Genomic DNA, 142554 nt, shown 5'->3' with positions numbered 1-142554 from the left:
CCTGATCTCCTTCTATGACAAAGTGACGCACTGGGTGGATGAGGGAAAGGCTGTGGATGTGGTCTACCTTGACTTCAGCAAGGCTTTTGACACCGTCTCCCACAGCATTCTCCTCAAGAAACTGGCTGCTCTTGGCTTGGACTGGCGCACGCTTCGTTGGGTTAGAAACTGGCTGGATAGCCGGGCCCAAAGAGTCGTGGTGAATGGAGCCAAGTCCAGTTGGAGGCCAGTCACTAGTGGCGTCCCCCAGGGCTCGGTGCTGGGGCCGGTCCTCTTTAATATCTTCATCGATGATCTGGACGAGGGCAATGAGTGCACCCTCAGTAAGTTTGCAGATGACACCAAGTTAGGTGCATGTGTCGATCTGCTTGAGGGTAGGAAAGCTCTGCAGGAGGATCTGGATAGGCTGGACCGATGGGCTGAGGTCAACTGCATGAAGTTCAACAAGGCCAAGTGCCGGGTCCTGCACCTGGGGCGCAATAACCCCAAGCAGAGCTACAGGCTGGGAGAGGAATGGTTGGAGAGCTGCCAGGCAGAGAAGGACCTGGGAGTGATGGTGGATAGTCGGCTGAATATGAGCCAGCAGTGTGCTCAGGTGGCCAAGAAGGCCAACGGCATCCTGGCTTGTATCAGAAACAGTGTGACCAGCAGGGCTAGGGAGGTGATCGTCCCCCTGTACTCAGCTCTGGTGAGGCCGCACTTCGAGTACTGTGTTCAGTTTTGGGCCCCTCGCTACAAGAAGGACATCGAGGTGCTTGAGCGAGTCCAAAGAAGGGCGACGAAGCTGGTGAGGGGCCTGGAGAACAAGTCCTACGAGGAGCGGCTGAGGGGGCTGGGCTTGTTCAGCCTAAAGAAGAGGAGGCTCAGGGGCGACCTTATCGCTCTCTATAGGTACCTCAAGGGAGGCTGTAGCGAGGTGGGGGTTGGTCTGTTCTCCCACGTGCCTGGTGACAGGACGAGGGGGAATGGGCTAAAGTTGAGCCAGGGGAGTTTTAGGTTAGATGTTAGGAAGAACTTCTTTACCGAAAGGGTTGTGAGGCATTGGAACAGGCTGCCCAGGGAAGTGGTGGAGTCACCATCCCTGGAAGTCTTCAAAAGACGTTTAGATGTAGAGCTTAGGGATATGGTTTAGTGGGGACTGCTAGGGTTAGGTCAAAGGTTGGACTCGATGATCTTGAGGTCTCTTCCAACCTAGAAATTCTGTGATTCTGTGATTCTGTGATATCCTGGTTTGGAGAGAAGCAAGGGCTATGGAAGGCTGAAAGTCTGAACAGAACCAAAGTCTTTGTGTACATGGCTATGGCTGTTGCCTCTGTCACTGAGGCCTATGAGGAGACGGCTTATTGCTAAAGCACCAGGGCCTCATTGTCTCCTTGTCCCCACCCATGAACCTGGAAGGGGTCGTACCATTCTCCTGCACTTGACAATGCACATCCCCATCTCCTACTGCCCCAGGAAGAGCCCTGAGCAGTGTGTGAAGGGAAGAGATCTCCCTTCACAGAGGCTGGAGGTCAAGGCCTGGCCCTGGTGCTTGGTGAAATGCATCCACTTTGTGAACACCTCAGTGTCACCTTCACATTGCCTTTGTCTCCTTGTCCTCACTGCCTCCAGTGTTCTGCTCTAACAAGCTCCAAGAGAGGCTGTGTCAGTGCTGGCCCTCAGGGGGACACTGCAGGAAACTTGCCTCTGACTTGGACTTCTGGAGAGATGTCTTCAATTGTCTCTGAGTGCCTGAGGTTTGTGGGCTCATCACCAAAGCTACCAGAGGGGTGATTCCAATGCCTTGGGCTGGGCCTGTGCTGCTGAGCTGGGCCGGGCTCCTGGGACAGAGAGAGCTCGTGGCAAGAGGGCCCTGGTGCAGAGACAGCTGTGCCCAGGAGCAGCTCCTCTGCACAGTGCAGCAGGGCTGGGGGCTCTGACCACAGGCACCCAGGCAGAAGGGGATTCCAGGCAGCCTGGAGGGAGAGCTCAGTGCAGGAGAAACCTTCACAGCTCTGCCCACAGTAAGTATCTGGCTGCAGGACAGTGCAGGGGAGGTTCCTGGAAAAGGCTTCTGGATGCGGGATGTCTATGCCTGGCCAGGAGCTGCCAGGATGTCTCATGTGGCTTGTGCGGTGTGGAGGAGAAGGTGCTTCAGGGCAGCTGCAGGGGTTCCCAGGGCTGTGGTGCAGAGCAGGGTCCCTGCTGTGCCCCAGGGGCTGTGTGCCGGGGCATGGCCTCTGCTGCCTGCCAGACACAGCATTCAGCCTGCCTGACGAGCTGCCCAGGGACTTGAGCAGAGGAAGGGCAGGGCAGGTGCTGCCTGCAAAGAGAAGGCTCTTTCTGCACTCTCTGCCTGCGCTTTCATAGTCTGATTGTGGGGTAGGCTCTGTGTTAAGAGAATGGTTGGGTTTGCACAGGTAATGGAGCTTCCTATTGCATTGGAATGAGACATAAACAGGTTAGTGACAAACCTGAGAGTGTCCCTTCCCTTCTCTCTCCTTACAGACTGCTCCAGGGCTTTTCAGAACCGTTCTTTAGGACCTACTGAGAGGGGGATGTCCCCAGAGCTGTCCCCATCCCCGGGAGGTGTCTGCAGGACAGAGCTGGGCACGCAGAGGATGGGATGGGGTCTGTGAGCATGGACAGGAGGAGACATGGGGACAGACAAAGAGATGTTGACAGGACAGCTGCAGGCAGCAGGGACATTGGCAGGCAGTGAGAGGGAGCTGCTCCCTCCCTGCCATTCCCTGCAGTGCAGGCACCTTCCTTGCAGCAGCCCCTGGTCTCATCTCTTCCCCAGAAACTCCTTCACAGTTTCTGTCATGGCATATATAACCTATGGGCTGAAAATATGGGGTGTCTGAACCCTAAATCTCTGTGTAAGTAGACACATTTGCTGCAGGCCCCTTCCACCTTCCTCCATGGAAGAAGGCACAGAATCACAGAATCATAGAATATCCCGAGTTGGAAGGGACCCACAAGGATCATCGAGTCTAGCTCCTGGCTCCCCAGAGGTCCTACCCCCAAATTCCTACCATATGACAAGGAGCATATTCCAAATGCTTCTTCCACGCCAGAGCTCTTGTCCCTCTCCTGGCTGTGCCAGCCAGATGGCACAGGTCTGTGAGGACAGGCTCTACTTTACCAACACCGCAGCTTCTGCACTGGGTTGGGTCTGCCCTACCTGCCCATGCCTGCTGCTCCCCCTTCCCCAGCATGGCAGCTGGTGGTGTCTGATTCTGACAAGGAGTGCTGTGAACGGCGGGTGAAACAGGAGGAGATGCTCCCTGCCAGACATGCACGATCCACCTGCTGATTTTGTCTCCTGGGTATTGAACAGGGAAGACACACACAGAGTCACACAGCCAAACGCCCCTCACTCAACAGAGGGAGCCACTTCCCAGGAACCTTCCTTCTTGGAACCTCGAATGCAGCAGAGCAGGCTCACTGGGAGCTGATGGGGAGAGGAGGCTGCAGTGTACAGGACACTCAGGAAGCACACAGCAGGGCTCCAGATAGGGAGAGACACAAAGGTCCTCTTGGAAACAGGAAATGTAAGGTTTTAACTGGGAATTAACTGAATTTTTCTCACAGACTTTACTCCTAACACTCCTTATTTATTTATTTATTTATTTATTTATTTATTTATTTATTTATTTATTTATTTATTTATTTTTCTCATTTGGCAGTGTTCATGTCCAGAACCAGCAAATGTCCAACATCAGCTCTGTGAGTGAGTTCCTCCTGCTGGCATTCGCAGACACGCGGGAGTTGGAGCTCCTGCACTTCGCGCTCTTCCTGGGCATTTACCTGGCTGCCCTCCTGGGCAACGGACTCATCCTAACCGCCATAGCCTGTGACCACCGCCTGCACACCCCCATGTACTTCTTCCTCCTCAACCTCGCCCTCCTTGACCTGGGCTGCATCTCCACCACTCTGCCCAAAGCCATGGCCAATTCTCTCTGGGACACCAGGGCCATCTCCTATCAAGGGTGTGCTGCCCAGGTCTTTCTATTAGTCTTCCTGATTACAGCGGAATTTTATGTTCTCACCGCCATGGCCTATGACCACTATGTTGCCATCAGCAAGCCCCTGCACTATGGGAGCCTCTTGGGCAGCAGAGCTTGTGCCCAGATGGCAGCAGCTGTCTGGGGCAGTGGCTTTCTCCATGGTGTCCTGCACACAGCCAGTACATTTTCCCTGCCCCTCTGCCACGGCAATGCTGTGGACCAGTTCTTCTGTGAAGTCCCCCAGATCCTCAAGCTCTCCTGCTCAGATGCCTACCTCAGGGAAGTTGGGTTTATTGCATTTAGCTTTTGTTTAGGTGCTGGCTGTTTTGTTTTCATTGTGTTATCCTATGCGCAGATCTTCAGGGCTGTGCTTAGGATCCCTGCTGAGCAGAGCCTGCACAAAGCCTTTTCCACATGCCTCCCTCACCTTGTGGTAGTCTCCCTGTTTGTCAGCACTATTGTGTTTGCCGGTGTGAAGCCCCCTGCCACCTCCTCCCTATACCTGGACTTTGTGGTGGCAGTTCTGTACTCAGTGGTACCTCCAGCAGTGAACCCCCTCATCTACAGCATGAGGAACCAGGAGCTCAAACATGCACTGAAGAAGCTGTTTCAGTTTTCTTCCAGGAGCAATTAGCTGCTGCTCTGCTGCTGCAATGGGAAAAACTCACCAAAAAAAACACGGTGGGAGACACAGCCTTTCAGTGCCATGTTCCAGGTCCACCAATGCAGCCCCCAAACTGTGAGAAACAAAGTAAAAATGTTATGTACAGAAGGAGAGCAGATGGATCTCAGGATACAGGACTGCAGGCACCTGTGGGCAGTATGGACACTGACCTGCGGTCTCAAGCCTCCCTGAGTGGCAATAGAAGAAAGAGACCAGTGCCTGTCCTGTGCCACCTCCCTGCCAGCCCTGCCCTTCCACAGGTGGAGTATTTTTCTCTTACTTGGGCACCAGCAGAGCTTTGCCTCCTTGTCCTCCACAGGGAGATGAGCCACAGGCCTGGCTGTGTGCGAGGAGGCAGCAGACCTGAGCAGAAAAAAAGACAGTTTCTTGTCACTCCAGCATCTGAAGCGTCCAGCCCCTGTGGTTGATTCTGTTCTCTGCAGCAAAGGGATGTCACCAAGCCCCAGGTCCGTGGTTGCTCTTGCAGCTCTGAGGACCTCTCCAAGGGCATCACAGTATCAACGGTCAGGACCTAGGAGGGTCAGCTCGCCCATGGATCACAGCAGTAGGTTGGTAGGATTCCATAGTACACAAGGACACGGACACCTCGTTGCTCTGTTTTCATGAATGTCTGTATTACAAATTGCTACAAACCCTTGTGGTGGTTTTACCGTGCTGGGCTGCTAAACACCACAACCACTCTCTCACTCTCCCTCTTTAGATGAGGAGGGGGAGAAGTAAAGCAAAGAACAACTCATGGGTTGAGATAAGGATAATTTAATTAAAGGGAAATAATAATTAAAGAAAGATTATTATGAACTAAACAATTTAACTAAAGGGAAATAAAAAGGGAAAGGAAAAGGGAGGAAGACAAACAAATAAAACAGATGAAGTCTATGTGGAAGTGCAGAGGAAAGAAATTACTCTCTACTTCCCACAAATGAGCGGTGCTTGACCACGTCCTTGAAGCAGGGCCACAACGCATGTAGCTGGTGTTCAGGAGGAGGACTGACATTTTCACAATGAGAGCCCACCCCTCCCCTCTTCTTCCTGTTTCCACCTTTTATTGCTGAGTGTGACATCACATGGTATGGAATATCCCTTTGGTTGGTTGAGGTCGGCTGCCCTAGTGATGTTTCTCTTCTCACTTTTTGCCCATCCCCTAGGAGGGTTAGAGAGAGGCCTGATGCTGTGCCACTGCTGCTCAGCAGTAGACACAACACTGGTGTGATAACACTGCTGTTCCAGCTACAAGTGCAGAGCACAGCACTGTATGGGCTGCTGCAGGGAAAGTTAACATTCCAGCCAGACCCAGTACAACCCTTCCCTGTAAAGCAACTACATATTGCAAGAAACTACTAAGTTACCACTAGGAAAGCAAATATGGGTTTGTGATGCTTTCCCTAAATCTGCACCAATAAATATTATTTGAGGTGTTACTGGTATGATGCTCATGAATCCACTTGGTGGAGGGAAGAAGGCATGGCACCTTCCCCTTCTTTCTTTCGGGCTGGTCATGATAGCTCTTGAGTGATGTGAACATCATTGGGTAACCCTAATGATATGCCTCCAGACTGCGTTTCTGGCTTTTTCCAAGGGCAAACAACTAAACAAAAGAGTACCATAGTTCTGTTGGCATAACTGCCATGAATATAGAGAACATCAAATAGTTGTCTACCTTGTCTGGTCTCACACGGGACCCTTCTGTTGTGGGGTTGCTGAGAGCTGAAGAGCAGGTGCTGATGGCTGCCACAATGGTGCACCGGCAGTGATAGCGCACTGACCCCCAAGTCCTCCAAGCTCAAAAACTATGTATTCCTGTGAGCAAAATGTCAAAGAGGGCAGGAGACCTGCTTGAATGATCAAGGAGATCCTGGAGTGACATAAATGGAAGAAGGATGTATATATAATGTGGAAAAAAGGGACAAGCCACTTGGGAAGAATATAGGGCCATTGTCTGAGAAAAGGTCTTTTTCAAATATATCAATAGCAGCAGGAAGAGGAAGGAAAATGTGGGCCAACTGCTTAACGAGGTGGGTGACCTAGTGACAAAGGATACAGAGAAGGCAGAATTACTGAATGCCTTCTTTACTTCAGTCTTCACTGCTAAGAGCAGCCCTCCAGAATCTCTGACCTTCAGGACAAGGGAGGAAATCTGGAGAAACGAGGACTTTCCCTTGGTTGAAGAGGATCAGGTCAGAGATCTCTTAGGCAAACCTGACAGCCACAGATCCATGGACCCCGATGGGATACATCCATGAGTTCTGAGGGAGCTGGCAGATGTTACTGCTGGCCAAGCATTTTTGAAAGGTCATGGAAAACAGGAGAGCTGCCTGAAGACTGGAAGAAAGCTCATGTCATACCGCTCTTCAACAAGGGCAAGAAGGAGGACCCAGGCAACTACAGGCTGGTCAGCCTCACCTCCATCCCTGGAAAGGCAATGGAACAGCTCATCCTGGAGGTCATCTCCAGCATGTGGAAGAGAAGAAGGTGATCAGGAGTAGTCAGCATAGGTTCACCAAGGGAAACCATGCTTCACCAACTTGACAGGCTTCTATGATGGAATGACTAGCTGAGTGGGTGAGGGGAGAGCAGCAGATGTTGTCTACTTTGACTTCAGCAAGGCTTTCAGCACTGTCTCCCATAACATCCTCATAGGCTAGCTCAGGAAGTGTGAGATGGAGGAGTGGTCGGTGAGGTGGGATGTGAGCTGGCTGGCTGGCAGAGTTCAGAGGGTCGTGCTTAGTGGAACAGAGTCTAGTTGAAGGCCTGTAGCCAGCAGTGTCTCCCAGGGACCTACACTGAGTCCAGTCCTGTTCAAGTTATTTGTCAGTGGCCTGGATGATGGAATAGAGTGCACCCTTGTCCTGGTTTCAGTTAGGACAGAGTTCATTTTCCTCCTAGTAGGTGGAATCACAGAATCACAGAATTTCTAGGTTGGAAGAGACCTCAAGATCATCGAGTCCAACCTCTGACCTAACCCTAGCAGTCCCCACTAAACCATATCCCTAAACTCTACATCTAAACGTCTTTTGAAGACTTCCAGGGATGGTGACTCCACCACTTCCCTGGGCAGCCTGTTCCAATGCCTCACAACCCTTTCGGTAAAGAAGTTCTTCCTAACATCTAACCTAAAACTCCCCTGGCTCAACTTTAGCCCATTCCCCCTCGTCCTGTCACCAGGCACGTGGGAGAACAGACCAACTCCCACCTCGCTACAGCCTCCCTTGAGGTACCTATAGAGAGCGATAAGGTCGCCCCTGAGCCTCCTCTTCTTTAGGCTGAACAAGCCCAGCCCCCTCAGCCGCTCCTCGTAGGACTTGTTCTCCAGGCCCCTCACCAGCTTCGTCGCCCTTCTTTGGACTCGCTCAAGCACCTCGATGTCCTTCTTGTAGCGAGGGGCCCAAAACTGAACACAGTACTCGAGGTGCGGCCTCACCAGAGCTGAGTACAGGGGGACGATCACCTCCCTAGCCCTGCTGGTCACACTGTTCCTGATACAAGCCAGGATGCCGTTGGCCTTCTTGGCCACCTGAGCACACCTCTGGCTCATATTCAGCCGACTATCCACCATCACTCCCAGGTCCTTCTCTGCCTGGCAGCTCTCCAACCATTCCTCTCCCAGCCTGTAGCTCTGCTTGGGGTTATTGCGCCCCAGGTGCTGGAAGGGTGCTATGTTTTGGATTAGGATGAGAAGAGTGCTGAGAAGAGTGCTCAGCAAGTGTAAAGATGTGCTGTTTCATGTCAAAGTGCTCTGATTTGAGTCAAAGCTCTCCTCAGGCTCTCCTCAAAGCTCAACTCAAGCCCTCCAGCTCAGATCCCTACCTCAGGGAAGTTGGGGTACTTGCGTTCAGTGTCTTTTTAGCATTTGGATGTTTTGTTTTCATTGTGCTCTGTCCTATGTGCAGGTTCTCAGGGCTGTGCTGAGGATGCCCTCTGAGCAGGGCCAGCACAAAGCCTTTTCCACATGCCTCCCTCACCTGGCCGTGGTCTCCCTGCATAGCATCACTGCCACGGTTGCCTACCTGAAGCCTCCCTCCACCACCTCCCTATCCCTGGGCCTGGCGGTTTCACTTCTATACTCGGTGTTGCCTCCAGCAGCGAAACCCTCACCTACAGCACGAGGAACAAGTTGCTAAAGGAGGCACTGAGGATGTTATTCTAATCTACAGTATTTCCCCATCAATGAGGTGCGTGCACATCTTCCTCACATAAACCTGGACAAGGCAGAAACACCTTTGTTCATGTATTTCAAAATTGCTTTTCATTCTTTGCAATACTAGTCCAATAAAAATATTTTTCTCCATCTCATTTCTTCAACCTTTTGTTGTTGTCGTCTTTCTTGTTTTTTAACCCAAAGACCTCATTTACAGGTGCTGGTAAGCTTTGTAATTAACCAAATAAAATAACCAGCAGGTAGTCATTTTCTGTGAGTCTTGTTTCTCATAATTTCTCTTCAGGTACAGCAGAGGTTGTGGAATGAAGAAACCAGCTGCAATGTGGGGGAAAAGCAGAGATGTGGCTGAGGGACTCGATGTTTTTTTCTGTAGTACTCTGTACCAAAAAGTTCTCCTAGGCTTCTTTATTCAGTAAAAGAGATAAAGCATGAGAAGAGCATGTACCAAAAGGAACACCATGAAAAGCCATGAAGACAAGGGCCATTTTCTGCCCCTGCAGGGGACTAATGCTGGGCAAGGCCCAGCTTGGGAAGCAGCACTGTCGGACGTTCTTGGAGGGCAGTGAGCTGGTCAGGAGGCAGCCATGTGCCCTGGGAGCACAGGAGGGAAGGCTGAGGGGCACCTCACTGCAGCCTGTCAGGAGCTGCAAGGTGCTCATAGAGCGTCCAGGGCCAGGATCTGCCCTATGGCCATGAGCCCTGCCTGCCCTCCTCCTGCCATACTTCGTGCGGTGGCTGCAGCAGAGGGGAACCCCAGCCAGCCCCTGCATGGGGCTCTGCCACCCACCTCGCCCCGGCCCTCTCCAGCGCCCTCCTTGCTGCTCTCTGATGCACGCCAACACCTCCCCGTGTGTGCCAGCCAGCACATCTGCTGCGGGCCAGTGCGGTTGCTGCTGGGGCAGGGAGCTCATCATGGCCCTTGAAGCCCCCTGCCCTGGACCTGCCTCTCCCCTTGGCCTCGGCCCGGCCTTGTCTCTGCTGGCAGGAGCGCTCTTGGCATGCACTTCCTGGCCTCCCCTTGCCTGCGCACAGCTGCTGCCCACTCATGCTGCTGGCACAAACGTGTCCTCACCAGCAGCACCACCCCTTGGGATGCTTCTCCTGGTGTTTTCTGGCACATCACACCCACAAATGTCTCAGGCTCTACTGGACACCGGTGTACAGTGTACCCTAATGCCATCAAGACTTAAAGAGGTAGAACCCACCTATATTTCTGGAGTGACAAGGGGATCCCAGCAGTTAACTGTCTGGAGGCTGAAGGGAGTCTAACTGGGAAGGAATGGCAAAAACACCCCATTGGGACTGGCCTGTGCATTCTCAGCATAGACTGTTTCAGGAGAGGGAACTTCAAAGTTCCAAGAGGGCACTACCGCTGGGGCTTTGGCATACCTGCCTTTGAGATGGAGGATCTTAAACAGTTGTCTACCTTGCTTGGCCTTCCACAGAATCCTTCTGTTGTGGGTTTGCTGAGGGTTGAAGAACAGCAGGTGCCAATGGCTACCATGGTGGCGCACCTGAGGTAGCATCATGCTAACCGGGACTCCCTGATTGCCATCCATGAGCTGGTTCATTGACTGGAGAGCCAAGGTGTAGTTGTAGAACTTGGTAGCGTGGTTTAGTGATGGACTTGTCAGTACTAAGGTAAAGATGCATGACCTGGTTTACACATCCTTGAGCAGTGTAAGGCAAAATGCAATTCTTTTTGCCTTCTGCATCTATAGCACAGGAAGCATGACTTTGCCCTACTCTGTTGACTGGGCAGGTCTTTTCACATTACTCTGTTTATGTTTCTGTGATTGGAAGGGGACAATTTCCCAAAAGAGGCCTAGCTTGTGGGTACAACTACAGCCACTTGAAGAAATATTTTCTTTACTTTTCTTCCAGAGTTTTCCACAGAAGACCCATGAGAGACCATGGATGTCCAGGTGTTTACTAATATTAAAGCTGAATTTCTCAGATTCCAATGGTTATTTCAATTTTATTTCAATTTTATTTTATTTTATTTTATTTTATTTTATTTTATTTTATTTTATTTTATTTTATTTTATTTTATTTTATTTTATTTTATTTTATTTTATTATTTATTTGTTCCCAAAGTACAACTGACTTGTCTTAGAAAGGGTTTCATGTGCTGGGCTGAGCTGCAGTTACAGGGACAAAGACCACTGCTGGCAGTGGAGGTGTAAGACCTCCAGACTCTGTTTTTCCTCCTGATAGAGGTCTCCAAAGAAGTCACCCTGGATGAACAGCAATAGGAGAACAATGCTCAAAACTGAAATGCAGCAAAATTCAGACTTTGACACAAGAAGTTTTTATTAGGTGCTTTTTGAAATCTTCTTCTTTAACTACATCATGCAAGCTCTGCAATTAGCTGAACAAATCCTGAAGTCTTTAAGAAAATTGTGGTAGAGATGTTAGGAGTTTCTCCATTTTAATGAGGTCCATGGTGTATTTTGGTGCTCAGTCTATGAAGCTCATGTACTGAGAGGAGAGTGATGTAACCGCTTGAGCATGTCAAGTCAGGAGGCACAAAAGTTGAAGTGACTTGGTGTATTAATGGGCCCCACTGAGGGCTGTTACTAACGAAGCCTCCCCAGGGCCTTGCTAGGACAGATAATTGGAGTCCATGATTACAGACAGACAAAGCGCTATGCTGAGAAATGTCTTGGCTTCTTTTAGTGAAATAGAAGATTCAAGGCCTGCCACCAGCTGCTGGAGGGGAGATCTTGTACCCCATGTCTAGCTCTGGGCTCTTCCTGGCGATCTGTGGGATGTTCTGGGCAGTGTGATGCCATGAGAAGAACACTGGAATGACACCTTCCAGCCTCTGCAAGGATTGCAAGGAAGGAAGGAGGCCCCACTGCAATGACTACATCTCATCACCTCATAAGCTCTAGACAAGGGGAAAAAAATTCAGGGCTGTTGGGGCTTTCCATTCTTGCCAGCACCCTCTGCCTTCTCCTCTGCAAGCTTTCCAATGCTGTCCCCCACTTTGCCCTATTTTCTTTGTCTGCAGAAACCCATCTCTGTTTACCACCTTGCTCTCATCCCAGCATTTCTTCCTCGTCGAGGCCAGTGCCAACCTTCCATATTGCATTCTGTGGCAGCTTATTCTCTCCTCTTCTTTGCTAATATCAAAGGAAGCTCCATCAGGGTGGAAACCACTCCTGAAGAGGCATCCCAACCCAGCAGGCTCCTTGCGGCCTGGCAGCCAACCAGACACAAGTCACCTCAGCAGCATCTTCCATGCCATGGGCCTACTGCTGGCCTTGCAGCTTCTTGGCTACACACAGCCAAGCCTTGTGCCTCCTGCTGTGCAGTCATGGACTCAAGCAGAAGGGACAGGACAACCCATGTTGGGGCCTTCTTTCTGTCTGGATCCTCTTGGGTTTGTAGGCAGAGGGGATCCCCCAGTCAGCATGCCAACCAGGTGCCTTCTGCTGGCCTACCAGGGCCACTGGCACATGTCCGCACAAAAGTACAGATCCCAGGGAGAAGGCAAGGGTGACCTGTCAGCTTCAGACAGAAGTGACCTCACAGTCCCTTTCCGTGACACGTTCCTGCTGCTGCCCTATCAAGTGCAGAGGCAGAAGTGACCTCACAGTCCCTGCCACAGTCACATTCCTCCTGCTGGGGCAGGAGATCCTGAGGTAGAGCTGACCTCTCTCTAGTCTCCTAGGGACTAGATTTGACCTTTCTGGGTTATAGATTAAGCAAAGTTTTAGATGGAGTGTTTTGTGTTCTGCTTGTGGTGTCAGGTCTCTGGTTAGGGTATGGGCACACATTATGCTTAAGGGTTTTGTTTACATCTGTCAAGAAGTCTAGGATGAAATAGAGCAATTTAATGCTAGTGTTAGGGGCAGTGATTCAGGTGAGCAAGAGAGTAAATGTAAGGGAAAGGGGCTATGGGCTGAGTTTTTCTTCAGGTGATACTTTGATTTCTGCATTACAACAGTGGAGTCCTGTCAGGGTGTTTGTGTAATGTTTAGGTTTAGGGATTATTGTTACTGTTGAAAATAGTTTATAGGCCCTACAAGACTGTTTGAAGTCAGTGTTACAGCAGCCTCAACATTACATGAACCCTCTTACCTCCAAAGGTAAGCTTCTGAGCTCCTCCTCTTTTCTCTTCCCTCCCCCAAATCTCACATCTCTCCTGGCCAGGTTACTCCTGACCTCCCCATATCAGTCATCTAACTGGGATCAGCTTTCTGATGGCTTTCATTATATCAAAGTACCTGTCTCACCTCTGCTGGCTACTCTATTCCGTAGTATTAGACTGCTCTATTCTCTACACACTGTTGGCCATTCTAGTCTGTTACTATGAAAGCCTCGCATGGGAACTGTTACAGCAGATAACTAGAGGCCCTGATTACAGACAGTCAAAGACACTGTGCTGAGAAAAGTCTCGGTTTGTTTTGCCGAAGCAGAAGGCCAAGGCCTGACCCCAGCCACTGGGAGGGGAGATCCTGCACCCCCAGCACCTCCATGTCTCACTCAGGGCTCTTCCTGGAGTCTGTGGGGTAGGGGACGATGCCGATAATATCATGTGAAGGACAGTATTATGACACCATCCAGCGTTTTCACATGGTTGAAAGGAGAATACATTGTCCGAATGCCATGAGTATGTGAAATATGTTCATCTGACTCGTGTCAATATGGAACAATGCTAGGGCTGCATGGTATGATGAATGTGACTTTCTGTCTTACATACCCTTGGATAACCACACGTCTAAGTGAAACAGAGTCTAGAAGTTTGTGTCAATAGAGGGTTTGAAGGGTAAATCGTGAGACTCGGGTCTAGGGGATAAGAGAACAAAGGAGTTTCCAAAAACTGCTGACTTTTCCATGGGACAAGTCTCTGATATCTGGGATAAGAGAACAAAGGGGTTTCAAAATAACTGCTAACTATTGCATGTGGCGCTGCACGGGTCTCTGATATCCAGCTAAGATATGACCAAATAAGAAGAAGGGGGGAAGATGAAGAACAATCGAAGGACAAAGCCTGGAAGGAAGACTATGAGCCTTCAGTACGAGCGACCCCTCAGAGGAACCACTGGAGACCGATACGCATGCGTACATGGGGTGGTTTGGATCCTGGGAAACTAATTATAATAACCCTGCCTTTTCCAAAAAGTGGTGTAGAATATGTATTAGCCTAGGAGCATAAAAACCAGCCACCTGATGTAATAGGTGTGCGTCTTGGTGGATCAGAGACTCCCGGCACACCCAGTGCTGTTTCCTTGCCTCTATTCCTTTAATAAATTGTAAACTTTAATTGCAATCCTATTTGGGACTCAGTCATTTATTGCAAGTATAACATGTCTCCTCATAAGCCATGGCCAAGGGGACAAAGGTGTCAGTGCTGCTACAGCCTTCCATTCTTGTCAAAGCCCTCTGCCTTCTCCTCTGCAGACTTTCCTATGCTGTCCCACACCTCTCTGAAGGCTGCAGACAGGCACTTCTCTTCCCCACCTTGCTCTCACTCCGGTATTGCCATGATTTCCGTGACGCCTCTCCACTCCTGCCAGCTGTTCCTTCAAACACAAGGGTGTGGGCTGATCCAATCTCCCTCTGGGTGACCTCTGGACCCACAGCACCAGTTCCAGTGCCTCACCTCCAAATCAAGAATTTCATCTGACAACCCACTCTAAATCTACCCTCTTTAAGTTTAAAGCCATTCCCCTTGTCCTATCAGTGCACACCCTGAGTAAAAGTCTCTCCCCAGCTTTTCTGTTGACCCACTTTAAGTACTGGATGGATGCTATAAGGTCTCCTCAGAGCCTTCTCCAGGCTGAACAACCCCAACTCCCTCAGCCTGTTTTAATAGGAGAGGTGCTCCAGCCCCTTGATCATCCTTGTAGTCCTTGTCTGGACTCACTCTAATAGCTTCAAGTCATTCTTGTACTGGGAGCCCCAGAGCTGAACGCAGTACTCCAGGTGGTGTCTCATGAGAGCAGGTGGGAGTCTCATGAGATTCCCGCAAGCAACCTCTCAAGCCTGTCCAGTTCCTTACTGCCAAGAAGGAACATGACGACCTATAGCCAGGTCTTCTTCCTGTAAGGGTCCTACTGGGTATGTAGACAGAGGGGATCTCACAGTCGGCATGGCAATCGAGTGTCTGCTTGTACTGGGTCTGACAGGGATGGTGTTAACTTGCCCTGCAGCAGCCCACATAATATTGTGCTCTGTGCAAGGTGAAGTTGCTCAAGGAGTCCTCCTAGCTTGGCATTAGCCACAAATGAGCTGAAAATGTGCTCCGTGTCATCATAAAGGGAGATAACAAAGAGGGTCAATGGTGTTGACCCAAGTGCCCATCACTGAGGGATGCTGCTGGTATCTGGGTGGCAGGAGGACTTTGTACCACTAGTGTCCAGCCACCCTCCCCCTCACATCATCATCCCTTTCTTCAGTCCAAATATCACCAGTCTTGCTAAAGGGAGACTCCAGAAGACCATGGCAAAGGCCTTGATAAAGTCCAGGTTCACCACATTGCCTTCTTTCCCCTTCCCTACTGCTTCAGCAATTTCTTTATTTTTTATGCCACATACCTGCAGATGGCTGTGGCAGGACTTTCCCCATCATGTCAGCAGGAGCAGAGGTGACAGTTGCAATTCTCCTCGCCCTTTTATTTAAATATTTATTTACTGTCATTCCATAAGATGCTTTTGATGCCTGCCTTTTCCAAGTCCCCAGAAATCTCTGAGCCAAACCTCTGACAGAAAGCCCAGTCCAGAAAGTCATGGTAGTGTGACATGGAGGAGAGGAGCATGTGCATTGAATCTGTGCAAGAGGCATGACAGAAATCTCACAGGAACAACAGGGTTTGTTTCTGGAGTCACACAGGGCAGCGTCAGGGCTCTGTGAGGTGCCTATGTCTGAGCTGACCTCCCATGCTCCTCATACACATGGGGCTGTTGGGAGACACAGGTCCCTGCCTTGCACATCCACAGGCAGTGCACTGCAGTGCCTGCAGTGTCCCTTTGGCTCCTGCAGCCACTGCCAGAGGCTGGGAGGCACCTCAGCCCTGCGGTGCCTCACCCTGCTCTGCCCTCCTCCGAGATACCCCAAGGCATGAGGAATGGGCACAGAGACGTTCAAGGAAGCACATCCCAGAGCTGCCTTCAGGTGGCTTCCCAGGGGACGTTACTTGGTTTTGTGACACTATCTGTCCAGCTGGCCTTCATGAGACTTCTAGGAATAGCTGATGGCCTTTGTGCTCCTTCGTGTTCATCTCTCCACACACATATGATGTGCCTGCTGGAACCAGCATTGGGTTTCTCTTTCCATGTCTTCCATGCACATACATCAGGCCCTGCTCTTCTGGGAAATCCTATCCCCCGAAGAGCAAGTGAACAATGAGCAATGGCCTACTCAGTCATTGCTGAACCCCCTGCCCGTACACACCACAGCTCTGAGCTTGTGATGGCACTCTCCAGAGTATGAAAAATGACCAAAAGATAACCTTGTTCCTGCAATGCTTTATGAGTCATATGTAGAAGACAATGGGCTTCTTTTTTTTTTTTTTAAAAAAAAAGATTATCAGGTCTTATCAGGTAATCAGTTTCCTCAAGGCATCCTTGAGTTCCTGGTTCCTCATGCTGTAGATGATGAGGTTCACTGTTGGAGACACCACTGAGTACAGAACTGTCACCACAAGGTCAAGGGATGGGAAAGAGATGGAGGGGGACTTCAAGTGGGCAAACAGGACAGTGCTGACAAAGAGGGAGACCACGGCCAGGTGAGGGAGGCACGTGGAAAAGGCTTTGTGCCTGCCCTGCTCAGAGGGCATCTTCAGCACTGCCCTGAAAATCTGCACATAGGATAACACAATGAAAACAAAAGAACTGAAGAGTAAAGAAAAACTGAAAACAAGTAGCTCAAATTCTCTTATGTAGGCATTTGAGCAGGAAAGCTTGAGGATCTGGGGGATTTCACAGAAGAACTGGTCCACAGCATTGCCGTGGCAGAGGGGCAGGGAAAATATACTGGCTGTGTGCAGGACACCATGGAGAAAGCCACTGCCACTGGCAGCTGCTACCATGGTGGCACAAGCTCTGCTGCCCAGGAGGCTCCTGTAATGCAGGGGCTTGCAGATGGCAACGTAGCGGTCGTAGGCCATGATGGTGAGAATATAAAACTCTGCTGTAATCAAGATGACAAATATAAAGACCTGGGCAGCACACCCTTGATAGGAGATGGTCCTGGTGTCTCAGAGGGAATTGGCCATGGCTTTGGGCAGAGTGGTGGAGATGCAGCCCAGGTCAAGGAGGGCGAGGTTGAGGAGGAAGAAGTACATGGGGGTGTGCAGGCGGTGGTCGCAGGCTACGGTGGTGAGGATGAGTCTGTTGCCCAGGAGGGCAGCCTGGTAGGTGCCCAGGAAGAGCGCAAAGTGCAGGAGCTGCAGCTCCCATGTGTCTGCAAATGCCAGCAGAAGGAACTCACTCACAGAGCTGATGTTGGGCATTGTCTGACATTGAACACAGTTTTCTGTTAAGGAGGAGTATGTAGAGCAAAATTATAAAACCTCTCTGAGGAAAACCTATTTCAAGTCTAAGAGCACCCTCCAGCTCGAGCCTCTCTCTTTGCAGGAAAACCTTTCTGCAGCTCTCTTGCTTGAGCTGTGGCTGGGGCTGACTGAGAGTGGCACTGGGAGCAGGGGCTGCTTTGGGCTGCAGAGGAGTCCTTCCTGCTGTGCAGCAGAAGGAAAGCAGGAACATGGGGGAAACTCAAGTGCAGTCCACTTATCAGATCAGTGAGCTTTGCAGTGTTGTTACAAGCAACTCATCCGAAAACACTGTAGAGCAAGGTGTAACTTCTTTGCTTTATTTTCTAGTAGTTAGCCGTATAATTCTTAGGACGATGATCACACTTCTGTGTTTTCCCAAGATGAAAGTGGAGACAGCTGAGAGCAGAGAAGCCCCAGTCGAAGTGAGGCTGCACAGAATCCTCACCTCAGCTCTGGTATACCTGATCAGAATCTCAGCTCTTCCCTCCTAGCCGGGGGTGCCGAGGCCTCACTCCAGCTGCCCACAGACAGCCATCCAGCAGCACGGAGAGCGCCTTAGCATGGAGGTGTCTTCTCCTTCAGGATCCTGGATAACACAAGTATGCCATGAGAGAGGTAAGACCTGACAGAGAGGAACATGCAGCCCAGGAGAACACCCCACAGACAGAGTTGGATATTCACAAGCTGGGGTGTCCCAGTATCCCACTGCAGTGTCTGGAGGAGGTTTGGCCACCCTGCTTGTGGAAGACCAGGGGCAGCTGGGATATGGCACTCCAAGTGGTTTCTGCCAGACTTCCTCATGTTGCAGTGCAACCCAGCAGCAGTCTCAAAGCCTACTGCATTGCCCACTGCCCTCCCATAAGCAAGACCCAGGAGGAGACCCTTCCAGGACCTGCAGCTGCATGGCCCTGCAGCCAGACACTTACCTTGTCAAGGGCTGTGCACATTTCTCCTGCAGGCAGCTCTCAGCATCCTCCCACTGCCAACTGCCTCCAAGCCCTCTCTCCTTCTCTCCTCTCCTTGTGCCACCTGCGGTCAGAGCTCCCAGCCCTGCTGCACTGTGCAGAGGAGCTGCTCCTGGGCAGAGCTGTCTCTCTACACCAGGGTCCTCTTGCCACGAGCTCTCTGTCCCAGGAGCCCGGCCCAGCTCAGCAGCACAGGCCCAGCCCAAAGCATTGTAATGACTCCTCTGGTAGCTTTGGTGATGAGCCCATAAACCTCAGGCACTGAGAGACAACTGAAGACATCTCTCCAGAAGTCCAAATTAGATGCAAGTTTCCTGGAGTTTCCCCCTGAGGGGAGCACTGACACAGCCTCCCTTGGAGCTCGTTAGAGCAGAATATTGGAGGCAGTGAGGACAAGTAGACAAAGGCAATGTGAAGGTGAAACTGATGTGTAGACAAAGTGGATGTGTTTCACCAAGCACAAGGGTAGGCCTTGATGCCCACCCTCTGGGAAGGGAGATATTTTCCTTTCGTACCTTGCTCAGGGCTCCCCCTGCGGCAGTAGGAGATGGGAATTTCTTTCTCTTCAAGTCCAGTCTCAACATCCTGAAGTCAATTTTGTAGCATTATTTCTTTGTCATGCCATTTTTCCCTACAGAGGAAAGCTAAAACATCTCCAAAAACACCCTTCAGGCAGTCTCAGGCTACTTTTGCTCTACTTGGATGCTCCATGCCACTGGGCCAGAGAAACCCAAGTCTCTCAGACACTCTACACACAGCAGGTGCTTTAGGCCCTGAACCCCACCTTGGCACAACCTCTCTGGGCACAGTCCTGCATCTCTCGTAAATGAGGAGCTACTCACTGGGACAGCCTTGTGCAGGTGGGGTAACACCATATTGGAGCTGAGTCTGATAACTCGTATTTTCTTGATGGACATGCTCCTCATAAGGCAGCTCTGTAGGATGCTGGCCTGGCTCCTGGTGAGCAGGCACCACTGTTCATATGGCATCCCTCATGGTGCTCCCCTCCTCCTCCTGGGCGCTGCTCACTCAGCAGGGTCCCCGTCTGCCCTGATATGTGGGGTTCCTCTTCCTCTTCTGTAGGACTAGGCTCTTCTCCTTGTAAATGTCAAGAGGTTTTTGTATGTAAGATCCTGCAGTTTCTCAAGGTTCCCCTGGACAAATGCCCCACTCTGTGAACTGTTAATGTCTGCAGGGAGATGTCTCATCCTAACTTTGATGTCTCTCACAAGATAAAAGCATCAGCAGCTGCAGAGATTTTGGGCAGTAGAGGAGTAACCAGTTGAATGGAGCTCCAGCACAGTGTCATAGAAGGGTAGAGGATGGAAGGCTGCCAGATTCCACCTTTCTGTTCTTCTCATGTATGCTGTTATTTCTCGGAAGCTGAGTCCTAAATGTCGTTAGGCTGTGCAAAGAAGAAATTTAGAAGGGCCAAAGCCCAACTGGAGCTCAATACATCTATTACTGTTAAAGACAATAAAAATGTTTTTTGTTTGTTTGTTTGTTTTTTAAATATAAATACATAAGGGGAAAAAAAAAAAGATAGAGAGAGAGAGAATTAAGGGGAATCTTCATCCTATATTGGATGTGAGAAAACAGAATAAGAAGAGATGAGGAAAAGACTGAGGTACTTAGTGCAATCTTTACCTCAATATTTAGCAGCAAGACCAGTTGTTCCCCTTGTACTCAACCCCCTGAGCTGGTAGATAAAGATATTGATTAGAATGAAGCCCTCATAATCCACAAGGAAATGGTTAGAGAACTGCTATTCTGCTTCGATGTACTCAAGTCTAGGGGGCTATTTGGGCTCCACACATTGGTACTGAGGGAGCTGGCTGAAGTGCTCACCAAGCCTCTTTCCATCATTTGCCAACAGTCCTAGCTATCAGGGGAGGTCCCAGTTGACTGGTGACTAGCAAATGTGACAGCCATGTAAAAGAAAGGCCAGAAGGAAGATCTCGAGAACTACAGGCCTGTCAGTCTGACCTCTGAGCTGGGGAAGCTCATGGAGCAGATTGTCTTGAGTACCATCACACAACACTTTCAGGACAATCAGGTGATGAAGCCCAGTCAGCATGGGTTTATCAAAGCCAGGTCCTGCTTGACAAATCTGATCTCAATCTATGAGAAGGTGATGCGTGTAGTGGGTTTATGTGTCAAGGTTTTGGTAGCAGGGAGCCATAGGGGTGGTTTCTGTGAGAAGGATCTAGAAGCTGCCCCATGTTTGGGAAGGGCCCCACTGCTGACCAGAGCTGAGCCAATAAGCGATGTTGTTTTGCACCTCTGTGAGAGCATATTTAAGACAGGGAAAAAAACGCTGCACCACACAGCTGCTGGGAGAGGGAGAGGAGTGAGGAATGGCCTTGCAGGTGCCAAGGTCAGTGTAGAGGGAGGGGGAGAGGTGCTCCAGGCGCCGGAGCAGAAGTTCCCTGCGGCCTGTGGTGAGGACCATGGTGAAGCAGGATGTCCCCCTGCAGCCCATGGAGTACCACGGTGGAGCAGGGTTCCATGCTGCAGCCCGTGGAGGAGACCATGGTGGAGTAGGTGGCCCTGCACCGATGGAAACTGCCGCCTGTGGAAGACCCCTGCCAGAGCAGGTCCCAGGCTGGACCTGTATCCTGTGGAGAGGAGACCACACAGGAGCAGGTGACCTGGCAGGAGCTGCTGCCCATGGGGGAGCCAGGTTGGAGCAGTTTTCTCCTGAGGGATGGACCCTGTGGTACAGACCCATATCTGGAACAGTTCTGGAAGAGCTGCTGCCTGTGGGAAGCCCACACCAGATCAGTTCATCAAGGACTGCATCCCGTGGGTGGGACCCCACAGCACAGGGGACGAGAGTGACCGAGAAGGAGTGGCAGAGAAACGCTGTAGACTGACCATAACCCCCATTCCTCCGTTCCCCTGCGCCGCTCGGGGGGAGGAGGTGGAAGAGGGTGGATGGGGGGAGAAGGTGCTTTTGGTTTCTTTCCTTTGTTTCTCACTTCTCTAGCTTGTTAGTAATAAGCAATAAATCTTACTATCTTCTTATGCCAAGTCTGTTTTGCCCATTACAATCAGCACCATCAGCAAGTTTGTAGACAAGACTGTCCTGGTTTCAGTTAGAACAGAGTTAATTTTCTTCCTAGTAGCTGGTGGAATGCTGTGTTTTGGCTTAGGATGAGAAGAGTGCTGATAACACCCCGATGTTTTAATTGTTGCAGAGCAGTGCTTATACCAAGCCAAGGACATCTCAGCCTTTTGCTGTGTCCTGCCAACAGGCAGGCTGGGGGTGCAGTAAGAGCTGGGAAGGGACAGACCCAGGCCAGGTGACCCAAACTAGCCAAAGGGGTATTCCATACCATCTGATGTCATGCTAAACAATATATAGGGGTGGCTAGCCGGGGGGAGGGGGCTGGACTGCTCAGGGTTAGGCTGGGCATCGGTCAGCGGGTGGTGAGCAATTGCATTGTGCATCACTTGTTTGTACGTATTATTAGTAGTAGTACTATTATCATCATTGTATTATTATTATTATTATTATTATTATTATTATTGTTATTGTTATTATTATTATTATTTTCCTGTCTTATTAAACTGTCTTTATCTCAGCTCACGGGCTTCACTTTCCATTTCTCTTCCCCGTCCCAGAGAGGGAGGGGGGAGGGTGAGCGAACGGCTGCGTGGTGTTTAGCTGCCGGCCAGGTTAAACCACGACACTGGGGAAGGGCAGGGCGAGGGGGACCTCCTCTGGCTGTATATCTGAGGGGGTTGTGGAGGATGCGTAGCCAGGATCTTCAGCTGGGTTCAGGGTGGGAGGACAAAAGACAACAGCTGTGAAGGTGAAAGAGGAGAGCTTCAGGCTAAAAAGAAGGCAAAAAGCCTTCCCACCATGAGCTCAGCTAGGCGTCACCCAGAGGCTGTGCAGTCTCCGTCTTTGCTGGTTTTGCAAAATGCAACAGGATCAAGCCCTGAACAGCCTGTTCTGACCATGCTTGTGACAGCTTGGGCTGCAGGCCTCCTGAGGACCCTGCCAACATGCCTTATGGTCCTTTGACCTCAGGCCCAGTTTCTGGTGGTGCCAGAGGAGATGCTGTGGGGCCTGAATCCTCCTGTGCTGTAGGGGACCATCTAAAGCCAGGCAGGTGAACATCTCCTCTTCTCCCTTGGCTGTAACTGTAGCCTGGGAGACACTGCCTCAGCCATCTCTGCGTTACACCTCCAGCTCCTGTCTTCCAGCTGTAAGCACCTGAAAGTCCATTGCCTGGATGTGCTCTGAGGTGTGGGAAGAGATCTAGGCTTTTCTGGGGTGTTAGTTCTCTCCCTCTGCACGCTGCTCCTCTCAGAGACGGTCTCATTTTTCACTTTCTTTCCTACCTGGAGGGAAATGCATACTCTGTCCTGGCCATAAAGCTGAGCATGTTTACTACTTTTGCCACACTTCCACATCTCCTGGATCTGTCACCTGGAAAAGTGAATATTGCGTGCATGTTCGTGGCCCTGCTTTCTTCCATCTGTGCAGCAAGGTCCACATCTCAGTGTTATGTACTTTTTTGCAAAGACTGTGAATGGTCATGGATATGATAAGATTCTTCGGGGGGGGGGGGGGGGGGGGGGGGGTTGGGCACAGGGCTTTATACAAGATGCAGAATGATCTTAATGGTGTTGGCCTAACAATACTAGAAATGCTTTGAAAGTGTCAATAAAAGTAAAAAAGAAAACAAAACTAAACAGAAATAAAGTCAAACTTCTAAAACATTGATAATTTATGGATGCACATTTACAACTTTTACAAACTTTGGTGATGCTGCTTTCCTTTTTTTTCATAGTTAAAAATGGCCAATATTGATGTTTTGACACACTGCCCAGCCTCCACCTGCAGCTCCTGAGGGCCTCTGGTCTCCCACAGCTCCTCTTGACAGCTGCCAGCCTCAGGCAAACACCTCCAGTACAGAGGGGCCCCTGAACCTAGCAAGGTCTGCCTGGAAAGGTGAACAAATTATTCCAACATAGGAAAGAAAATATAAATAAATAAATATATAAATAAAAGAGCATGTGTTCATCACTTCAAACACTCTGCCTAGAACAGTCCTTGTATGGCCATCCCTTGGGGAAGGTGAACCTCATTAGCTGCAGCTTGCACTGGGCACACAGCTGAGGAGAGTGTTTTACTGTTTACTGAACTGCACCACACTTAACTTTGGTTGGTTTTCAATGGGGAGCAATCCTTCTGTGCCTGCGTGCAGGCAGTTCTGTGGAGAGAAGGGCTGGGAGTTGGTGCAAAGGAGCTGTAACATGCAGCTGCAGCCCTGACTGGAGAAGTCTGATGCGAGGAGAAGTGCTGCAAGTCCCAGGTGGCTCCTGAGAGAAATGGTGGGGCTGGGAAGGTGAGGAGCAAGGTTGCCCACGGAGTGCCTGGCCTCAAGGGACTGCCTTTCCAAGCTGACCAGACCTCCTTAGGAGACCCTCTGGATCAATAGCAAAGGGAGAGGGCAGGGAATTGAAATAAATCAATAAAGAATCCAGCTTGAAGGGAAAACTCCCTTATTATCAACTGCTCATTGAAATGTGCCTCATTCACTAGCTTTCTGAAATCTCCCCAATTAGACGTAAAAGCTCTGAAGCCTTGAATGAACTGCTGGGCAGAAAGAGGACACAGGAGGGCTCTCTGCATTGTGCCGAGCCCCAGGGTGTATTTGGCGCTGAGTCCATGCACCTCTGATGCTGAGAGGAGATAGCGCAGGCTGTTCAAGAGGTTAAGGCCAGGAGAAATGCTGAAGGTTCTGGGAGTGTTAATTGGTCCCACTGGGGGCCATTACCACCACAGCTCCCCCATGGACTTGTTAGCAAAGGAAAGGGGAGGCAGTGATGATAGGCAGGCAAAGGCAAAGTAAAGGTGGCCCTGATGGCAAGGAAACCTTGATGTGTTTTATCAAAGCAAGCACCAAGGCCTGACACCCGGCTCTGGTAAGAGAGCTTCTGTCCCTCACACTGCTCTTCAAGGGGCAGTGGGATCTGGGGTGTGTGATGGCAACTAAAGGACAACAGTACAACTCCAGTGCACAGGGCTGCAAGGAGGCCACATGGTTCCAGTGCCAGGAGCACAATGTGTCATCTCACAGGCTCCAGTGGCAGAGACAACAGCCAGAGCCACGGGGACAAAGACTTCTGCTGTGTCAGGGCCTTCCAGCCCTGTCAGTGCCCTTGGACATCTCCCCACAGGTTGTCCTATCCTGTCCCATGCATGAACCATTTTCCCTGCAGCCTGGAGACATCCAACCTGCTTCCCCACCACAGCATCTCCCTACCCATACTAGGGACTCCTTGTGCTCATTGCCTCTGACTTAAAACACAAGCCATGGGCTGAAGCAGACACCCTCTGAGTCACCACAGCACTGCCCTTGGAGTGTCATTTCTTCCTCCTCATCACCACTCTGGATCTCAAAAACAGCCACTTCTTGGTGGATTTCCTTTCTCATGCTCTTTACCCTTACCCAAAATGTGCCATCATCTCTGAAAGCAGATTTCTGTCTGTCAGGAGCTCCTACAAGGGTGCCCTGAGCCTGTGCTTCACCAGGTCTAGGAAGCGCAGGGCTCTCAGCCTCCACACACATGACCCCTAGCCCTGTCTTGGCACACCTCCTCTGAACCCTTTCCTTTCCTCCCTAGTCCTTCAGAAAAGGAGCCTCACACTGGGAAGGCCGCTTCCAGTTATGGCCACACCAGTGTGGAGTCATGGAAGAGGGGAAGTCCCTTGCCTGGGTGGACACACTCTTCCTAGATCATCCCAATGTGGATGTGACCATATCCGTATATAGCACTGCCGGCTCATATGGCATCCCTGGTTGTGCCCAAGCTCTCTCCTCCTGGTTGCTCTTCCTGAAGTCCGGTCTAAGCCTGCTGTGATGTATGGAGCTGTGCTGCCCCTGATGCAGAGCAGAGCATCACAAGATGGGAAAGAGAGGCTCTCTTCTCCTTGGAAAACAGAATGCGATTTATCCACCAAATCCCAGCGTTTCACAAGGTCGTCTGCAAGGAACACTTACTGTCAATGGACAAGTCTCAGGTTAGGAACCATGTAAAGAAACTGGGAACCGTGAGCATGGTGGCCCCAAGACCTGCCTGCCCTCCTCCTGCCACGCTCCATCAGGCAGCTGCAGCAGAGGGGACCCACAGCCAGCCCCTGGCTGGGCTCTGCCACTCGCCTCTCCAGTGCCATCCCTGCTGCCTTGGGGTGCTCTGTGAGGTGCTGGGTGACCTCACAAGGCCTGCTGGCCAGCACATCTCCTGCAGGGCAACCAGCAATGCAGCAGGGACCTCAACACAGCCCTTCCATTCCCCTCTCCTCCCCTCATTCTCGGCCTTGTCTCTGCTGGCAGGAGCAGCCTTGGGAGGGGCTTCCTGGCCTCCCATTGATACTGAGCTGAAAGGAGAAATAGTCTCTTCCTTGACAGAACAATGGCTTCAAATTTGAAAAGCTTCATTAGGAGATAGGTGAAACCTTTACTAGGTTTTGTTAGAAAGAAGGAAGTTCAGAAACATTCACCCCTGATGTTACTTTAGTCACTAATTAGTCAGCTTTATCTATAAGAGCCTACAGACTTGTATCTCAGAATGAGGGCAAGGTGACCCAGGCCTAGAGCATGTGTCAGAAGATTAGGTGAGAAACTAATGCTATGCATATATCCTTGGATGTGTAACCAACTAAGCTTTGTATGCATGCCTGAGATGAAAGAATAAGAGAAGAAAGATTTCGATGACTTGAGCATGGACAAGAACTGGATTCAACCAATGAACATAGTGAGGAAGACTACCGATGACCACCAGAGACCCCTGAGAGACAGTGGAAACAAATGTGCATGTGTCAGCGACACTTACTGATTTTCATGAGTTACAGGAAGTAGTATGATTATGTTTTGGGGAAATGTGATTAACATGTATGTTTTGCTTGTATATAATCCCTATAGCTCAAACAGTTCTGTAAGCACTGGAGTGATCCCCTGTGTGTCCAGGACCTCAATAAAAGAACGCTTGCTTTCTAAAACTCCAAATTTAGTCTTAGAGAGTTACTTTGACTGGCTTTTACAGTATCACCCTCGCCTCCTGCCAGCTGCTGCCCTCTGAGGATCCTACTGCGAAATATGTTCATCTGATTCGTGTCAGTATGGAACAATGCTAGGGCCACATGGTATGATGAATGTGACCTTCTGTCTTACATACCCTTGTATAACCACAAGTCCAAGAAAAACAGAGTGGTTAATGTATATAGTTCTTGTATCTTGCAAAGGAATGTTTTAGCAATTTGTGTCAATAGAGAGCTTGAAGGGAAATGTATTTGTAGGCTTTTCCTTGGAGTCTCTGATATCTGGGGGGTTCAGAATAACTGCTAACTATTATGACTATTGCATGGGACACTATGCAAGTCTCTGATATCTGGCCAGGAGATTAAGGAGCAGGGGAGAGCTGAAGAACAACTAAAAGACAAAGCTTGCAGGGGACACTGCACAAGTCTGACATACAGCCAAGTTGGACAAAGGAGAAGGACAAGAGGGAGGAAGACTATGAGCCTTCAGCACGAGAGAACCACAGAGACCCTCAGAGGGACCACCAGATACGCATGCTCCAGTAGGAGGGTTTGGATTCCAGAAACTAATTATAATAACCCTGTGGTATTTTTTGAAGTAGTAATGAATATGTATCAGCCTAGGGGCATAAAAATCATCCGCTTGATGTAACTGGTGTGCATCTTGGTGGAGCAGAGACTCCCGGCGCAGCCAGTGCTGCTTGCTTACCTGTATTCATTTAATAAATTGTAAACTTTGATTATAGTCCTATTTTAAAGACTGAGCCATTTATTACACTGGTACAAACGTGGCCCCGCACCAACAGCATTGTTCGTGCTGCCTTTGCTGCCTCACCCTGTCCTCTCCCTCGACTCCTTGTCTTTTCCAGGCCACACATTCCACACCCAAACGCATCCCTTTGCTGTGGCCACCCTCTCCCCTGCCCAGTGGGATGGCAGAGCCAGGGCAGGCCATGGTAGAGTTAGGCTGTGTAGCACCCATGCAGAGCACTTGTGGCAAAGTGGGAGCTGAGATTGGGTGGTGCAGAGGAGGCCCCATGCAGGAAAGATGAGGTTAAACAGCAGCTTTGCAGTGTGTGTGTGTGGGGGGGCTGGTGTCCATCGTGGTTTGGCATGGGAGGCTTCTGGCCATGAAGGGGCAAGGGATGGGTTGACACAACTTCTCTGGGCAACCTGTTCCATTGACCACCACCCCCAAAGGAAAGAATGTCTTCCTTATACCTAATTTTAAAGCACCCTCTTTTAGGCCCCCTTTAGGTACTGGAAGGCTGCTATAGAGAACCAGCTTTCTCAGCCAGTCTTCATTGAAAAGTTGCCCCAGACTCTCTATCTTGTTTTTGGCCTCTTCTAGACTTTCTCTATTAATTCTAATACTTCCATGTCCTTCTAGACTTTGGGGTCCCAGAACTGAATGCAGTACTGAAAAGCAGAGCTGAGGGAGAGAATCAACTCTGTCAACCTTTGGGCCAAACTTGATTGATGCCACCCACAATGCAGTTGGCTTTCTGGGCTGCAAACTCACATTGCCAGCAAAGGTTGAGCTTCTCATCCACCAGTACCCCAGGTCCTTCTCCTCAGAGCTGCTCTCTACTCATTCTCCACCCTGCCCCAATCCAGCTGCAGGACCTTGCACTTGGCCTTTGTGAACCTCATGAGGTTCCCACAGGAAAATCTCTCAATCCTGTCCGGGTCCATCTGCATATCATCCTTTCCCTCCAGTGTATTGACTGCACCACCCAGATTGGTGTCATCAGCATACTCACTGAGACTGCACTCAGTCACACTGTCCATGTCACTGACAAAGTGTTAAACAGTGCTGGCCCCAATACTGACCCCTGAGGAACACCACTCTTTACTGACCTCCACTTGGACTTTGAGCTGTAGACTCCAGCTCCTTGAGGGTGACCATCCAGACAATTCCTCACCCACCAGGTGATCCATCCATCCCACCCATGTCTCTTCAATTGAGAGACAAGGCTATTGTGTGGGACAGAGTCAAATGATTTGCACAAGTCAAAGTTCACAATGTGAGGTGCTCTTCCCCTCTCCACCAATGCTGTAAACCCATCGTAGAAGGCCACCAGGTTTGTCAGGTACAATCTGCCCTGTGTGAAGCCATGTTGGCTGTCACCAACAGCCACCAGTTTGCTGTCACCACCAGTCCAAAACTCAGAGTAGAATGACATGTCAGAGAGAAGCATTTGCAATGAACCTGTGCAATGAGGGTGACAAAAATCTCATGGGAACACTGGGGGTAATTACTGGAGTTCTACACAGAGAAATGTCAAGGCTCTGTGAGGTGCCCATATCTGAGCTGGCCTCGTGCACTGCTCATCCACACTGGGCTGTTCAGAGACATGAGTCCCTGCCTTACACATACACAGTGCACTGCAGCACTTGCAGGGTCCCTCTGGCTCCTGCAACCACTGCCAGAGTCTGGGAGGCACCTCAGCCCTGTGGTGGGTGCATCACCTTGCTCTGTCCTTCTCTGAGATGCCCCACAGCATGAGAAATGGGCACAGGGACCTTGGCGGTTCAAGGAAACACATTGCAGAGCTGCATTCAGGTCTTGCACTTTGGACTAGACGGTCTCTGAAGGTGCCTTCCCCCTGGACTATTCTGTGCTATTCAGGCAGATGCCCCATGGTTGTTACTCTCAGGAAGAAGGGACCTGAAGACACCGTGCCCCACTGGCCTTCATGACACCCCTAGGGATAGCTGATGGCCTTTGTGCTCGCTCTTGTTCCTCTCTCCATGTGCATACAATGTGCCAGCAGGTAGCAGCAGCTGCAAAGGGTTTCTGTTCCTGTGTCTCTCCTGCACCTGGACAGGCCCTGCTCTTCTCCCAGCACATCCTATGTGCCAGGGAGCCTTTGGGACTCTTGTTGAGCATGTTCTGATGTGACAGCAACTCTGAAAGATGACGTGAGCCTTCAGGCATGACCCTTTTAGGAGGGAAATTCTGTTCTGGAGGCCAGCTGTGTCACTCATGTGCCCACTGCCTGTCCCTGCCTGCAGTCCCAGCACAACCTCACAGCAGCACTGGCACCAAGCTACAGGAGCAGCCAGGCCTTAAACCACCAACAGGGCTCAGCAGGAGAGGGTGGCAGTGGCAGGAGAGCAGCTCTGCATGGACCCAGCGCTGGTGCTCCCAGGCTGGACTGCCACGACTCTTTTCCCCTCCACCGCTGCACACTGTCCCTGAAGCCATAGAAAACGTCTCAGAGGAAGGATATAAGACAAAAAGTCACTTTAATTCATTTAAATACTCAAGCAAAATGAAGAATTATATTTCATTGTGGAAAATATTTGATAAAATAAAATTGAGAAAAAGCAGAACACCAATAACAACACAAGAACATAATACCCACTGGCTTTGCCTATCATGATTTGCATTACGAGTGATTTACAGAAGAAGGCAGGCAATATATTGCTGAAGAAAAACACTCAGTCATCACTTTCCACATAGCAACCTTGATCTCCTTGTTCCTCATGCTGTAGATGAAGGGGTTCACTACTGGAGGCACCACCAAGTACAGAAATGACAGAAGGGAAGGAAATTGATGGGGGCTTCAGGTGGGCAAAGATAACTGTGCTGAGAAAGAGGGAGACCACAGCCAGGTGAGGGAGGCATGTGGAAAAGGCTTTGTGCCGGCCCTGCTCAGAGGGCATCCTCAGCACAGCCCTGAAGATCTGCACATAGGACATCACAATGAAAACAAAACAACCCCCAAATAGAAAAGCAGTAACTGTACTAAGTTGAACTTCCCCTATGTACGAGTCTGAGCAAGAGAGCTTGAGGATCTGGGGGATTTCACAGAAGAACTGGTTGAGAGAATTACCACAGCAGAGGGGCAGGGAAAATATGTTGGCAATGTGCAGCACAGCTTGGAGAAAGCCACTGCCCCAGGCAGCTGCTGCCATGTGGGCACAAGCTCTGCTGCCCAGGAGGCTCCCGTAGTGCAGGGGCTTGCAGATGGCAATGTAGCGGTCGTAGGCCATGACAGTGAGAAGAGAAAGTTCTGCTAAATCCAAAAAGATTATAAGAAAAAGCTGTGCAGCACATCCTGAATAGGGTATGGCCTTGGTGTCCCAGAGCAAATTGGCCATGGCTTTGGGCAGAGTAGTGGAGATGCAGCCCAGGTCGAGGAGGGCAAGGTTGAGAAGGAAGAAATACATGGGGGTGTGCAGGCGGTGGTCACAGGCTACGGCAGTGAGGATGAGTCCGTTGCCCAGGAAGGCAGCCAGGTAGATGCCCAGGAAGAGCCCAAAGTGTAGGAGCTGCAGCTCCCGCGTTTCTGTGAATGCCAGCAGGAGGAACTCAGTGATGGAGCTGTTGTTACACATTTATTGCCCCTGAGCAAGCTAGTCTGTCCAAAAGAAGAAGTGACATTGTAAAATTTAAGGACTTCTCTGACCAAAATACTTTGTACGTCTCATAGAACAGTCACACAGAACACATTCTTTCCCATTCCTTTCACAGGAAGAGCTTTCTGCAGCTGCTTGGCTTACTTCTGCTTGGTGTTCTGAGGGTGCCAAAAGAAGCAGGGGGCTGTGCTGTGGGCTCTGCAGCAGTCAGTCCTAGTCTACAGCAACAGGTAAAAGGGAACCCTAAGTGATCTGAGAAGTCCACTGGGCAAGGTCATCTCCCTGTCGGCAGGATGGGAGAAGGTCAAAAAACTCCTTTAGAAACAGCAAAGGTGTTGTTGGTACAATCTGTATGCTGAGGTGTGTGAGGTGCCTCAGAGCAGCAGCAATGCTCAAGAAGCCTTAGTCTCTACTACAGATGCTCCTACTCCATTACCATCCTTCTGCCTCAGCACATGGGCAGGCAAATGAAGCACATTCTAAAAAGTGCACTGCCCTCGGGTTGTTGTCGACGGGAGGAAGACACAGACGCTCAATATGAGTGAACAGTGAACTTCAACTTTAATGGATAGCTTAGTCGCCTTTTATCTAGTTCGAAACTCATACATATTCCTAAACTAAATTTAGGATTGGCTGACATTTCCCGCGCTTTGCAGTTGCTACCGTCCTGCCCCAGGGGGTCTACCCAATCGCCTAAGGGCATCGTGTTCTTGATCCTGATTGTCTCTCAGCCACCTGTGTACGTGCCCAGACCCATGTAAGCTAAGTACGGTACTTTATTAGCTTATTGCCTCCCAACTGCCCAACATTCACATGTCCCACTTCACTTAACCATTCCTCAACATCAGGTAGCTCTTGCTGGGCAGTTCTGCAGTGCAGTGCCCTGGGGAGGTGTGTGGCTGTGAGCAGCCTGCCCCAGGCAGCAGGCTCTGGGCAGCAGCAGGACCCTGCCCTGTCCTGCCCTGCGGTACCAGGGGGGCTCCTTCCACCCGCAGCTTCTCCCCGCAGCCCCTGGGCAGCTCCCCGGGCAGGCTGAGTGCTGAACCTTGCAGGTAGCAGAGGCCCTGCCTTGGCACACAGCCCCTGGGGCACAGCAGGGACCCTGCTCTGCACCACAGCCCTGGCTACCCCTGCCTGCACCCCCAGCTGCACAGCCTGCAGCCAGGCCCAAGAGAAGGGAGCCCTCGGGCCCTGCACGCTGACCCTGCAGCACGCAAGCCCTGCATGTCCTTCAACTCCAACACTGAGCGTCTTCCTGAGAGCTCCCATCAGCTGAGGGTTGGGCCAGCTCCAAGAGAGCGTGGCAGGATGTGCAGCGGCATTGCCCTGCACCCAGAGACTTACCATGGGGAGGAGGCTCGCAAGATTTCTCTCTCTGCCAGCTCTCCCCTGCCTTCCTCCCACCCAGGCTGCCCTGAACCTCTCTCCCCCTTCTCTCCTCTCCCCATGCTAGCTGCACGCAGTGCCCCCAGCAATGCTGTGCCTGGCAGAGGAGCTTTATCTGGGTGGCTGAAGCAGCTTCTCAAGTAGTCCAAGTCTGATGCAAACTCCAAAGCCTCTCACAGTGTTAACGGTCCCACTGAGGGACATTACTGACAAGGACTCCCCATGGACTTGTTAGAGCAGAAAAGTGCAGGCAGTGATGAAGGGGAGACCAAGGCCCAGGAAAGGGGGCCCTGATGCTGAGGAAACCTTGATGTGTCCCATGAAGTCCAACAGTCGGGCCCTGACCCCAGCCTCTGGGAAGGGAGATGCTGTCCCTCCAGCAAGGTTTAGGGCTCTTCCTGGGTCAGTGCACAGTGGGTAAGGGCATTGCCAAGTACAAGGCTACAGGAGGACATCTCCCAGGCTCCTGGAGGGGGATGAGGAGGCATTGAGACCCTACTGCTGTAAGGATGACGTGTCTCCTCATAGGCATCACTGACAGACAAGAGCCAGAGCCCAGCACACAAAGCTGTTGGCTCTGTCGGGGCTTTCATCTTGCAAAAGACTTCACTGATTTCTCTCAATCTGCCCTCAGTAATCCATGAAACACAAAGCCAGGGGCTGATCCGGACATCCCTAGAGAGGGAGGGAGAAGGGTGAGTGAACCTCTACAACAATTTAGTAGAAGTAAGAGGCTTCAGGTAATGTTGATGCTGCTTTAACACAGAATTAAAACATTGATGTAAGGCCATTAGCCAATTTTAAAGAGTAACCAGTTTTAAAGAAAACCCACTTTTGAAGAGTTTTACAGAGTAATCCCTAAACCTAAATGTTACTCCAACACCCTGACAATAATCCCCTATTTTAATGCTTGAAGTCAAAGTATTCCATGAAGCAAAACTCAGCCCATAGTCCTTTGCCCTTGCCTTTACTCTTGTGCTCACCCTAATCCCTGCCTTCAATACTAGCATGAACATGCTCCATTTAACCTAGACTTCTAGGCAGAAGTAAAACAAAAAACTATTCCACAAATCTTACCCATAACCTAACCACAGACCTGACACCCTAAGCAGAACAGCCCATTGCTAAATTTCTAATCCAGAAAAGTGAGCCCTTGTCTCTAAGGGACTAGAAAGCTCAGCTCTACCTCAGGATCTCCTGCCCCAGCAGGAGGAATGTGACTGTGGCAGGGACTGTGAGGTCCCTTCTGTCTCTGCAGTTGATAGGGCAGCAGCAGGAACATGTCACAGAAAGGGACTGTGAGGTCACTGCTGTCTGTAGGTGGCAGGTCACCCTTGACATAGACCTGGGATCTGTACTTTTGGACTGACATCTGCCAGTGGCCCTGGTAGGCCAGCAGAAGGCACCTGGTTGGCATGCTGACTGTGGGATCCCCTCTGCCTCCAGACCCAGGAGGACCCAGACAGAAAGAAGGCCCCAGTATGGGTTGTCCTGTCCCTTCTGGTTGAGTCCACAACTGAACAGCAGGAGGCACAAGGCTTGGCTGTGTGTAGCCAAGAAGCTGCAAGGCCAGCAGCAGGCCCATGGCTTGGAAGATGCTGGTGAGGTGACCTGTGTCTGGTTGGCTGCCAGGCTGCAAGGAGCCTGCTGGGTTGGGATGTCTACTTCAGGAGTGGTTTCCACCCTGATGGAGCTTTCTTTGATAGTAGAAAAGAGCAGGAGAGAAAAAAACTACCACAAACTCTGCCCTGGAAGGTTGGCACTGGCCATGAGGAGGAAGAAATGACCAGGGAAACAAACTGGTCTTGCTGCTAGAGCCTGAGGCAAAGAAGACATTAAGTACCTCAGTCTTACTGTATCTCTAGATCATCACAAGATTTCTCCCACATCTAATAAATGATGATGAAAACAGTTTTTTATTGTCTTTGACAGTAATAGACAGATTTAGCACCAGCTGGGCTTTGATCCTTCTAATTTTGACCTGCACAACCCCAGAACATTCAGGACACAGCTCCAGACAAACTGACAGCATGCATGAAGAGGAAGCAGGGAAGCGGTGGAACCTGGCAGCCTTCCATTCCTTACCCTTCTGTGACTCTGTGCAGCAATTCCATTCATCTGGTTACTCCTGTGTTATCCAAAATTTCCTGCAACTCCTGATGATGCTGTCTTGTCGGAGATAGCATAATCACACAAAAGTTGAACCATCTGCCTGCAGCCATGAACAGCTGATAGAATGGAGCATCAGTGCGGGGGGAGCTTGAGAAACTGCAGGATTTTGTCTACAGGAACCTCTTGACATTTACAAAGAGAAGAGCCCAGTCGTGCACAAGAGGAAGAGGAACCCCACACATCAAGGCAAACCGGGACCGTGCTGAGTGAGCAGTGCCCAGGAAAAGGAGGGCCAGGGCACCACGAGGGATGCCATATTAGCAGTGGTGCCTGCTCACCAGGAACCAGGTCAGCATCCTACCGAGCTGCCTTACGAGAAGCATGGCCACCAAGGAGATCTGAGTTATCAGACTCAGCTCAGACCTGGTATGACACCACACAGACAAGGGTCTGCAGCCAGCAGGGAAAGATGTTCAGGTGAGGGAGTCCTTTGAACAGCCCAGTGTAGACAGGATAGAGGGCTGTGGAAAGGCTGAACGTCCCAACAGGACCCAGGTCTTTGTGTCTATGCCTGTTGTCTCTGCCACTGAGGCCTATGAGGAGACAGATTATCGTTAAAGCACCAGGGCCTCATTGCCTCCTTACCTCCACCCATGAACTAGGCAGGGGTAGTACCATTCTCCTGCACTTGGCAATGCACATCCCCATCTCCTACTGCCCCAGGAAGAGCCCTGAGCACTGTGTGAAGGGAAGAGATCTCCCTTCTCAGGGGCTGGAGTTCAAGGCCTCGCCCTTGTGCTTGGTGAAACACATCCAGTTTGTCCACACATCAGTGTCAACTTCACATTGCCTTTGTCTCCTTGTCCTCACTGCCTCCAATGTTCTGCTCTAATGAGCTCCAAGGGAGGCTGTGTCAGTGCTGGCCCTCAGGGGGACACTGCAGGAAACTTGCATCTGACTTGGACTTCTGGAGAGATGTCTTCAATTATCTCTCTGTTGCGAGGACATTTGTTGTCGACGGAAGGAAGACACAGACGCTCAATATGAGTGATCAGTGAACTTCGATTTATTGGATAGCTCAGTCGTCTTTTATCTAATTCAATATAATTAGCTCATACATATTGCAAAAGTTAAGCTCATGATTGGTTAGTGCATTTCTCTATTTTATCAGCTAGTTTCTCACTCCCATCAACCGAAATAACACAGTTAGTACTTTCCCAAGCCTCCAACGGATATCGTGTCCTTGTGCCTGATTAACTCCCAGACGTTACGTACTTTCTCAGACTCATATGAGCTGCGTTCGATACTTTTTTAGCTCGCGACTTCCTAGTTGCTCAACATTCACATGACCTACTTCACTTAACCATTCTTCCACAATTCCCCCGTTTTTAATTTGGGCTACAAATGTCTTTTCAGTGAGTTGTTCAAGCTTCCTAGATAAGCAGTTAAAGACTACCCGCGCAGCAATTATAATCAACATAATTATAAGCAAAAAGCGAAGTCCCTCTTTGATTAAGTAAAAAACCCATCCTCCCACATTTCCAAAGATAGATTTAAGCCAATCATCAAACCAATCATTCTGTATCGTAATTTTTTGTGTATGATCCCTTAGCCATTTCAATTGATTGTGAATTGATTGACCATAATCAGAGAGATTAAAGCAACACATTCCTTCTACATCTTCACACCCATGTCCTTGCGCTAAAAGCAAAAATCAATTGCAGCCCTATTTTGTAACACAGCATGCCTAAGACTATCCATATCTTGTGCCATTTCGGTAATAATCTCAGTTGTTACATTTGATTGTTTAACAGCCCAACAAGCAAGCTTATTAATGCTAGTCAAAGCATGTGCAGTTCCTACAGTCAGAAAAAGATCCATTAAGCAGAGTAATACTGGCAGAATATGGTGCTAACATTTCGCTCAGTTCCTTTGGATCCCCTATTGGGACCCCAAACAAGCATGTTCTAAAAGGATCAGATGCAGAAGCGAGAGACAAACAATCACAGAATCACAGAATTTTCTAGGTTGGAAGAGACCTCAAGGTCATCGAGTCCAACCTCCAACCTAACGCTAACAGCCCTCCACTAAACCATATCCCTAAGCTGTACATCTAAGCGTCTTTTGAAGACTTCCAGGGATGGTGACTCCACCACTTCCCTGGGCAGCCTGTTCCAAGTTCAACAAAATGAAAGCCAGTTCAACAAAATGAACTCTGTCTGGTTTCATTAGCCCAGGTGACCCATATATTCTGCTGAGGGTCAATTTTCCCTAAGATGGCATTACCATGTCCAGCCATTATTATAACTGATAACATAATCAAAGTCCCTTGTTCTGTTAATTCAGCCATGGTCGTTGTTATCCTCTTTTGGTGACTTTTCTTCAAGGGCTGGTTTTACACATCGACTAGGCACCCAGGTCGGACCTGTAGGGGAAGAGACACACACATAACCTCGTCCCACATAAATCACATCAGCAGGCCCCGACCATTGTCCTGTTTTCATATCTCTGTACAATACTCTCATAGCACTTTTATTATCATTTTCAGACTTGGTGTAATGACGTGCTGCAGGTGGTTCCTCATTCTCCCCAAAAACACACAAATGATTCAGAACAAATAGAGTCTTGCCCACCCTTTCTCTAATATCAATAATGTCTTTAAACCTTTCTAAGTATTGTTTAACTGTTCCATTAGCTCTTTCCACAATAGCCTGACCAGTTGCTGAATGTGGAATACCAGTAATATGTTTAATGTCCCATAGCTCCAAGAATCGCTTAAGTGGCCCACTAACATAGGCTGGACCATTATATGTCTTTATAGTCTGTGGTACTCCCATTACTGCAAAACAACTGGCAAGATGACGTCGTACATCCCGGACTTTTTCCCCGGGCTGCGGTGTAGCCCAGATCATGTGACTATAAGTGTCTATTGTTACATGCAGATATTTCAATCGTCCAAATGCTGGAACATGAGTGACATCCATTTGCCACACTTCGTTGGCTTTAAGCCCTCTCGGGTTTACCCCGACTCCGAGTCCCACCCCTGAGTTATAATTACTACACGTTGGGCAAGCTTTTATTATCGCTTGCGCATCAGCTCTAGACAGTTTGTAAGCCCGCGCAAGTCCCTTAGCATTCTGGTGAAAAATAGCATGAGCCTCCCGAGCTCTGCAGAAGGGAGATAATGGCGCTTCAGTGGCTGTTGCAGCAACTAATTTATCTGCCCGAGCATTGCCTTCTCCCAGTCCTTCCCCCCATTGGTGACTTCGTATATGTATTACCACATAGGATTTGCTTCTCTGTGCTATAGCAAGCTGTAAGCTAGTTAATAGTTCTGCAAGGCGTTCATTCTTTACATCTCTTAAGGCAGAGTCCTCTATGCGATTAGCTATGCCTACTACATACAGAGAATCAGATACTACATTTAAAGGGGCATCTTTCCATTTTATAAAAGCCCATACAACTGCATAGAGCTCTAATGTCTGTAATGAGTCGTTGTCCTGGCCCTTTAATATTTGATGTTGCCAGCCTTGTTCGTCTTTCCATGTTATTGCAGCAGACTTGGAGCGCTTCCCAGCGTCCGTAAAAACAGTTACTGCATCCGCCAACGGAGCAACCGACCGCTTGGGCTGGGTTATCCATCCTTGGTTTTCCATCCATGACAATGTAGCTGATAGTAATGTCTTTGCCACTATTGTGGCGCCATCCTGCAATAATGCAGCTTGTAATTTTTCAGAATTCTGTATGTACCATTCCAAGTCACCTGGCTTTATTGGTATCCAGATCGTACTTGGCGGAACTCCGTCTATTTGTAGTATCCGATTTCTTCCTTTCTTTACTAATTCTGATAATGTGTCAATTTTTTCTTGAATTGTTCTTCGGGGTTGCAATGGGGGAGCTATCCATTCCCATACCACAGTTTCTACTCCCGTTTTTCTTTTAGTACAGGCAGTACTTGGTTTTACATCAGATGTCAAATACATAACATAACACAACTATACAACTTAACCCTAATAACACTACAATTACTGTAAGCACTTAATGGTAACACAATTAATAGTAAGTAACACAACTTAATAGTAACACACTTAAACCTAATCACTTGATGGTGATCGAAGGCTGTTCTTGATGGTCCTTGAGGTGTCACAGCCCACGTCATTGTCAGAATAATTATCAGGAACCTCTTCATGGTTGTCTTCAGCGTGTGCAGATTCTAAAGCTGCTTCAGTCCGCTTTGCAGTGATCCACTGGGTACCTGTTTCCGGCACCACTTCAAAATCTCTATAACATTTTTGCAAGTAACCCTTTAACCACATTTATCACAATACTACATGCAATGATGATTGACACCACAGCGAACAAAATCTTTAATCCCTCTTTGATTAATCCCAGTAACCATCTATGCATTGTTTCAAACAAATCAGTGAACCATTGATTGAAAGGATTGATACCATATTGACTCTTTCTCATGTGCTCTTTCAAGAAAGTAATGGATTTGTGAATTGACTCATTATGATCAAAAAATTTTAAACAGTACGTTCCCTTAAGTTTCTCCAAGTGGCTACTTCACACAATGACTCCATACTTGTGAAACATGATTTTGCTCGACCAGTACTAATTTCCTATGATTTCAGCCTGTACTATGGCAATAAATGGGCTCTCACTAACACAGTACACAGCACACTTGCACACCCAGAGCACACTTGCACACCCAGAGCACACTTACACACCCAGAGCACAATTGTACACTCAGAGGCCTCTGGCACATCTCACTCTCAATCATACCACAACCTCAATCATACCACAAGAATATAATTTAGGATGATAAGCAAACAATACGTGCGGCCAATATAATTTAGAATCATAACCAAACAAACAAGTATTGTCTCTCATTGTGTTCCTCATGAAGTGACTTGCAACACTTTGTTTTAAAACTTTACCCTTACACAAATACTTTCAACACAAAATACCTGGACATTTAAGAATAACACATACAATTATTAACACTCCAGTTAGTATCCCTTTTGCATTGCAAGGTAAACCTCTTATAAAAAGAATGCCAGAGAGAAGCAGCACAGCTGCCGCTGCTTCCATCAGACAGGCTGCAGGGTCCTGATGTCCGCCCCTCTGCTCTGTGCCGACTCGCCACACGGTGAGGGTCGGCTGCCGTTCGATTCCGCGGAACTCCGAGTGCAGCGCTGCTCGTGGCGGTGACTGAGGGGGGGGGGAGGCTCCCATTGCCCTGTAGCCCCCTGAGGCAGCGTTATCGTTCTCACTGAAGGCAGCAGTGGGCAATCCCCAGCTCCAGGACTTCCCGGTAATCCCAGTTGCTCTGTAACGGCAGCAGCGACTCTCTGCTCAGCCTGATGTATAACTAAGGCGTTAGTGACTGCTCTCCAAGGCTTCAATAACTTCTCAGCAGCCTTATTTTCATCAATAACTTCAACAAACAATTTGTCCCCAAATTTACGCCACTCTGTTTGTTCAAAAACTGTATCAGGATTGATAAAACAATCCTGCGCTACTCCATATGCTAATAACCCTGGTAAATCCTTTTTGCAGTCTCTAAGCTGCGTGCTCCGCTTTTCTAAAAAGCATTTGAGCAAATCATACGCCGCTTGTCTCTCCATACCTTTATATACGTCGGTACCATTGCAGCCTTTGCAAAGACCTCGGCGGCGCTTTCCGGCGGGACCCTCTATAGGCTCATCCCGGGTGCGAGGACTCCTTTCCGAGCTGCGGGTGCGGGGATTCCAAGTTTTCGTCCCTTTCACCTTTCAGGCCTCGGGTGCGGGGATTCAGCAATTTTTCGTCCTTTTCACCTCCTGAGCTGCGTTGCAGGACCGGTTCCCATATTCCGTCCAACCGTGGCTCGCAGGTTCAACTCCAGCGGAGTCCCTGTTCCCGTTCAGATCGGTCCCTGTTCGGGCGCCATTTGTTGCGAGGACATTTGTTGTCGACGGAAGGAAGACACAGACGCTCAATATGAGTGATCAGTGAACTTCGATTTATTGGATAGCTCAGTCGTCTTTTATCTAATTCAATATAATTAGCTCATACATATTGCAAAAGTTAAGCTCATGATTGGTTAGTGCATTTCTCTATTTTATCAGCTAGTTTCTCACTCCCATCAACCGAAATAACACAGTTAGTACTTTATCTCCAACGGATATCGTGTCCTTGTGCCTGATTAACTCCCAGACGTTACGTACTTTCTCAGATTCATATGAGCTGCGTTCGATACTTTTTTAGCTCGCGACTTCCTAGTTGCTCAACATTCACATGACCTACTTCACTTAACCATTCCTCCACATCTCTCAGTGCCTGAGGTTTGTGGGCTCATCAGGAAAGCCCCCAGAGGGGTGATTCCAATGCCTTGGTCTGGGCCTCTAGTGCTGAGTTGTGCTGGGCTCCTGGGACAGAGAGAGCTCGTGGCAAGAGGGCCCTGGTGCAGAGAGATAGCTCTGCCCAGGAGCAGCTCCTCTGCACAGTGCAGCAGGGCTGGGGGCTCTGACCACAGGCACCCAGGCAGAAGGGGATTCCAGGCAGCCTGGAGGGAGAGCTCAGTGCAGGAGAAACCTTCACAGCTCTGCCCACAGTAAGTATCTGGCTGCAGGACAGTGCAGGGGAGGTTCCTGGAAAAGGCTTCTGGATGCGGGATGTCTATGCCTGGCCAGGAGCTGCCAGGATGTCTCATGTGGCTTGTGCGGTGTGGAGGAGAAGGTGCTTCAGGGCAGCTGCAGGGGTTCCCAGGGCTGTGGTGCAGAGCAGGGTCCCTGCTGTGCCCCAGGGGCTGTGTGCTGGGGCATGGCCTCTGCTGCCTGCCAGGCTCAGCACTCAGCTTGCCAGAGGAGCTGCCCAGGGACTTGAGCAGAAGAAGAGCAGGGCAGGTGCTGCCTGCAAAGAGAAGGCTCTTTCTGCACTCTGCCTGCCTCTTCTGCTCTGATTCTGGGGCAGGCTCTGTGTTAACAGAGAGGTTGGATTTGCACAGGTGACTGAGCTTCCTACTGCATTAAATGTTGAGACATGAACAGGTTATTGATGAACCTGAGAATATCCCTTCCCTTCTCTCTGCCTACAGACTGCTCCATGGCTTTTCAGAACCGTTCTTTAGGACATGCGGAGAGGAAGATGTCCCCAGAGCTGTCCCCATCCCCAGGAGGTGTCTGCAGGGCAGAGTTGGGCACACAGTGGGTGGAATGGGGTCTGTGAGCATGGACAGGAGGAGACATGGGGACAGAGAAAGAGCTGCTGGCAGGGACAGCTGCAGGCAGCAGGGACATGGGCAGGCAGTGAGAGGGAGCTGCTCCCTCCCTGCCATTCCCTGCAGTGCAGGCACCTTCCTTGCAGCAGCCCCTGGTCTCATCTCTTCCCCTCAGAGCTTCTGTCATGGCTTGTATAATATGGGGCACTGAGAATATGGGGTGTCTGAACCCTAAATCTCTTTGTAAGTAGACACATTTGCTGCAGGCCCCTTCCACCTTCCTCCATGGAAGAAGGCACAGAATCACAGAATCATAGAATATCCCGAGTTGGAAGGGACCCACAAGGATCATCGAGTCCAACTCCTGGCTCCACAGAGATCTTACCCCCAAATTCCTACCATATGACAAGGAGCATATTCCAAATGCTTCTTCCACTCTAGAGCTCATGTCCCTCTCATGGCTGTGCCAGCCAGATGGCACAGGGCTGTGAGGACAGGCTCTACTTTACCAACACTGCAGCCTCTGCACTGGGTTGGGTCTGCCCTGCCTGCCCATGCCTGCTTCTACCCCTTGCCCAGCATGGCAGCTGGTGGTGTCTGATTCTGACAGGGAGTTCTGTGCATTGTTGTGGTGAATGGAGCCAAGTCCAGTTGGAGGCCAGTCACTAGTGGCGTCCCCCAGGGCTCGGTGCTGGGGCCGGTCCTCTTTAATATCTTCATCGATGATCTGGACGAGGGCATTGAGTGCACCCTCAGTAAGTTTGCAGATGACACCAAGTTAGGTGCGTGTGTCGATCTGCTTGAGGGTAGGAAAACTCTGCAGGAGGATCTGCATAGGCTGCACCGATGGGCTGAGGTCAACTGCATGAAGTTCAACAAGGCCAAGTGCCGGGTCCTGCACCTGGGGCGCAATAACCCCAAGCAGAGCTACAGGCTGGGAGAGGAATGGTTGGAGAGCTGCCAGACAGAGAAGGACCTGGGAATGATGGTGGATAGTCGGCTGAATATGAGCCAGCAGTGTGCTCAGGTGGCCAAGAAGGCCAACGGCATCCTGGCTTGTATCAGAAACAGTGTGACCAGCAGGGCTAGGGAGGTGATCGTCCCCCTGTACTCAGCTCTGGTGAGGCCGCACCTCGAGTACTGTGTTCAGTTTTGGGCCCCTCGCTACAAGAAGGACATCGAGGTGCTTGAGCGAGTCCAAAGAAGGGCGACGAAGCTGGTGAGGGGCCTGGAGAACAAGTCCTATGAGGAGCGGCTGAGGGAGCTGGGCTTGTTCAGCCTGGAGAAGAGGAGGCTCAGGGGAGACCTTATCGCTCTCTATGGGTACCTCAAGGGAGGCTGTAGCGAGGTGGGGGTTGGCCTGTTCTCCCACGTGCCTGGTGACAGGACGAGGGGGAATGGGCTTAAGTTGAGCCAGGGGAGTTTTAGGTTAGATGTTAGGAAGAACTTCTTCACTGAAAGGGTTGTGAGGCATTGGAACAGGCTGCCCAGGGAAGTGGTGGAGTCACCATCCCTGGAAGTCTTCAAAAGACGTTTAGATGTAGAGCTTAGGGATATGGTTTAGTGGGGACTGCTAGGGTTAGGTCAGAGGTTGGACTCGATGATCTTGAGGTCTCTTCCAACCTAGAAAATTTTGTGATTCTGTGATTCTGTGGGTGAAGCAGGAGGAGATGCTTCCTGTTCTCTCCGGCCAGACACGCACAATCCACCTGCTGATTTTTTCTGCTGGGTATTGAACACAGAAGACACACAGAGTCACACAGACAAACACCCCTCAATCAACAGAGGGAGCCACTTCCCAGGAACCTTCCCTCTTGGAACCTCGAATGGAGCAGAGCAGGCTCACTGGGAGCTGATGGGCAGAGGAGGCTGCAATGTACAGGACACTCAGCAAGCACACACCAGGGCTCCAGACAGAGATATAGACAAAGATCCTCTTGGAAACAGGGAATGTAAGGCTTCACTTGGGAATTATCTGAATTTTGGTCAGACATTACTCATAACACTCTGTATTTATTTATTTTTTTTTTTTTCTCATTTGGCAGTGTCCATGTCCAGAACTAGCAAATGCCCAACATCGGCTCTGTGAGCGAGTTCCCCCTGCTGGCATTCGCAGACACGCGTGAGCTGCAGCTCCTGCACTTTGCGCTCTTCCTGGGCATCTACCTGGCTGTCCTCCTGGGCAACGACCTCATCCTCACCGCCATAGCCTGCGACCACCACCTGCACACCCCCATGTACTTCTTCCTCCTCAACCTCGCTCTCCTCGACCTGGGATGCAACTCCACCACTCTGCCCAAAGCCGTGACCAATTATCTGTGGGACACCAGGGCCATCTCCTATGAAGCATGTGCTGCTCAGGTCTTTCTGTTTGTCTTCCTGATTACAGCAGAATTTTATGTTCTCACTGTCATGGCCTACGACCACTACGTTGCCATCTGCAAGCCCCTGCACTACAGGAGCCTCCTGGGCAGCAGAGCTTGTGCCCAGATGGCAGCAGCTGCATGGGGCAGTGGCTTTCTCAATGCTGTGCTGCACATGGCCAACACATTTTCCCTTCCCCTCTGCCAAGGCAATGCTGTGGACCAGTTCTTCTGTGAAATCCCCCAGATCCTCAAGCTCTCCTGCTCAGATGCATACTTCAGGGAAGTTGGGTTTATTGCATTTAGCTTTTATTTAGGTGCTGTCTGTTTTGTTTTCATTGTGGTGTCCTATGTGCAGACCTTCAGGGCTGTGCTGAGGATCCCCTCGCAGCAGGGCCTGCACAAATCCTTTTCCACATGCCTCCCTCACCTTGTGATAGTCTCCCTGTTTGTCAGCACTAGCGTGTTTGCTGGTGTGAACCCCCCCGCCACCTCCTCCCTATACCTGGACTTTGCAGTGGCAGTTCTGTACTCGGTGGTATCTCCAGCAGCAAACCCCTTCATCTACAGCATGAGGAACGAGGAGCTCAAGTATGCACTGAAGAACCTGTTTCAGTTTTCTTCCAGGAGCATTTAGCTGCTGCTCTGCTGCTGCAATGGGAAAAACCCACCAAAAAACATGGTGGGAGACACAGCCTTTCAGTGCCACTTACCAGGTACACCAATGCAGGTCCCAAACTGTGAGAAAAAAAGGAAAACTCGTATGTACAGGAGAGAAATATGGATCTCAGGATACAGTTCTTCAGGCACCAGTGGGCAGTATAGGCACTGACATGTGGTCTCAAGGCTCCCTGGGTGGGCAATAGGAGAAAGTGGCCAGTGCCTGTCCTGTGCCACCTCCCCACCAGCCCTGCTCTTCCACAGGTGGAGTATTTCTCCCTTACTCATGCACCAGCAGAGCTTTGCCTCCTCATCCTCCACAGGGAGATGAGCCACAGGCCTAGGTGTATGTGAGGGGGCAGCAGACCTGAGCAGAAAAAAAAAAAAAAAAAAAAAAAAAAAAAAAAAAAAACCTGTTTCATGGCACTGGGGAATCTGAAGGGTCTAGCCCCTGTGGTTGAGTTGTTGTTCTCTGCAGCAAAGGGATGTCACCAAGCCCCAGGTCCTTGGTTGCTCCTGCAGCTTTGAGGACCTCTCCAAGGGCATCACAGTATCAATGGTCAGGACCTAGGAGGGTCAGCTTGCCCATGGATCACAGCAGTAGGTTGGTAGGATTCCATAGTTCACAAGGACACGGACACCTCCTTGCTCTGTTTTCATGAATGTCTGTATTACAAATTGCTACAAATCCTTCCCTGTAAAGCAACTACAGATTGCAAGAAACTGCTAAGTTACCACTAGGAAAGCAAATATGGGCTTGTGATGCTTTCCCTAAATCTGCACCAATAAATATTATTTGAGGTGTTACTGGTACGACGCTCATGAATCCACTTGGTGGAGGGAACAAGGCATGGCACCTTCCCCTTCTTTCTTTCATGCCGGACACGATAGCTCTTGAGTAATTTGAACATCATTAGGTAACCCTAACGACATGCCTCCAGACTGTGTTTCTGGCTTTTTCCAAGGGCAAACAAGTAAACAAAAGGGTACCAGAAGGCTGTTGGCATAACTGCCTTGAATGCAGCGAACATCAAAGAGTTTTCTACCTTGCCTGGTCTCACACAGGACCCTTCTGTTGTGGGGTTGCTGAGAGCCGAAGAGCAGGTGCTGATGTCTGCCACAATGGTGCACCGGCAGCAATAGCGCACTGACCTCCAAATCCTCCAAGCTCAAGAGCTATGTTTCCTGTGAGCAAAATGTCAGACAAAGGGAGCAGGAGACCTGCTTGGACGATCAAGGAGATCCTGGAATGACTGAAATGGAAGAAGGAAGTACACATAAAGTGGAAAAGGGGACAAGCCACTTGGGAAGAATCTAGGGACATTGTCCGAGGATGCAGGGAAGTGACAGGGAAGTCGCAGACCCATTTGGAGTTAAATCTTGCAAAGACTGCCAAAGACAACAAAAAGGGCTGTTTCAAATATATCAAGAACAGAAGGTAGAGGAAGGAAAATGTGGCCAAATGCTTAACGAGGTGGGTGACCTGGTGACAAAGGATACAGAGAAGGCAGAATTACTGAATGCCTCCTTTACTTCAGTCTTCACTGCTAAGAGCAGCCCTCCTGAATCTCTGACCTTCAGGACAAGGGAGGAAATCTGGAGAAATGAGGACTTTCCCTTGGTTGAAGAGGATCAGGTCAGAGATCTCTTAGGCAAACTTGACAGCCACAAATCCATGGGCCCCAATGGGTACATCCATGAGTTCTGAGGGAGATGGCAGATCTGGCAGATGTTACTGCTGGCCCATCATTTTTGAAATGTCATGGAGAACAGGAGAGTTGCCTGAAGACTGGAAGAAATCTCATGTCATACCGCTCTTCAACAAGGGCAAGAAGGAGGACCCAGGCAACTACAGGCCGATAAGCCTCACCTCCGTCCCTGGAAAGGCAATGGAACAGCTCATCCTGGAGGTCATCTCCAGCATGTGGAAGAGAAGAAGGTGATCAGGAGTAGTCGGCATGGGTTCATCAAGGGAAACCATGCTTCACCAACTTGATAGGCTGCTATGATGGAATGACTAGCTGAGTGGGTGAGGGGAGAGCAGCACATGTTGTCTACTTTGACTTCAGCAAGGCTTTCAGCACTGTCTCCTATAACATCCTCATAGGCAAGCTCACAAAGTGTGAGGTGGAGGAGTGGTCAGTGAGGTGGGTTGTGAGCTGGCTGGCTGGCAGAGTTCAGAGGGTCGTGCTTAGTGCAACAGAGTCTAGTTGAAGGCCTGCAGCCAGCAGTGTCTCCCAGGGACCTACACTGAGTCCAGTCCTGTTCAACTTATTTGTCAATGACCTGGATGATGGAATAGAGTGCACCCTTGTCCTGGTTTCAGTTAGGACAGAGTTCATTTTCCTCCTAGTAGGTGGAAGGGTGCTATATTTTGGATTAGGATGAGAAGAGTGCTGAGAAGAGCAATCAGCAAGTGTAAAGATGCGCTGTTTCATGTCAAAGTGTTCTGATTTGAGTCAAAGCTCTCCTCAGGGTCTCCTCAAAGCTCAACTCAAGCTCTCCTGCTCAGATCCCTACCTCAGGGAAGTTGGGGTACTTGTATTCAGTGTCTGTTTAGCATTTGGAAGTTTTGTTTCCATTGCTCTGTCCTATGTGCAGGTTCTCAGGGCTGTGCTGAGGAAGTCCTCTGAGCAGGGCCAGCACAAAGCCCTCCCTCACCTGGCCACATGCCTCCCTTACTTGGCCGTGGTCTCCCTGCATGGCATCACTGCCATGGTTGCCTACCTGAAGCCTCTCTCCACCACCTCCCTATTCCTGGGCCTGGTGGTTTCAATTTTATACTCTGTGTTGCCTCCAGCAGGGAAACCCTCATCTACAGCATGAGGAACAAGGAGCTAAAGGAGGCACTGAGGACATTATTCTAATCTATAGTATTTCCCCATCAATGAGGTACCTGCACATCTTCCTCACATAAACCTGGACAAGGCAGAAACACCTTTGTTCATGTATTTCAAAATTGCTTTTCATTCTTTGCAATACTAGTCCAATAAAAATATTTTTCTCCATCTCACTTCTTCGACCTTTTGTTGTTATTGTTCTTGTCGTTGTCTTTTAAACCAAAGATCTCATTTACAGCTCTTGGTAATTAACCAAATAAAATAACCAGCAGGTAGTTATTTTCTGTGACTCTTCTTTCTCATAATTTCTCTTCAGGTACAGCAGAGGTTGTGGGATGAATAGCCCAGCTGCAATTTGGAGGAAAAGCAGAGATGTGGCTGAGGGGCTCGATGTTTTTTTTCTACAATACACTGTATCAAAAATTCTCCTAGGCCTCTGTATTCAGTAAAAGAGATTAAGGATGAAAAGAATATGTACTAAGAGGAATGCCATGGAAAGCCACCAAGACAAGGGCCATTTTCTTCCCCTGCAGGGGACTAACGCTGGGCAAAGCCCAGCTTGGAAAGTAGCCCTGTCGGAGGTTCTTGGTCGGCAGAGATGGGCAGGAGGCAGCTGTGTGCCCTGGGAGCACAGGAGGGAAGGCAGAGGGGCACCTCACTGCAGCTTGTCAGGAGCTGCAAGGTGCTCATGGAGCATCCAGGGCCAGGATCTGCCCCGTGTCCACGAGCCCTGCCTGTCCTCCTCCTGCCATACTTCGTGTAGTGTCTGCAGCAGAGGGGACCCCCAACCAGCCCCTGCATGGGGCTCTGCCACCTGCCTGGCCCCAGCTCTTTACAGCGCCCTCCTTGCTGCTCTCTGATGCACGCCAACACCTCCCCATGTGTGCCCATGAGCACGTCTGCTGAGGGCCAGTGCGGTTGCTGCAGGGGCAGGGAGCTCAGCATGGCCCTTGAAGCCCCCTGCCCTGCACCTGCCTCTCCCGTTGGCCTCAGCCCCGGCCTTGGCTCTGCTGGCAGGAGCACTCTTGGCATGTGCTTCCTGGCCTCCCCTTGCCTGCGCACAGCTGCTGCCCACTCATGCTGCTGGCATAAACGTGTCCTCACCAGCAGCACCACCCCTTGGGATGCTTCTCCTGGCCTCCCCCACCCTACTGCCTTGACACCTTGTCTCTGCTGGGCTCCACCTTCCAAACCCAAGTGCTTTCCTTCACTGTCACGTCCCTTCCCCTGCCCTGTGGGAATACCAAGCCGGGGCAGACAGGTTGTCATTAGGTGTGGTGGTGCATGTGTCATTTGTGCCATTGTTGAAGGCACAAATGCTGGTTCCTTCACCGGTGATGTACATCCTTCTTCATGTTAGGCCAAACTTAACGTCCTTCTCTTTCTGCTTTTCCTTATGGATGAACTGGATTAGGTCTCCTTGATTATTCTGAGGCACAATGCAATGCTTTTTCCCTTCTGCTATTCCAGCAAAATATGTGTGACCTTCCCTTACTCTGCACTTTGACCTCACGGGTCATTCCACATTTGTTCCTCTCAAAACCTTAGTTTGACGGGGGCAATTTCCAAAGTTGTGCAAGCTGATTGGTCCTGGCTCAGCCATTTTAAGCATGCTGTACTTGAGTTTATCATCCTGAGTTTGCTAAAGATGACCCAGGAAGGTAAACGGATTTTTACATGTCTAGTAGGAATAAGGGAGAGTATCTCAGGTTTCCAATGGACATTTCAAATCTAGGTCAGTCCAAGGAACCAACTGAAGAAGAGGTTTGTCTTGGAAGGGGTTTCCTGTGCTGCACTGGGTTGCAGTTGCAGGGACAAAGACCACTGCTGGCAGTGGAGGTGCCCTGGGAACTCCACCTGGCTCCACCTGATTTTTCCAAAGGGCTCCGGCCTCCTGCAGGTCTTTTCTGACACCTGCCAGTGCAGGAAAGTGCCTCAAACACAACGGGGCCACTGGAGGTTTTCCCTGGTGGTTTATGGTCAGACAGGTGAATGTCAACCTTCCCACCTGCTTGTCTGGACCCATGCACTTCCCATGGTTCTCCTGGTACTTTTTAATCATTCAGACCACTCTCACCAACCCAGTTCCTGCTTTGAGTTTCAGTGAGTTCAAGCTCACCCATCTCTCAGCAGTTTTTTTAATGGTTTCCTTAGTAAGACCCTCATCATTTATCATTGAATTAGTACGATATGGATTAATATTAACACAATTATTTGAAATTTGCTATTAATCACTGAAAAATACATCATGTACAGTCATCCTTTTGGGAAGGTAAACATCACTGGAGGCAACAAAATAAGGAACTTGAACTTTTTTTTGTTTCTTTGTTTTTTGAAAATTGCAGCATGATTTCCTGTTGTTTGTTTTGAAATAGGAAAAGCCCTGCTCTTCCCACCTAAGCAGGGCTTCAAAGAAGAAACCCTAGACCAATACCTAAAGGAGAATGATGCTCTCAACTGAAACACAACAAAATTCAGCCTTTAAAATGAAGAAAGATTTTTGTTAGATGCTCTTTGAAATCTTCCCCCTTAACTAGAATAATTAAAGCTCTACAATTAGCTGAACAGTCTTGAAGACTTGAAGAAAATGATGGGGGAGATATGGCTGCTTAGGAGTTTCTGTGTTTTAATGAGTTCCATGGAGTATTTTGGTGCTGAGTCAATGAGACTTGGGTACTGAGCGGAGAATGATGCAACTGTGTGAAAAAGCAAATGCAAAAGGAAAAGCTGAAGTGACTTGGAGTATTAATGGGCCCCACTGAGGGCTGTTACTAACAAAGCTTCCCCAGGGACATGTTAGGACAGATAATTGGAGGCCGTAATTACAGACAGGCAAAGCACTGTGCTGAGAAAAGTCTTGGTTGGTTTTGGTGAAGCAAAAGGGCCAAGGCCTGACCCCAGCCACTGCGAGGAGAGATCCTGCATCCCCCTGTCTGCCTCAGGACTTTTCTCGGGGGCCTGAGGAATGTGGTGAGCACTGTGATGCCATGAGAAGAACACTGGTATGACACCACGCTGCCTCTGCACAGGGTTGCAAGAAAGCAAAGAGGCTGCACTGCAATGACTATATGTCGTCATCTCAAAAGCTCTAGCGAAAGGGACAGGGCTTTTGGGTCCTTCCATTCTTGCCAGCACTCTCTGCCTTCTCCTCTGCATGATTTCAAATGCTGTCCCACACTTTTTCCTACTTCCTCGAAGTTTGCAGACAGCCATCTCTGTTCACCACCTTGCTCTCATCCCAGCATTTCCATCATTTCACAAATGTCTCATCAACCCTCAGCAGCTGTTCCTTGATAAAAGAAGCGAGGGTCTGATCATAGATACTCACCAGCATCCTCCAAGCCATGGGCCTGCTGCTGGCCTTGCAGCTTCTTGGCTACACACAGCCAAGCCTTGTGCCTGCTGCTGTGCAGTCGTGGACTCGAGCAGAAGGGACAGGACAACCCATACTGGGGCCTTCTTTCTGTCTGGGTCCTCCTGGGTCTGGAGGCAGAGGGGATCCCACAGTCAGCATGCAAACCAGGTGCCTTCTGCTGGCCTAGCAGGGCCACTGGCAGATGTCAGCCCAAAAGTGCAGATCCCAGGTCTATGTCAAGGGTGACCTGCCACCTACAGACAGAAGTGACCTCACAGTCTCTTTCTGTGACACGTTCCTGTTGCTGCCATATCCACTGCAGAGCCAGAAGTGACCTCACAGTCCCTGCCACAGTCACATCCTCCTGCTGGGGCAGGAGATCCTGAGGCAGAGCGGAGCTCATCAGAGCATTCCCACCCATCTCCTCCTTGTGGCCCACAAGCTGGTCATATCCATGGCCCCTCAAATTCATTTGGACTTAGGGTTTTGTTTAGGTCTCTTAAGCAGTTTTCTAGTGTTAAATAGGCCATTTTTAATGCTAGTATTAAGGGCTGAGATCAGAGTGATTAAGAGAGTAAAACAAACCAGCATGTTCCTATTTTTATGTCTCCTGAATGCAATTCAGGTTTTGTTTAAGTTCAAACAACTACTTAAACGTGCCATCCAGAGATCTGTCCAGAGGCAGGAAAGGTAGGAGTGGCAGGAAGAGTTCGAGGATCTGGGCAGGCACCTACAGCAGTGGACACATCCAGTTCTTTGGAGTTTCACTTCTGAGCAAGTGCAATCTTAAACAAAACTGTGAAATGCTTAAGCATGTCATCACCCCGGCAATTCCAAAGAGACACAAAACACTGCAATATGCTGGTGGTTAAGGAATGCTTATGAAACTACAGTCCACGCCTCTCCAACCCCTGTGACTTTTCCTGCAGGCACACTCCAGCCCCTTTGACAGGCCCAGAGCCTGTCCAAAGCCACTCCAAACCCTGCAACAGGCCCTACAGGCACTCCAGCTCCTGCAATGGGCTTAAGGTTAAACACATCCCTATAATAAGCCCTATAGCCACTCCCAAACCTGCAATAGGCACTGCAGCCACTCCAACTCATCCAAAAGGCCCCGCAGCCAGAACAACTCCTGTGATGGTCCCTGCAGCCACTCCAGCCCCTGCAATGGGCCACATCACTGGGCCAGAGAACCAAACTAAGCCAGTATCGGTTGACTCTACATGCAAGAGAAAACAGTGGGTGTGAAAAACTCAGTTTTTCTTTAGAAAGGAAGGAAACTCCTACGCAGACAAGAAAGGAGGAAAAAGAAGATGAGGCAGGTTTCTCCAAAGTTGGGCCATCTTGGAAGCAGGAGGTCAAAGCAGAAGAAATCATATAAGCATCAGAAACCAAATGGTCCCTGTCCCAGGGTAAGCTACGAGGTATGGGAAAAGATTTCAGCAATCATCTCGGTGAGCACATTGTCATCTGGCTGCTGCAGTGGGGGGAGAACAGGGCCAATAGCCTGGTATTAGAAGGCAGGGAAGCCAAGCAGACAGAATCTCCCTCTAGGGAAGGGGTGATTGACAAAGGCATTAGAAAAGGACACAAGGAACTTACTCCCATCATGCTTGAAGGAAAGGTCTCCCTTGAAGGAAGATCTTGTATGTCTGTCGTGGTTTAACCCGGCCGGCAGCTAAACACCACGCAGCCGTTCACTCACCCTCCCCCCTCCCTCTCTGGGACGGGGGAGAGAAATGGAAAGTGAAGCCCGTGAGCTGAGATAAACACAGTTTAATAAGACAGGAAAATAATAATAACAACAACAACAACAATAATAATAATAATAATACAATGATGATAATAGTACTACTACTAATAACATGTACAAACAAGTGATGCACAATGCAATTGCTCACCACCCACTGACTGATGCCCAGCCTAACCCCGAGCAGTCCGGCCCCTCCCCCTGGCTAGCCACACCTATATATTGTTTAGCATGACGTCAGATGGTATGGAATACCCCTTTGGCTAGTTTGGGTCACCTGTCCTGGGTCTGTCCCCTCCCAGCTCTTACTGCACCCCCAGCCTGCCTGTTGGCAGGACAGAGCAAAAGGCTGAGATGTCCTTGGCTTGGTATAAGCACTGCTCTGCAACAATTAAAACATCGGGGTGTTATCAGCACTCTTCTCATCCTAAGCTAAAACACAGCATTCCACCAGCTACTGGGAAGAAAATTAATTCTGCTCTAACTGAAACCAGGACAATGTCAACCAGGAAAGTGGAGCACCATGCAGAGGGGTATCCGGTACCTGAGGAAATCAGACATGCTGAAGGCAATCTGTAGAAACCTAGATAACAAACAGCTATCCAAAGATCCAGATGAAGTCAAGTGTACATGACCCATGGGGCAGGAGTTTGCACAGAGCACACCATCATCATATGCCATCCCATTGGCAGTAATGACCTGGAAAGACCAAGAGGAACCCATGGTGGATGAATTGGCTAGCCAACTATGGCATTACAAAGAAAGTCTCTCTTCTTCCCTATAGGGCCTGTGTCTCGACCTGAAAGAAACTTTCCCAAGAGGTCCAACAGCTCCAAGAGAATATGGCTTCCTCCCCACCTGCACGAACCAATAGCTCAGCTATCAGCTGTAAGCATCCCTCTGCTCAAGAAAGGTGACATAATGGGTACATACCAGGTTCCATCCCGTGCTTTCGACTGTGTGACCATGGAGAGGCCATGAGAAAATGGGATGCAAAAATCGACCTCCACCTTAGAGGCAAGGATACATGAAGCACAAGGAAAATCTTTGTCAAAAAGTGGTTCTTCTGAGACACTTGCTACTCCAATTTCTAGTGGGTAATCCTACAAACAGAGTAAACAATACTATGAGCAGGACTAGAAGGGCCCAGCCTCCACCCAGTGGTTCACTGGGCCTGTTCAGCCTGGAGAAGAGGAAGCTGAGGGGAGACCTCATCACAGTCTACAACTTCCTCGTAAGGGGGTGTCGAGAGGCAGGAGACATTTTCTCCATTAACACCAGTGACAGGACCCACGGGAATGGGGTTAAGCTGAGGCAGGGGAAATTTAGGCTTGACATCAGGAGGGGGTTCTTCACAGAGAGGGTGGTTGCACACTGGAACAGGCTCCCCAGGGAAGTGGTCACTGCACCGAGCCTGTCTGAATTTAAGAAGAGATTGGACTGTGCATTTAGTCACATGGTCTAAACTTTTGGGTAGACCTGTGCGGTGTCAAGAGTTGGACTTGATGATCCTTAAGGGTCCCTTCCAACTCAGGATATTCTATGATTCTAGGATCTTTGAAAGGTCCTGGAGAATGGGTGAGGTGCCTGAAGACTGGAGGATAGCCAAAGTCACTCAGAAGTGACCTCGTAGGCCCTTTCTGTGACATGTTGCTGCTGCTGCCCTATCAACTGCAGAGACAGAAGTGACCTCACAGTCCCTGCCACAGTCTTTGAATGCCGTGTGACTGCATGGAGTGGGTTTACGTGGTATGGTTTTGGTAGTGGGGGGCCATAGAGGTGGCTTTGGTGAGAAGAATCCAGAAGCTGCTCCATATTAGATAAGGGCCCCACTGCTGGCCAGAACCGGGCCAATAAGCGACATTGTTTGCACCTCTGTGAGAGCATATTTAAACAGAAAAAAATAAAATAAAATAAAATAAAATAAAATAAAATAAAATAAAATAAAATAAAATAAAATAAAATAAAATAAAATAAAATAAAATAAAAATAAAATAAAATAAAATAAAATAAAAAGAAAGAAAGAAAAGAAAGAAAGAAAGAAAGAAAGAAAGAACGAAAGAGAGAAAGAAAGAAAGAACGAAAGAAAGAACGAAAGAACGAAAGAACGAAAGAACGAAAGAAAGAAAGAAAGAAAGAAAGAAAGAAAAAAAAAAAATCTGCTGTAGAACAGCAGCTGGGAGAAAGAGAGGAGTGAGAAATAGCCTTGCAGGTGCTAAGATCAGTGAAGAAGGAGGGGGAGACGTGCTCCATGTCCTGGAGCAGAAGTCCCCTGCAGTCTGTGATGAGGACCATGGTGAAGCAGGCTGTCCCCCTTCAACCTGTAGAGGAGACCATGGTGGAGCAGGTGGACCCGCTCTGACAGAGGTTGTAGTCTGTGGAGGACCCCTGCCAGAGCAGATTCCAGGCCAGACCTGTAACCCTTGGAGAGGAGCCCACGCAGGACCAGGTGACCTGGCAGGAGCTGCTGCCTGTGGGGGACCCACGTTGGAGCAGTTTGCTCCTGAGGGATGGACCCCATGGTCTGGAGCAGTTCTTGATATCTTGCCTCCTGGCCTCCCCAAATATGTCCTTGTGTTTGGGGCAGCTTTTCAAACATTTCCATGACCTGCAAGGACCTGTCTCCCTGCATGGGGACGGTCAGTTTCTGAGACAGAAGTGACCTCTTAGTGGGATGGAAGGACACAGCATGCTGTAGGCAGGCCCTGCAGAACATGCTTAGCAGCCCTGCACAGCCCCTGAGGGGCCCAGCCCCAGTTCGTGCCCCCCAGCTTGTGCTCCAGAAGGGCTCCCCTAGGTCCTGTGTCACTTTTCCCACCTGGGACCCTCAGCTATCCAAGGAAATCTTGGAGGCAGTGTCCACCTCTGACTGGAAAACTGAAACCAGCCATGAAAATAGATTGAGGAAACAGTTCAAAGCTGTGCAAAAAAGGATTCTAAGTAATAGCTGAAAGAATCTCCCTTGCCAGCACCACCAGCTTTTTTTTTTGTTTTCTATGAATGTTCATTATTTATTTTCACAGTTTTACATTGACAACACCATGGAGAAGTGCAATAAATCAAATTATGCTTTCTTGAACAATAGTTTTATGCAAACATTTAGGAAAATACATTTTACATAAACACACGTTTACCAAAACACATTTCCCAACAATGCTAATGCTTCTTTCTTTTTTTCCTTTTTTTTTTTTTTTTCTCCTCCATTTATTCTGTCCTTGAAGAGCACTCTGAGGGAGAGTCATTGAATTAAAGAATAATGCATGTTTAAAAGACTGAGATTGAGAAATATGCTCCATGCCATCATGAAGGGAGATAACAAAGAGGGTCAACAGTGTTGGCCCAAGTGCCCATCACTGAGGGGTGCTGCTGGTAACTGGCTGAAAGGAGGACTTTGTACCACTGACACCTTGCCCCCGAAAACATCATCCCCTTTTTCAGTCCAAATATCACCAGTGTGGCTAAAGGGAACCCCAGGAAACCATGGCAAAGGCCTCATTAAAGTGCAGGTTCACCTCGTTCCCTTCCTTCCCCTCCCCTTCTGTTTCAGCAGTTCCTTGGGTTCCTCCAACTGCCTGAAGATGGCTGTGGCAGGACTTTCCCTATCACATTCCCAGGGCTAGAGGTGACAATTGCAGTTCTGCCAATCCTTTTCCTTGCCCTTCCTGAAGATGCGTTTGATGCCCACATTTTTCAAGTCCCCAGAAATCTTGCTGATCCAAATGCCTGACAGCGCGGTCCAGAAAGGCAGGGTAGTGTGACATAACAGAGAGGGGCATCTGCAATGAACCTATGCAAAAGGGGTTCCAGGAATCTCTCAGGGACACTGGGGGTTGTTCCTGGAATCACACAGAGCAATGGCGGGGCTGTGTGAGGTGTCCACATCTGAGCAGACCTCTTACACACAGGCCTTTAGAGAGAGCTTGTGCAGCCACTGCCAGAGGCTGGGAGGCACCTCAGCCCTGTGGTGCCTCGCCCTGCTCTGCCCTCCTCTGAGATACCCCAGGACATGAGCAGTGGATACAGAGACCTCGGTTCAAGGAAGCACATCCCAGAGCTGCCTTCAGGTGGCTTCGCAGGGAACATTACTTGGTCTTGTGACACTATCTGCCCAGCTGGCCTTCATGAGACTTCTAGGAATAGCTGATGGCCTTTGTGCTCCTTTGTGTTCATCTCTCCACACGCATATGATGTGCCTGCTGTCACCAGCATTGAGTTTCTCTTTCAATGTCTCCCATGCACATACAGCAGGCCCTGCTCTTCTGGGAAATCCTATCCCCCGAAGAGCAAGTGAGCAATGGCTTGGCCAGTCATTGCTGAACTTACTACCCATACACCCCACAGCTCTGAGCTTGTGATGGGGCTCTCCAGAGTATGAAAAATTATAAAAAAAAAAAAAAAAAAAAAAAATCCTGCAATGAATTATGAGTCATAAGCAGAAGACAATGGACTTTTTTTTTTTTTTTTAAGATATCAGGTCATCAGTTTCCTCAAGGCATCCTTGAGCTCCTGGTTCCTCATGCTGTAGGTGAGGGGGTTCACTGCTGGAGGCACCACTGAGTACAGAACTGACACCACCAGGTCAAGGGATGGGGAAGAGATGGAGGGGGCTTCAAGTAGCCAACCATGACAGTGCTGACAAACAGGGATACCATGGCCAGGTGAGGGAGGCATGTGGAAAAGGCTTTGTGCTGGCCTTGCTCAGAGGGCATCCTCAACACCGTTCTAAAGATCAGCACATAGGACACCACAATGTAAAAAAAAAAAAAAAAAACAACAAAGAAATACTAAAGAAAGAGTAAAGACAAGTGCCCCAAATTCCCTGAGGTAGGCATCTGAGCAGGAGAGCTTGAGGATCTGGGGGATTTCACAGAAGAATTGGTCCACAGCATTGCCATGGCAGAGGGGCAGGGAAAATGTGTTGGCCATGTGCAGTACAGCATTGAGAAAGCCACTGCCCCAGGCAGCTGCTGCCATAGTGGCACAAGCTCTGCTGCCCAGGAGGCTCCCGTAGTGCAGGGGCTTGCAGATGGCAACATAGTGGTCGTAGGCCATAACAGTGAGAACTGAAAACTCTGAACCAAAGAAGAAGATGAAAAAGAGGACTTGTGCAGCACATCCTTGATAGGAGATGGTCTTGGTGTCCCAGAGGGAGTTGGCCATGGCTTTGGGGATAGTGATGGATATGCATCCCAGGTCAAGGAGAGCAAGGTTGAGGAGGAAGAAGTACATGGGGGTGTGGAGGCGGTGGTCACAGGCTACAGCGGTGAGGATGAGGCCTTTGCCCAGGAGAGCAGCCAGGTAGATGCCCAGGAAGAGCGCGAAGTGCAGGAGCTGCAGCTCGCGCGTGTCTGCGAATAGCAGCAGGAGGAACTTGGTCACAGAGCTGCTGTTGGGCATTGTCTGACATTGAACACAGTTGTCTGTTGAAAAGGAGAAGGCAGAACAAAGTTAGAAGAGACTTCTCTGAGGAAAACATTTTGAAAGTCTTAGAGCACTCTCATCCTAAGCCTCTCTCTTTGCAGGAGAATCTTTCTGAAGCTCTATCGCTTGAGTCCTGGATGATTCTTTCTGAGGCTGGCACTGGGAGCAGGGATTCCTGTGGGCTCCAGAGGAATCCTTCCTGCAGTGAAGCATTCAGGAAGCAGAAACAAGGGGGAAACTGAAGTTCAGTCCACTTATAAGATCCATGAACTTTGCAGTGTTGTTGCAAAGAACACCTCCCTCCAGTATAGAGCAAGGCAGATTTTTCTTATGCTTAGTATAAGCACACTCTACGGTTTCCCAATATGTAGAGACAGCTTAAAACAGAGAAGCCCCAGTCCCACTGCAGATGGACAGAGTCCTCACCTTGTCTGCAAGTGCATGAGCAGGATCTCAGCTTCTCCCTCTTCGCCAAGGCTGCAGAGGCCTCACTCCAGCTGCCCACAGCCAGCCAGTCAGCCTCACGGACATGGCCTTATTACATAGGTGTCTTCTCCTTGGGGCACCTGGAGAACACAAGGATGCCAAGAGAGAGCTGCATCTTGCTGGAGAGCAGCCTGCGGCCCAGGAGGATGCCCCTCAGACAGCTGAATACTTGAAAGCTGGGCTGTCCCAGCATCCCGGCTGCACCCCTGCAGTGTCTGGAGGAGGCTTAGCACTTGGCTCTTGGCTGTCCAGGGGCAACTGGGTTATGTCTCTCCATGGACTTTCTGCCAGACATCCTCACCTCACAGCGCAACCCAGCAGGACTCTCAAAGCCCACTGCCCTCCCAGAACAAAGACCCTTCCAGGACCTGCAGCTGCATGGCCATGCAGCCAGACACTTACCTTGTCAAGGGCTGTGCAGATTTCTCCTGCAGGCAACTCTCAGCATCCTCCCACTCCCAACTGCCTCCAAGCCCTCTCTCCTTTTTTCCTCTCCATGTCTCTGCTGTGGTCAGAGCCCCCAGCCCTGCTGCGCTGTGCAGAGGAGCTGCTCCTGGGCACAGCTGTCTCTCTGCACCAGGGCCCTCTTGCCACGAGCTCTCACTGTCCCAGGAGTCTGGCCCAGCTCAGCAGCACAGCACCAGCCCAAGGCATTGGAATCACCCCTCTGGGGGCTTTGCTGATGAGCCCACAAACCTCAGACACTGAGAGACAATTGAAAAAATCTCTCAAGAAGTCCAAATCAGATGCAAGTTTCCTGCAGTGTCCCCCTGAGGGCCAGCACTGACACAGCCTTCCTTGGAGCTCATTAAAGCAGAACACTGGAGGCAGTGAGGACAAGGAGACAAAGGCAATATGAAGGTGACTCTGAGGTGTACAAAAAGTGGATGCGTTTCACCAAGCACAAGGGCCCAGACAATAATGAATGATGTAAAATTTGAAAAAAAATGAAAAGAAAGGTAAAATAGTAATAATAACAGTAATAACAACAATGACGATAATAACAATAATACAAATAATACTAATAAGAACAATAATAATAATAATATGTACAGAACAAGTGATGCACCATGCAATTGTTGAGAAGCCCCTCACCAATGCTCAACCTTTCCCTGAGCATTGGTCCCCATGACCCTGGCCAGCCTGCATCAGGATCTGTTGTGCACGTCCCTTGGCCTTAATTTCTTTTAGTGCAAAATCAGCTTTCGGACGAATTTGGAGTATTTTCTTCCCTTTCTCAAATACTTCCTCTGCTCTGTCACCCCACACAATGATACCATTGATGTAGTATAGGTGTTCAGGAGCTTCCTCCTCTTCCAGTGCAGTCTAGGTCAGACCATAGTCCCTCAGAGCTGTGTTTCCAGCCCTGGGGCAGTTGATTCCAGGTTGCAACAAACTGTGGCCTTCACTCTGCTGGCAAACGGATGGAGAAAAATGCATTAGCGGTATCAGTTGTGGCAAAACACTTGGGTGCCTTTGATTCCAGTTTGCGTGGAAGCTCTACCGTGTCCGGCATGGCAGCATTCAGCATTGCATGACTTCATTCAGGCCACGATAGTCCTCTGTTAGTGGAGTCAGTTGGTGCTATACTGACTCAGGTGCACGGTTGTGGTAGTGATTGGCACCAGCTGTCCTTCAACCCTCATCAACCCCACAACAGAAAAGTTCTTTGAGAGACCAAGGCAAGGTAGACAACAGTTTAATGTCCTCCATCTCCAAGGCAGCTATGCCAAAAGCCCACTGATACCCTTTTGGGTCCTTAAAATATCTATCCTCTCCTGAAGTAGTCTCTTCCAAGGATGCACAGAGTCTCTGGGAGAGTGCCAATGGGTTGTTTTTCCCACTCCTTCCCACTTAGACACACTTCAGCCCTGAAGGATGACTTTAGCCAAAAGCTGATATCTCTGACATGACAACCAGAGGTGCTGCTCTGTAGAGGAAGGGGTCTGTGGTGGCCGGGGCATGGGGGTACTCTGCAGGGCTGTGCTGGGCAGGCTGGGAGGCAGCGCCAGCTCATGGGGTCACTGCCGTTGCCCCAGGGCTGCAAGGAATCACTCACAGGACTCCTTTGCTGGGGCTGCTGCGTGCCCTGGGGCTGCACAGCTCTCCTCTGCCTGCTCACACCAGACTGAGCACTTGAGCTCTGGTCTGTCCACCTTGGAGGAGATCCCCTTAGGAGGGAAGTGCTGCAGTGAAGGCCAACTGTGCCACTGCCTTGCCCACTGCCTGTTCCTGCCTGCACTCCCAGCACAACCCCACAGCAGCACTGGCACCAAGTTCCAGGAGCAGCCAGGCCTGACTCAACTAGCAGGGCTCAGCAGGAGAGAGGGGCAGTGGCAAGAGAGCAGCTCTGCATGCCCCAAGCGCTGGTGCTCCCTGGCCGTGCTGCTAGGGTGGGACTCTTTTCCTCTGCACCCCTGCACATGGGCACTGCCCCTGCAGAGCCAGACCAGGTCTCAGAGGAAGGACGTCAGACAAAGAAGGCAGTGCAGGCTCCTTCAGTTTACGTTCACACAGAGCGTGGCTCCACATGCACAGTTTCAATGAGCTATGTTTGAAAGGTACAAACTGAAATGGAGAGGTGAAGAACAATATCGTTTTAATGGGCAACATTAGCTGAATTAATATCTGTAATAAGAACATGCACAGCTACAAACAAGACAAAACAAAACAAAGTATATTGGCTATTCCTCCACTTATTGGCATGACAAGTGTCGTGGTTTAACCCGGCTGGCAGCTAAACACCACGCAGCCGTTCGCTCACCCTCCCCCCTCCCTCTCTGGGACGGGGGAGAGAAATGGAAAGTGAAGCTCGTGAGTTGAGATGAAGACAGTTTAATAAGACAGGAAAATAATAATAATAATAATAATAATAATAATAATACAATGATGATAATAGTACTACTACTAATAATATGTACAAACAAGTGATGCACAATGCAATTGCTCACCACCCGCTGACCGATGCCCAGCTTAACCCCGAGCAGTCCGGCCCCCTCCCCCCGGCTAGCCACCCCTATATATTGTTTAGCATGACGTCAGATGGTATGGAATACCCCTTTGGCTAGTTTGGGTCACCTGTCCTGGGTCTGTCCCCTCCCAGCTCTTACTGCACCCCCCCCAGCCTGCCCGTTGGCAGGACAGAGCAAAGGCTGAGATGTCCTTGGCTTAGTATAAGCACTGCTCTGCAACAATTAAAACATCGGGGTGTTATCAGCACTCTTCTCATTCTAAGCCAAAACACAGCATTCCACCAGCTACTAGGAAGAAAATTAATTCTGTGCTAACTGAAACCAGGACATCTATCCACCCCTTATTCCATACCATTTATGTCATGCTCAGGTTACACTCTTTTCCATACATTCTAATTAGTCACCTATAGTAATCATGGTAGTGATAACATACAGTATAATATACTATTTAACATGGTGCAATTCAGTTCATGGGCTATTCTCACCCAGTATTAAATCTCCTTGAGGTACACACCGGACCTCTCCGTTCTTTTGCATCACCCACCAAGTATATCCAGGTCCCTGAGCGAAAACAATTCCACGAATAGGTTTGCCTTTTCCTGAGGCAGGAGTAGCCCAGACTGTTTTACCCAGCATATTTTTTTACATGCACTACAGGAACTTTATCCCCATCTACAGTACGTAACAGGTTTGATTGGGCAGGTCCAGCTCGGTTGGTAGATCCCCTAGTATTGACTAACCAGGTGGCCTTTGCCAAATGCGTATCCCAGTTTTTGAACGTCCCAGCGCCCATTGCTTTCAAGGTAGTCTTTAACAGGCCATTGTATCGTTCAACTTTCCCGGAGGCTGGTGCATGATAGGGGATGTGATACACCCATTCAATACCATGTTCTTTGGCCCAAGTGTCTATAAGGTTGTTTCGGAAGTGAGTCCCATTGTCTGATTCTATTCTTTCTGGGGTGCCATGTCGCCATAGGACTTGCTTTTCAAGGCCCAGGATGGTGTTCCGGGCGGTAGCATGAGGCACAGGATATGTTTCCAGCCATCCGGTGGTTGCTTCCACCATTGTAAGTACGTGGCGCTTGCCATTGCGAGTTTGAGGGAGTGTGATGTAATCAATCTGCCAGGCCTCTCCATATTTATATTTCAGCCATCGTCCTCCATACCAAAGAGGCTTTGACCGTTTGGCTTGCTTGATTGCAGCACATGTTTCACAGTCATGAATAACCTGTGCTATAGCGTCCATGGTCAAGTCCACCCCTCGATCACGAGCCCATCTGTATGTTGCATCTCTACCTTGATGGCCTGAGGTGTCATGGGCCCATCGGGCTATAAATAATTCACCTTTATGCTGCCAATCCAGGTCCACCTGAGCTACTTCAATCTTAGCAGCCTGATCCACCTGCTGGTTGTTTTGATGTTCTTCAGTAGCCCGATTCTTGGGCACATGAGCATCTACGTGGCGTACTTTCACAGCCAGGTTCTCTACCCGAGCAGCAATATCTTGCCACAATGCAGCAGCCCAGATAGGTTTGCCCCTACGCTGCCAGTTGTTTTGCTTCCATTGCTGTAACCATCCCCACAGGGCATTTGCTACCATCCATGAATCGGTGTAGAGATAGAGAACTGGCCATTTTTCTCGTTCAGCAATGTCTAAAGCCAGCTGAATGGCTTTCACTTCTGCAAACTGACTCGATTCACCTTCTCCCTCAGCAGCTTCTGCAACTCGTCGCGTAGGACTCCATACAGCAGCTTTCCATCTCCGATGCTTCCCCACAATACGACAGGACCCATCAGTGAACAGGGCATATTTCTTTTCATTCTCTGGCAACTGGTTGTACAGTGGGGCTTCTTCAGCACGACCCACCTCCTCCTCTGATGATATCCCAAAGTATTTGCCTTCTGGCCAGTCCATGATCACTTCCAATATTCCTGGGCGACTGGGGTTTCCTATTCGAGCCCGCTGAGTAATCAGTGCAACCCACTTGCTCCATGTAGCATCAGTTGCATGATGCGTAGAGGGGACCCTTCCCTTGAACATCCAGCCTAGTACCGGTAATCGGGGTGCTAGGAGGAGCTGCGCTTCAGTACCGACCACCTCCGAAGCAGATCGAACTCCTTCATATGCTGCCAATATCTCCTTTTCAGTTGGAGTATAGCGGGCCTCAGATCCTCTGTATCCCCGACTCCAAAACCCCAGAGGCCGACCTCGAGTTTCCCCAGGTTCTTTCTGCCAGAGGCTCCAGGTGGGGCCATTCTCCCCGGCTGCAGTGTAGAGCACATTCTTTACATCTGGTCCTGTTCGAACTGGCCCAAGGGCTACTGCATGGACTATTTCCTGCTTGATTTGTTCAAAGGCTTGTCGTTGTTCAGGGCCCCATTCAAACTCATTCTTCTTACGAGTTATTTGGTAGAGTGGGTTTACAATCAGACTGTAATTTGGGATGTGCATTCTCCAAAACCCCACAACACCTAGGAAAGTCTGTGTTTCTTTTTTGTTAGTTGGTGGAGACATAGCTGTTATTTTGTTGATCACATCCATTGGGATTTGACGACGTCCATCTTGCCATTTTATTCCTAAAAACTGGATCTCCCGTGCAGGTCCTTTGACTTTATTTTGTTTTATGGCAAAACCGGCTTTCAGAAGGATTTGGACTATTTTCTTCCCTTTCTCGAAAACTTCCTCTGCTGTGTCACCCCACACAATAATGTCATCGATGTACTGCAGGTGTTCAGGAGCTTCCCCCTGCTCTAGTGCAGACTGGATCAGCCCATGGCAAATGGTAGGGCTGTGTTTCCACCCCTGGGGCAGCCTATTCCAAGTATATTGGACTCCCCTCCAAGTGAAGGCAAATTGTGGCCTGCACTCTGCTGCTAGAGGGATGGAGAAAAATGCATTAGCGATATCAATTGTGGCGTACCACTTGGCTGCCTTCGATTCAAGTTCATACTGAAGTTCCAGCATGTCCGGCACTGCAGCACTCAGTGGTGGCGTGACTTCGTTCAGGCCGCGATAGTCCACTGTTAGTCTCCACTCGCCATTAGACTTTCGCACTGGCCATATGGGACTATTGAAAGGTGAATGAGTCTTGCTGATCACTCCTTGGCTCTCCAATTGACGAATTAGCTTATGGATGGGAATCAGGGAGTCTCGGTTGGTGCGATATTGCCGCCGGTGCACAGTTGTGGTAGCAATTGGCACTTGCTGTTCTTCGACCCTCAGCAACCCCACAACAGAGGGGTCCTCTGAGAGACCAGGCAAGGTAGATAATTGTTTAATGCCCTCTGTCTCTAAGGCAGCAATACCAAAAGCCCACCGGAACCCTTTTGGGTCCTTGCAGTATCCTCTTCTAAGATAGTCTATGCCAAGGATACATGGAGCATCCGGACCAGTCACAATGCGGTGCTTTTCCCACTCATTCCCAGTCAGACTCACTTCAGCCTCCAATACAGTCAACTGCTGAGATCCCCCTGTCACTCCACAAATATAGATGGGCTCTGGTCCTTTATAGCTCGATGGCATTATAGTACATTGTGCACCGGTGTCTACTAAAGCCTTATACTTCTGTGCGCGTGATGTGCCAGGCCATCGAATCCACACAGTCCAATAAACTCGATTGTCCCTTTCCTCCCCCTGGCTGGAGGCAGGGCCCCCCTAATCCTGGTCAGAATCTTCCTCGTTTCTGTGTTTGAAGGACTGTCTGCTGGAAGTTGGAGCAGCAAACTTTTCGGAGAATCCCTTTTTCCTGATTGTTTTCTTTTGCAACTCACGTACCCGTGCCTCTAGGGTCGCGGTAGATTTTCCATCCCACTTTCTCATGTCCTCTCCATGGTCTCGTAAGTAAAACCACAGGGTGGCACGGGGTGAGTACCCACCATATCGTCTTCCTTGTGTGGGTGAACGCCTACCCCTGACAGCTGAGACACTGCTTTGTACAGGTGCGAAGGAGAATAATCTCTCTTCAAGTTGGTGAACCTTTTCAGAAAGTTTCTCCCAAGTGTTCTCCTTTGGTCGGTGGGCACTGGTTGGTTCAGGTGGGGAGGACAATAGATTCTCTTCAAGTTGGTGAACCTTTTCAGAAAGTTTCTCCACAGCTGAGACGCAGGCCTGTAAGGAAGAGGAGAGACTTTCTTCGTACTGCCGGAGTTGTTTAGCCGCTTCACCCACTGTGGGTTCCTCATCCTCTTTCCAGGCCATTATTGCCAATGAGCTGGCATATGATGATGGTGCACTCCGTACAAACTTCCGCCACATGGGTCGTGTACACTTGACTTCATCTGGATCTGTGGATGTTTGTTTGAGGTCTGGATCCTCATAAATCACTTCCCGTACGGCTAATTCCCTCAGGTACTGGATTCCCTTCTCCATAGTGGTCCACTTGCCTGGTAGACATAAAATATCTTCCTTGAAGGGATACCTTTCCCTCACAGCTGAGAGGAGACGCCTCCAGAGGCTGGTGGGTCGTGCTCCATCTGCAATTGCTTTGTCAATGCCGGCGTCTCGAGCAAGGGATCCCAGCCGCTTGGCTTCCCTGCCGTCTAATTCCACACAATTGGCTCCAGAGTCCCAGCACCGGAGCAGCCAGGTGACAAGCTGCTCACCTATACAGCGACCAAAATCTTTTCGCACATCTCGTAGCTCGCGCTCGTTTAGGCTTCGGGTAGTTACTGTTGCTCTTTCGGCATCCTCATCTTCCTCCTCCTGAATCCTTGACGGCCCAGCGTCGTCATCATCTTCGTCATCTCTATACTTAGTTTTGGCAGAAGCCTTACCTGGATTGGCAGAAGACTCTCTGCGTTCTAAACGACTTGAATTTCTATACCATATTTTCACCTTCTCTACAGGGGCAGCTTGCACTGCTACTGCTCGTTTCTCTGACTTTGTTACAGGGTCTGCCACAGGGGTTGGAATGCCCTCTGCAGGGTCAACTTGCACTGCTACAGCTCGTTTCTCTGACACGGCCACAGGAGCTGGAGCGGCTACAGGAGCTGGAGTTGGAGCTGGAGCAGTTGCAGGAGCTGGGACTGGAGCAGCAGTAGGAGCTGGAGCTGGAGCGGCTGCAGGAGCTGGAGCTGGAGCGGCTTCAGGAGCTGGGACTGGAGCAGTTGCAGGAACTGGGACTGGAGTAGCGGCCGGAGCTGGAACTGGAGCGACTGCAGGAACTGGGACTGGAGCAGCTGCAGGAGCTGGAGCTGGAGCAGCTTCAGGAGCTGGGACTGGAGCGGCTGCAGGAGCTGGGACTGGAGCGGCTGCAGGAACTGGGACTGGAGCAGCTGCAGGAGCTGGAGCTGGAGCAGCTTCAGGAGCTGGGACTGGAGCGGCTGCAGGAGCTGGGACTGGAGCGGCTGCAGGAGCTGGGACTGGAGCGGCTGCAGGAGCTGGGACTGGAGCGGCTGCAGAATCCACCGTAGGGGTCACAGTGGCCGTTGGATCCGTCACAGGGTTTGGAGTGGCCGCAGGGTCTGTCACTAAGTTGACAGCAGTATCAATGGCAGCTCGATAGGCATGAGCCAGGCCCCAGCACGTTACAATGATTTGTGTTACTTTGGAACTGCCAGAATCATTACACCTTTTTTTCAAGCATTCTGCCAGTTTTTGAGGATTTTGCCATTGTTCAGGGGTGAATTTCCAACACACTGGGGGTGCCAACTGCTCTAGATGCCTGCCCATATCCACCCATACTCCCTGCCACCCACAACTATACTGCCTCCGGGCAGATCTCCGGATGAGCTTCATAAGTAGTTGTTTAACTTTAAGCAGAACCTGAAGTGCATTCAGGAGGCAGAACAACAGGACTATGCTGGTCTGAGTATCCCAAGGATATTCAATATCTTGGAGAGCTATTGTAATAAACTCGGAGGATAAGAGGGTGGTGAAGGAGGAAGGGAGAGTGATCAAGGAGGGTACAGGGGTGGTGAAGGAGAAAGGGAGAGTGATCAAGTAAGAAAAATTATCTTCCCCTTTCCCCTCCACAGATTGACTCCCTAATGAAAAAAGGCAACAGATACAATTGCTAATAGTTTCCAAAATACAGTTTCCAAAGTATAGAATCGAAGATGTTACTGAGTACAAATACCAGGTTAGAGTCATGGCCAGATATTTCATCATCTCATAAGCCACTGATACAACACACAGTACCATAATGGTCTGAAACCAGGGCCCGGAGAGGATAAACAACATGACAGAGAGCACATACGGAAAATAACGTGCTATAATACTCAATTTGGAAAACAGGCGCAGCACAGTTGAGATTAAAGCAATCAGCATTATGACAAGTGACTATTAAGCAGGTCTAATACTTATACCAATTTTAGTTTAACACACTCTGGTCAGATCTGCCGTTATCTCAACCTTTCGAGCCCCACGTTGGGCGCCAAAAAGACTGTCGTGGTTTAACCCGGCTGGCAGCTAAACACCACGCAGCCATTCGCTCACCCTCCCCCCTCCCTCTCTGGGACGGGGGAGAGAAATGGAAAGTGAAGCTCGTGAGTTGAGATGAAGACAGTTTAATAAGACAGGAAAATAATAATAATAATAATAATAATAATAATAATACAATGATGATAATAGTACTACTACTAATAATATGTACAAACAAGTGATGCACAATGCAATTGCTCACCACCCGCTGACCGATGCCCAGCTTAACCCCGAGCAGTCCGGCCCCCTCCCCCCGGCTAGCCACCCCTATATATTGTTTAGCATGACGTCAGATGGTATGGAATACCCCTTTGGCTAGTTTGGGTCACCTGTCCTGGGTCTGTCCCCTCCCAGCTCTTACTGCACCCCCCCCAGCCTGCCCGTTGGCAGGACAGAGCAAAGGCTGAGATGTCCTTGGCTTAGTATAAGCACTGCTCTGCAACAATTAAAGCATCGGGGTGTTATCAGCACTCTTCTCATTCTAAGCCAAAACACAGCATTCCACCAGCTACTAGGAAGAAAATTAATTCTGTGCTAACTGAAACCAGGACAACAAGTCATGTGCAGAAGCAGATAGGGAATTTCTTGCATCCAAAACACATCTAGTTATCAATTTCCACAAGGCATGCTTGAGCTCCTGGCTCCTCATGCTACAGATCAGGGTGTTCACTGCTGAAGGCAGCACCGAATACACAACTGCCACCGGGTGTCCAGGGATGGGGAGGAGATGGAGGGAGGCTTCAGGTAGGCAACCATGACAGGGCTGAGAAAGAGGGACACCATGGCCAGGTGAGGGAGGCACACAGAAAGGGCTTTGTGCCAGCCCTGCTGTAGAGACGACAGGACTGTCACCTAGATACACAAGGTCAAATCCAAATACACTGCTCCTACCTGTGGCAGCTGGGCTCTTGGGCCTGAGCACCTATTTGATGCTGGGACTGCTTCCTCATTTCCAGAAGAGATGGGTAGAGGAGGATACTGAGACCAGTGAATTTCCGCTGAGTTCTTTATTGCCTTTAACTACCAAGGAAGCCTGGTTCTGTATGTACATTAGATTAAATAGTCAAAGCTAACACAAAATATAACATTCAGAATGTTAAGAATTAGATTATTAAAAACAAAATAAAATATTGTTCAAATATTAACAGAGAAAAATAATTTTTAATATGTTGTATCATTTTACGGAATACCCTTTGATATCTGTTAGGACTAGTATTATTGATTATGTTACGATAACACTAGTAGCTATAAAAATCATATATAATATGAATGATAGTATTTTATTACTAAGTATATGTCTTTGGAGTACATCACTGATGCTTAAGAAGCATGTATTGAAAAAGTTTCCTCACTGCATGCTTGAGCTCCTGGTTCCTCATGCTGTAGATGACGGCGTTCACTGCTGGAGGCACCACCGAGTACAGAAGTGAGACCACCAGGTCCAGGTATGGTGAGGAAAAGGAGGGGGGCTTCAGGTAGGCAATTATTCCAGTGCTGACAAACAGAAAGACCACGGCCAGGTGAGGGAGGCACATGGAAAAGGTTTAGTGCCGGCCCTGCTCAGAGGGCATCCTCAGCACAGCCCTGAAGATCTGCACATAAGAAAATGAAATGAAAACGAAACAGGCAAATGCTAAACAGAAACTAACTACAAGAAGCGCAACCTCCCTGAGGTAGGCATCTGAGCAGGGGAGCTTGAGGATCTGGGGGATTTCACAGAAGAATTGGTCCACAGCATTGCCATGGCAGAGGGGCAGGGAAAATGTATTGGCTGTGTGCAGGACAGCATTGAAAAAAACACTACCCCAGGCAGCTGCTGCCATGGTGGCACAAGCTCTGCTGCCCAGGAGGCTCCCGTAATGCAGGGGCTTGCAGATGGCAACGTAGCGGTCGTAGGCCATGACAGTGAGAATATAAAACTCTGCTGTAATCAAGATGACAAATATAAAGACCTGTGCAACACACCCTCGATAGGAGATGGTCCTGGTGTCCCAGAGGGAGTTGGCCATGGTTTTGGGGACAGTGGTGGAGATGGATCCCAGGTCGAGGAGGGCGAGGTTGAGGAGGAAGAAGTACATGGGTGTGTGGAGGCGGTGGTCGCAGGCTATGGCGGTGAGCATGAGGCCGTTACTCAGGAGGACAGCCAGGTAGATGCCCAGAAAGAGCGCGAAGTGCAGGATCTGGAACTCCCGCGTGTCTGCGAATGCCAGCAGGAGGAACTCACTCACAGAGCTGCTGTTGGGCATTTGCTGACATTGAACACAGTTTTCTGTTAAGGAGGAGTATGTAGAGCAAAATTATAAAACCTCTCTGAGGAAAACCTATTAGAAGTCTAAGAGCACCCCCAGCCCGAGCCTCTCCCTTTGCAGGAAAACCTTTCTGCTGCTCTCTTGCTTGAGCTGGGGCTGACTGAGAGTGGCACTGGGAGCAGGGGCTGCTTTGGGCTGCAGATGAGTCGTCCTTCCTGCTGTGCAGCAGAAGGAAAGCAGGAACATGGGGGAAACTCAAGTGCAGTCCACTTATCAGATCAGTGAGCTTTGCAGTGTTGTTACAAGCAACTCATCCGAAAACACTGTAGAGCAAGGTGTAACTTCTTTGCTTTATTTTCTAGTAGTTAGCCGTATAATTCTTAGGACGATGATCACACTTCTGTGTTTTCCCAAGATGAAAGTGGAGACAGCTGAGAGCAGAGAAGCCCCAGTCGAAGTGAGGCTGCACAGAATCCTCACCTCAGCTCTGGTATACCTGATCAGAATCTCAGCTCTTCCCTCCTAGCCGGGGGTGCCGAGGCCTCACTCCAGCTGCCCACAGACAGCCATCCAGCAGCACGGACAGTACCTTAGCATGGAGGTGTTTCTCATACAGGATCCTGGATAACACAAGTATGCCATGAGAGAGGTAAGACCTGACAGAGAGGAACATGCAGCCCAGGAGAACACCCCACAGACAGAGTTGGATATCCACAAGCTGGGGTGTCGCAGTATCCCACTGCAGTGTCTGGAGGAGGTTTGGCCACCCTGCTCATGGAAGACCAGGGGCAGCTAGGTTATGGCACTCCAAGTGGTTTCTGCCAGACTTCCCCACCTCGCAGTGCAACCCAGCAGGACTCTCAAAGCCAGTATACTGCGTTGCCCACTGCCCTCCCAGAAACAAGACCCAGGAGGAGACCCTTCCAGGACCTGCAGCTGCATGGCCCTGCAGCCAGACACTTACCTTGTCAAGGGCTGTGCACATTTCTCCTGCAGGCAGCTCTCAGCATCCTCCCACTCCCAACTGCCTCCAAGCCCTCTCTCCTTCTCTTCTCTCCCTGTGCCACCTGCGGTTAGAGCTCCCAGCCCTGCTGCGCTGTGCAGAGGAGCTGCTCCTGGACAGAGCTGTCTCTCTACACCAGGGCATCTTGCCAGGAACTGCCCTTGGGCCCAGGAGCCCGGCCCAGCTCAGCAGCACAGGCCCAGCCCAAAGCATTGTAATGACTCCTCTGGTAGCTTTGGTGATGAGCCCATAAACCTCAAGCACTGAGAGACAACTGAAGACATCTCTCAAGAAGTCCAAATTAGATGCAAGTTTCCTGGAGTTTCCCCCTGAGAGGAGCACTGACACAGCCTCCCTTGGAGCTCGTTAGAGCAGAACACTGGAGGCAGTGAGGACAAGGAGACAAAGGCAATGTGAAGTTGACACTGATGTGTGGACAAAGTGGATGTGTTTCACCAAGCACAAGGGCAGGCCTTGACGCCCACCCTCTGGGAGGGGAGATACATTCACAGAATCACAGAATCACACAATTTCTAGTTTGGAAGAGACCTCAAGATCATTGAGTCCAACCTCTGACCTAACCCTAACAGTCCCCACTAAACCATATCTCTAAGCTCTACATCTAAACGTCTTTTAAAGACTTCCAGGGATGGTGACTCCACCACTTCCCTGGGCAGCCTGTTCCAATGCCTAACAACCCTTTCGGTAAAGAAGTTCTTCCTAACATCTAATCTAAAACTCCCCTGGCGCAACTTAAGCCCATTCCCCCTCATCCTGTCACCAGGCACGTGGGAGAATAGACCAACCCCCACCTTGCTACAGCCTCCTTTAAGGTATCTGTAAAGAGCAATAAAGTCGCCCCTGAGCCTCCTCTTCTCCAGGCTGAACAAGCCCAGCTCCCTCAGCCGCTCCTCGTAGGACTTGTTCTCCAGAACCCTCACCAGCTTCGTTGCCCTTCTCTGCACCCGCTCAAGCACCTCGATGTCCTTCTTGTAGCGAGGGGCCCAAAACTGAACACAGTACTCGAGGTGCGGCCTCACCAGAGCCAAGTACAGGGGGATGATCACCTCCCTAGCCCTGCTGGTCACACTGTTTCTTATACAAGCCAGGATGCCGTTGGCCTTCTTGGCCACCTGAGCACACTGCTGGCTCATATTCAGCCGACTATCCACCATCACTCCCAGGTCCTTCTCTGTCTGGCAGCTCTCCAACCATTCCTCTCCCAGCCTGTAGCTCTGCTTGGGGTTATTGCGCCCCAGGTGCAGGACCCGGCACTTGGCCTTGTTGAACTTCATGCAGTTGACCTCAGCCCATCGGTGCAGCCTATCCAGATCCTCCTGCAGAGCCTTCCTACCCTCGAGCAGATCGACACACGCGCATAGCTTGGTGTCATCTGCAAACTTACTGAGGGTGCACTCAATGCCCTCGTCCAGATCATTGATGAAGATATTAAAGAGGACCGGCCCCAGCACTGAGCCCTGGGGAACGCCACTAGTGACTGGCCTCCAATTGGACTTGACTCCATTTACCATGACTCTTTGGGCCCAGCTATCCAGACAGTTTCTAACCCAACGAAGTGTACGCCAGTCTAAGCCACGAGCAGCCAGTTTCTTGAGGAGAATGCTGTAGGAAACTGTGTCAAAAGCCTTGCTGAAGTCAAGGTAGACCACATCCACAGCCTTTCCCTCATCCACCCAGCGCGTCACTTTGTCATAGAAGGAGATCAGGTTTGTCAAGCAGGATCTGCTGTTCATAAACCCATGCTGACTGGGCCTGATTGTCTGCTTGCCCTGCAAGTGCTGCCTGATGACTCTCAAGAGGATCTGCTCCATGAGCTTCCCTGGCACTGAGGTCAAACTGACAGGCCTGTAGTTTCCCGGGTCTGCCCTCCAGCCCTTCTTGTAGATGGGCGTCATGTTTGCTAGCCGCCAGTCAACTGGGACCTCCCCCTATCAGGGCTCTTCCTGGGGCAGTAGGAGATGGGGATTTCTTTCTCTTCAAGTCCACTCTCAACATCCTGAAGTCATTTTTGTGGCATTATTTCTTTTTCATGCCATTTTTCCCTACAGAGAGAAGGTAAAACATCTCCAAAACCACCCTTCAGGCAGTCTCAGGCTACTTTTGCTCTGCTTGGATGCTCCATGCCACTGGCCAGTGAAACCCAAGTCTCTCAGCCTCTCTACACAGGGCAGGTGCCTTATACCCTGAACCCCACCTTGGCACGACCTCTCTGGGCACTGTCCTGCAGCTCTTGTAAATGAGGAGCTACTCACTGGGACAGCCTTGTGCAAGTGGGGTCACACCATATTTGAGATGAGTCTGATAACTCATATTTTCTTGATGGACATGCTCCTCATAAGGCAGCTCTTTAGGAAGCTAGCCTGGCTCCTGGTGAGCAGGCCCCACTGTTCGTATGGCATCCCTCGTGGTGCTCAGGACCTCCTCCTCCTGGGCGCTGCTCACTCAGCAGGGTCCCCATCTGCCCTGATATGTGGGGTTCCTCTTCCTCTTCTGTAGGACTAGGCTCTTCTCCTTGTAAATGTTGTGAGGAATGTTTTAACAATTCGTATCCATAAAGAACAATTCTGTTTGAATCCTGTCTGCCTCTGGGCCCTGCACTGGCAATTTAATTCTTGAACCACAGATGCAGTGTGTCCCAGTCTCCCCCTCATTCTAGTCAATTTATCAAGTCTTCAGTAAATACTCCTTAAATTTATGAACCTGTTTGCTTTTGTTATTCCGGACTTCTATTTCTAACACTGCTATAGATGTGTCTGTGAATGGCTGGGGAAGAATGTTTTAATTACTCGTGAAGCTGTTTGTGTTTGATGTCTGGGAGTTTCAGAACAACTGATAACAACTAGTGACTGTTATGGGATACTATGCGGATCTTTGGTATCTGGTTAGAGGGGCCGAGAGATTAAGAGGAAGGAAAAAGAAGCTGAAGGACGGCTGGGAGACAAGACTTGAAGAAGATGTTCCGTAAACTTGGCATGGTGCCAAGTAAGTACAAAGGGGGGGAGGAAGACTGCGAGCCTTCAGCATGGAAGACCCCTAGAGACCCCCAGAAGAGACCCCAGAGGAGACTGATGCGCATGCTCCAGTAGGAGGGACTGCACCCTGGAAGCTAATTTTAATAATCTATTTTTTTAGAAGTAGTAATGAATATGTATTAGTCTAGGAGCATAAAAATCAGCTGCTTGATGTAACTGGTGTGCGTCCTGGTGGAGCGGAGACTCCCGGTGCACCCAGCGCTGTTTGCTTACCTCTATTCCTTTATATTCTTTCAATAAATCCTATTTTTTTTATTTAATCCTAATTTGAATCCTGACCCATTTATAACAATTTGGGGGCTCGTCCGGGAGGGCTATAGTTCCTGAATTCTGATTTAATCTAGGAGAGGCGCCCCACCATTTGGTGGCTCCTGTTTGAGTCAGATCGGGACTAATGCCATCCTGAACCTGAATAAAGGTAAGCAAAGGATTTGATTTTTTTGAGCTCCCTTGCCGGCTGTTTTTTGCCCGTAATTCTGCGCGCGAAGATCCGGACGAAGACGACAGGGTCGTTTGGATACCATTCGGTTGGATTCTGGTGTCCGGGATCAAACCAGACGAAGACGACAGTCGTTTGGATACCGTCTGGTTCGATCCCAGACGAAGATGCTTGTGGATACCGTCCGGTTGGACTCTGGACGAAGACGACCGATTCGTAAGATACCATCCGGTTGGGTAAAGGTACGGTTGCCTGTGTTTGTGTGTGAGAGTGTAACTGAGGCTTCTAAAGTCTGCGTAGAAGTCTTTTTGTTTTCTCACTGGTTCTAATCTCCTGTCGGGGGGGCTGGGCTGGTGAAGAGAGGGATACGTGGGTGGGTGATAGGTCCTAAGCCCCCTGCAAGACACTCTCACTAGGGTCAACCAAGGGCTGTGGGAATTGCCACTAGTAAAATTCCCAGATGGGTCAGATAAAATCGAAGACCAAGGACCAGAAAGGGAGCAAATTACCAGATATATGACCAAAAAGTCCATTATGAATGATTAGAAATTGGAACAATAGGGGCCCCAGAAAATTAAAGAGTAAATTGAAAATGATCCAGTATTATATGATAGAATGACCAAAAGAACCCTTAAGACCCCATGTATTTTGATCCACGGAGGACAGGGTCTGTCAGGCTTTGAACATTAATAGTAGAATACCCGTGGATCCGGCAAAGAGCAAGCTGAAACACTGGAATTAGAAATTAGAGAGCAATTGATTAAGAATGAATATGTGCTACATTTGTGCCTGTGCTGCACTTATACCACCAGATAACAGGAGCCTCTCGGACCCTGAAAACCAGATCAAAAACAACCTCATGGTTCAGACTTTAATCAAGGGGTCTGAGATAAGGAGGACTGTTCACAAAGGGATAGGTTATGCATATGTATAGGAATGTTCATGTATATGTAACTCTTTACTAAAGCAATTTGCCACATTAGGAGTGCATGACTTTGGTGGGACTACCTGCCCTGTGCTGCATGGAACTGAGTAAACATACCTACTTTACAATCTTACTGATTGTGGAGTCAGCTTTCTGTGAGTCATTTTGGTGAACCAGGCAGGAGACACTCTGCTTGGCTGTGGGATCGGCTGTGGAGCAGACACCCCTAGGTGCACCCTGAGTGTTTTGCTCGGAGGGGACTCCACTCTCAGCTGCTCACCGCAGGAGCAAAGATCTCCTGAAACTGCAGACAAACGGTATGTTTTCGGCTGCTGGAGGGATACTAACTGGAGTGTTAATAGTTGTATGTGTTTTTATGTATGTATTTTGTGTTGACATTTTGTATATTGTAATATTTGCATATTGTATGTATTTTGTGTTGAAAGTATTTGTGTAAGTGTAAGGGTTTGAAACAAAGTGTTACAAGTCACTTCACGAAGAACACAGTCAGAGACAATACTTATTTGGTTGGTTATCATTCTATTCCTGTGGTATGAATGAGATGTGTTGGAGGCCTCCGTGTGCGATTGTGCTGTGTGAGTGAGATGCAGCATCGCTGCAAAGCGAGTGCAGAGTTCCGATCCATGGTTCCATACTCTCTGCAAGGGGAGTGGGCAGAGACGAACAAAGTGCGTGACAGACTGAAAAGAAGCGCTGTTTTATCCAAGTTTTGAGTGGTGGTGCCTAATATATGGGCCCGGTGTATCTTGTGTATCTTGTGTATCCTAATTTTGCTCTTAAATGTTTTGACTGTGACAAGAAAAAGGCAGGAGCATGCTCTGACTCTACTGGTGCTTTCGGCTGTGCTTCCTGCAACATATGAGGCCCGCACAGGCCGAGACCAGGACTCGCTGAGACCTGAACAGGCCGAGAGACCGGAGCGGCGCCGAGAGACTGGAGCAGCGCTGGGAGACCAGAGAAACTACGGAGGGACTACCGCTGGACGGAGAGAGCCCTGGGATGCTGCAGAGCCACAGACGGCTCTGAGAGACACAGAATAGACCTGACAGAAGCTGCAAAATGCGGGGAAATTGAAGTAATTGTGGAACATCCGAGATCGAGTTGCTACAGGAGACCAGAGGCGTCAGTGGACACTGGCAGTCGACTCTCACCGTGAGGCGAGTCGGCACAGAGCAGAGGGGCGGACATCAGGACCCTGCAGCCTGTCTGACGGAACCATGGAGGCAGCGGCAGCGGCAGCTGTGCTGCTTCACTTTAGCATTCTTTTTATAAAAGGTTTATCTTGCAATGCAAAAAAGACTATTAGTCCCCAGATCGGTGTTATAACCATTACTAATGACGACTTAGCTCTATTGCAGGGCAGGAGTGCAGAGATGCAGATTACACTGCCAAATGACCACCGGCAGGCTCTTTCACAAACCTAAGGTTGCAGCTGGCACTGCCTGCAGCCGTATAGCAGACGTTACACTCTCTTTCCTAACTAGTAATCATGTGTCTCATCCAGTTGTGGTGAATGGTCAGTGGCAAAAAGAAAAGGAGGATGCCACTGACACTAACAGCATGGGTAATAGGAGTAGTATAAGTGACACAGGTGACGGTGCGGGGCACTCTGCCTGCTGCTCGCCTTCACCTGACTGTGCACTGCTGCCGACGGTGCTAGAGCAAAATGTGAAGACTGCTCAGATGGCAGTGATGAGAGTGCTTGTGTGAAAAGATGTGTGAAGAAGATGTGTGCTGAATCTGACTTTGTGTGCAACAGTGGTCAGTGTGTGCCAAACAGATGGCAGTGTGATGGGGATCCGGATTTTGAAGATGGGTCTGACGAAAGTGCTGAGCTGTGTCATATGAGAACAGTGTCATGGAAATGTGATAGTGAAAAAGACTGTGACAGTGGAGAAGATGAAGAGAATTGTGGCAATGTGACAGAGATCCTTATTGTAAGGATGGAAGTGATGAAATTAACTGCCCTTCCTGGACCTGCAGGCCAGACCAGTTCAGATGTGAAGATGGGAACTGTGTCCATGGGAGTAGGCAGTGCAGTGGTGTGAGAGACTGTCTGGATGGCACTGATGAAGCAAACTGTAACAATGTTATTCAGTGCTCTGGACCTGGCAAATTCAAGTGCAAAGGTGGAGAATGCATAGATATCAATAAAGTGTGTAACCACCAGAGAGAGCCATCCTGAGCCATTTATAACAAATGTCAAGAAGTTTTTGTATGTAAGATTCTGCAGTTTCTCAAGGTTCCCCTGGACAAATGCCCCATTCTGTGAACTGTTAATGTCTGCAGGGAGATGTCTCATCCTAACTGTGCTATCTCTCACAAGATAAAAACATCAGCAGTTGCAGGGATTTTGAGCAGTAGAGGAGTAACCAGTTGAATGGAGCTCCAGCACAGTGTCATAGAAGGGTAGAGGATGGAAGGCTGCCAGATTCCACCTTTCTGTTCTTCTCCTGTATGCTGTTATTTCTCGGAAGCTGAGTCCTAAATGTTGTTAGGTTGTGCAAAGATAAAATATAGAAGGGCCAAAGCCCAACTGGAGCTCAATACGTCTATTACTGTTAAAGACAATAAAAATGTTTTTTGTTTGTTTGTTTGTTTTTTAAATATAAATACATAAGGGAAAAAAAAAAAGATAGAGAGAGAGAGAATTAAGGGGAATCTTCATCCTATGTTGGATGTGAGAAAACAGAATTAGAAGAGATGAGGAAAAGACTGAGGTACTTAGTGCAATCTTTACCTCAATATTTAGCAGCAAGACCAGTTGTTCCCCTTGTACTCAACCCCCTGAACTGGTAGATAAAGATATTGAATAGAATGAAGCCCTCATAATCCACAAGGAAATGGTTAGAGAACTGCTATTCTGCTTCGATGTACTCAAGTCTAGGGGGCTATTTGGGCTCCACACATTGGTACTGAGGGAGCTGGCTGAAGTGCTCACCAAGCCTCTTTCCATCATTTGCCAGCAGTCCTGGCTATCAGGGGAGGTCCCAGTTGACTGGTGACTAGCAAATATGACAGCCATGTACAAGAAAGACCATAAGGAAGATCTGGGGAACAACAGGCCTGTCAGTCTGACCTCTGAGCTGGGGAAGCTCATGGAGCAGATTGTCTTGAGTACCATCACACAACACTTTCAGGACAATCAGGTGATGAGGCCCAGTCAGCATGGGTTTATCAAAGCCAGGTCCTGCTTGACAAATCTGATCTCAATCTATGGGAAAGTGACGTGTGTAGTGGGTTTATGTGGCAAGATTTTGGTAGCTGGGGGCCATAGGGGTGGTTTCTGTGAGAAGCATCTAGAAACTGCCCCATGTTTGGTAAGGGCCCCATTGTTTTCCTGAGCTGAGTCAATAAGCGATGTTGTTTTGCACCTCTATGAGAATGTATTTAAGACAGGGAAAAAAACGCTGTGCAACACAGCAGCTAGGAGAGCGAGAGGAGTGAGGAACGGCCTTGCAGGCACCAAGGTCAGTGAAGAAGGAGGGGGAGAGGTGCTCCAGGCGCCAGCGCAGAAGTCCCCTGCGGCCTGTGGTGAGGACCATGGTGAAGCAGGCTGTCCCCCTGCAGCCCATGGAGCACCACGGTGGAGCAGGGTTCCACGCTGCAGCCCATGGAGGAGACCGTGATGGAGTAGGTGGACCTGCACTGACGGAGGCTGCCGCCTGTGGAAGACACCTGCCAGAGCAGATCCCAGGCTGGACCTGTATCCCATGGAGAGGAACCCACGCAGGAGCAGGTGACCTGGCAGGAGCTGCTGCCCGTGGGGGAGCCAGGTTGGAGCAGTTTGCTCCTGAGGGATGGACCCCGTGGTACAGACCCATATCTGGAGCAGTTCTGGAAGAGCTGCTGCCTGTGAGAAGCCCACGCCGGATCAGTTCATCAAGGACTGCATCCCGTGGGTGGGACCCCACAGCACAAGGGACGAGAGTGACTGAGAAGGAGTGGCAGAGAAGAAGTGCTGTAGACTGATCATAATCCCCATTCCCCCATTCCCCTGCGCCGCTTGGAGGGAGGAGGTGGAAGAGGGTGGATGGGGAGGGAAGGTGCTTTTGGTTTCTTTCCTTTGTTTCTCACTTCTCTAGCTTGTTAGTAATAAGCATTCAATCTTACTGTCTCCTTATGCTGAGTCTATTATGCCCATTACAATAATTACTGCATGATTTTCTCGTCCTTATCTCAAGCTTTGAGCCCTTTTCACATATTTTCTCCCCATTCCTCTTTGAGGAGGGGGAGTGAGAGAGTGTCTGTGGTGGAGCTCGGCTGTCCACTTGAGTGGAACCACGACAATGTGTTCAGTGGATGAGGGAATGGCTGTGGATTCCGTCTACCTAGACCTCAGTAAGGTTTCTGAAGCTATTTCCAACAGCATTCTCCTTGAGAAACTGGCTGCTAAAGGCCTGGATAGACGTACGCTTCATTGGGTTAAAAACTGGCTGAACGGCCGCGTCCAAAGAGTTGTGGTGAATAGAGATAAATGCAGCTGGGGGCCACTCACTAGTGGTGTCCCGCAGGGCTCAGTACTGGCTCCAGTTCTCTTCAATATCTGCAGTGATGATCTGGATGAGGGGATCGAGTGCTGTATCAGCGAGTTTGTAAACAAGACCAAGTTAGGAGTGAGACTTGATCTACTCAAGGGTAGGAAGGCTCTGCAGAAGGATCTGGATAGGCTGAACCCATGGGCTGAGGCCAACTCTATGAAGTTCAACAAGGCTATGTGCTGGGTCCTGCACTTGGGGAATAACAATCCCACTCATGCAGGGAGAAGAGAAGCTGGACAGCTGCCTGGGGATAAGGGCCCTGGGGATAGTGGTAGATAGTTAGTCGAATATGAGCCAGCAGTGTGCTCAGGTGGCCAAGAAAGCCAACAGCATCCTGCCTTGTACCAGGAATACTGTGGTCTGCAGGATAAGACATATGATTATCCCCTGGTAACTCAGACCTGGTGAGGCCAAACCTCAAGTTCAGCTCTGGCGCCCCTTGTGTAAGAAGGACAGGGAGCTATTAGAACAAGTCCAAAGGAGGGCAGAGCATGATTCATGGGCTGGAGCACCTCTCCTATGAAGAGTGAGCTGCTGCCTCTGGGCAGCCCACGCCGGATCCGTTCAGCAAGGACTGCATCCTGTTGGAGGGACCCCACAGCACAGGGGACGAGAGTGATCAAGAGGGAGCAGTGGAAAAGAAGTGCTGTAGACTGAACATAACCCCCATTCCCCCATTCCCCTGCACCACCGGGGGGGACGAGGTGGAAGAGGGTGGATGGGGGGGAAAGGTGCTTTTGTTTTCTTTCCTTTGTTTCTCACTTCTCTAGCTTGTTAGTAATAAGTACTATCTCCCTATGCCGAGTATATTTTGCCCGTCACAATAATTACTGTGCGATCTCCTCACCCTTATCTCAACCCTTGAGCCCTTTCATCATATTTTCTCCCCGTTCCTCTTTGAGGAGGGGGAGTAAGAGAGCAGTTGTGGTGGAGCTTGGCCGCCCACCCGAGTAGAACCACCACAACGACACAACCCTTTTGTAACAACACAGAAGCATCCTCCTGCAGAACACCAGGAGCTTTGTGGTGCACCCAAACCTTCCCAGGCATCCAAACAATCCCCTCATGCTCCAAAGCACATCCCTTGACATGCAAGTTTCAAGCCAGGGAACCCAAGCACCTCCTGAATCATCATGACAGGGCTCAAAAGCATCTCCTTGGAGACATCAAGCCCCTACCTGGAGCATTCAAGAATCTACCCTAAATAAGAATATCCTTCAAGCACCCAAGCATCTGCATACTTCTCTCTAATACCTTCTTGGAAGACCCAAGCACCTCTCTGTGGAAGAGTAGCATCAGCTGTGAGCACCCAAGCATCTCCATAGGGCACCCACAAAAATCCTTGCAGGACCCAAGCATCTGCACACAGCAATGAAGTGCCTCCTTGGAGAAACCACACAAGCATCTCTCTGGGGAACACAAGCACCTTCCTGGAGGACCCAAGGATCTCTCTGGAATCCCCAAGCATTTTTGCATGGCACACTAGCATCTCCTCACTTGAGCCAAGCAACCTTCCTTGAGCACACGAGCATCTCTCTGGAGCACCCAAGCATCATCCCAGAGCATCCGTGCACTTCTGTGGGACACCTTTCCTTTGATGAGAAACATGTCCTAGGGCTCACAAGCACTACTTTGGGCACCCAAGTAATTCCCAGATCACACAAGCATCTCCCAGAGGCACCCAAGTAGATTCTGAGAACACCCAAGCATCTCTTCGGAGCAATAAAGCACTCACTGGGTCACCCAGGCATGTCCCTGGAGCACCCAGATGTGCCCCCGGGCACCCAGGCATCTCCTTTGAGCATTGTAACATCTCCCCAGAGCACACAAGCACCTCAAGGGACAGCCGAGATCTCCCATGGGCACCTCCAGCCCCTCCCCATGGTTCACAAACACCTCCCTGGGGTACAGAGATATGTCTCTGGAAACACAACACATCTCCATAGAGCACCCAAGGCTTTCTCTGGAGCACTAGGAACCTCCCTGGGGTGTAAGAGGGGCAACCAAGAACCTCCCAAAGGCACATAAGCATAACCCTGGGGCATACTAACATCTTTCTGGTGCACCTGGTTCTGTCCTGGTCATGCCAGGTTCTCCCATGGTCACCCAAGCTCCTCCCTGGAGTCCCCAAGAATCTCCCCACTGCACTCCAACATCTGAGTGGAAAACCCAGGTATCTCCTCAGGGCTCCAAAACAACACCTGGAACACCAATCTTCTCATGGGAGCTTATCGGCCACTTCCTGCAGTAGCCAAGCATCTCACAAGGGTACCCAAGCACACTGCATCACCCAAAATACTCTCTGGAGAAACAAACAAGACGGCCTTGTTTGCTTGCTCCTCCTGATCAGGTGGCCTGTAGCAGACCCCCACTCCAATGCCCCTGTCCCTGCCCTCCTATAACCCTGACCCATCAGCTCCCCGTCAGCTCCTCACCCATCCCCAGGCAGAGCTGCAGGCACTCCAGCTGCTCCTTGACAGGGAGGGCGATGCCCCCTCCTCATATCCCCAGTCTGTCCTTCCTAAAGAGCCTGCGTCCTTCCATTCCAATATGCCATTCATGGGAGGCATCCCCTCGTGTCTCCTCAGTGCCAAAGAGGTCATTTCATAGCAATGGGCACAGATGGGGCTGAGGGACTCCATGGCTTCTTTTTCCTTAGTCTTTGCCAAAAATCTCCCTCTCCTCTGTGCTCAGGGATATGGGAGAGAATCAGAAAATGGAAAGAAATTGTCAGTTAATGTAAAAACAGTTGAAGAGGACAGAAAAGGAAGGAAGGATAATAACAAAGGAATTATAACCAGCAAGGACAGCCAGCAGTGTACTGGGCTGTGTGAGCCAGGAATGGCCAGGGGATGCAGAGAAGGTGGGATCCAGAAGACAGCACCCAGATTTCAGGTCCTCAGGACAGGAGGGATGTCAGCAAGCTGCAGTGGGTTTAGCACAGGGCCCCCAAGATGCTCTGGAGCACTTTGCCCATGAGGAGAGGCTGAGGGTGCTGGGTTTGTCCAGCCCGGGGAAGGGCAGGGCGAGGGGGACCTCCTCTGGGTGTATCTCTGGGGGGGTTGTGGAGGATGAGGAGCCAGGATCTTCAGCTGGGTTCAGGGTGGGAGGACAAAAGACAACAGCTGTGAAAGTGAAAGAGGAGAGCTTCAGGCTGGAGAGAAGGCAAAAAACCTTCTCACCATGAGCTCAGCCAGGCATCACCCAGAGGCTGTGCAGTCTCCATCTTTGCTGGTTTTGCAAAATGCAACAGGATCAAGCCCTGAACAGCCTGTTCTGACCATGCTTGTGACAGCTTGGGCTGCAGGCCTCCTGAGGTCACTGCCAACATGCCTTATGGTCCTTTGACCTCAGGCCCAGTTTCTGGTGGTGCCAGAGGAGATGCTGTGGAGCCTGAATCCTCCTGTGCTGTAGGGGACTGCCAGGCAGGTGAACAGCTCCTCTTCTCCCTTGGCTGTAACTGTAGCCTAGGACATACTGCCTCAGCCATCTCTGCATTACACCTCCAGCTCCTGTCTTCCAGCTGTAAGCACCTGAAAGTCCATTGCCTGGATGTGCTCTGAGATGTGGGAAGAGATCTGGGCTTTTCTGGGGTGTGAGTTCTCTCCCTCTGCACAATGCTCCTCTCGGAGATGGTCTCATTTTTCATTTTCTTTCCTACCTGGAGGGAAATGCATACTCTGTCCTGGCCATAAAGCTGAGCATGTTAACTACATTTGCCACACTTCCACATCTCCTGGATCTGTCACCTGGAAAAGTGAATATTGCGTGCATGTTCATGGCCCTGCTTTCTTCCACCTGTGCAGCAAGGTCCACATCTCAGTGTTATGTACGCTTTTTGCAAAGACTGTGAATTGTCATGGATATGATAAGATTCTTCGGGGGGGGGGGGGGGGGGGAGGCACGGAGGCACAGGGCTTTGTACAAGATGCAGAATGATCTTAATGGTGTTGGCCTAACAATACTAGAAATGTTTTGAAAGTGTCAATAAAAATAAAAAAGAAAACAAAATTAAACAGAAATAAAGTCAAACTTCTAAAGCATTGATAATTTATGGATGCACATTAGCAGCTTTTACAAACTTTGGTGATTCTGCTTTCCTTTTTTTTTCATAGTTAAAAATGGCCAGTATTGATGCTTTGACACACTGCCCAGCCTCCACCTGCAGCTCCTGAGGGCCTCCGGTATCAAAAAGGTCCTCTTGACAGCTGCCAGCCCCAGGCAAACACCTCCAGTACAGAGGGGCCCTTGAACCCAGCAAGGTCGGCCTGGAAAGGTGAACAAATTATTCCAACATAGGAATGAAAATAAAAATAAATAAATAAATAAATAAATAAATAAAAGAGCATGTGTTCATCACTTTGAACACTCTACCTAGAACTGTCCTTGTATGGCCATCCCTTGGGGAAGGTGAACCTTATTAGCTGCAGCTTGCACTGGGCACACAGCTGAGGAGAGTGTTTTACTGTTTACTGAACTGCACCACACTTAACTTTGGTTGGTTTTCAATGGGGAGCAATCCTTCTGTGCCTGCGTGCAGGCAGTTCTGTGGAGAGAAGGGCTGGGAGTTGGTGCAAAGGAGCTGTAACATGCAGCTGCAGCCCTGACTGGAGAAGTCTGATGCGAGGAGAAGTGCTGCAAGTCCCAGGTGGCTCCTGAGAGAAATGATGGGGCTGGGAAGGTGAGGAGCAAGGTTGCCCACGGAGTGCCTGGCCTCAAGGGACTGCCTTTCCAAGCTGACCAGGCCTCCTTAGGAGACTCTCTGGATCAATAGCAAAGGGAGAGGGCAGGGAATTGAAATAAATCAATAAAGAATCCAGCTTGAAGGGAAAACTCCCTTATTATCAACTGCTCATTGAAATGTGCTTCATTCACTAGCTTTCAGAAATATCCCCAATTAGACGTAAAAGCCTTGAAGCCTTGAATGAACTGCTGGGCAGAAAGAGGGCACAGGAGGGCTCTCTGCATTGTGCCGAGCCCCAGGGTGTATTTGGCACTGAGTCCATGCACCTCTGATGCTGAGAGGAGATAGCGCAGGCTGTTCAAGAGGTTAAGGCCAGGAGAAATGCTGAAGGTTCTGGGAGTGTTAATTGGTCCCACTGGGGGCCATTACCACCACAGCTCCCCCTTGGACTTGTTAGCAAAGGAAATGGGAGGCAGTGATGATAGGCAGGCAAAGGCAAAGTAAAGGTGGCCCTGATGCCAAGGAAACCTTGATGTGTTTTATCAAATCAAGCACCAAGGCCTGACACCCAGCTCTGGGAAGAGAACTTCTGTCCCTCACGCTGCTCTTCAAGGGGCAGTGGGATCTGGGGTGTGTGATGGCAACTAAAGGACAACAGTACAACACCAGTGTGCAGGACTGCAAGGAGGCCACATGGTTCCAGTGCCAGGAGCACAATGTGTCATCTCACAGGCTCCAGTGGCAGAGACAACAGCCAGAGCCACGGGGACAAAGATTTCTGCTGTGTCAGGGCCTTCCAGCCCTGTCAGTGCCCTTGGACATCTCCCCACAGGTTGTCCTATCCTGTCCCATGCATGAACCATTTTCCCTGCAGCCTGGAGACATCCAACCTGCTTCCCCACCACAGCATCTCCCTACCCATACTAGGGACTCCTTGTGCTCACTGCCTCTGACTTAAAACACAAGCCATGGGCTGAAGCAGACACCCTCTGAGTCACCACAGCACTGCCCTTGGAGTGTCATTTCTTCCTCCTCATCACCACTCTGGACCTCCAGAACAGCCACTTCATGGTGGATTTCCTTTCTCATGCTCTTTACCCTTACCCAAAATGTGCCATCATCTCTGAAAGCAGATTTCTGTCTGTCAGGAGCTCCTACAAGGGTGCCCTGAGCCTGTGCTTCACCAGGCCTAGGAAGCACAGGGCTCTCAGCCTCCACACACATGACCCCTAGCCCTGTCTTGGCACACCTCCTCTGAACCCTCTCCTTTCCTCCCTAGTCCTTCAGAAAAGAAGCCTCACACTGGGAAGCCCTCTTCCAGTTATGGCCACACCAGTGTGGAGTCATGGAAGAGGGGAAGTCCCTTGCCTGGGTGGACACATTTCTCCTAGATCATCCCAATGTGGATGTGACCATATCCGTGTTTAACACTGCCAGCTCATATGGCATCCCTGGTTGTGCCCAAGCACTCTCCTCCTGGTTGCTCTTCCTGCAGTCCGGTCTAATCCTACTGTGATGCATGGAGCTGTGCTGCCCCTGATGCAGAGCAGAGCATCACAAGATGGGAAAGAGAGGCTCTCTTCTCCTTGGAAAACAGAATGCGATTTATCCACCAAATCCCAGCGTTTCACAAGGTCGTCTGCAAGGAACACTTACTGTCAATGGACAAGTCTCAGGTTAGGAACCATGTAAAGAAACTGGGAACCGTGAGCATGGTGGCCCCAAGACCTGCCTGCCCTCCTCCTGCCACATGCCATCAGACGGCTGCAGCAGAGGGGACCCACAGCCAGCCCCTGGCTGGGCTCTGCCACTCGCCTCTCCAGTGCCATCCCTGCTGCCTTGGGGTGCTCTGTGAGGTGCTGGGTGACCTCACAAGGCCTGCTGGCCAGCACATCTCCTGCAGGGCAACCAGCAATGCAGCAGGGACCTCACCACGGCCCTTCCATTCCCCTCTCTCCCCTCATCCCTGGCCTTGTCTCTGCTGGCAGGAGCAGCCTTGGGAGGGGCTTCCTGGTCTCCCCTCGATACCAAGATCAAAGGTAAAATGGTCTCTTCCTTGACAGAACAATGGCATCAAATTTGAAAAGCTCCATTAGCAGATAGGTGAAACCTTTCCTAGGTTTTGTTAGAGAGAAGGAAGTTTAGAAACTTTCATCCCTCATGTTACTTTAGTCACTAATTAGTCAGCTTTATCTATAAGAGCCTACAGACTTGTCTCAGAATGAGGGCAAAGTGACCCAGGCCTAGAACATGTATCAGAAGATTAGATGAGGAACTCATGCTATGCATATATCCTTGGATGTGTAACCAACTAAGCTTTGTATGCATGCCTGAGATGAAAGAATAAGAGAAGAAAGGTTTTGATGGCTTGAGCATGGACAAGAACTGGATTCAACTAACGAACATAGTGAGGAAGGTTACCGATGACCACCAGAGACCCCTGAGAGATGGGAAACAAATGTGCATGTGTCAGCAACACTTACTGATTATAATGAGTTACAGGAAGTAGTATGAATATGTTTTGGGGAAATCTGATTAACTTGTATGTTTTGCTTATATATGACCCCTATAGCTCAAACAGTTCTGTAAGCACTGGAGTGATCCCCTGTGCGTCCAGGACCTCAATAAAAGAACGCTTGCTTTCTAAAACTCCAAATTGAGTCTTAGAAAGTTACTTTGACTGGCTTTTACAGTATCACCCTCGCCTCCTGCCAGCTGCTGCCCTCTGAGGATCCTGCTGTGAAATATGTTCATCTGATTTGTGTCAGTATGGAACAATGCTAGGGCCTCATGGTATGATGAATGTGACCTTTTGTCTTACATACACTTGTATAACCACAAGTCCAAGAAAAACAGAGTGGTTAATGTATATAGTTCTTATATCTTGCAAAGGAGTGTTTTAGCAATTTGTGTCAATAGAGAGCTTGAAGGGAAACGTATTTGTAGGCTTTTCCTTGGAGTCTCCGATATCTGGGGGGTTTCAGAATTACTGCTAACTATTATGACTATTGCATGGGACACTATGCAAGTCTCTGATATCTGGCCAGGAGATTAAGGAGCAGGGGAGAGCTGAAGAACAACTAAAAGACAAAGCTTGCAGGGGACACTGCACAAGTCTCTGACATACAGCCAAATTGGACAAAGGAGAGGGACAAGAGGGAGGAAGACTATGAGCCTTCAGCACGAGAGAACCACAGAGACCCTCAGAGGGACCACCAGATACGCATGCTCCAGTAGGAGGGTTTGGATTCCAGAAACTAATTATAATAATCCTGTTTTTTTTGGTTGTTGTTTGTTTGTTTTTTAAGTAGTGATGAATATGTATCAGCCTAGGAGCATAAAAATCATCCACTTGATGTAACTGGTGTGCATCTTGGTGGAGTAGAGACTCCCAGCGCAGCCAGTGCTGCTTGCTTACCTGTATTCATTTAGTAAATTGTAAACTTTGATTATAGTCCGATTTTGAAGACTGAGCCATTTATTACACTGGTACAAACGTGGCCCCACACCAACAGCACTGCTCGTGCTGCCTTTGCTGCCTCACCCTGTCCTCTCCCTCGACTCCTTGTCTTTTCCAGGCCACACATTCCACACCCAAACGCATCCCTTTGCTGTGGCCACCCTCTCCCCTGCCCAGTGGGATGGCAGAGCCAGGGCAGGCCATGGTAGAGTTAGGCTGTGTAGCACCCATGCAGAGCACTTGTGGCAAAGTGGGAGCTGAGACTGGGTGGTGCAGAGGAGGCCCCATGCAGGAAAGATGAGGTTAAACAGCAACTTTGCAGGCGGGGTGTCCATCGTGGTTTCACATGGGAGGCTTCTGGCCATGAAGGGGCAAGGGTTGGGTTGACACAACTTCTCTGGGCAACCTGTTCCATTGACCACCACGCCCAAAGGAAAGAATGTCTTCCTTATACCTAATTTTAAAGCACTCTCTTTTAAGCCCCCTTTAGGTACTGGAAGGCTGCTATAGGGTCTCTCCAGGCTGAAGAGAACCAGCTTTCTCAGCCAGTCTGCATTGAAAAGTTGCCCCAGAATCTCTGTCTTGTTTTTGGCCTCTTCTAGACTTTTTCTAATACTTCCATGTCCTTGTAGAGTTTGGGGCCCCAGAGCTGAATGCAGTACAGAAAAGCAGAGCTGAGGGAGAGAATCACCTCTCTTAATCTTTCGGCCAAATTTCTCTGATGCAGCCCAGAATACAGTTGGCTTTCTGGGCTGCAAACTCACATTGCTGGCACAGGTTGAGCTTCTCATCCACCAGTACCCCACGTCCTTCTCCTCAGAGCTGCTCTCTACCCATTCTCCACCCAGCCAGTATTTGTGCTTGGGATTGCCCCAATCCAGCTGCAGGACCTTGCACTCGGCCTTTGTGAACCTCATGAGGTTCCCACAGGAAAATCTCTCAAGCCTATCCAGGTCCATCTGCATATCATCCCTTCCCTCCAGTGTATTGACTGCACCACCCAGCTAGGTGTCATCAGCATACTCGCTGAGACTGCACTCAGTCACACTGTACACATCACTAACAGTGCTGGTCCCAATACTGACCCCTGAGGAACACCACTCTTTACTGACCTCCACTTGGACATTGAGCTGTAGACTCCAGCTCCTTGAGGGTGACCATCCAGACAATTCCCTACCCACCAGGTGATCCATCCATCACATCCATGTCTCTCCAATTGAGAGACAAGGCTATGGTGTGGGACAGAGTCAAATGATTTGCACAAGTCAAAGTTCATGACGTGAGTTGCTCTTCCCCTCTCCACCAATGCTGTAAACCCATCGTAGAAGGCCACCAGGTTTGTCAGGCACAATCTGCCCTGTGTGAAGCCATGTTGGCTGTCACCAACAGCCACCAGTTTGTTTTCACCACCAGTCCAGAAGGCAAAGTAGTGTGACATGTCAGAGAGAGGCATTTGCAATGAATCTGTGCAACGAGGATGACAAAAATCTCATGGGAACACTGGGGGTAATTACTGGAGTTCTGCACAGAGAAGTGTCAGGGCTCTGTGGGGTGCCCACATCTAAGCTGGCCTCGTGCACTGCTCATTCACACTGGGCTGTTCAGAGACATGAGTCCCTGCCTTACACATACACAGTGCACTGCAGCACTTGCAGGGTCCCTCTGGCTCCTGCAACCACTGCCAGAGGCTGGGAAGCACCTCAGCAATGTGGTGGGTGCATCGCCCTGCTCTGTCCTCCTCTGAGATGCCCCACAGAATGAGGAATGGGCACAGGGACCTTGGCGGTTCAAGGAAACACATTGCAGAGCTGCATTCAGGTCTCGCACTTTGGACTAGACAGTCTCTGAAGGTGCCTTCCACCTGGACTATTCTGTGCTATTCAGGCAGATGCCCCATGGTTGTTACTCTCAGGAAGAAGGGACCTGAAGACACTGTGCCCCACTGGCCTTCATGACACCCCTAGGGATAGCTGATGGCCTTTGTGCTCGCTCTTGTTCCTCTCTCCATGTGCGCACGATGTGCCTGCAGGTAGCAGCAGCTGCAAAGGGTTTCTGTTCCTGTGTCTGTCCTGCACCTGGACAGGCCCTGCTCTTCTCCCAGCACATCCTATGTCCCAGGGAGCCTTTGTGACTCTCGTTGAGCATGTTCTGATGTGACAGCAACTCTGAAAGATGATGTGAGCCTTCAGGCATGGCTCTTTTAGGAGGGAGATGCTGTTCTGGAAGCCAGCTGTGTAACTCATGTGCCCACTGCCTGTCCCTGCCTGCAGTCCCAGCACAGCCTCACAGCAGCACTGGCACCAAGCTACAGGAGCAGCTAGGCCTTACTCCGCCAGCAGGGCTCAGCAGGAGAGGGTGAGTGGCAGGAGAGCAGCTCTGCATGGACCCAGCACTGGTGCTCCCAGGCTGGACTGCCACAACTCTTTTCCCCTCCACCTCTACACACAAGCACTGCCTCTGCAGCCACAGAAAACATCTCAGAAAAAGGATATAAGACAAAAAGTCATTTTAATTGATTTAAATACTCAAGCAAAATGAAGAATTATATTTCTTTCTGGAAAATATTTGATAAAATAAAATTGAGAAAAAGCAGAACACCAATAACAACACAAGAACATAATACCCACTGGCTTTGCCTATCATGAGCAACATTACAAGGGGTTTACAGAAAAAGGCAGGGAATATATTGCTGAAGAAAAACACCCAGTCATCACTTTCCACATGGCAACCTTGATCTCCTTGTTCCTCATGCTGTAGATGAAGGGGTTCACTACTGGAGGCACCACCAAGTACAGAAATGCCAGAACAACATCCAGGGAAGGGGAGGAAATTGATGGGGGCTTCAGGTGGGCAAAGATAACTGTGCTGAGAAAGAGGGAGACCACAGCCAGGTGAGGGAGGCATGTGGAAAAGGCTTTGTGCCGGCCCTGATCAGAGGGCATCCTCAGCACAGCCTTGAAGATCTGCACATAGGAAATAACAATGAAAACAAAACAACCCCCAAATAGAAAAGCAGTAACTGTACTAAGTTGAACTTCCCGTATGTACGAGTCTGAGCAAGAGAGCTTGAGGATCTGTGGGATTTCACAGAAGAACTGGTTGAGAGAATTGCCACAGCAGAGGGGCAGGGAAAATATGTTGGCAATGTGCAGCACAGCTTGGAGAAAGCCACCGCCCCAGGCAGCTGCTGCCATGTGGGCACAAGCTCTGCTGCCCAGGAGGCTCCCGTAGTGCAGGGGCTTGCAGATGGCAATGTAGCGGTCGTAGGCCATGACGGTGAGAAGAGAAAGTTCTGCTAAATTCAAAAAGATTATAAGAAAGAGCTGTGCAACACATCCTGAAAAGGGAATGGCCTTGGTGTCCCAGAGCAAATTGGCCATGGCTTTGGGCAGAGTAGTGGAGATGCAGCCCAAGTCGTTGAGGGCAAGGTTGAGAAGAAAGAAGTACATGGGGGTGTGGAGGCGGTGGTCGCAGGCTATGGCAGTGAGGATGAGTCCGTTGCCCAGGAGAGCAGCCGGGTAGATGCCCAGGAAGAGCCCAAAGTGTAGGAGCTGCAGCTCCCGCGTTTCTGTGAATGCCAGCAGGAGGAACTCAGTGATGGAGCTGTTGTTACACATTTATTGTCCCTGAGCAAGCTAGTCTGTCCAAAAGAAGAAGTGACATTGTAAAATTTAAGGTCTTCTCTGACCAAAATACTTTGTACGTCTCATAGAACAGTCACACAGAACACATTCTTTCCCATTCCTTTCACAGGAAGAGCTTTCTGCAGCTGCTTGGCTTACCTCTGCTTGGTGTTCTGAGGGTGCCAAAAGAAGCAGGGGGCTGTGCTGTGGGCTCTGCAGCAGTCAGTCCTAGTCTACAGCAACAGGTAAAAGGGAACCCTAAGTGATCTGAGAAGTCCACTGGGCAAGGTCATCACCCTGTCTGCATGATATGAGGACAAGGTCAATTCCCTCAGAAACAGCAAAGGTGTTGTTGGTACTGTCTGTATGCTGAGGTGTGTGAGGTGCCTCAGAGCAGCAGCAATGCTCAAGAAGCCTTAGTCTCTACTACAGATGCTCCTACTCCATTACCATCCTTCTGCCTCAGCACACGGGCAGGCAAATGAAGCACGTTCTAAAAAGTGCACTGCCTTCACGTAGCTCTTGCCGGGCAGTTCTGCAGTGCAGTGCCCTTGGGAGGTGTGTGGCTGTGAGCAGCCTGCCCCAGGCAGCAGGCTCTGGGCAGCAGCAGGACCCTGCCCTGTCCTGCCCTGCGGTACCAGGGGGGCTCCTTCCACCTGCAGCTTCTCCCTGCAGCCCCTGGGCAGCTCCCCAGGCAGGCTGAGTGCTGAACCTGGCAGGTAGCAGAGGCCCTGCCTTGGCACACAGCCCTTGGTGCACAGCAGGGACCCTGCTCTGCACCACAGCCCTGGGCACCCCTGCCTGCACCCCCAGCTACACAGCCTGCAGCCGGGCCCAAGAGAAGGGAGCCCTCGGGCCCTGCACACTGACCCTGCAGCACACAAACCCTGCATGTCCTTCAACTCCAACACCGAGCGTCCTCCTGACAGCTCCCATCAGCTGAGGGTTGGGCCAGCTCCAGGAGAGCCCTGCAGGGTGTGCAGCAGCATTGCCCTGCACCCAGAGACTTACCATGGGGAGGTGGCTGGCAAGATTTCTCCCTCTGCCAGCTCTTCCCTGCCTTCCTATTCCAGGCTTCCCTGAACCTCTCTCCCCCTTCTCTCCTCTCCCCATGCCAGCTGCACGCAGTGCCCCCAGCAATGCTGTGCCTGGCAGAGGAGCTTTATCTGGGTGGCTGAAGCAGCTTCTCAAGTAGTCCAAGTCTGATGCAAACTCCAAAGCCTCTCACAGTGTTAACGGTCCCACTGAGGGACATTACTGACAAGGCCTCCCCATGGACTTGTTAGAGCAGAAAAGGGCAGGCAGTGATGAAGGGGAGGCCAAGGCCCAGGAAAGGGGGCCCTGATGCTGAGGAAACCTTGATGTGTCCCATGAAGTCCAACAGTTGGGCCCTGACCCCAGCTTCTGGGAAGGGAGATGCTGTCCCTCCAGCAAGGTTTAGGGCTCTTCTTGGGTCAGTGCACAGTGGGTAAGGGCAGTGCCAAGTACAAGGCTACAGGAGGACATCCCCCAGGCTCCTGGAGGGGGATGAGGAGGCCTTGAGGCCCTATTGCTTTAAGGATGACGTGTCTCCTCATAGGCATCACTGACAGACAAGAGCCAGAGCCCAGCACACAAAGCTGTTGGCTCTGTCGGGGCTTGCATCTTGCAAAAGATCCTTGACAATAACCACCACAGGCTGTCCTATGCTGTCACGTCTGCACCTGTTTTCCTGCAGGACTTAGATACCCACCTTGCTTCCCCACCTTGCTCTCACCTTGCTCTGAGCACCTTCCTGCCTTGACTGATGTCTCTCAATCTGCCCTCAGTAATCCATGAAACACAAAGTCAGGGGCTGATCCGGACATCCCTAGAGAGGGAGGGAGAAGGGTGAGTAAACCTCTACAACAATGTAGTAGAAGTAAAAGGCTTCAGCTAATGTTGATGCTGCTTTAACACAGAATTAAAACATTGATGTAAGGCCGTTAGCCAATTTTAAAGAGTAACCAGTTTTAAAGAAAACCCACTTTTGAAGAGTTTTATAGAGTACTCCCTAAACCTAAATGTTACTCAAATACGCTGACAAGAATCCCCTATTCTAATGCTTGAAGTCAAAGTATTCCATGAAGTAAAACTCAGTCCATAGTCCTTTGCCCTTGTCTTTACTCTTGTGTTCACCCTAATCCCTGCCTTCAATACTAGCATGAACATGCTCCATTTAACTTAGACTTCTAGGCAGATGTAAAACAAAAAACTATTCCACAAATCTTACCCATAACCTAACCACAGACCTGACACCCTAAGCAGAACAGCCCATTGCTAAATTTCTAATCCAGAAAAGTGAGCCCTTGTCTCTAAGGGACTAGAAAGCTCAGCTCTGCTTGAGGGTCTCCTGCCCCAGCAGGAGGAATGTGACTGTGGCAGGGACTGTGAGGTCACTTCTGGCTCTGCAGTGGATAGGGCAGCAGCAGGAACGTGTCACAGAAAGGGACTGTGAGGTCACTTCTTTCTGTAGGTGGCAGGTCACCCTTGCCTTCTGCCTGGGATCTGGACTTTTGGGCTGACATCTGGCAGTGGCCCTGCTAGGCCAGCAGAAGGCACCTGCTTGGCATGCTGACTGTGGGATCCCCTCTGCCTCCAGACCCAGGAGGACCCAGACAGAAAGAAGGCCCCAGTATGGGTTGTCCTGTCCCTTGGACAGGACAAGGAGGCACAAGGCTTGGCTGTGTGTAGCCAAGAAGTTGCAAGAGCAGCAGCCAGCCCATGGCTTTAAAAATGCTGGTGAGGTGACTTCTGTCTTGTTGATTGATGCACCCATGGGCTGAGGCCAACTGCATGAATTCAACAAGGCCAAGTGCTGGGTCCTGCACTTGGGGCACAACAACTCCATACAATACTGTGGGAAGGGTGGCTGCCCAGGGGAAAAGGACCTGGGGATATTGCTGGATATTCATCTGAATATGAGCCATCAGTGTGCTAAGTTGGCCAAGAAGGCCTGCCTTGTACCAAGGATACTGTGGTCAACAGATGTAGGGAAGTGATCGTCCTTCTGTACTTGGCCCTGGTGAGGCCACACCTCAAGGATTGCATTCAGTTCTGGGGCTCCATGTGTAAGAAGGACAAGGATCTATTAGATCTGTGCCCCATCCTGTGATGCATTCAAGGCCAGGTTGGATGGGGCTTTCATCAATCTGGTCTAGTGGAAGGTTTCCCTGCCCATGGGAGGTGACTTGGAATTATGTGATCTGTAAGGTCTTTTCATCCCCAAACTATTCTATGATTCTGTAAATATGAAACGCAGCACCATACCAGCTATTAGGAAGAAAAATTAACTCTATCTCAGACAAAACTAAGACAACATCCAGCACTTATTCCATACAATCTGTAATGCTCAGCTCTGTCACTTTCTGATTAATCACCACCACCTTTCCTGTCTGTTGATACACACACAAGAATATCATGACCTTAGTCGATTGGTGTCAATAACAATAATAATAGTAATAATAATAATTCCTTTTGTGTCCTATTAAACTGCCTTTATCTCAACCCATTAACTTTTTTTTTTCTTTTCCTTTTCCTCCTAGTTCTCTCCTCTGTCCCACTGGATGAATAGCTTCATAGTGCTGAGCTGCCTGCAGGGTCAAACCACAGCAAGTCTTCTTGGTGCCTAGCATGGAGCACATAGGTTGAGATGACAGGATGACAGATCTGACCAGAGCGTTTTAAAAATAAATTGTTATAAGCAGTAGACGAGTTTAACAGTTGCTGATCACAATATTGATCTTTTTGATCTGGGGTCTGTTGTGTTTATTTTCAGAACTGAGTTGTATAGCACATTACTATTTGTCTTCCATGTCATGCTGTTTATCACTTCTGGGGACTGGTTTAAGGTTACTGTTTTTCTGTATTGGATAACACTGACTTCTGATAGGATAAAATTATTGCCCCCTCAAGACCTCAGGAACCATCTCTTCATCTCTTGGAAACTATTAAGAATTACAGTCTTTGCCTTTTCTCCTCGAGAGTAAAACTATGCAGGGTGGTGGGGGATGCCTCTCCCCAATTCTTCACTCTCCCTCTCTCTTCCACCTTGTGCTTCTCCTCCAGGCTAATTACAATAGCTCTTCAAAGCTTTGAAATCCTTGGGATGGTCAAACCATCATGTTCCTATTTTTATGTCTCCTGAATGCAATTCAGGTTTTGTTTAAGTTTAAACAACTACTTAAACGTGCCATCCAGAGATCTGTCCAGAGGTAGGAAAGGTAGGAGTGGCAGGAAGAGTTCGAGGATCTGGGCAGGCACCTACAGCAGTGGACACATCCAGTTCTTTGGAGTTTCACTTCTGAGCAAGTGCAATCGTAAACAAAACTGTGAAATGCTTAAGCATGTCATCACCCCGGCAATTCCAAAGAGACACAAAACACTGCAATATGCTGGTGGTTAAGGAATGCTTATGAAACTACAGTCCACGCCTCTCCAACCCCTGTGACTTTTCCTGCAGGCACACTCCAGCCCCTTTGACAGGCCCAGAGCCTGTCCAAAGCCACTCCAAACCCTGCAACAGGCCCTACAGGCACTCCAGCTCCTGCAATGGGCTTAAGGTTAAACACATCCCTATAATAAGCCCTATAGCCACTCCCAAACCTGCAATAGGCACTGCAGCCACTCCAACTCATCCAAAAGGCCCCGCAGCCAGAACAACTCCTGTGATGGTCCCTGCAGCCACTCCAGCCCCTGCAATGGGCCACATCACTGGGCCAGAGAACCAAACTAAGCCAGTATCGGTTGACTCTACATGCAAGAGAAAACAGTGGGTGTGAAAAACTCAGTTTTTCTTTAGAAAGGAAGGAAACTCCTACGCAGACAAGAAAGGAGGAAAAAGAAGATGAGGCAGGTTTCTCCAAAGTTGGGCCATCTTGGAAGCAGGAGGTCAAAGCAGAAGAAATCATATAAGCATCAGAAACCAAATGGTCCCTGTCCCAGGGTAAGCTACGAGGTATGGGAAAAGATTTCAGCAATCATCTCGGTGAGCACATTGTCATCTGGCTGCTGCAGTGGGGGGAGAACAGGGCCAATAGCCTGGTATTAGAAGGCAGGGAAGCCAAGCAGCAGGGTTCCTCCTGTAGGTGAGGGATGATTGACAAAGGCATTAGAAAAGTGCAGAAGGGACTTACTCCCATCATGCTTGAAGGAAAGGTCTCTCTTGAAGGAAGATCTTGTATGTCAACCAGGAAAGTGGAGCACCATGCAGAGGGGTATCCATTCCTGAGGAAATTAGACATGCTGAAGGTGACTTGTAGAAACCTAGATAACAAACAGCTATCCAAAGATCCAGATGAAGTCAAGGGTATATGACCCATGGGGCAGGAGTTTGTACAGAGCACACCATCATCGTATGCCAACCCATTGGTAGTAATGACCTGGAAAGACCAAGAGGAACCCATGGTGGATGAATTGGCTAGCCAACTATGGCATTACAAAGAAAGTCTCTCTTCTTCCCTATGGGCCTGTGTCTCGTCCAGAAAGAAACTTTCCCAAGAGGTCCAACAGCTCCGAGAGAATATGGCTTCCTCCCCACCTGCACAAACCAATAGCTCAGCTATCAGCTGTAAGCATCCCTCTGCTCAAGAAAGGTGACATAGTGGGTACTTACCAGGTTCCATCCTGTGCTTTTGATGGTCTGACAATGGAGAGGCCATGAGAAAATGGGATGCAAAAATCGACCTCCACCTTAGAGGCAAGGATACATGAAGCACAAGGAAAAACTTTGTCAAAAAGTGGTTCTTCTGGGACACTTGCTACTCCAATTTCTAGTGGGCAATCCTCCAAACAGAGTAAAGAATACTATGAGCAGAACTAGAGGGGCACAGCCTCCACCCTGGGGGAGGGAGAGGACAATCAGGTGTATTGGACTTTGAGGATTATTGGCCTGGCACATCAAACCCAAGATGTAACTGTACAGGAGGCTGAAGTGAGTCTAACGGGGAAGGAGTGGCAAATGCAACCCATTGGGACTGGCCTGGAGGATCTGTGTAACCTTGGCATAGACTACTTCAGGAGCGGGTACTTCAAAGTTCCACAAGGGTATTGGTGGGCTTATGGCATAGCTGTCTTGGAGACGGAGGACAGGAAACAGTTGTCTACCTTGCCCACACTTTCACAGGACCCTTCTGCTGTGGAGGTGCTGATGGCCAATGAGCAGCAGGTGCCAATCGCTACCACAACAGTGCGCCCAAGGCAATATTGCACTAACGGAGACTCCCTGATTCCCATCCATGAGCTGGTTCGTCAACTGGAGAGCCAAGGAGTGATCAGCAATACTCTCTCACCCTTTAATAGTTCCATATGGACAGTGCAAAATTCTAATGGTGAGTGGAAGATTACGGTGCACTTCTGTGGCTTGAATGAAGTCCCACCACCACTGAGTGCTGCTGTGCCATGCGTGCTAGAACTTCATTCAGTATGAACTGGAGTCAAAGGCAGCCAAGTGCTATGCCACAATTAATATTGCTAACGCATTTTTCTCCATCCCTTTGTTGGCAGTACAAAGGCCACACTTTGCATTCACATGGAGGGTTGTCCTGCCCCAGGACATCCCGTGCCCCAGGGCTGGAAACACAGCCCTATTTTTGCCATTGGCTGATCCAAACTGCCCTGGAACACAGGGAAGTTCCTGAACACTTCCAATATATTGATGCCCCATCACATGGGGCAACACAGCAACAGAAGGATTTGAGAAAGGGAAGCAAATGTTCCAAATCATTCTGAAGGCTTGTATTGCCCTAAAACAAAGTAAGGTCAAGGGACCTGCACACAAGAGCCTAATGCAGGCTGTCCAGGTTCTGTGGGACCCCTGCTTGAGGAAAGGTTGGGCATCAGTCAGTGTGTGATGAGCAATTGCACTGTGCATCACTTGCCTTATACATATAACAATAATAAAAATAATGTAGATTAGTATATATTATTAGTATTGTTACTGTTATTCCTATCTCTTCATTTTCTGTCCTTTTACATTATCTTTATTTCAACCCATTGTCTTTTTAGGGGTGGGTGTGAGCTAACAGCTGTGTGGTGCTGAGGTGCCTGACAGGTTAAAGCACAACATGTTTGACAACCACAGTCTAAAAGCACAAATCACCCTTGTAAAAGTCATCCCTCCTGTGTTCAGAGAAGGGCAGTCGGTGATGAATTCAGTCTGCCTCAAACACCACACCACAAGGAGAGACCCTGCTGCCTTCAGGAGCTGTCAGCCCTGAGGCCTTGGGGACACCTCGAGGGAGCCTAATGGCACAGAGCAAGCAAGCAAAGCGGGTGCTGTGCTGCTGAGCTGGGCAGGGCTCCTGGGCCCAAGGGGAGCTCCTAGCAAGCGGGCAGCACTGCAGAGAGACAGCTGTGCCCAGGAGCAGCTCCTCTACAGCACAGCAGGGCTGGGGGATCTGACCGCAAGTGGCACGGGGAGAGGAGAGAAGGAAAGAGGGCTTGGAGGCAGTGAGGAGCGCAACAGCAGAGGGCAGCGTGTGGTAGGACACATCTGCAGGCTCTTGATACTGTCAGGCTCTGGCAGCAGGGCAATGCAGGTGGGGTTGCCTGAGGGGTCTTCTACACATCCGATGGCTGATAGTGTCTGTCGGGATGGGTCTCTCTGTTTCTGAAATGCTTTAGAATATGGCATTATGAGGAAGCATTTCATGAGGAAGATTGACGCTTGGTTAATCTGAAGGGTAAGGCTTTTTCTGCAGTCTGTGTTTTGAGATTCCTGCCATGAAGGGGAGGCAGATTTCACAGTAATGGATTGTTGGGGTTGTACAGCAGACTGAGACTCCTGGAGCATTGCATTGAGAAATCAAAGTGCCAGTGCTTAACTTTGTGAAGTCCCTTCCCACACCTCAGCCCACAGAGTGCACCAACATCATCATTGTGGTCCTCTCAGGTTTTATCCTAGCTGACCTTAGGAGCTGCAAACCCTCTGTGATGCCCAGTGCCCTGTCTTTGAGAGGTGTCTGCAGGCCAAAGCAGAGGACACAGCATTTGCAATGAGCAGGAGCTGCAGCACAGGAGGGTGTGCTGAGTGTCTGTCTGTCCCTCCCTGGCCTTGCCTCCCCTGGCAGCAGCACGCTGGCATTCCTGCTGGCTTCTCCACCTGTGGAGTCTCCTTCTCTGGAGATATTCGGGGCCTGTCTGGATGCCTACCTGGGCAGCCTGCTTTGGCAGGGGGGTTGGACCAGATGATCTCTTGAGGTCCCTTCCAACCCCTGCAATTCTGTGATTCTGGCTGGGGATGGGGTTTCACACGCACATGAAGTGAGCCCTCAGTGTGCTTGGGGAATGGCAAATACAGGGACAGGGTGAGGTGTCTGGAGATGTGCACTCTGAGCCTGGATTCAGCAGTGTCCTGCTTCTTTTCAGGTGAACATGTGAGCATAATTATCCTACAGCTCATACACATGCCAGCAGAAGAGACCAGCCTCTATGGACAGACTGGCTGCCCCCTCTGAAAGTACAACCTGAACTAAAGGGACAGTACCTTTGCCTCTGACGATCCACAGGATTTCACTTGGAATGCAGCAGAAGTGCCCAGGATTTATGCCTTACAGACAGTCCTCAAGTGTGGTGGGGCAGCTAGAACATAACATAGAAAATATAAATCCACCTATGTTCTTCATCTCTTGCTGTAGGTCAGGACTGATTCCTGCATTGCCCAGAGCAGAGTCGACTGACCCCACGGAGGCCCTAAGGCAGCATCACTAATATGGCATGAAAGGGACCTGCCAAAGGTCTGCGGATATTTGCAGAGGGAGGCTTAAAGAGAAATGGAAATTATTTCTCTCACATAACTCTGTGGTAAATAGTCTTCCTCTGCCTTGGGCAGGACTCCGTGGCAGAACTTGTAAATGTCCAACAGCAGCTCTGTGAGTGAGTTCCTCCTGCTGGCATTTGCAGACACGCGCGAGCTGCAGCTCCTGCACTTCGCACTCTTCCTGGGCATCTACCTAGCTGCTCTCCTGGGCAATGGCCTCATCCTCAGTGCAGTAGCCTATGACCACCGCCTCCACACCAACATGTACTTCTTCCTCCTCAACCTCGCCCTCCTTGACCTGGGCTACATCTCCACCACTCTTCCCAAAGCCATGGCCAATGCCATCTGGGACACCAGAGCCATCTCCTATCAAGGCTGTGCTGCACAGGTCTTCTTTTTATTCTTCTTGGTTGAAGCAGAATATTCCCTTCACACCGTCATGGCCTATGACCGCTACTTTGCCATCTGCAAGCCCCTGCACTACGGGAGCCTCCTGGGCAGCAGAGCTTGTGCCACCATGGCAGCAGCTGCCTGGGGCAGTGGCTTTCTCAATGCTGTCCTGCACACGGCCATTACATTTTCCCTGCCCCTCTGCCATGGCAATGCTGTGGACCAGTTCTTCTGTGAAGTCCCCCACATACTCAAGCTCTCCTGTTCAGATGCCTAACTCAGAGAATTTTGGGAACTTGTGTTTAGTTTTTCTTTGGGCTTTGGTTGTTTTGTTTTCATTGTGATGTCCTATGTGCAGATCTTCAGGGTTGTGCTGAGGATGCCCTCTGAGCAGGGCAAGCACAAAGCCTTTTCCACATGCCTCCCTCACCTAGCTGTGGTCTCTCTGACTCTCAGTACTGCCTTGGTTGCGTACCTGAAGCCCCCCTCCATCTCTTCCTCATCCTTGAACTTGGTGTTGTCATTTCTGTACTCAGTGGTGCCTCCAGCAGTGAACCCCGTCATCTACAGCATGAGAAACCAGGAGCTCAAGGACACCTTGTGGAAACTCATTGGATATATGCTTCTTTGGCATCAATAATGTTCCTATAATATTAAATGGATGCATAGGTTATCTGAACAATCTCTTGGTACACTAGCTCTCAATTCTTTTATTATTATTAATATTATCTCTTAAAATTGTGATTTTGTTTGAATTCTATTCATGGCATTCTGTCTATTATTATTTTTTTGATTTATTTACTTTCACCCAATCATCTTATGTATCTACAGAACTTGGCTTCCTGTGTGGATAAGGAGAATAAAGAATCCACAAAAACTTCATTGGTCTCAGATGCTATCTCTTCCCATCTCCCCTGGAGCTGCTGTCACACAGAGGAGCAGCCCCAGTGGACCTTGAGACTGCCCCTCACTGCCCTCTGGGCTCTGCCTCTCTGCTGCCTTCGGGTCGGGGCTGCTGCTTCCCTGGAGCCATGGCCATGGCCAGCAGCAGGATGTGGCCTTTTGACTGCTGCTCTCTTTTGGCTTCCACGTTGTTCTCTTGAGCTCTAGTACTTGACTAAGCCCTTAGGTCTCATGTACCTTGGTGAAAGTCCTGTTGTCTCTGTAGTGGCATCTCTGCCACATCTCTGCTTCTTGCAAAGAGGGTGTCAGTAATATACCCAAGGAGCTGCTCACTTGTGCTGGTTTCAGCTAGGATAGAGTTAATTTTCCTCCTAGCAACTGGTAGGGTGGTGTGTTTGGGATTTAAGATGAGAATAATGTTGATAACACCCCGATGTTTTAATTGTTGCAGAGCAGTGCTTACACCAAGCCAAGGACTTTTCAGCTTCTCGCTCTGTCCTGCCAGTGGACAGGCTGGGGGTGCAGCAGGAGCTGGGAGGGAGCAGACCCAGGACAGCTGACCCAAACTGCCCAAAGGGGTATTCCATACCATCTGACATCATGCTAAACAATAGATAGGGGTGTTTAGCCAGGGTCGGAGGGGTGGCCGCTCAGGGTTAGGCTGGGCATTGGTCAGCGGGTGGTGAGCAATTGCATTGCGCATCACTTGTTTCATACACATTATTAGTAGTAGAACTATGACTATTTTTTCTGTCCTAATAACTGTCTTTATCTCAACCCACAGGCTTCATTTTCCTGTTTCTCTCCCCCATCCCAGAGAGGGAGTGGGGAGGGTGACTGAATGGCTGTGTGGTGTTTAGCTGGCAGCTGGGTTAAACCACAACAGTGCGAGACACAGCCTTTCACTGCCAGGTACCAGGTCAACCAATGCTGGCCCCAAACTGCGAGGAAAGAAAAAAAAAAAAAAAAAGTAAAAATGTTACATACAGAGGATGGATGTTGAGGATACAAGACTGCAGGTACCTGTGGGCAGTACAGACACTGACACGTGGTCTCAAGGCTCCCTGGGTGGGGATTAAGAGAAAGAACTGAGTGCCTGTCCTGAGCCACCTCCCCACCAGCCCTGCCCTTCCACAAGTGGAGTATTTCTCTCTTAATTGGGCACCAGCAGAGCTTTGAGTCCTCATCCTCTACATGGAGATGAGCCACAGGCCTGGCTGTGTGCGAGGGGGCAGCAGACCTGAGCATCAAAAAAGCCAGTTTCTTGTCACTCTGGTATCTAAATGGTCTAGCCCCTGTGGTTGAGTCTGTTCTCTGCAGCAAAGGGATGTCTCCAAGCCCCAGGTCCGTGGTTGCTCCTGCAGCTTTGAGGACCTCTCCAAGGGCATCAAAGTATCAACAATCAGGACCTAGGAGAGTCAGCTTGCCCATGGATCACAGCAGTAGGTTGGTAGGATTCTGTAGTACAAAAGGACACGGACACCTCCTTGCTCTGTTTTTGTGAATGTCTGTATTACAAATTGCTACAAATCCTTCCCTGTAAAGCAACTACATATTGCAAGAAACTATTAAGTTACCACTAGGAAAGCAAATATGGGCTTGTGATGCTTTCCCTAAATCTGCACCAATAAATATTATTTGAGGTGCTTTTGGTACAACGCTCATGAATCCACTTGGTGGAGGGAACAAGGCATGGCACCTTCCCCTTCTTTCTTTCAGGCCAGTCATGATAGCGCTTGAGAAATGTAAACATCTTTGGGTAACCCTAACGACATGCCTCCAGACTGTGTTTCTGGCTTTTTCCAAGGGCAAACAAGTAAACAAAAGGGTACCAGAGGGCTGTTGGCATAACTGCCTTGAATGCAGCGAACATCAAAGAGTTTTCTACCTTGCCTGGTCTCACACAGGACCCTTTTGTTGTGGGGTTGCTGAGAGCCGAAGAGCAGGTGTTGATGTCTGCCACAACGGTGCACCGGTAGCAATAGCACACTGACCTCCAAGTCCTCCAAGCTCAAGAGCTATGTATTCCTGTGAGCAAAATGTCAGACAAAGGGAACAGGAGACCTGCTTGGATGATCAAGGAGATCCATGAGTGACTGAAATGGAAGAAGGAAGTATACATAACGTAGAAAAAAGGGACAAGCCACTTGGGAAGAATATAGGGACATTGTCTGAGAAAAGGTCTTTTTCAAATACATCAAGAGCAGAAGGAAGAGGAAGGAAAATGTGGGCCCACTGCTTAATGTGTTTGGTGCCCTTGTGACAAAGGATACAGAGAAGGCAGAATTACTGAATGCCTTCTTTGATTCAGTCTTCACTGCTAAGAGCAGCCCTCCTGAATCTCTGGCATTAGGAACAAGGGAGGAAATCTGGAGAAACAAGAACTCTCCGTTGGTTGAAGAGGATCAGGTCAGAGATCTCTTAGGCAAACTTGACAGCCACAAATCCATGAGGCCTAATGGGTACATCCATGAGTTCTGAGGGAGATGACAGATGTTACTGTGTTGAGGGATTTCTTGAAACAGCAAAAATCCCATGGCTTGCTGTAGCTGAGCAAACCAAGCTACCAGGGCAAGTATGAGAAGTTCCCATGACAGTGTTCCCACATCGCCCAATTGAGGAATTCAGGAAAATATTGTTACCAGTAGCTGGCCTCAAGGACAAGGTCTATGTGACTGCTAATCACAAGGGGGTTGTTTTCTTGCAGGTGGGGTTGTTTTCTTGTAGCTGTTTGTCTGAGTGCTTGTGACCAATAATCTTGTGTGAAACACTGTCCACCCCTGTTAAGTTCTCTATAAAAGTTAGGCTATTCGGGCAATAAAATGGAGCATGATCTGACTCTACTGGTGTCTGTCGTGCTTTCGGCCGTGCTTCCTGCAACATATGGTGCCCGAACAGGCTGAGACCTGAACAGGCTGAGGCCGGGACATCGGAGCAGCGCCAGGACATCGGAGCGACGCCGGGACAGAGATCCGAGGCACACGGCAAGCCGACCACCGCACAGAGAGAAGCATTGAAACACCCTACTAACCGACCTGGGCAACGGCCTCGGGGTGAGACGCGGAATCGCGGAGAGACGCGGAAAAGGGAATCGCGGTGAGACGCGGAATCGCGGAGAGACGCGGAAAAGGGAATCGCGGAGAGACGCGGAATCGCGGTGAGACGTGGAAAAGGGAATCGCGGAGAGACGCGGAATCGCGGTGAGACGCGGAATCGCGGAGAGACGCGGAATCGCGGAGAGACGCGGAAAAGGGAATCGCGGAGAGACGTGGAATCGCGGAGAGACGCGGAAAAGGGAATCGCGGAGAGACGCGGAATCGCGGAGAGACGCGGAAAAGGGAATCGCGGTGAGACGCGGAATCGCGGAGAGATGCGGAAAAAGGAATCGCAGTGAGACGCGGAATCGCGGGGGGACGCGGGAAATTTGAAGTAATCGCATGAAAGTGAAATAAACGCGGTGCGATACGGGCCATCCGAGATCGAGTTGCTACGGGAGACCAGAGGCGTCAGTGGACAATGGCGGCCGACCCTCACCGTGTGGTGAGTCGGCACAGAGCAGAGGGGCGGAGATCAGGACCCTGCAGCCTGTCTGACGGAACCATGGAGACAGCGGCAGCAGCGGCTGTGCTGCTTCTCTCTGGCATTCTTTTTATAAGAAGTTATCTTGCAATGCAAAAAAAGACTATTCGTCCCCAGATCGGTGTTATAACTATGTTTCTGGATAACATTCCGTGGGGTTGCCACATTCTACAGACTATTAATGACGATTTAGCTCTATTGCAGGGCAGGAGAGCAGAGATGCAGATTACACCGCCAAATGACCACCGGCAGTCAGGCTCGTTCACAAACAGCTTCTAGGGTTGCAGCTGGCACGGCCTGCAGCCGTATAGCAGACGTTACACTCTCTTTCCTAACTAGTAATCATGTGTCTCACCCATTTGTGGTGAATGGTCAGTGGTAAAAAAGAAAAGGGGGAGAGTAAGGGGCGACAAAGACAGAAATGGTACCAGGAGGATGCCACTGACACTAACGGCATGGGTAATAGGAGCAGTATAAGTGACACAGGTGCAGGGCGGCGGTGGGTGCTGCCGCGCTGCGGGGCACTCTGCCTGCTGCTCGCCCTCGCCGGCCTGTGCACTGCTGCTGACGGTGCTAGAGCAAAATGTGAAGACTGCTTAGATGGCAGTGATGAGAGTGCTTGTGTGAAGATGTGTGCTGAATCTGACTTTGTGTGCAACAGTGGTCAGTGTGTGCCAAATAGATGGCAGTGTGATGGGGATTCGGACTGTGAAAATGGGTCTGATGAGAGTGCTGAGCTGTGTCATACGAGAACATGCCGGGTAAATGAAATCAGCTGTGGTCCTCAGTCAACCCAGTGTATCCCAGTGTCCTGGAAATGTGATGGTGAAAAGGACTGTGACAGTGGAGAAGATGAAGAGAATTGTGGCATTGTGACTTGTAGTGCAGCAGAATTCACATGCAGTAGTGGGCAATGTATTTCCAAAAGCTTTTTCTGCAATGTTCAAGATGACTGCAGTGATGGTAGTGATGAGTTGGAGTGTGCACCTCCTACCTGTGGTGTTCATGAGTTTCAGTGCAAGAGTTCTACCTGCATCCCTATCAGCTGGGTGTGTGATGATGATGCTGACTGCTCCAACCACTCGGATGAATCTTTGGAGCAGTGTGGCCGCCAGCCTGCACCTCCAGTGAAGTGTGCTACGAGTGAGGTGCAGTGCGGCTCAGGTGAATGTATCCACAAGAAGTGGCGATGTGACAGAGATCCTGATTGCAAGGATGGAAGTGATGAAATTAACTGCCCTTCTTGGACCTGCAGGCCAGACCAGTTCAGATGTGAAGATGGGAACTGTGTCCATGGGAGTAGGCAGTGCAATGGTGTGAGAGACTGTCTGTATGGCACTGATGAAGCAAACTGTAACAATGTTGTTCAGTGCTCTGGATCTGGCAAATTCAAGTGCAGAAGTGGAGAATGCATAGATATCAATAAAGTGTGTAACCAGCAGAGAGACTGCAAGGTGATGAGCCCCTGGAGGAATGCATCATAAATGAATGTGACTGTCCAGCTGGGTTTGAGTTTATAGACAAGAGAAACTGTGGAGACATTGATGAATGTCAAAACCTTGGTATCTGTAGTCAAATGTGTATCAACCTGAAAGGTGGCTACAAAAGTGAACGTAGCCGTGGATATCAGATAATTCCTGCTACAGGAACCTGGAAAAGGCCATACTGGTACAAAGACACAAATAACACCTGTGACTGCAATGACGCTGCTAAGCAGGGTTTAGGGGTTTATAGCATGGAGACAAGGGGTAACAACTACAGTGTTTGGAACAATTGTACAGCTTTGGCCTTACCTCCTGATGTGCTTCTGATTTGTGGGAATGGGGCCTGGCAAGGTATCCCTGCAAATGCTATCAGATGTCCATGTTACATAGATAAACTCATTGTATTTGCTCCTAGCTTGTTACAGTTGCGTGAGATCACCAGACATAAATGGACATTGCTTGCATTGGATTGTAACGATAATGTTGAATTGTGTGGGGTTGCAGCTAGAGCGGCATTAGCAATTTCAGTGCCTGGAGTGGCATCTGCGGCCTCACGTAACAACTTAGAAAAATTGGTATGCTGGGCCGAGAGGCAAGCCTATGCCACGACAGAGATACTTGAGGAGATGTTACCAGATCAAAATAGTCTGTGACATCTGCTTTTACAGGATCAAGCTGCTATTGACATCTTGCTTTTGGCTCAAAGGAATGGGTGTGAGGACTTTAAGGGAATGTACTGTTTAAACCTTTCTGATCATAATGAGTCAATTCACAAATCCATTACTTTCCTGAAAGAGCACATGAGAAAGATTCAATATGGTATCAATCCTTTCAATCAACGGTTCACTGACTTGTTTGAAACAAAGTGTAGATGGTTGCTGGGTTTAATCACAAGGGGATTAAGGATTTGGTTTATGGTGGTGGTAATCATCGTTGTGTGTTGTAAGTATAGCTAAAGAGTTACTTGTAAAACTGTTGTGTCGGGCTTGGTTTGCTCAAAAGAAGAAGGGGGAATTGTTGAGGGATTTCTTGAAACAGCAAAAATCCCATGGCTTGCTGTAGCTGAGCAAACCAAGCTACCAGGGCAAGTATGAGAAGTTCCCATGACAGTGTTCCCACATCGCCCAATTGAGGAATTCAGGAAAATATTGTTACCAGTAGCTGGCCTCAAGGACAAGGTCTATGTGACTGCTAATCACAAGGGGGTTGTTTTCTTGCAGGTGGGGTTGTTTTCTTGTAGCTGTTTGTCTGAGTGCTTGTGACCAATAATCTTGTGTGAAACACTGTCCACCCCTGTTAAGTTCTCTATAAAAGTTAGGCTATTCGGGCAATAAAATGGAGCATGATCTGACTCTACTGGTGTCTGTCGTGCTTTCGGCCGTGCTTCCTGCAACATTACTGCTGGCCCATCATTTTTGAAATGTCATGGAGAACAGGAGAGTTGCCTGAAGACTGGAAGAAATCTCATGTCATACCGCTCTTCAACAAGGGCAAGAAGGAGGACCCAGGCAACTACAGGCTGGTCAGCCTCACCTCCATCCCTGGAAAGGCAATGGAACAGCTCATCCTGGAGGTCATCTCCAGCATGTGGAAGAGAAGAAGGTGATCAGGAGTAGTCGGCATGGGTTCATCAAGGGAAACCATGCTTCACCAACTTGATAGGCTGCTATGATGGAATGACTAGCTGAGTGGGTGAGGGGAGAGCAGCACATGTTGTCTACTTTGACTTCAGCAAGGCTTTCAGCACTGTCTCCTATAACATCCTCATAGGCAAGCTCACAAAGTGTGAGGTGGAGGAGTGGTCAGTGAGGTGGGTTGTGAGCTGGCTGGCTGGCAGAGTTCAGAGGGTCGTGCTTAGTGCAACAGAGTCTAGTTGAAGGCCTGCAGCCAGCAGTGTCTCCCAGGGACCTACACTGAGTCCAGTCCTGTTCAACTTATTTGTCAATGACCTGGATGATGGAATAGAGTGCACCCTTGTCCTGGTTTCAGTTAGGACAGAGTTCATTTTCCTCCTAGTAGGTGGAAGGGTGCTATATTTTGGATTAGGATGAGAAGAGTGCTGAGAAGAGCAATCAGCAAGTGTAAAGATGCGCTGTTTCATGTCAAAGTGTTCTGATTTGAGTCAAAGCTCTCCTCAGGGTCTCCTCAAAGCTCAACTCAAGCTCTCCTGCTCAGATCCCTACCTCAGGGAAGTTGGGGTACTTGCGTTCAGTGTCTGTTTAGCATTTAGATGTTTTGTTTCCATTGCTCTGTCCTATGTGCAGGTTCTCAGGGCTGTGCTGAGGAAGTCCTCTGAGCAGGGCCAGCACAAAGCCCTCCCTCACCTGGCCACATGCCTCCCTTACTTGGCCGTGGTCTCCCTGCATAGCATCACTGCCATGGTTGCCTACCTGAAGCCTCTCTCCAACACCTCCCTATTCCTGGGCCTGGTGGTTTCAGTTCTATACTCGGTGTTGTCTCCAGCAGTGAAACCCTCATCTACAGCATGAGGAACAAGGAGCTAAAGGAGGCACTGAGGATGTTATTCTAATCTACAGTATTTCCCCATCAATGAGGTACCTGCACATCTTCCTCACATAAGCCCAGACAAGGCAGAAACACCTTTGTTCATGTATTTCAAAATTGCTTTTCATTCTTTGCAATACTAGTCCAATAAAAACATTTTTCTCCATCTCACTTCTTTGACCTTCTGTTGTTGTTGTCTTTCTTGTTTTTTAACCCAAAGACCTCATTTACAGGCGCTGGTAAGATCTTGGTAATTAACCAAATAAAATAACCAGCAGGTAGTCATTTTCTGTGAGTCTTGTTTCTCATAATTTCTCTTCAGGTACAGCAGAGGTTGTGGAATGAAGAAACCAGCTGCAATGTGGGGGAAAAGCAGAGATGTGGCTGAGGGACTCGATGTTTTTTTTTCTACAGTACACTGTACCAAAAAGTTCTCCTAGGACTCTGTATTCAGTAAAAGAGATCAAAGATGAGAAGAGCATGTACTAAGAGGAATGCCATGAAAAGCCACCAAGATAAGGGCCATTTTCTGCCCCTGCAGGGGACTAACACCGGGCAAGACCCAATTTGGGAAGCAGCCCTGTCGGACGTTCTTGGTGGGCAGTGAGCTGGGAGGAGGCAGCCACGTGCCCTGGGAGCACAGGAGGGAAGGCTGAGGGGCACCTCACTGCAGCCTGTCAGGAGCTGCAAGGCGCTCATGGAGCGTCCAGGGCCAGGATCTGCCCCATGACCACGAGCTCTGTCTGCCCTCCTCCTGCCATACTTCATGCAGTGTCTGCAGCAGAGGGGACCCCCAACCAGCCCCTGCATGGGACTCTGCCACCCGCCTGGCCCTGGCCCTCTCCAGTGCTCTCCTTGTTGCTGTCTGATGCACGCCAACACCTCTCCGTGTGTGCCCGCGAGCAGATCTGCTGAGGGCCAGTGCGGTTGCTGCAGGGGCAGGGAGCTCAGCATGGCCCTTGCAGCCCCCTGCCCTGGGCATGCCTCTCCCCTTGGCCTCAGCCCCGGCCCCGGCCTTGGCTCTGCTGGCAGGAGCGCTCTTGGCATGTGCTTCCTGGCCTCCCCTCACCTGTGCACAGCTGCTGCCTACTCAGGCTGCTGGCACAAACGTGTCTTCACCAGCAGCACCACCCCTTGCAATGCTTCTCCTGCTGTTTCTGAACAATCAAGCTTACTGGACTGTGTATATTTAATGGCCTGGCACATCACACCCATAAATGTGTCAGGCTCTACTGGATACCGGTGCACAGTGTACCCTAATGCCATCAAGACTTAAAGAGGTAGAACCCACCTGTATTTCTGGAGTGACAGGAGGATCCCAGCAGTTAACTGTACCGGAGGCTGAAGTGAGTCTAACCTGGAAGGAATGGCAAAAGCACCCCATTGGGTCTGGCCTGGAGGCAATGTGCATCCTCAGCATAGACTGCTTCAGGAGAAGGTACTTCAAAGTTCCAAGAGGGCACCACCGGTGGGCTTTTGGCATAGCTGCCTTGGAGACTGGGGAATCTTAAACAGTTGTCTACCTTGCTTGGCCTTCCACAGAATCCTTCTGTTGTGGGTTCGCTGAGGGTTGAAGAACAGCAGGTGTCAATGGCTACCATGCTGGTGCACCTGAGGCAGCATCATGCTAATTGGGACTCCATGATTGCCATCCATGAGCTGGTTCATTGACTGGAGAGCCAAGGTGTAGCTGTAGAACTTGGTAGCATGGTTTAGTGATGGACTTGTCAGTACTAAGGTAAAGATGCATGACCTGGTTTACACGTCCTTGAGTAGTGTTAGGCACAATGCAATTCTTTTTGCCTTCTGCATCTACAGCACAGGAAGCATGACTTTGTCCTACTCTATTGACTGGGCAGGTCTTTTCACATTACTCAATTTAGGTTTCTGTGGCTCGAAGGAGATGATTTCCCAAAAGAGGCCAAGCTCATGGGTACAGCTACAGCCACTTGAAGAAATATTTTCTTTACTTTTCTTCCAGAGTTTTCCACAGAAGACCCATGAGAGACCATGGATGTCCGGGTGTCTACTAAGATTTAAGCTGAATTTCTCAGATTCCAACAGTTATTTCAATTATACTATTTTATTTTAAATTTCAATTATATAATATTATATTATATTATATTATATTATATTATATTACATTACATTACATTATATTTATTTAAATTTATTTTAAATTATTTTAAGTTATTTTATTATATATTTTGTTCCCAAATAACACCTGATTTGTCTTAGAAAGGGTTTCATGTGCTGGGTTGGGCTGCACTTACAGGGACGAAGACCACTGCTGGCCCTGGAGGTGTCAGACCTCCAGACTCTGCTTTTCCTCCTGATGGAGGTCTCCAAAGAAGTCACCCAGGATGAACAGCAATAGGAGAATGATGCTCAAAATTGAACTGCAGCAAAATTCAGACTTTGAAACAAGAATACGTTTTTATTAGGTGCTTTTTGAAATCTTCTTCCTTAACTACATCATGCAAGCTCTGCCATTAGCTGCACGACCTGTGGAGATGTGAAGAAAACTGTGGTAGAGATGTTAGGAGTTTCTTCATTTTAATGAGGTGCATGGTGTATTTTGGTGCTCAGTCTATGAAGCTCATGTACTGAGAGGAATGTGATGTAACCGCTTGAGCAAGTCAAGTCAGGAGGCACAAAAGCTGAAGTGACTTGGAGTATTAGTGGGCCCCACTGAGTGCTGTTACTAACGAAGCCTCCCCAGGGCCTTGTTAGGGCAGATAATTGTAGGCCATGATTACAGACAAGCAAAGTGCTGTGCTGAGAAAAGTCTTGGCTGGTTTTCGTGAAGCAGAAGAGTCAAGGCCTGCCACCAGCTACTAGAGGGGAGATCTTGTACCCCATGTCTGGCTCAGGGCTCTTCCTGGCGATCTGTGAGATGTTCTGGGCAGTGTGATGCCATGAGAAGAACACTGGAATGACACCTCCCAGCCTCTGCAAGGGTTGCAAGGAAGGAAGGAGGCCCCACTGCAATGACTACATCTCATCACCTCATAAGCTCTAGTCAAGGGGACAAAAACTTCAGGGCTGTTGGGACCTTCCATTCTCACTAGCACCCTCTGCCTTCTCTGAAGGCATTCCTATGCTATTCCACACTTTGCCCTATTTCCTTGAACACTGCAAACACCCATGTCTGTTCACCACCTTTCTCTCATCCTGGCATTTCCATCATTTCACCAATGTCTCATCAACCTTCACCAGGTATTCCTTAAAACACAAAGACAGGGTTTGATCACTGACACTCTTTGGGTGACCTCTGGCACAACAGCACTACCCTTTGAGGGACATTTCTTCCTCTTCGAGGCCAGTGCCAACTTTCCAGGGCACAGTTTGTGGAAGTTTTTTCTCTCCTGCTCCTTCCTACTATCAAAGAAAGCTCCATCAGAGTGAAAACCACTCCTGAAGTAGGCATCCCAACCCAGCAGGCTCCTTGCGGCCTGGCAGCCAACCAGACACAAGTCACCTCAGCAGCATCTCCCAAGTCATGGGCCTGCTACTGGCCTTGCAGCTTCTTGGCTACACACAGCCAAGTCTTGTGCCTCCTGCTGTGCAGTCATGGACTCAAGCAGAAGGGACAGGACAACCCATATGCGGGCCTTCATTCTGTCTGGATCCTCCTGGGTCTAGAGGCAGAGGGGATCCCACAGTCAGCATGCCAACCAGGTGCCTTCTGCTGGCCTAGCAGGGCCACTGGCAGATGTCAGCCCAAAAGTGCAGATCCCAGGGAGAAGTCAAGTGTGACCTGCCAGCAATAGGCAAAAGTGACCTCACAGTCCCTTTCCATGACACGTTCCTGCTGCTGTCCTATCCACTGCAGAGGCAGAAGTGACCTCACAGTCCCTGCCACAGTCACATTCCTCCTGCTGGGGCAGGAGATCCTGAGGTAGAGCTGACCTCCGTCTACTCTCCTAGGGACTAGATTTGACCTTTCTGGGATAGAGATTAAGCAAAGTTTTAGATGGAGCGTTTGGTGTTCTGGTCATGGTGTCAGGTCTGTGGTTAGGTTATGGGCAAACATTATGCTTAAGGGTTTTGTTTACATCTGTCACGAAGTCTACGATGAAATAGAGCAATTTAATGGTAGTGTTAGGGGCAATGATTCGGGTGAGCAAGAGAGTAAATGTAAGAGAAGGGGGCTATGGGCTGAATTTTCCTTCAGGTGATACTTTGATTTCTGCATTACAATAGTGGATTTCTGCACACACACAGAAAAATTCTCTCCCCAGCTTTTCTGTTGGCCCACTTTAAGGACTGGATGGATGCCATAAGGTCTCCTCAGAGCCTTCTCCAGGCTGATCAACACCAACTCCCTCAGCCTGTTTTAATAGGAGAGGTACTCCAGCCCCTTCATCATCCTTGTGGTCCTTGTCTGGACTCACTCTAATAGCTTCAAGTCATTCTTGTATTGGGAGCCCCAGAGCTGAACGCAGTACTCCAGGTGGTGTCTCATGAGAGCAGGTGGGAGTCTCATGAGGTTCCCGCAAGCAACCTCTCAAGCCTGTCCAGTTCCTTACCACCAAGAAGGAACATGACGACCTATAGCCAGGTCTTCTTCCTGTAAGGGTCCTACTGGGTATGTAGGCAGAGGGGATCTCACAGTCGGCATGGCAATCGAGTGTCTGCTTGTACTGGGTCTGACAGGGATGGAGTTAACTTGCCCTGCAGCAGCCCACATAGTGTTGTGCTCTGCGCAAGGGGAAGTTGCTCAAGGAGTCCTCCTAGCATGGCATCAGCCACAAATGAGCTGAAAATGTGCTCCGTGTCATCATAAAGGGAGATAACAAAGAGGGTCAATGGTGTTGACCCAAGTGCCCATCACTGAGGGATGCTGCTGGTATCTGGCTGGCAGGAGGACTTTGTACCACTAATGTCCAGCCACCCTCCCCCTCACATCATCTTCATCCCTTTCTTCAGTCCAAATATCACCAGTCTGGCTAAAGGGAGACTGCAGAAGACCATGGCAAAGGCCTTGATAAAGTCCAGGTTCACCACATTGCCTTCTTTCCCCTTCCCTACTGCTTCAGCAATTTCTTCATTTTTTCTGCCACATACCTGAAGATGGCTGTGGCAGGACTTTCCCCATCATGTCAGCAGGAGCAGAGGTGACAGTTGCAATTCTCCTCCCCCTTGTATTTATTTATTTGTTTATTTATTGTCATTCCTTAAGATGCTTTTGATGCCTGCCTTTTCCAAGTCCCCAGAAATCTCTGAGCCAAACCTCTGACAGAAAGCCCAGTCCAGAAAGTCATGGTAGTGTGACATGGAGGAAAGGAGCATGTGCATTGAATCTGTGCAAGAGGCATGACAGAAGTCTCACAGGATCAACAGGGGTTGTTTTTGGAGTCACACAGGCAGCGTCAGGGCTCTGTGAGGTGCCTATGTCTGAGCTGGCCTCCCATGCTCCTCATACACATGGGGCTGTTGGGAGACACAGGTCCCTGCCTTGCACATCCACAGGCAGAGCACTGCAGTGCCTGCAGCAAACCTTTGGCTCCTGCAGCCACTGCCAGAGGCTGGGAGGCACCTCAGCCCTGCGGTGCCTCACCCTGCTCTGCCCTCCTCTGAGATACCCCAAGGCATGAGGAATGGGCACAGAGACCTCGGTTCAAGGAAGCACATCCCAGAGCTGCCTTCAGGTGGCTTCCCAGGGGACGTTACTTGGTTTTGTGACACTATCTGTCCAGCTGGCCTTCATGAGACTTCTAGGAATAGCTGATGGCCTTTGTGCTCCTTCGTGTTCATCTCTCCACATGCATATGATGTGCTTACTGTCACCAGCACTGGGTTTCTCTTTCCATGTCTCCCATGCACATACAGCAGGCCCTGCTCTTCTGGGAAATCCTATACCCCGAAGAGCAAGTGAGCAATGAGCAATGGCCTGGTCAGTCATTGCTGAGCCTCCTGCCCATACACCCCACAGCTCTAAGCTTGTGACGGTACTCTCCAGAGTATGAAAAATTATTAAAAAGTAAACTTTGTTCCTGCAATGCATTATGGGTCATATGCAGAAGACAATGGACTTTTTTTTTTTTTTTAAGATATCAGGTCATCAGTTTCCTCAAGGCATCCTTGAGCTCCTGGTTCCTCATGCTGTAGATGAGGGGGTTCACTGCTGGAGGCACCACTGAGTACAGAAATGACAACACCAGGTCAAGGGATGGGGAAGAGATTGAGTTGGGCCTTCAGGTAGGCAAACAGGATAGTGCTGACAAAGAGGGAGACTACGGCCAGGTGAGGGAGGCACATGGAAAAGGCTTTGTGCCTGCCCTGCTCAGAGGGCATCCTCAGCACAGCCCTGAAGATCTGCACATAGGACAGCACAATGAAAACAAAACAACCAAAGACTAAGGAAAAACTGAAAACAAGTAGCTCAAATTCCCTGAGGTAGGTATCTGAGCAGGAGAGCTTGAGGATCTGGGGGATTTCACAGAAGAACTTGTCCACAGCATTGCCATGGCAGAGGGGAAAGGAAAATGTATTGGCCGTGTGCAGGACAGCATTGAGAAAGCCACTGCCCCAGGCAGCTGCTGCCATGGTGGCACAAGCTCTGCTGCCCTGGAGGCTCCCGTAGTGCAGGGGCTTGCAAATGGCAATGTAGCGGTCATAGGTCATGATGGTAAGAACTGAAAACTGTGAACCAAAGTAGAATACATAAAAGAGGACTTGTGCAGCACACCTTTGATAGGAGATGGTCTTGGTGTCCCAGAGGGCATTGGCCATGGCCTTGGGCAGAGTGGTGGAGATGCAGCCCAGGTTGAGGAGGGCGAGGTTGAGGAGGAAGAAGTACATGGGGGTGTGCAGGCGGTGGTCGCAGGCTACGGCACTGAGGATGAGGCCGTTGCCCAGGAGGGCAGCCAGGTAGATGCCCAGGAAGAGCGTGAAGTGCAGGAGCTGCAGCTCTCGCGTTTGTTGTGAATGCCAGCAGGAGGAACTCGGTGACAGAGCTGATGTTGGGCATTTGCTGCTTTTGTACTTGCTTGTCTGTTGAAGAGGAGAAAGCAGAAAAAGATTAGAAAAGAGTTCTCTGAGGAAAGGAGGCAATAAAACAGAAGGCTCACTAACTGAAAGTCAGACAAATATCAGTTCAATGAGATTTGCAGTATCGTTGCAAACAACTGAGCTGATTGCAGTGGAGAGCTGCAAGTATTTTCCTCGCTTTATTTTATCCTAGTTGCCCTATCCTAGTTGAGGTATTGGCTTGTGGAACTCCCTGACATTACTTCCACACTCCTGGTGAAATCCTGTGGATGTGAGGAAGCAAAAGGACTGTCCCTTGGGGAAGACTGAGCAGAGCAGCTCTGCCCATCAGTCATCTTCTCAGCTGTCCTGTGCTACCCTTTTGTGAGCTGCCGGACCATCCCACTCAGATGTTTCCCTGAGAAGAAACTGGAGACAGCTGAGAGCAGAGAAGCCCCAGTCCAAGTGCAGCTGGACAGAATCCTCACCTTGTCTGCAGGGGACTGATCAGGATCTTAGCTTTTTCCTCCTAGCCAGGGGTGCGGAGGCCTCACTCAAGCTGCCCCCAGACAGCCATCCAGCAGCACCAACATGGCCTTAGCACGGACCTGTCTCCTCCTTCAGGCACCTGGATAACACAAGGATGCCACGACAGAGCTGCATCCTTCTGGAGAGCAGCCTGCAGCCGAGGAGGACACCCCTCAGACAGAGCTGGATATTTGCAAGATGTGGTATCCCAATATCCAGTCTGCATCCCCTGCAGTGTCTGGAGGATGCTCGGCCACCACACTCTTGGTTGACGAGGGGTAGCTAGGTTATGACACTCCAAGGGGCTTCTGCCACACTTCCTCACCTTGCAGTGCAATCCATCAGGACTCTCAAAGCCTACTGCATTGCCCACTGCCCTCCCAGAAACAAGACCCAGGAGGAGACCCTTCCAGGACCTGCAGCTGCATGGCCCTGCAGCCAGACACTTACCTTGTCAAGGGCTGTGCACATTTCTCCTGCGGTCAGCTCTCAGCATCCTCCCACTCCCAACTGCCTCCAAGCCCTCTCTCCTCTCCTCTCCTCTCCTCTCCTCTCCTCTCCTCTCCTCTCCTCTCCTCTCCTCTCCTCTCCTCTCCTCTCCTCTCCTCTCCTCTCCTCTCCTCTCCTCTCCTCTCCTCTCCTCTCCTCTCCTCTCCTCTCCTCTCCTCTCCTCTCCTCTCCTCTCCTCTCCTCTCCTCTCCTCTCCTCTCCTCTCCTCTCCTCTCCTCTCCTCTCCTCTCCTCTCCTCTCCTCTCCTCTCCTCTCCTCTCCTCTCCTCTCCTCTCCTCTCCTCTCCTCTCCCCGTGCCAGCTGCGGTCAGAGCCCTCAGCTTTGCTGCACTGTGCAGAGGAGCTGCTCCTGGGCAGAGCTGTCTCTCTGCATCATGGGACTTCTTGAAATGTGTTTTCTCTATCCCAGGAGCCCGGCCCAGCCCAGCAGCACAAGCCCAGACCAAGGCATTGCAATCACTCCTCTGGGGGCTTTGGTGATGAGCCCACAAGCCTCAGACAATTGAAGACATCTCTCCAGAATTCCAAGTCAGATGCAAGTTTCCTGCAGTGTCCCCCTGAGGGCCAGTACTGACACAGCCTCCCTTAGAGCTCGTTAGAGCAGAACATTCGAGGCAGTGAGGACAAGGAGACAAAGGCAATGTGAAGGTGACACTAATGTGTAGGAAAACTGTATGTGTTTCAGCAAGCACAAGGGCCAGGCCTTGACCTCCAGCCCCTGGCACAGGAGATCCTTTCCCTTTACACCTCGCTTGGGGCTCTTCCTGGAGCAGTAGGAGATGGGGATTTCTTTCTCTTCATGTCCACTCTCAACATCCTGAAGTCAACATTGCGGCATTATTTCTGTCTCATACCATTTTCTCCTAGAGAAGAAAGCTACAGCAGCTCCAAAACCACCCTTCAGGCAGTCTCAGGCTCCTTTTGCTCTGCTTGGATGCTCTATGCCACTGGGCCAGATAATCCCAGATCTCTCAGAACGTCTGCACAAAGCAGGTGCTTTAGGCCCTGAACCCCACCTTGGCAGAACCTCTCTGGGTACTGTCCTGCACCTCTCCTAAATGAGGAGATACTCACTGGGACACCCCTGTGCAGGTGGAGTCACACTGTATTGGTGCTGAGTCTGATAACTCAGATCTTCTTGGTGGACATGTTCCTTGTAAGGCAGCTCTGTAAGAAGCTGGCCTGCTTCCTGGTGAGCAAGCACCACTGCTCAAATGGAATCCCTCAGGGTGCCCAGGCCCTCAGCAGGGTCCCAGTCCTGATGTGTGGGGTTCCTCTTCCTCTGGTGCAGGACTGGGCTGTTCTCCTTGTAAATGTCAAGACTTTGGATAGGGAAAATCCTGTAGTTTCTCAAGGTTCCCCTGGACAGATGCTCCATTCTGTCAGCTGTTAATGTCTGCAGGTAGAGGGCTCACCCTGATTGTGATGATCTGGGGAACTAGAGGCCTGTCTGTCTGACCTCTGAGCCAGGGAAGTTCATGGAGCAGGTTATCTTGAGTACCATCACACAACAGGACAACCAGGTGATGAAGCCTAGTCAGCATGAGTTTACCAAAGCAGACCCTGCTTGACAAATCAGATCTCAATCTATGAGAAGGTGATTTGCTCACTGGATAACGGAATGGCTGTGGATGCCGTCTACCTAGACTTCAATAAGGTTTCTGAAGCTATTTCTTGCAGCATTCTCCTTGAGAAACCAACTGCTCAAGGCCGGGATGGAAGTACGCTTCGTTGGGTTAAAAACTGGCTGAACGGCCGTGTCCAAAGAGTTGTGGTGAATAGAGGTGAATGCAGCTGGAGGTCAGTCACTAGTGGTGTCCCCCAGGGCTCAGTACTGGCTCCAGTTCTCTTCAATATCTTCAGCAATGATCTGGATGAGGGGATAGAGTGCACCATCAGCAACTTTGTAGACAAGACCAAGTTAGGAGTGAGACTTGATCTACTCAAGGGTAGGAAGGCTCTGCAGAAGGATCTGGATAGGCTGAACCCATGGGCTGAGGCCAACTCTATGAAGTTCAACAAGGCTATGTGCTGGGTCCTGCACTTGGGGAACAACAATCCCACTCATGCAGGGAGAAGAGAAGCTGGACAGCTGCCTGGGGATAAGGGCCCTGGGGATAGTGGTAGATAGTCAGCCGAATATGAGCCAGAAGTGTGCTCAGGTGGCCAAGAAGGCCAACAGCATCCTGCCTTGTACCAGGAATACTGTGGTCTGCAGGATAAGAGATATGATTGTCCCCTGGTAACTCAGACCTGGTGAGGCCAAACCTCAGGTTCAGCTCTGGGGCCCCTTGTGCAAGAAGGACATGGAACTATTAGAACAAGTCCAAAGGAGGGCCTTGAGCATGAGTGATGGGCTGGAGCACCTCTCCTATGAAGACGGGCTGAGGGAGTTGGGATTGTTCAGCCTGGAGAAGAGAAGTCTCCAGGGAGAGCTTGTAGTGGCCTTCCAGTACCTAAAGGGGACTACAGGAAAGCTGGGGAGGGACTCTTCATCAAAGAGTGTAGCGATAGGAATAGAGGTAATGGTTTAAACTGAAAGAGGGTAGATTGAGGTTAGGTATTAGAAAGAAGTTCTTTACTCAGAGGGTGGTGAGGAACAGGCTGCCCAGAGAAGTTGTGGATGCCCCATCTCTGGAAGTGTTCAAGGCCAGGTTGGACGGGGCTTTGAACAAGCTGGTCTAGTGGAAGGTGTCTCTGCCCATGGCAGCTGAGTTGGAATTGTGAGGAATGTTTTAACAATTCGTGTCCATAAAGAACAATTCTATTTGAATCCTGTCTGCCTCTGGGCCCTGCACTGGCAATTTAATTCTTGAACCACAGATGCAGTGTGTCCCAGTCTCCCCCTCATTCTTGTCAATTTATCAAGTCTTCAGAAAATACTCCTCAAATTTATGAACCTGTTTGCTTTTGTTATTCCGGACTTCTATTTCTAACAGTTACAGCCTTTTTTTTCCTGTCTTCTTTGAGATTAACTTAACACTGCTATAGATGTGACTGTCCCTGTGAATGGCTGGGGAAGAATGTTTTAATTACTCGTGAAGTGTCAATAAGAAAGCTATTTGTGTTTGATGTCCGTGAGTTTCAGAACAACTGATAACAACTAGTGACTGTTATGGGATACTATGCGGATCTTTGGTATCTGGTTAGGGGGGCCAAGAGATTAAGAGGAAGAAAAAAAGAAGCTGAAGGACAGCTGGGAGACAAGACCTGCAGAAAATGTTCTATAAACTTGGTATGGTGCCAAGTGAGTACAAAGGGGAGAGGAAGACTATGAGCCTTCAGCATGAAAGACCCCTAGAGACCCCCAGAGGAGACTGATGTGCATGCTCCAGTAGGAGGGACTGGACCCCGGAAGCTAATTATAATAATCTATTTTTTAGAAGTCGTAATGAATATGTATTAATCTAGGAGCTTAAAAATCATCTGCTTGATGGAACTGGTGTGCGTCCTGGTGGAGTGGAGACTCCCGGTGCACCCAGCGCTGTTTGCTTACCTCTATTCCTTTATATTCTTTCAATAAATCCTATTTTTTTATTTAATCCTAATTTGAATGCTGAGCCATTTATAACAGAATTATTTGATCTGTAAGGTCCTTTTATACTCAAAATAGTTTGTGATTCTGTAAATATGAAACAGAGCACCGTACCAGCTATTAGCAAGAAGAATATACTCTATTGCAGCCAAAACTAGGACAATATCCACCCCTCATTCCATAGCATGTCTGCCGTGCTCCGGTCTGACTCTTTCCAGTTAATCGTCACCATCTTTCCTGTCTTCTGATATGCACACAATAATGTTATTATTAGTCTGTTAGTCTATTACTGTCTATAACATTAACATTAACATTAAGGAAATCAATAATAATGTCTTCCTTTTGTGTCCTATGAAACTGTCTTTACCTCAACCCATGATATTTTACAGTTTTTTTCGTCCCAGTTCTTTCCTCTGTCCCATTGGATGAATAGCTTTGTAGTGCTGAGCTGCCTGCAGGGTCAAACCACAGCAAGTCTTCTTGGTGCCTAGCATGGAGCACACAGGTTGAGATGACAGGATGACAGATCTGACCAGAGCGTTTTAAAAATAAATTGTTATAAGCAGTAGACGAGTTTAACAGTTGCTGATCACAATATTGATCTTTTTGATCTGGGGTCTGTTGTGTTTATTTTCAGAACTGAGTTGTATAGCACATTACTATTTGTCTTCCATGTCATGCTGTTTATCAGTTCTGGGGACTGGTTTAAGGTTACTGTTTTGCTGTATTGAATAACACTGACTACTGATGGAATAAAATTATTGCTGCCTCCATAACTCGGGAACCATCTCTTCAGCTCTTAGAAATTATTTAGAATTACACTCTTTTATACTCTTTGCCTTTTCTCCTCGAGAGTAAATCTATGCAGGGTGGGTGGTGATGGTGAGTGGAGCTGGGATGGACAGTGGGAGATGCTTTTCACCATTTCTTCCCTCTCCCTTTCTCCTGCACCTCCCCCTTCTCCTCCAGGACAGGTATATAGACTGTCCAAAGCCACTCCAAACCCTGCAACAGGCCCTGCAGGCACTCCAGCTCCTGTGGTGGGCCCAAAGTTAAACTGACACACGTGACAGGCCCTATAGCCACTCCCAAACCTGAGATAGGCACTGCAGCCACTCCAACTCATCCAAAAGGCCCTGCAGCCAGAACAACTCCTGTGTTGGACCCTGCAGCCTCTCCAGCACCTGCACTGGGATCCATGACTGGGCCAGAGAACCAGCCTGTGCTAGTATCAGTTGCCTCTACATGTAAGAGAAAACAATGGGTGTGAAAGTTAGTTTTTCTTCAGAGATGAAACAAACTCCTACGCAGAAAAAAAGGAGGAAGAAGAAGATGAGGCAGGTTTCTCCAAAGTTGGGCCATCTTGGAACCAGGGGGACAAAGAAGAAGAGATCATATAAACATCAGAAACCAAGCGATCCCTTTCCCAGGGTAAGCTACGAGGTATGGGAAAATATTTAAGCCATCATCTCGGTGAACATATTGTCATCTGGCTGCTCCAGTGGTGGGAGAATAGTACCAATAGCATGGAACTAGAAAGCAGGGAAGCCAAGAAGCCAGAATCTCCCTCTAGAGAAGGGGTGATGGACAAAGACGTTGGAAAAGGGCACAAGGAACTTACTCCCATCATGCTTGAAGGAAAGGTCTCTCTTGAAGGAAGATCTTGTATGTCAACCAGGAAAGTGGAGCACCATGCAGAGGGGTATCCATTCCTGAGGAAATTAGACATGCTGAAGGCAATCTGTAGAAACCTAGATAACAAACAGCTATCCAAAGATCCAGATGAAGTCAAGGGTATATGACCCATGGGGCAGGAGTTTGTACAGAGCACACCATCATCATATGCCAACCCATTGGCAGTAATGACCTGGAAAGACCAAGAGGAACCCATGGTGGATGAATTGGCTAGCCGACTATGGCATTACAAAGAAAGTCTCTCTTCTTCCCTATGGGCCTGTGTCTTGTCCAGAAAGAAACTTTCCCAAGAGGTCCAACAACTCCAAGAGAATACGGCTTCCTCCCCACCTGCACAAACCAATAGCTCAGCTATCAGCTGTAAGCATCCCTCTGCTCAAGAAAGGTGACATAGTGGGTACTTACCAGGTTCCATCCTGTGCTTTTGATGGTCTGACAATGGAGAGGCCATGAGAAAATGGGATGCAAAAATCGACCTCCACCTTAGAGGCAAGGATACATGAAGCACAAGGAAAAACTTTGTCAAAAAGTGGTTCTTCTGGGACACTTGCTGCTCCAATTTCTAGTGGGCAATCCTCCAAACAGAGTAAAGAATACTATGAGCAGAACTAGAGGGGCACAGCCTCCACCCTGGGGGAGGGAGAGGACAATCAGGTGTATTGGACTTTGAGGATTATTGGCCTGGCACATCAAACCCAAGAGTTAACTGCACTGGAGGCTGAAGTGAGCCTAACTGGGAACAGTGGGAAATCATAGAATCATAGAATATCCCGAGTTGGAAGGACCCATAAGGATCATCAAGTCCAACTCCTGCACCGCACAGGTCTGCCCAAAAGTTTAGACCATGTGACTAAGTGCACAGTCCAATTGCTTTTTAAATTCAGATAGGCTTGGTGCAGTGACTACGCCCCTGGGAAGCCTGTTCCGGTATGTAACCATCCTCTTGGTGAAGAATCTCTTCCTGATGTCCAGCCTAAATTTCCCCTGCCTCAGCTTAACACCATTCCCACAGGTCCTATCAATGGTGTTTACAGAGAATAAATAGGTCACCCGCCTCTCCGCCTCTCCTCGCAAGGAAGTTGTAGGCCGTGATGAGGTCCCCCCTCAGCCTCCTCTTCTCCAGGCTGAACAGGCCAAATGCCCTCAGACGCTCCTCACACGCCTTCCCCTCTAGACCCTTCACCATCTTCGTCGTCCTCCTCTGGACACTCTCCAACAGTTTAATGTCCTTGTACTGTGGTGGCCAGAACTGCACCCAGTACTCGAGGTGAGGCTGCACCAGCGCAGAGTAGAGTGGGAGGCCAGTCCCAGTGCAACCCATTGGCACTGGCCTGGAGGTTCTGTGTAACCTTGGCATAGACTACTTCAGGTGTGGGTACTTCAAAGTTCCACAAGGGTATTGGTGGGCTTATGGCATAGCTGTCTTGGAGACGGAGGACAGGAAACAGTTGTCTACCTTGCCCACTCTTTCACAGGACCCTTCTGCTGTGGAGGTGCTGATGGCCAATGAGCAGCAGGTGCCAATCGCTACCACAACAGTGCGCCCAAGGCAATATTGCACTAACGGAGACTCCCTGATTCCCATCCATGAGCTGGTTCTTCAACTGGAGAGCCAAGGAGTGATCAGCAATACTCTCTCACCCTTTAATAGTTCCACATGGACAGTGCAAAATTCTAATGGTGAGTGGAAGATAATGGTGCACTTCTGTGGCTTGAATGAAATCCCACCACCACTGAGTGCTGCTGTGCCAGGCATGCTAGAACTTCATTCAGTACGAACTGGAGTCAAAGGCAGCCAAGTGCTATGCCACAATTAATATCGTTAATGCATTTTTCTCCATCCCTTCAGTGGCAGTACGAAAGCCACACTTTGCTTTCACATGGAGAGTTGTCCTGCCCACCTGGAATCCCATGCCCCAGGGCTGGAAACACAGCCCTACTTTTGCCATGGGCTGATCCAGATAGCCCTGGAACACAAGAAAGCTCCTGAACACTTCCAACATACTGATGCCCCATCACATGGGGCAACACAGCAGCAGAAGGATTTGAGAAAGGGAAGCAAGTGTTCCAAATCCTTCTGAAAGCTTGTATTGCCCTCAAACAAAGAAAGGTCATGGCACCTGCACAGGAGAGCATAATGCATGCTATCCAGGTTTAGCAGGGAACACTGCTTGGGGAAACTGGTTGGGCATTGGTCAGTGTGTGATGAGCAATTGCACTGTGCATCACTTGCTTTATACATGTCATTATAATAATAATAAAATGCATTATTATTTATTAATATTGTTACTGGTATTCTTATATCTTCATTTTTTGTCCTTTTAAACCATCTATATTTCAACAAATAAGCTTCTGAACAATGGGTGTGAGCTAACAGCTCAGAGGTGTTTCAGTGTCCAACAGGTTAAAGGACAACATGTTTGACAACCACAGTCTAAAAGCACAAATCACCCTTGTAAACGTCATCTCCCCTGTGTTCAGAGGACAGACAGTGATGAATTCGGTATGCTTCCGACACCACACCCCAGCAGAGACCCTGCTGCCTTTGGGAGCTGTCAGACCTGAGGCTTTGGGGACAACTCGAGGGAGCCCAAGGGCACAGAGCAAGAGATGCCATGGTCGGGTGCTGTGCTGCTGAGCTGGGCAGGGCTCCTGGGCCGAAGGGGAGCTCCTGGCAAACAGGCAGCACTGCAGAGAGACAGCTGTGCCCAGGAGCAGCTCCTCTGCACAGCGCAGCAGGGCTGGGGGCTCTGACCGCAGCTGGCATGGGGAGAGGAGAGGGAGGAGAGAGGGCTTGGAGGCAGTGAGGAGCACAACAACAGAGGGCAGCGTGTGGCAGGACACATCTGCAGGCTATTGACACCGTGAGGCTTTGGCAGCAGGGCAACGCAGGTAGGGTTGCTAGAGGGGTCTTCTACAGCTGGCACATCCGATGCCTGATAGCATCTGTCAGGATGGTTCAATCTGTTTCTCCAGTGAGAAGTTGAATATGTTGTAGGGAATTACATTTATAAGGTGTCATTTCCAGAAGAAGATTGAGGCTTGGTTTATCTGAAGGAGAAGACTTTATTTGGTTCTGTGTTTTCCCATTCCTGAATTGCAGGGGAGGCAAGTTTGATGGTAATGTGTTGTCAGGATTGTACAGGAGACTGAGAATCCCAGAGCATTGCACAGAGAGCTCAGAATGGAAGCAATGAGATTCATAAAGGTTCTCCTGCAATGAGAGACGATCGTCTGGGGGATGTTCTAAGACATGGAATAGGTTTTCCTTATTGAAGTCCGTTCTAACTTTGCTCTGCATTCTCCTCTTCAACAGACAACTGTGTTCAATGTCAGAAAATGCTGAACAGCAGCTCTGTGAGTGAGTTCCTCCTGCTGGCATTTGCAGACACGCGCGAGCTGCAGCTCCTGCACTTCGCGCTCTTCCTGGGCATCTACCTGGCTGCCCTCCTGGGCAGTGGCCTCATCCTCACGGCTGTAGCCTGAGACCACCGCCTCCACACCCCCATGTACCTCTTCCTCCTCAACCTCGCCCTCCTCGACCTGGGCTGCATCTCCACCACAGTCCCCAAAGCCATGGCCAATTCCCTCTTGGACACCAGGACCATCTCCTATCAAGGCTGTGTTGCACAGGTCTTTCTCTTTGCCTTCCTGGCAGGTGTGGAGTTTTCTATCCTCACTGTCATGGCCTACGACCGCTACATTGCCATCTGCAAGCCCCTGCACTACGGGAGCCTCGTGGGCAGCAGAGCTTGTGCCACCATGGCAGCAGCTGCCTGGGGCAGTGGCTTTCTCAATGCTGTCCTGCACACAGCCAACACATTTTCCCTGCCCCTCTGCCATGGCAATGCAGTGGACCAGTTCTTCTGTGAGATCCCCCAGATCCTCAAGCTCTCCTGCTCAGATGCCTACCTCAAGGAAGTTGGGGCACTTGTCTTTACTCTTTCTTTAGTATTTCTGTTTTGTTTACATTGTGGTCTCCTATGTGCAGATCTTCAGGGCTGTGCTGAGGATGCCCTCTGAGCAGGGCCGGCACAAAGCCTTTTCCACATGCCTCCCTCACTTGGCCGTGGTCTCCCTGATGGTCATCACTGCAACAGTTGCCCACCTAAAGCCCCCGTCCATCTCTTCCCCATCCCTAGACCTGGTGTTGTCATTTCTGTACTCAGTGGTGCCTCCAGCAGTGAATCCTCTCATTTACAGCATGAAAAAGAAGGAGCTCAAGGGTGCAGTGAGTAAACTCTTTTTCTACATGCCTCTTAAGTATCAAGAATGTCTTCAATATCTTTGATTTTGATTTAATATTATTCTTGGCCTTCTTCCTGTTAATTCATTTACTTACTTTGACAGTATCATCTAAACTACTTATAGAACTAGGTTTCCAGTGTACAAATAGGGAATAAAGAAGCCATGAGAACTTTACTGATCTCAACTTTCCTTTCTTTCACCTCTGTACCCAGGGGTGCAGTCCCAGCTCAGGGGCAAGAACCCAGCTGCCACTGGGAGGAGCAGCCCTGGTGGCTCTCAGGGCTGCCCTTCACTGCTCGCTGAGCTCTGACCTATCTGCTGCCTTGATAGAACCATAGAAAAAGACCTCCAAGTTCATCCCATCCAATGACTGTCCTTCTAATCATGTCACACACAAAACCATATTGCTAAACACCATGAGGTGGGTTTGCTTCCCTGCCTGCCCAGCACAGCCCTGGGCACCACTAACCCCTAGCTCTGCAGAGGAGCTCCTCTGGTTGTCCCGTCAGAGATTTCAACTTTTGCCTGAAGTCGTCCTTCAGGGCAGCTTTCAGTTTTCTACACGGAGGTGGCCCCTGCCTCCAAGATGTCTGGGGGGGCACCTGAGGCTTGAGAAACATTACCCTGGATCCGTAGAAGCCATTCCAGAACCAATACATGTAAGCAGGAAGCTCACTTTTGTGGTGGTGAAGAGCTGCTGGGCACATTGCGCAGGGTGCTTCTATGGACCTTTGTGCCCTTTGCCCTCCTGACTACAACACCGCTTCTGTCTCAGGAATGGAGGAGCCAACAGAGCTGAGACAGAGATCATGAACTGTGAGATCATGAATGCCATCAGATAGCTGCTCCTTAGAAGACAACTGATATGGGCAGTTCATGAGAAGCCTGGTCAGGATGTGAGATGTGAGATTTGGGGAGGGAACAAGGGCTTGACAAGAAGAAATTAACAATTTTGAAGAGGTAAGAGGGTTCACGTAATGTTCATTCTGCTGTAACACTGACTTAAACAGTCATGTAAAGCCCTTCCCCTATTTTAACTAGTAACCTTAATCCCCAAGCCTAAATGCTACTCCACACCCTGACCGGAATTCACTACTCTAATGCCTGACCTCAAAGAATCCCTTGAAGTCAAAACTCAGCCCCTTACCTTTACACTTGCTGTCTTGCTCAGCCTGATCCCTTCCCTTTACAACAGCATTAAAATGCTCTATTTAATCCTAGATAACTTCTTAACAGTGTGAAGAAAACCCTAAAGCGCAAAGTTTGCCCATAGCCTAACCACAGACCTGACGCCCTAAGCAGAACACCAAACCCTTCCACTAAGCATTTGCTTAATCTCTAACCCAAAGCCCCTGTTCTTGTGCAGTAACCTCCTCATGTTAAACCCTCTCCTAAACCTTAACTCTGAGATCATGAAAGCCATCAGAAAGCTGATCCCAGTGAGATGACTGATATGGGGAGGTCAGGAGAAGCATGGATAGGAGAGATGTGAGATTTGGGGGAGGGAATAGGGGCTTGACCAGCAGAAATTTGGGATTTTGTACAGGTAAGAGGGTTCAGGTTATGCTGATGCTGCTGTAATACTGACTTAAAAGAGTCATATTAGGCCCTTCCCCTCTTTCAACCAGTAACCTTAATTCATAAATATAAATGCTACCCCACACCCTGACAGGAATCTACTACTCTTATGCCTGACTTCAAAGTATGTACTGAAGCCAAAACTCAGCCCATAGCCTCTTGCCCTTACCTTTACTCTGTTGCTTACCTTGATCCCTGCCCTTAACACTAGCTTGTAATTGCTCTATTTAACCCTAGATTTCTAGGCAGACCTAAACAAAACCCTGAAACACAAAACCTACACATCCCCTAACCACAGACCTGACACCCCAAGCAGAACCTCAAACCTGCCCACAAAACCTCTGATTAAACTCTAACTCAGAAAGGTGAGCCCTAGTCCCTAATCCCAAAAGTAAACATAAACCAGACAAAGCCCTCGTTCCTCTGCATTAACCTCCTCACCTTCAGACCCTCTCCTAACACTTAACTTTGGTCGCTTTGACCCTTGGGGCACGACAAGAATTGTGAGATTTCTCTAAAGTCTCATGGCATTCAAAGATGGATGTGAGGGGCCATGGATCTGATCAGCTTGTGGGACACAAGGAGGAGATGGGTGGGAATGCTCTGATGAGCTCAGCTCTGCCTCAGGATCTCCTGCCCCAGCAGGAGGAATGTGACTGTGGCAGGGACTGTGAGGTCACTTCTGTCTCTGCATTTCATAAGGCATTAGCAGGAATGTGTCACGGAAAGGGACTGTGAGGTCACTTCTGTCTGTAGGTGGTAGGTCACCCTTGACTTCTCCCTGGGATCTGCACTTTTGGGCAGACATCTGCCAGTGGCCCTGCTAGGCCAGCAGAAGGCACCTGCTTGGCATGCTGACTGTGGGATCCCCTCTACCTCCAGACCCAGAAGGACCCAGACAGAAAGAAGGCCCCAACATGGGTTGTCCTGTCCCTTCTGCTTGAGTCCATGACTGCACAGCAGGAGGCACAAGGCTTGGGTGTGTCTAGCCAAGAAGCTGCAAGGCCAGCAGCAGGCCCACGGCTTGGAAGCTGCTGCTGAGGTGACTTCTGTCTGGTTGGCTGATAGGCTGCAAGGAGTGTGATGGGTTGGGATGCCTTCTAGGAATGGTTCCATCCTGACGGAGCTTCCATTAGTAGTAGGAAAGAGCAGGAGAGAAAGACTTCCAGGGAGTGTACCTTGGAAGTTACACATTGGCCATGATGAGGAAGAAATGTCCCTCAAAGGGCTGAGCTGTGGTGCCAGAGGTCACCCTCTGATCAGACCATGGCTTTGTGTTTCAAGGAACAGTTGGTGAGTGTTGATGATACATGGGTGAAATCAAGGGATGAGAGCAAGGTGGTGAACTGAGAAGGGGGTTCTGCAGACTCCAGGAAATAGGGCAAAGTGTGGGACAGCATAGGACAGCTTGCAGAGGAGAAGGCAGAAGGTGCTGGCGAGTTTCTTCGTTAAAATGAAGAAACTCCTAACATCTCTTCCATAGTTTTCTTCTAACCTTCATGCTTTGTGCAGCTAATCGCAGAACATGCATGGTGTATTTAAGGAAGAAGATTTCAAAAAGCACCTAATAGAAATATTTTCTCTTTAAAGGGTGAATTTTGCTGCATTTCAGTTTTGAGCATCATTCTCCTATTGCTGTTCATCCAGGGTGACTTCTTTGGAGACCTCCATCAGGAGGAAAAGCAGAGTCTGGAGGTCTGACACCTCCAGGGCCAGCAGTGGTCTTTGTCCCTGTAAGTGCAGCCCAACCCAGCACATGAAACCCTTTCTAAGACAAGTCAGTTGTATTTTGGGAACAAAATAAATAATAAATTAAATTAAATTAAATTAAATTAAATTAAATTAAAATAAAATAAAATAAAATAAAATAAAATAAAATAAAATAATAAAATAAAATAAAATAAAATAAAATAAAATAAAATAAAATAAAATAAAATAAAATAAAATAAAATAAAATAAATAATAAAATTGAAATAACCGTTGGAATCTGAGAAATTCAGCTTAAATCTTAGTAGACACTTGGACATACATGGTGTCTCTTGGGTCTTCTATGGAAACCTCAGGAAGAAGAGTAAAGAAAATATTTCTTCAAGTGGCTGTAGTTGTACCCATGAGCTAGGCCTCTTTTGGGAAATTGTCCCCTTCCAGTCACAGAAAGCTAAACTGAGTAATGTGAAAAGACCTGCCCAGTCAATATAGTAGGGCAAAGTCATGCTTCCAGTGCTATAGATGCAGAAGGCAAAAAGAATTGTATTGTGCCTTACACTACTGAAGGAAATGTAAACCAGGTCATGTATCTTTACCTTAGTACTGACAAGTCCATCACTAAACCATGCTACCAAGTTCTACAGCTACACCTTGGCTCTCCAGTCAATGAACCCTGTACTTCGTCCCCCTGTACTCGGCTCTGGTGAGGCCGCACCTCGAGTACTGTGTTCAGTTTTGGGCCCCTCGCTACAAGAAGGACATCGAGGTGCTTGAGTGGGTCCAGAGAAGGGCAATGAAGTTGGTGAGGGGCCTGGAGAACAAGTCTTACGAGGAGTGGCTGAAGGAGCTGGGCTTGTTCAGCCTGGAGAAAAGGAGGTTCAGGGGCAACCTTATCTCTCTCTACAGGTACCTTAAAGGAGGCTGTACTGAGGTGGGGGTTGGTCTATTCTCCCACGTGCCTGGTGACAGGACGAGGGGGAATGGGCTAAAGTTGCACCAGGGGAGTTTTAGGTTGGATTTTAGGAAGAACTTCTTTACTGAAAGGGTTGTTAGACATTGGAACAAGCTGCCCAGGGAAGTGGTGGAGTCACCATACCCGGAAGTCTTCAAAAGACGTTTAGATGTAGAGCTTTGGGACATGGTTTAGTGGGGACTGTTAGGGTTAGGTCAGAGGTTGGACTCGATGATCTTGAGGTCTCTTCCAACCTAGAAATTCTGTGATTCTGTGATTCTGTGATTCAGATGTGAGCAGGCAAGGGGAGGCCAGGAAGCGCATTCCAAGAGCGCTCCTGCCAGCAGAGACAAGGCCGGGGCTGGGGCCAAGGGGAGAGGCAGACCCAGGGCAGGGGGCTGCAAGGGCCATGCTGAGCTCCCTGCCCCTGCAGCAGCCGCACTGGCCCTCAGCAGATCTGCTCGCGGGCACACACGGGGAGGTGTTGGCATGCATCAGAGAGCAACAAGGAGGGCACTAGAGATGGCCAGGGCGAGGTGGTTGGCAGACCCCCATGCAGGGGCTGGTTGGGGGTCCCCTCTGCTGCAGACACTGCATGAAGTATGGCAGGAGGAGGGCAGGCAGGGCTCGTGGTCATGGGGCCGATCCTGGCCCTGGACGCTCCATGAGCGCCTTGCAGCTCCTGACAGGCTGCAGTGAGGTGCCCCTCAGCCTTCCCTCCTGTGCTCCCAGGGCACATGGCTGCCTCCTCCCAGCTCACTGCCCACCAAGAACGTCCGACAGGGCTGCTTCCCAAATTGGGTCTTGCCCGGTGATAGTCCCCTGCAGGGGCAGAAAATGGCCCTTGTCTTCATAGCTATTCATGGCATTCCTTTTGGTACATGCTATTCTTATCCTTAATCGGTTTTACTGAATACAGAGGCCTAGGAGAACTTTTTGGTACAGAGTAATGTAGAAAAAAACATCGAGTCCTTCAGCCACATCTCTGCTTTTCCCCCACACTGCAACTGGTTTCTTCATTCCACAACCTCTGCTGTACCTGAAGAGAAATTATGAGAAAGAAGAGTCACAGAAAATGACTACCTGCTGGTTATTTTATTTGGTTAATTACCAAGATCTTACCAGCGCCTGTAAATGAGGTCTTTGGGTTAAAAAACAAGAAAGACAACAACAACAGAAGGTCAAAGAAGTGAGATGGAGAAAAATGTTTTTATTGGACTAGTATTGCAAAGAATGAAAAGCAATTTTGAAATACATGAACAAAGGTGTTTCTGCCTTGTCTGGGCTTATGTGAGGAAGATGTGCAGGTACCTCATTGATGGGGAAATACTGTAGATTAGAATAACATCCTCAGTGCCTCCTTTAGCTCCTTGTTCCTCATGCTGTAGATGAGGGTTTCACTGCTGGAGACAACACCGAGTATAGAACTGAAACCACCAGGCCCAGGAATAGAGAGGTGTTGGAGGGAGGCTTCAGGTAGGCAACCATGGCAGTGATGCTATGCAGGGAGACCACGGCCAAGTAAGGGAGGCATGTGGCCAGGTGAGGGAGGGCTTTGTGCTGGCCCTGCTCAGAGGACTTCCTCAGCACAGCCCTGAGAACCTGCACATAGGACAGAGCAATGGAAACAAAACATCTAAATGCTAAACAGACACTGAACGCAAGTACCCCAACTTCCCTGAGGTAGGGATCTGAGCAGGAGAGCTTGAGTTGAGCTTTGAGGAGACCCTGAGGAGAGCTTTGACTCAAATCAGAACACTTTGACATGAAACAGCGCATCTTTACACTTGCTGATTGCTCTTCTCAGCACTCCTCTAAACCTAATCCAAAACATAGCACCCTTCCACCTACTAGGAGGAAAATGAACTCTGTCCTAACTGAAACCAGGACAAGGGTGCACTCTATTCCATCATCCAGGTCATTGACAAATAAGTTGAACAGGACTGGACTCAGTGTAGGTCCCTGGGAGACACTGCTGGCTGCAGGCCTTCAACTAGACTCTGTTGCACTAAGCACGACCCTCTGAACTCTGCCAGCCAGCCAGCTCACAACCCACCTCACCGACCACTCCTCCACCTCATACTTTGTGAGCTTGCCTATGAGGATGTTATAGGAGACAGTGCTGAAAGCCTTGCTGAAGTCAAAGTAGACAACATGTGCTGCTCTCCCCTCACTCACTCAGCTAGTCATTCCATCATAGAAGCCTGTCAAGTTGGTGAAGCATGGTTTCCCTTGATGAACCCATGCTGACTACTCCTGATCACCTTCTTCTCTTCCACATGCTGGAGATGACCTCCAGGATGAGCTGTTCCATTGCCTTTCCAGGGACGGAGGTGAGGCTGACGGGCCTGTAGTTGCCTCCCTTTTTGCCCTTGTTGAAGAGCGGTATGACATGAGATTTCTTCCAGTCTTCAGGCAACTCTCCTGTTCTCCATGACATTTCAAAAATGATGGGCCAGCAGTAACATCTGCCAGCTCCCTCAGAACTCATGGATGTACTCATTAGGCCTCATGGATTTGTGGCTGTCAAGTTTGCCTAAGAGATCTCTGACCTGATCCTCTTCAACCAACGGAGAGTCCTCGTTTCTACAGATTTCCTCCCTTGTTCCTAATGCCAGAGATTCCGGAGGGCTGCTCTTAGCAGTGAAGACTGAAGCGAAGAAGGCATTCAGTAATTCTGCCTTCTCTATATCATTTGTCACGATGGCACCAAACACATTAAGGAGTGGGCCCACATTTTCCTTCGTCTTCCTTCTGCTCTTGATGTATTTGAAAAAGACCTTTTCTCAGACAATGTCCCTATATTCTTCCCAAGTGACTTGTCCCCTTTTCCACTTTATGTGTACTTCCTTCTTCCATTTCAGTCATTCCAGGACCTCCTTGATCATCCTAGCAGGTCTCCTGCTCCCTTTGTCTGACATTTTGCTCACAGGAATACATAGCTCTTGAGCTTGGAGGATTTGGAGGTCAGTGCGCTATTGCTGCCGGTGCACCGTTGTGGCAGACATCAGCACCTGCTCTTCGGCTCTCAGCAACCCCACAACAGAAGGGTCCTGTGCGAGACCAGGCAAGGTAGACAACTATTTGATGTTCGCTGCATTCAAGGCAGTTATGCCAACAGCCCTCTGGTATCCTTTTGTTTAGTTGTTTACCCTTGGGGAAAAAAAAAAAAAAAAGCCAGAAACACAGTCTGGAGGCATGTCAGTAGGGTTACCTTCCTCAAGAGCTATCATGACTGGCCCGAAAGAAAGAAGGGGAAGGTGCCATGCCTTGTTCCCTCCACCAAGTGGACTCATGAGTGTCATAGCAGTTGCACCTCAAATAGTATTTATTGGTGCAGATTTAGGGAAAGCATCACAAGCCCATATTTTCTTTCCTAGTGGTAACTTAGTAGTTTCTTGCAATATGTAGTTGTTTTACAAATAAGAATTTGTAGCAATTTGTAATACAGACATTTACGAAAACAGAACAACGAGGTGTCCAGACATTCATGAAAAGAGCAAGGAGGTGTCCTTGTGTACTATGGAATCCTACCAACTACCATGGGCAAGCTGACTCTCCTAGGTCCTGATCGTTGATACTTTGATGCCCTTGGAGAGGTCCTCAAAGCTGCAGGAGCAACCACGTACATGGGGCTTGGAGACATCCCTTTGCTGCAGAGAACAGATTCAACCACAGGGGCTGGACCATTCAGATACCGGAGTGACAAGAAACAGGCTTTTTTTCTGCTCAGGTCTGCTGCCCCGTCACAAACACCCAGGCCTGTGGCTCATCTCCCTGTGGAGGATGAGGAATCAAAGCTCTGCTGGTGCCCAACTAAGAGAGAAATACTCCACATGTTGAAGGGCAGGGCTGGCGGGGAGGTGGCACAGGACAGGCACTCACTTCTTTCTCTTAATCCCCACCCAGGGAGCCTTTGGACCACATGTCAGTGCCCATACTGCCCACAGGTGCCTGCAGTCTTGTATCCTCAACATCCATCTTCTGTATGTAACATTTTTACTTTTTTTTTTTTCTTTTTTTTTTTTTTTCCTCGCAATTTGGGGACAGCAGTGGTTGACCTGGTACCTGACAGTGAAAGGCTGTGTCTCGCACTGTTGTGGTTTAACCCAGGCAGCAGCTAAACACCACACAGCCATTCAGTCACCCTCCCCGCTCCCTCTCTGGGATGGGGGAGAGAAACAGGAAAGTGAAGCCTGTGGGTATGTGTCCTGGTTTCAGTTAGAACAGAATTAATTTTCTTCCTAGTAGCTGGTGGAATGCTGTGTTTTGGCTTAGGATGAGAAGAGTGCTGATAACACCCCGATGTTTTAATTGTTGCAGAGCAGTGCTTATACCAAGCCAAGGACATCTCAGCCTTTTGCTGTGTCCTGCCAACAGGCAGGCTGGGGGTGCAGTAAGAGCTGGGAGGGGACAGACCCAGGACAGGTGACCCAAACTAGCCAAAGGGGTATTCCATACCATCTGACATCATGCTAAACAATAGATAGGTGTGGCTAGCCGGGGGGAAGGGGCCGGACTGCTCGGGGTTAGGCTGGGCATCGGTCAGCGGGTGGTGAGCAATTGCATTGTGCATCACTTGTTTGTACATATTATTATTATTTTCCTATTATCACCATTGTATTATTATTATTGTTATTATTATTTTGTTATTATTATTTTCCTGTCTTATTAAACTGTCTTTATCTCAACACACGGGCTTCACTTTCCATTTCTCTACCCCGTCCCAGAGAGGGAGGGGGGAGGGTGAGCGAATGGCTGCGTGGTATTTAGCAGCCAGCCGGGTTAAACCACGACAGTATGGAATACCTCTTTGGGCAGTTTGGGTCAGCTGTCCTGGGTCTGCTCCCTCCCAGCTCCTGCTGCACCCCCAGCCTGCCCACTGGCAAGACAGAGCGAGAAGCTGAAAAGTCCTTGGCTTGGTGTAAGCACTGCTCTGCAACAATTAAAACATCAGTGTGTTATCAACATTATTCTCATCTTAAATCCCAAACACACCACCCTACCAGTTACTAGGAGGAAAATTAACTCTATCCTAGCTGAAACCAGCACAAGTGAGCAGCTCCTTGGGTATATTACTGATACCCTCTTTGCAAGAAGCAGAGATGTGGCAGAGATGCCACTGCAGAGACAACAGGACTTTCACCAAGGTACATGAGACCTAAGGGCTTAGTCAAGTACAAGAGCTCAAGAGAACAATGTGGAAGCCAAAAGAGAGCAGCAGTCAAAAGGCCACATCCTGCTGCTGGCCATGGCCATGGCTCCAGGGAAGCAGCAGCCCCGACCCGAAGGCAGCAGAGAGGCAGAGCCCAGAGGGCAGTGAGGGGCAGTCTCAAGGTCCACTAGGGCTTCTCCTTTGTGTGGCAGCAGCTCCAGAGGAGATGGGAAGAGATAGCATCTGAGACCAATGAAGTTTTTGTGGATTCTTTATTCTCCTTATCCACACAGGAAGCCAAGTTCTGTAGGTATATAGGATGATTGGGTGAAAGTAAATAAATTAAAAATATAATAGACAGAATGCCACCAATAGAATTCAATCAAAATCACAATTTTAAGAGATAATATTAATAATAATAAAAGAATTGAGAGCTAGTGTACCAAGAGATTGTTCAGGTATCCTAAGCATCTGTTTAATATTATAGGCACACTATTGATGCCAAAGAAGCATATATCCAATGAGTTTCAACAAGGCGTCCTTGAGCTCCTGTTTCCTCATGCTGTAGATGATGGGGTTCATTGCTGGAGGCAACACGGAGTACAGAAATGACACCACCGTCTCCAGGAATGGGGAAGAGATGGAAGGGGGCTTCAGGAAGGCAACCAAAGCAGTGCTGAGAGTCAGAGAGACCACAGCTAGGTGAGGGAGGCATGTGGAAAAGGCTTTGTGCCTACCCTGCTCAGAGGGCATCCTCAGCACAGCCCTGAAGATCTGCACATAAGAAAATGAAATGAAAACAAAACACGCAAATGCTAAACAGAAACTAACTAGAAGAAGTGCAACCTCCCTGAGGTAGGCATCTGAGCAGGAGAGCTTGAGGATCTGGGGCATTTCACAGAAGAACTGGTCTACAGCATTGCCTTGGCAGAGGGGAAGGGAAAATGTACCGACTGTGTGCAGGACAGCAATGAGAAAGCCACTGCCCCAGGCAGCTGCTGCCATCTGGGCACAAGCTCTGCTGCCCAGAAGGCTCCCGTAGTGCAGGGGCTTGCAGATGGCAACATAGTGGTCATAGGCCATGACAGTGAGAAGGGAATACTCTGCTCCAATCAAGAAAACAAAAAAGAAGACCTGTGCAGCACACCCTTGATAGGAGATGGTCCTGGTGTCCCAGAGGGAATTGGCCATGGCTTTGGGGACTGTGGTGGAGATGCAGCCCAGGTCGAGAAGGGCGAGGTTGAGGAGGAAGAAGTACATGGGGGTGTGCAGGAGGTGGTCACAGGCTACGGCAGTGAGGATGAGGCCGTTGCCCAGGAGGGCAGCCAGGTAGATGCCCAGGAAGAGCGTGAAGTGCAGGAGCTGCAGCTCAAGCATGTCTGCGAATACCAGCAGGAGGAACTCAGTCACAGTGCTGCTGTTGGGCATTTGCTGGTTCTGGACATGGACACTGCCAAATGAGAAAAAATTAAAATAAATTTTTACAAGTAATGTCTCTGAACAAAATTGAGATAATTCCCAATTAAAGCCTTGCATTCCCTGTTTCCAAGAGGATCTTTGTCTATATCCCTGTCTGGATTCCTGCTTTGTGCTTGCTGAGTGTCTTGTCCACTGTAGCCTCCTATGTCCATCAGCTCCCAGTGAGCCTGCTCTGCTCCATTTGATGTTCCAGAGGGAAGGTTCCTGGGAAGTGGCTCCCTCTGTTGATTGAGGGGTGTTTGGCTGTGCGACTCTGTGTGCATCTTCCCTGTTCAATACCCAGGAGACAAAACCAGCAGGTGGATCGTGCGTTTCTGGCCGGAGAGAACAGGAGGCATCTCCTCCTGCTTCACCCACCATGCACAGCACTCCCTGTCAGAATCAGACACAACCAGCTGCCACGCTGGGCAAGGGAAAGAAGCAGGAACGGGCAGGTAGGGCAGACACAACCTAGTGTAGAGGCTGTGGTGTTGGTAAGGTAGAGTCTGTCCTCACAGCCCTGTGCCATCTGGCTGGCACAGACAGCAGAGGGACATGAGCTCTAGAGTGGAAGAAGCATTTGGAATATGCTCCTTGTCATATGGTAGGAATTTGGAGGTAAGATCTCTGTGGAGCCAGGAGTTGGACTCAATGATCCTTGTGGGTCCCTTCCAACTCAGGATATTCTATGATTCTGTGATTCTGTGCTTTCTTCCATGGAGGAAGGTGGAGGGGGCCTGCAGCAAATGAGACTACTTACACAGAGATTTAGAGTTCAGACACCCCATATTCTCAGCCCCCCATATTGTACAAGACATGACAGAAGCTCTGAGGGGAAGAGAGGAGACCAGGGGGTGCTGCAAAAAAGGTGCCTGCACTGCAGGGGAGGCAGGGAGGGAGCAGCTCCCTCTCACTGCCTGCCCATGTCCCTGCTGCCTGCAGCTACCCTGCATCACCTTCTCCTCCACACCGCACAAGCCACGAGAGACATCCTGAAAACTCCTGGCCAGGCAGAGACACCCCGCATCCAGGAGCCCCTTCCAGAAACCTCGCCTGCACTGTCCTGCAGCCAGAGACTTACCGTGGGCAGAGCTGTGAAGGTTTCTCCTGCACTGAGCTCTCCTCTGCCTGCACCCTCCAGGCTGCCTGGAATCCCTTTCTGCCTGGGTGCCTGCAGTCAGAGCCACCAGCCCTGCTGTGCTGTGCAGAGGAGCTGCTCCTGGGCACAGCTGTCTCTCTGCACCAGGGCCCTCTTGCCACGAGCTCTCTCAGCAGCACAGGCCCAGCCCAAGGCATTGCAATCACCCCTCTGGGGGTTTCCTGATGAGCCCACAATCTTCAGGCACGGAGAGCAAGTTGAACAAACCTCTCCAGAAGTCCAAGTCACATTCAAGTTTCCTGCAGTGTCCCCCTGAGGGCCAGCACTGACACAGCCTCCCTTGGAGCTCGTTAGGGCAGAACATTGTAGGCAGTGAGGACAAGGAGACAAAAGCAATGTGAAGGTGACACTGAGGTGTAGACAAAGTGGATGCGTGTCACGAAGCACGAGGGCCAGGCCTTGACCTCCAGCCCCTGAGAAGGGAGATCCTTTCCCTTCACACACTGCTCAGGGCTCTTCCTGGGGCACTAGGAGATGGGGATGTGCATTGCCAAGTGCAGGAGAATGGTACGACCCCTGCCTAGTTCATGGGTGGAGGTAAGGAGGCAATGAGGCCCTGGTGCTTTAACGATAATCTGTGTCCTCATAGGCCTCAGTGGCAGAGAGAACAGGCATAGGCACAAAGACCTGGGTACTGTTGGGACCTTCAGCCTTTCCATAGCCCTCTATCCTGTCTACACTGGGCTGTTCGAAGGACTCCCTCACCTGAACATCTTTCCCTGCTGGCTGCAGACCCTTGTCTGTGTGGTGTCATACCAGGTCTGAGCTGAATTTGATAACTCAGATCTCCTTGGTGGCCATGCTTCTCGTAAGGCAGCTCTGTAGGATGCTGACCTGGTTCCTGGTGAGCAGGCACCACTTCTAATATGGCATCCCTCGTGGTGCCCAGGCCCTCCTCCTCCTGGACACTACTCACTCAGCATGGTCCCGGTTTGCCCTGATGTGTGGGGTTCCTCTTCCTCTGGTGCAGGACTGGGCTCTGATCCTTGTAAATGCCAAGAGGTTCCTGTAGGCAAAATCCTGCAGTTTCTCAAGCTCCCCCCACACTGATGCTCGATTCTGTCAGCTGTTCATGTCTGCAACAAGACAGCAGCATCAGGAGTTGCAGGAAAGTTTGGATAACACAGGAGTAACCAGATGAATGGAATTGCTGCACAGAGTCACAGAAGGGTAGGGAATGGAAGGCTGACAGGTTCCACCGTTTCCCTGCTTCCTCTTCATGCATGCTGTCAGTTTGTCTGGAGCTGTGTCCTGAATGTTCTGGGGCTGTGCAGGTCAAAGTTAGAAGGATCAAAGCCCAGCTGGAGCTCAATCCGGCTATGACTGTCAAAGACAATAAAAAACTGTTTATATAAATACTTTAAATAAAGGAGGATTAAGGAGAATCATCATCATTTATTAGATGTGGGACAAATCTTGTGATGATCTAGAGATACGGTAATGGCTGAGGTACTTAATGTCTTCTTTGCCTCAGGCTCTAGCAGCAAGACCAGTTGTTCCCCTAGACATTTCTTCCTCCTTGTGGCCAGTGCCAACCTTCCAGGGCAGAGTTTGTGGTAGTTTTTTTTTTCTCTCCTGCTCTTTTCTACTATCAAAGAAAGCTCCATCAGGGTGGAAACCACTCCTGAAGTAGGTATCCCAACCCAGCAGGCTCCGTGCGGCCTGGCAGCCAACAAGACAGAAGTCACCTCACAAGCATCTTCCAAGCCATGGGCCTGCTGCTGGCCTTGCAGCTTCTTGGCTAGACACAGCCAAGCCTTGTGCCTGCTGCTGTTCATTCCTGGACTCAAGCAGAAGGGACAGGACAACCCATGTTGGGGCCTTCTTTCTGTCTGGGTCCTCCTGGGTCTGGAGGCAGAGGGGATCCCACAGTCAGCATGCCAAGCAGGTGCCTTCTGCTGGCCTAGCAGGGCCACTGGCAGATGTCAGCCCAAAAGTGCAGATCCCAGGGAGAAGGCAAGGGTGACCTGCCAGCTACACATAGGAGTGACCTCACAGTCCCTTTCTGTGACACCTTCCTGCTGCTGCCCTATCCACTGCAGAGACAGAAGTGACCTCACATTCCCTGCCAAAGTCACATTCCTCCTGCTGCGGCAGCAGATTTTCAGACAGATCTGACCTCTCTAGTCCCTTAGAGACAAGGGCTCACTTTTCTAGATTAGAAATTTAGCAGATGGGCTGTTCTGCTTAGGGTGTCAGGTGTGTGGTTAGGTTATGGGCAAGCTTTGTGGAACAGTTTTTTGGTTTACATCTGCCTAGAAGTCTAGGTTTAATGGAGCATGTTTATGCTAGTGTTGAAGGCAGGGATTAGGGTGAGCACAAGAGTAAAGGCAAGGGCAAAGGACTATGGGCTGAGTTTAGCTTCATGGAATACTTTGACTTCAAGCATTAGAATAGGGGATTCCTGTCAGGGTGTTGGAGTAGCTTTTAGGTTTAGGGATTACTCTTTAAAACTCTTCAAAAGGGGTTTTCTTTAAAACTGGTTACTCTTTACAATTGGCTAACAGCCTTAAATCAATGTTTTAATTCTGTGTTAAATCAGCATCAACATTAGCTGAAGCCTCTTACCTCTATGAAATCGTTGTAAAGGTTCACTCACCATTCTCCCTCCCTCTCTAGAGATGTCCGGATCAGCCCCTGGCTTTGTGTTTCATGGATTACTGAGGGCAGATTGAGAGACATCAATCAAGGCAGGAAGGTGCTCAGAGCAAGGTGAGAGCAAGGTAGGGAAGCAAGGTGGGTATCTAAGTCCTGCAGGGAAACAGGTGCAGGCGTGACAGCATAGGACAGTCTGTGGTGATTATTGTCAAGGATCTTTTGCAAGATGCAAGCCCCGACAGAGCCAACAGCTTTGTGTGCTGGGCTCTGGCTCTTGTCTCTGTCAGTGATGCCTATGAGGAGACACGTCATCCTTACAGCAATAGGGCCTCAAGGCCTCCTCATCCCCCTTCAGGGGCCTGGGAGATGTCCTCCTGTAGCCTTGTACTTGGCATGCCCTTACCCACTGTGCACTGACCCAGGAAGAGTCCTAAACCCCGCTGGAGGGACAGGATCTCCCTTCCCAGAGGCTGGGGTCAGGACCCGACTGTTGGACTCCATGGGACACATCAAGGTTTCCTCAGCATCAGGGCCCTTTTTCCTAGGCCTTGGTCTCCCCTTCATCACTGCCAGCCCTTTTCTGCTCTAATAAGTCCATGGGGAGGCCTTGTCAGTAATGTCCCTCAGTGGGACCGTTAACACTGTGAGAGGCTTTGGAGTTTGCATCAGACTTGGACTACTTGAGAAGCTGCTTCAGCCACCAAGATAAAGCTCCTCTGCCAGGCACAGCATTGCTGGGGGCACTGCATGCAGCTGGCATGGGGAGAGGAGAGAAGGGGGAGAGAGGTTCAGGGCAGCCTGGGCAGGGGGAAGGCAGGGGAGAGCTGGCAGAGGGAGAAATCTTGCCAGCCACCTCCCCATGGTAAGTCTCTGGGTGCAGGGCAATGCTGCTGCACACCCTGCAGGACTCTCCTGGAGCTGGCCCAACCCTCAGCCGATGGGAGCTGTCAGGAGGATACTCAGTGTTGGAGTTGAAAGGCGTGCAGGGTTTGTGTGCTGCAGGGTCAGCGTGCAGGGCCTGAGGGCTCCCTTCTCTTGGGCCCGGCTGCAGGCTGTGCAGCTGGGGGTGCAGGCAGGAGTGCCCAGGGCTGTGGTGCAGAGCAGGGTCCCTGCTGTACCCC

The 142554-nt window shown here is 49.6% G+C and overlaps 2 protein-coding genes, 1 long non-coding RNA gene and 6 pseudogenes across 9 annotated transcripts; 4 read left to right on the top strand and 5 right to left on the bottom strand.

Moving 5' to 3' along the window:
• Positions 1 to 3693: 3693 nt before the first annotated feature.
• On the top strand, positions 3694 to 4626 carry LOC311428208 (olfactory receptor 14C36-like; the record flags this gene model as incomplete). The annotated part of the gene is made up of 1 exon (XM_084539737.1): positions 3694 to 4626. One exon carries the CDS (start codon positions 3694 to 3696, stop codon positions 4624 to 4626), a length of 933 nt encoding a protein of 310 aa, XP_084395863.1.
• A 25132-nt stretch (positions 4627 to 29758) lies between these two features.
• On the bottom strand, positions 29759 to 57798 carry LOC311428207 (olfactory receptor 14C36-like; annotated as a pseudogene). Its single transcript has 2 exons — positions 57505 to 57798; positions 29759 to 30416 (listed from the first exon to the last, which is right to left on the bottom strand). The product of its transcript is annotated as an olfactory receptor 14C36-like (transcript).
• On the bottom strand, positions 36467 to 40381 carry LOC311428184. The gene is made up of 3 exons (XR_014687608.1): positions 39445 to 40381; positions 38176 to 39413; positions 36467 to 36618 (listed from the first exon to the last, which is right to left on the bottom strand). It is a non-coding gene; the product is annotated as an uncharacterized lncRNA (long non-coding RNA).
• Positions 57799 to 69011: 11213 nt separating the features above from the next.
• On the bottom strand, positions 69012 to 69947 carry LOC311428206 (olfactory receptor 14A16-like; annotated as a pseudogene). The gene has a single exon. The product of its transcript is annotated as an olfactory receptor 14A16-like (transcript).
• Positions 69948 to 90727: 20780 nt separating this feature from the next.
• Positions 90728 to 91693, bottom strand: LOC311428205 (olfactory receptor 14C36-like; the record flags this gene model as incomplete). Its single annotated transcript, XM_084539736.1, has 1 exon — positions 90728 to 91693. One exon carries the CDS (start codon positions 91691 to 91693, stop codon positions 90728 to 90730), a length of 966 nt encoding a protein of 321 aa, XP_084395862.1.
• An 8876-nt stretch (positions 91694 to 100569) lies between these two features.
• On the top strand, positions 100570 to 101505 carry LOC311428204 (olfactory receptor 14C36-like; annotated as a pseudogene). Its single transcript has one exon. The product of its transcript is annotated as an olfactory receptor 14C36-like (transcript).
• Positions 101506 to 105802: 4297 nt separating this feature from the next.
• On the top strand, positions 105803 to 108708 carry LOC311428203 (very low-density lipoprotein receptor pseudogene; annotated as a pseudogene). Its single transcript has 2 exons — positions 105803 to 107015; positions 108564 to 108708. The product of its transcript is annotated as a very low-density lipoprotein receptor pseudogene (transcript).
• A 6687-nt stretch (positions 108709 to 115395) lies between these two features.
• On the bottom strand, positions 115396 to 116312 carry LOC311428177 (olfactory receptor 14J1-like; annotated as a pseudogene). Its single transcript has one exon. The product of its transcript is annotated as an olfactory receptor 14J1-like (transcript).
• Positions 116313 to 125917: 9605 nt separating this feature from the next.
• Positions 125918 to 139847, top strand: LOC311428202 (olfactory receptor 14C36-like; annotated as a pseudogene). Its single transcript has 4 exons — positions 125918 to 126809; positions 136787 to 136920; positions 139595 to 139679; positions 139806 to 139847. The product of its transcript is annotated as an olfactory receptor 14C36-like (transcript).
• The last annotated feature ends 2707 nt before the right edge of the window (positions 139848 to 142554 follow it).

The sequence above is a fragment of the Aythya ferina genome, assembly GCF_964211825.1.
Source record: "Aythya ferina genome assembly, contig: HAP1_SCAFFOLD_36, whole genome shotgun sequence".
Lineage (NCBI taxonomy): Eukaryota > Metazoa > Chordata > Aves > Anseriformes > Anatidae > Aythya > Aythya ferina.
This window is presented reverse-complemented; position numbering and strand designations above follow the sequence as displayed.